Genomic DNA, 135,861 nt, shown 5'->3' on the forward strand with positions numbered 1-135,861 from the left:
AGAGCTGTGGGTTGTTGCTCCTGGGGCCTCACCGGGTAAACAACCCCCACGGACCCCTGCACCAGGCAGGGGGCAGAGCAGCTCCCCCAAGTGCTAACACCTGAAAATCAGCACAACAGGCCCCTCCCCCAGAAGACCAGCTAGACGGACCAGTTCCAGGGGAAGTCAAGGGACTTAAAGTACACAGAATCAGAAGATACTCCCCCGTGGGTCTTTTTTGTTTGTTTGTTTGTTTTGTTTTGTTTTGCTTTGCTTTTTGATTTGTTTGCTTCGCCCACCCTTTTTTTCCCCTTTCTTTTTCTTTCTCTTTTTCTTCTTTTTTTTTCTTTTTTTCTTCCTTTTTTTTTTCCTCTTTCTCTTTTCTTTCCTTCTTTCTCTCCTCTCTTTTCCTCCTTTTCCCAATACAACTTGCTTTTTGGCCACTCTGCAGAGCAAAATGACTAGAAGGAAAACCTCACCTCAAAAGAAAGAATCAGAAGCAGTCCTCTCTCCCACAGAGTTACAAAATCTGGATTACAATTCAATGTCAGGAAGCCAATTCGGAAGCACTATTATACAGCTACTGGTGGCTCTAGAAAAAAGCATAAAGGACTCAAGAGACTTCATGACTGCAGAATTTAGAGCTAATCAGGCAGAAATTAAAAATCAATTGAATGAGATGCAATCCAAACTAGAAGTCCTAACGACGAGGGTTAACGAGGTGGAAGAATGAGTGAGTGACATAGAAGACAAGTTGATAGCAAAGAGGGAAACTGAGGAAAAAAGAGACAAACAATTAAAAGACCATGAAGATAGATTAAGGGAAATAAATGACAGCCTGAGGAAGAAAAACCTACATTTAATTAGTGTTCCCGAGGGCGCCGAAAGGGACGGAGGGCCTGAATATGTATTTGAACAAATCCTACCTGAAAACTTTCCTAATCTGGGAAGGGAAACAGGCATTCAGATCCAGGAAATAGAGAGATCCCCCTCTAAAATCAATAAAAACCGCTCAACACCTCGACATTTAATAGTGAAGCTTGCAAATTCCAAATATAAAGAGAAAATCCTTAAAGCAGCAAGAGACAAGAAATCCCTGACTTTTATGGGGAGGAGTATTAGGGTAACAGCAGACCTCTCCACAGAGACCTGGCAGGCCAAAAAGGGCTGGCAGGATATATTCAGGGTCCTAAATGAGAAGAACATGCAGCCAAGAATACTTTATCCAGCAAGGCTCTCATTCAAAATGGAAGGAGAGATAAAGAGCTTCCAAGGCAGGCAGGAACTGAAAGAATATGTGACCTCCAAACCAGCTCTGCAAGAAATTTTAAGGGGGACTCTTAAAATTCCCCTTTAAGAAGAAGTTCAGTGCAACAATCCACAAAAACAAGGACTGAATAGATATCATGATGACACTAAACTCATATCTCTCAATAGTAACTCTGAACGTGAACGGGCTTAATGACCCCATCAAAAGGCGCAGGGTTTCAGACTGGATAAAAAAGCAAGACCCATCTATTTGCTGTCTACAAGAGACTCATTTTACACAGAAGGACACCTACAGCCTGAAAATAAAAGGTTGGAGAACCATTTACCATTCAAATGGTCCTCAAAAGAAAGCAGGGGTAGCCATACTTATATCGGATAAACTAAAATTTACCCTGAAGACTGTAGTGAGAGATGAAGAGGGACACTATCTCATACTTAAAGGATCTATCCAACAAGAGGACTCAACAATCCTCAATATATATGCCCCGAATGTGGGAGCTGCCAAATATATCAATCAATTAATAACCAAAGTGAAGAAATACTTAGATAATAATACACTTACATTAGTGACTTCAATCTAGCTCTTTCTATACTTGATAGGTCTTCTAAGCACAACATCTCCAAAGAAACGAGAGCTTTAAATGATACACTGGACCAGATGGATTTCACAGATATCTATAGAACTTTACATCCAAACTCAACTGAATACACATTCTTCTCAAGTGCACATGGAACTTTCTCCAGAATAGACCACATACTGGGTCACAAATCAGTCTGAACCGATACCAAAAGATTGGGATCGTCCCCTGCATATTCTCAGACCATAATGCCTTGAAATTAGAACTAAATCACAACAAGAAGTTTGGAAGGACCTCAAACACGTGGAGGTTAAGGACCATCCTGCTAAAAGCTGAAAGGGTCAACCAGGAAATTAAGGAAGAATTAAAAAGATTCATGGAAACTAATGAGAATGAAGATACAACCATTCAAAATCTTTGGGATGCAGCAAAAGCAGTCCTGGGGGGGGGGGGAAATACATCGCAATACAAGCATCCATTCAAAAACTGGAAAGAACTCAAATACAAAAGCTAACCTTACACATAAAGGAGCTAGGGAAAAAACAGCAGATAGATCCTATACCCAGGAGAAGAAGAGAGTTAATAAAGATTCGAGCAGAACTCAATGAAATCGAGACCAGAAGAACTGTGGAACAGATCAACAGAACCAGGAGTTGGTTCTTTGAAAGAATTAATAAGATAGATAAACCATTAGCCAGCCTTATTAAAAAGAAGAGAGAGAAGACTCAAATTAATAAAATCATGAATGAGAAAGGAGAGATCACTACCAACACCAAGGAAATACAAATTTTTTAAAAACATATTATGAACAGCTATACGCCAATAAATTAGGCAATCTAGAAGAAATGGACGCATTCCTGGAAAGCCACAAACTACCAAAACTGGAACAGGAAGAAATAGAAAACCTGTACAGGCCAATAACCAGGGAGGAAATTGAAGCAGTCATCAAAAACCTCCCAAAACACAAGAGTCCAGGGCCAGATGGCTTCCCAGGGGAATTCTATCAAACGTTTAAAGAAGAAACCATGCCTATTCTACTAAAGCTGTTTGGAAAGATAGAAAGAGATGGAGTACTTCCAAATTCGTTCTATGAGGCCAGCATCACCTTAATTCCAAAACCAGACAAAGACCCCACCAAAAAGGAGAATTACAGACCAATATCCCTGATGAACATGGATGCAAAAATTCTCAACAAGATACTAGCCAATAGGATCCAACAGCACATTAAGAAAATTATTCACCACGACCAAGTAGGATTTATCCCCGGGACACAAGGCTGGTTCAACACTCGTAAAACAATCAATGTGATTCATCATATCAGCAAGAGAAAAACCAAGAACCATATGATCCTTTCATTAGATGCAGAGAAAGCATTTGACAGAATACAGCATCCATTTCTGATCAAAACTCTTCAGAGTGCAGGGATAGAGGGAACATTCCTCAACATCTTAAAAGCCATCTACGAAAAGCCCACAGCAAATATCATTCTCAATGGGGAAGCACTGGGAGCCTCTCCCCTAACATCAGGAACAAGACAGGGATGTCCACTCTCACCACTACTATTCAACATAGTACTGAAAGTCCTAGCCTCAGCAATCAGACAACAAAAAGACATTAAAGGCATTCAAATTGGCAAAGAAGAAGTCAAACTCTCCCTCTTCGCCGATGACATGATACTCTACATAGAAAACCCAAAAGTCTCCACCCCAAGATTGCTAGAACTCATACAGCAATTCGGTAGCGTGGCAGGATACAAAATCAATGCCCAGAAATCAGTGGCATTTCTATACACTAACAATGAGACTGAAGAAAGAGAAATTAAGGAGTCAATCCCATTTACAATTGCACCCAAAAGCATAAGATACCTAGGAATAAACCTCACCAAAGAGGTAAAGGATCTATACCCTCAAAACTATAGAACACTTCTTTTTTTTTTTTTTTTAATTTTTTTTTTTTTTATTTATTTATGATAGGCACACAGTGAGAGAGAGAGAGGCAGAGACACAGGCAGAGGGAGAAGCAGGCTCCATGCACCGGAAGCCCGATGTGGGACTCGATCCCGGGTCTCCAGGATCGCGCCCTGGGCCAAAGGCAGGCGCCAAACCGCTGCGCCACCCAGGGATCCCCCTATAGAACACTTCTGAAAGAAATTGAGGAAGACACAAAGAGATGGAAAAATATTCCATGCTCATGGATTGGAAGAATTAATATTGTGAAAATGTCAATGTTACCCAGGGCAATTTACACTTTTAATGCAATCCCTATCAAAATACCATGGACTTTCTTCAAAGAGTTAGAACAAATCATTTTAAGATTTGTGTGGAATCAGAAAAGACCCCGAATAGCCAGGGGAATTTTACAAAAGAAAACCATAGCTGGGGGCATCACAATGCCAGATTTCAGGTTGTACTACAAAGCTGTGGTCATCAAGACAGTGTGGTACTGGCACAGAAACAGACACATAGATCAATGGAACAGGATAGAGAACCCAGAAGTGGACCCTGAACTTTATGGTCAACTAATATTCGATAAAGGAGGAAAGACTATCCACTGGAAGAAAGACAGTCTCTTCAATAAATGGTGCTGGGAAAATTGGACATCCACATGCAGAAGAATGAAACTAGACCACTCTCTTGCACCAGACACAAAGATAAACTCAAAATGGATGAAAGATCTAAATGTGAGACAAGATTCCATCAAAATCCTAGAGGAGAACACAGGCAACACCCTTTTAGAACTTGGCCACAGTAACTTACTGTAAGATACATCCACGAAGGCAAAAGAAACAAAAGCAAAAATGAACTATTGGGACTTCATCAAGATAAGAAGCTTTTGCACAGCAAAGGATACAGTCAACAAAACTCAAAGACAACCTACAGAATGGGAAAAGATATTTGCAAATGATGTATCAGATAAAGGGCTAGTTTCCAAGATCTATAAAGAACTTCTTAAACTCAACACCAAAGAAACAAACAATCCAATCGTGAAATGGGCAAAAGACATGAAGAGAAATCTCACAGAGGAAGACCTAGACATGGCCAACATGCACATGAGAAAATGCTCCGCATCACTTGCCATCAGGGAAATACAAATCAAAACCACAATGAGATACCACCTCACACCAGTGAGAATGGGGAAAATTAACAAGGCAGGAAACCACAAATGTTGGAGAGGATGCGGAGAAAAGGGAACCCTCTTACACTCTTGGTGGGAATGTGAACTGTGCAGCCACTCTGGAGAACTGTGTGGAGGTTCCTCAAAGAGTTAAAAATATACCTGCCCTACGACCCAGCAATTGCACTGCTGGGGATTTACCCCAAAGATACAGATGCAATGAAATGCAGGGACACCTGCACCCCGATGTTTATAGCAGCAATGGCCACAATAGCCAAGCTGTGGAAGGAGCCTCGGTGTCCATCGAAAGATGAGTGGATAAAGAAGATGTGGTTTATACAAGGGAATATTCCTCAGCCATTAGAAATGACAAATACCCGCCATTTGCTTCAAAGTGGATGGAACTGGAGGGTATTATGCTGAGTGAAGTAAGTCAATCAGAGAAGGACAAACATTACATGGTCTCATTCATTTGGGGAATATAAATAATAGTGAAAGGGAATATAAGGGAAGGGAGAAGAAATGTGTGGGAAATATCAGAAAGGGAGACAGAACGTAAAGACTGCTAACTCTGGGAAACGAACTAGGGGTGGTAGAAGGGGAGGAGGGCGGGGGGTGGGAGTGAATGGGTGACGGGCACTGGGGGTTATTCTGTATGTTGGTAAATTGAACACCAATAAAAAATAAATTAAAAAAATAAAAAATAAAAAAAGGAAAATTTTTGGTAAAGCAAAAGAAGAAAAACCCCTTTGAATAGTGACTCTTTTTTTTTTTTTTTTTTTTTTTTTTTTTTGCCCTTAATGCCTTGTATATAGTAAATACTAAGCATATGTTACAATGAATTTAAATTGATATTGGGTCATTCTTGCACTGGCCAGAAAGGGCGGGAGGGAGGGAGAGAGGGAGAGAGAGAGAAAGAGAGGTTGGGGGAGAGAATATGCTTGGTTTAGTGTCTGCCTGCTTTGCTTCATCACCATTTACGAGCTGATACATATTAAAGTTGCCTCTTCTATTGACTTTAGAGCCCACAGTAAATGAAAGGTTTTTTAAAGCAACTCTCATTTTAATAGCTTTTGTAGTAAACATGGTAGCTCTTTTGTGGGGTTGTCTTCTGCTTTTCCAATAGAGATAGGTTTTGCTAGCTGGGTTTGGGATAGATAGAATATTCATGCACACCTCTTTTTCTTTTAGGGAGTATTCATTGAAAGCCTAACATTTCACAGTACTATATTAAGTTTATTCGGGGTTCAGTGAAGAAACAAGTCACACCCTAAATTATGTAGGAAGATCGACATGTGTATACACATACCTAAAGAGTGGCAATCATATTTTATCTATTAAGAGGGATATTTATTAAAAGAAAAGTAGGAAAATTCCAAATAAGAAACGATTCATTCCATTAAGGGATATTGAAAGAGACTTACAGAATTGTCACTTTTGGAGGTAGCTCTTGAAAAATGACTGATCTTTTACTGGAATTTCAAATGGATTTCAAGCACCATGTGCAAAGCAGAGGAATACAACTACTTGTTGAATATTTAATTGGATTTCCTTGGTAATTATACATGCATGAGTGGTGAAGGAAAGTGAAACATTAAAAAAGCTAAGATTTCTAGTTTAGCCAAATAGATGTAAAATGGCAAAATTATGACTTGTCTTTTGTACAGTGAATTGAAATTATCTGTGGGATGGCCTGATGGAATTAAGTAGGTAATTAGAAACATGAGCCTAAAGAAATGAGAGAAATATACAGAGGTAAGATCTTAGAATTAGTTCAGTGCGATCCAATAAGATGATTCATGGAAAACTATAAAATCTCAGATTATGCCAAAATTTAATGGCTGAGGATATGGTGTGGGGAGAGAGGTGAGGGAAAAGAGGCAGACAGAAAGATAGGAGAGCCAGGGAAGTTTCCTATCACAGAAACCAAGGGAGAGATGAATGTCTTTAGTGAGCTGGTCCTGGCAAATTACCAAATGTTGTAAAAATTTAATAAAAGGAGATACATATGATTCAATGTCATTAATGGAATACTGAACTAAACTTTCTAAGTGGTTCTGATATAATGAAGGATTTTTGTTGTTGTTCTAATTAGCCAGAAAGAAATAGGGCAAACATAAATAATATCATTAGACTCACCAATATTATTTTGATGTCTTTTCAGACTTAATGAATATCTCACACTGTCTTCATTTAGGTCAAAAGCTGATTTGTAAATTGGGTGAAAATCTTTCCTAATATTAGGGATTTATTTATTTATTTTTGCTATAACTATAGGCTTGAACATTTTATTACTCTGCCATAAATGGAAATGAACTCTAAGTGTAGCAGTCTTTGGAGATTGAGAGTAGACACTCGTTTTGGAGTAAGCCTATCCTGAGTCATTAAGTCATAAAAGGAGAAGATTGGTACATCTAATCTCTGAGTGGCTTGGTCATCTTTTAGATGACGTTGCTAATATCTTGTCCTTTCTTGGCTGTAACAAGTTTTCATATTTGGAATATTATGTAGATGTTGGGATTTCACTCCTTAATTGATTAAATATGGAAAAAAATTGGAAAGCCTGTGTTCAACTGGAATTTATAAGACCTAAAGCTGCTTCGCAATGAGATGAGACCATATAGCAGAGGGAGGATACTTTTCCAAGCTTGTTAGCCATCTCCCTTTCAGTGTCTTCTTTAATTGTATTATTTATGTTCATTTTAGAGTTTGTGGTCTGGAACTCAAAAACCATTTTAATAGTCTGTTAAAAATTAAAATGTGAAAGAATTCATGGAAAACAAATTTTTGCACAATCCTGTCAGCATCTAGAGAAAATATTTGGTTTTGTTAACTTTCTCCAACCTATGAAGTTGTCCCAAGAGACAAAAGAACAGTTGGGACTTGAATAGGAACTTTCTCCTGTCCAACTGACTGTGTGCTTGAATTCTTAATGGTTAAATTCATGATATTACCTCTGATACAAGCAAGTCTTGGGTGCTATGAGAAGGCTCCATAACCATTGGAATCATTTATCCCCCTATATTTCAATGTGTTTTTTGACATACAAATTATTTAATTTTTTTTTCAAAAGAGAGTTAACTTTTGGGGTTTTGTTTTTAATTTTATTATATTGTAGTGAGAATATGTGGCCTGTTTAACATTGACTTTTGGAATTTTTTTAGATTTGCTTTGTGATCTAGAATATATTTGAGCTTTCTAAATGTTTTATGCCTACTTGAAAAGCGTATCTATTTTTTAAGTGTTGGAGGCTGTGTGTTCTAAATATATATGATAGATTTATCTTTCTAATTATGTTGTTTAATTCTTTTGTATCCTTACTATAATAGTGAGGATGGTTTAAGTTGTAGGAAAGGGCCTCACAATTAAAGTTTACTTCTGGCTCATGTTCATATCATCTTTATTGATGAATCAGGCTGACAGAGGATCCAACTCTGTACTTCCATGATTGCTACAGCAGAACAAAGAACTTCTGCAGTGTTTCACGCTAGCCTGGAAGCAATACATATTAACTTCTGAGCACACTGCATTGGCCAAGGCAAGTCAAATGACCAAAAAAGCCACACACAATTTCAAGGAGTTGGGAAAACATCTTCCTATAATGTACTATAAAGGGGGAAAATCAGATTTTGGTGAACAGCACTAATGACTATCACACTTTCTGATTTATTTTATCTGCTTTATTGATTACTGGGGAAAAAAAGGTTTAGATCTCCTATTATAATGATGGACCCATAAATATATCCCTTATGTTTTGACAGTATTTTGTTTATATAGTTGAAAGCTATGTTCTGAGGTGGCTATGTTAGAATTCTAATGTTTTCGAGGGAATTATGTAGGGGTCATCTTTGCCTTTTTTTAAAGATTTATTTATTGGAGAGAGAGAGAGAGAGCTCATGCATGCTTGCATGCATGAGGGGGATGGGTTGTAGGAGAGGGAGAGCATCTTAATCAGACTCCACACCGAAACCAAGAGTCCAAGGCTTAACCAACTGAGCCACCCAAGCACCCCTCATCCTTGCCTTTAAAAATGTTGTCTTAAATCCCATCTTATTTGTTATTAATAGTCACTCTTTGGAAAGCTTAGTAGTTGCCTGGTGTAGAGTTTCCTTCTCTTTATTTTCAATATTTTAAATTTTTGTCTTAGGTGTGTCTCGTAGTTAAAATTTTAATTTTAATTTTAAAAAATAGGAACACCTAGGCGGTTCAGTCAGTTCAGCAGCTGCCTTCAGCTCAGCTCATGATCTCGGGGTCCTGGGATTGAGCTCCACATTAGGCTCCCTGCTCAATGGGGAGTCTGCTTCTCCCTCTGTGCCTGCTCCCTGCACATGCCTTCCCTCTCTCCCTCTCAAATAAATAAATAAAATCTTTAAAAATATAAATTAAAAAAAATTTTAAGTGAATTTAAAAAATACAATATAGCTGGATTGTTTTACTGTCTTGACTTCTGCCTGAATTTCCAAAGAAATTCCCTCCCTCCCTTCCGCCCTTCTTCCCCTTCTGCCTTCCTATCTTTTTCTTCTTTGTCATGTTTTAGATTGAGATTTTTTTTTTCCCTCTACAAATTCTTTTTTTTTTTTTTTTTTTTTTTACACGTTGGGAAGTTATGTAGTATCTTAATCTTTTAGGGCTTACTCATTTTAACATACATATATGTTAACAAATACGAACTTAATTAGTCTCTTACCCTACTCTTGAATAAGGATCTCAAAATCTTACTAATCAAAGTTTAATTCAACAACCAGCAAAACTGACATATCTGGGAACTTGGAAAAAAATGAAAATTTCTGCCCCCACCCACTGATTTAAGAGCTGGATTTTTAGCAAGATCCTCCAGTGACTGGGTCATATTAGAGATTGAGAAGCTTTGCCTTAAAACATTAAATTCAAGTATAACCTTCCTAATTTATACACTTTTGATACCCAGAATTTAACTCCGTCTAGGTTTTTTTAATTTTTATTTATTTATGATAGTCACACAGAGAGAGAGAGAGAGAGAGAGAGAGGCAGAGACATAGGCAGAGGGAGAAGCAGGCTCCATGCACTGGGAGCCCGACGTGGGATTCAATCCTGGGTCTCCAAGATCGCGCCCTGGGCCAAAGGCAGGCGCCAAACCGCTGCGCCACCCAGGGATCCCCTCCGTCTAGGTTTTTAACTCTACAAATCAGACTTCGCTGTAACTATTTTGTGCAGTTAATGCTTGCTTAGAGATACCCACAAATCTACCATTTTCTTTATTTAGCCATTCCTGCTTGTACATCAGACCTTTCTCAGATCCTTTCCTTCTTTCTTATATAGGTCTTTTAGAAGTTCCTTTTGTAAGCTACTATTGATAGTAAATTCAGCTTTTGTTCATTGGAAAATTTCTTTATTTTGCTTATGTTTAAAAAAATACCTTTAATAGATAACATTTTAAGGTCAGTATTTTTAATATATTGCTACTGTCATTTAACTCCTTTATTGTTGAGAAGTCAGCTAGAAGCTAATTGTCTTCCCTTGGTAGCAATCTCTCTGTCACTATGTCCCTCTCCTCTCTCTTTTCTCTTTCTCCTTTGAAAACCTTGTAATTTTATATATCTATACTAATGAAATATTTGAATCCCAAGGTTCAAGGAGCCTAATAGATTGTGTTCAGCAGAGGACTAAATTATAATAAAAATACTACTTAATAAAACACATTGAATGCAACTAAAATACCTAGAGGCCTTCATTTTTTAAATCATTCTTAAAAACATATATATGAAAATAACACAGGCTAAAAATTAATGAGATAAAAATAAAACTTAGGTTGTAAAAATAACAGTAGAATAAAGTCCTTAGTTATTATTTATTATATCTCTGAACATGATCTTTCTTCCATTTTTTTGTTTCTGCAACTTCATTATATATGTGTATATTGACTATTCTAATCACTGTACCTCTTAAACTTTCAAATTCAAATCTTCCATCTTTTTGTTTGTGTGTATTTGTCTTCTAGGTTATCTTTCATATATGTCTTCTAGTTCACTAATTCTCTCCTCACTTATTTCTCCTGAATGGAATCTGTGGAGCACTCAAATTTTCAAATGCCCTTACAAAAAATATTAGCTCCAGAACTGGCCTGTTCTTCTGGTTCTTCATACTCCCATGTCATTTCTGTGCTATGTCTTCCTTTTATTTATGTCCCAATTAGCTATGATTTTGAGGAAAAAATTTTATTTTATCCAGATTTTTCTATTTCTATCCTGGGATAGATTTCTCTATAAATCTATTTCACTGTATTTCCAGAAATGGAAATCTGAATTTCTTTTACTTTATTTTACCTAGTATTTTGGGTATTTTTATACTTACTATGATATATTTTTGTTAGGTTTCCTCTCCTTGTGGGCAAAATTTATATCTGATTCATTTTGAAATCTCCAAATTAACTCATGTCCTTAAACAATGCTTGTTAAGTACTGCTTAATAAAACATATTGGATGCAACTAAAATGATATCCACAGAGCTTCATTGTTTTAAAATAACCTTTAAAAACATATATAATAAGATAGGTTAAAAATTAACGAGATAAGAATAAAACAAGTTATAAAGAATACAGTAGGATAAACTTGAAGAAAGTAGAAAGAGAATATGATAAACAGAAAATAATATAATAAAAACTAAACAGAAGAAACAGAGCCAAAAGTCACTTTTCAAAAAGAGTAAGATTGACAAACCTTTAACAAAACTAATCTAGTAAAATATAATGCAGAAATAAAATAAAATGGAAACCTAACTACTGATACCACATTGATTAAAAAGAAAAATACTGAGGTTCTTGTGCGGCTCAGTTGGTTAAGCTTCCACCTCTTGGTTTCAGCTCAGGTCATGATCTCATGGGTCATGAGAGCAAGCCCTTCAATGGGCTCCACACTCAGTGGGGAGTCTGCTTAAAGATTCTCTCTCTGCCCATCATAATTCTCTCTCTCTTAAATAAATAAATCTTTAAAAAAATAAAAAATAATTTGAGTAAGTACACACTCACATATTTGAAAACTGAGATGAACAAAAATACATTTTTAGAATATATATTATAAAAAGAAAATAAGAAATATGATAACTCCATAGCCTTTAAAGAAATTTATGAGTCTGAAAACATCTTGACTTATACATACTATAGAATTCCAATCATATAAAATTGAAAAACAGGCAGAACTAGTAATACATGGTGTTAGACATCAAGTATTTCTGACTTGAAATCTTGCTGTGAGAGGAATGGTGGGAACAGGCATGTCAGGGGCTTCCATGGCACTGGCAATGTTGTTTCTTGATCTGGGTGCTAAAGGATGGGTTCAGTTTGTGATCATTCATCAGCTCTATGCCTCCCTGCATGTATATTTGAGTAAACGGCACAAAACAAAATATTTACAAAAACAAAGTATTAGACCCACAGGATTTTAGAGAATTCTAGCAAATAGGAAGGAAAATGTAATTCTTATCCATACAAACATTTTCACGGAGTAGGAAAAGAGAGGCTACTCTCCCAAAATATTTTGTGAAGTGAGTAAAACCTTGATACCAACACAAGATAGGAGAGTAAAAGGAAGAAAAATTATATGCTAGTATTACCCACTAAAATAAATGTAAATATATCCTGAACTATAACATTAGAAAACCAAATGCTGGGTGCCTGGGTGGCTAAGCAGTGTCTGCCTTTGGCTCAGGGTGTGATCCCGGAGTCCCAGGTCCAGTCCCACATTGGGCTCCCTGTGGGGAGCCTGCTTCTCCCCCTGCCTATGTCTCTGCCTCTTTCATGAATAAATAAATAAAATCTTGGGAAAAAAAAAAGAAAAGAAAACCAAATGTTCAGAGTAAAAATAAGAATATGAATCACAACCAGTGGGGACGGCAAAGTTGAGTCAATGTTAGAAAATCTTTTAATATAGTTCACCATATTAATGGACTACAAAAGGGGGGAAAATTAAATAACTATTTTAATACAGACAGAAATTGCAATTGATAAAATTGATAAAATTGAATAGCAACTGTTCAAACTAAATTTCTTAGCTAATGATGAAAAGAAGGGAACTGTTTCAGTCCACTCAAAATTAGCACAAAAAGAAAGGAAACAAAATAGAACAAAAATCCTACCACAAAAAGATTACTCAATGATAAAATGTCTGAAATATCAGTACTTTTAAAATGGAGAACAAGGCAAGGATGCTCACTACCACCAATTCTGTACAACTTGGTATTCTATTAAGTAATAAGGCACACACATACAGTAAAAAGATTAGAAAAAAAATTGTTTACAAATAATATAGTTGTTTACATAGAAAATTCAAAATAATCTATGAAATAGTTAAAACTAATAAAAGAATTTAGGTAGGGTACCAGACATAAGATTAACATATAGAAATCAATTTCATTTCTACATACAGATACCAGTATTTATGAAATGCCACTAAAAAGTATAGATAATATTTATAACAACAAAACGTAAGGGATCCAGAAAATAAATCCAATAAAAATTTTGTAAGGACTTTATGTAGAGAAATATGAAACTTTATTGGAAGATGTCAGGCTCCCTGCATGGAGCCTGCTTCTCCCTCTGCCTGTGTCTCTGCCTCTCTCTCTCTCTCTCTGTGTGTGAGTGTATGTCTCTCGCGAATAAATAAAACCTTAAAAAAAAAAAACAAACCCCAAAACAGAAAGAATACAATCTTCACTAATTGTAAGGGTCACAATGATATAGATCCTTAAGTTGATATAAAGATTAAATGCATTTCTAGTTAAAATTCTAGCAAGCCTTTCATGATAGCTGACAAGTCTATCTAGTCATTGAAGTGCACAGCACCAAGAAGAGCCAAGATGCTCCTGGAGAAAAACCAAGTAGGAGACTTGCCCAGTCATGTATTGTGACTGATCATAATCTATAATTATTAAACAATGAGGCATTGGCTCATAGCTGTTTTTATAACACACATATAGGTAAGATAGCTCAGAAATAGACCCATGTATTTTTCCAACATAGATATGTAAACAAGGCTGGCATGGCAGTTTAGGAGAGAAAGGATGGGTTAAATAGTAAATGATAGTAGACAATTGTTTATACATAAGGAAAATAAGTGAAAACAAATATCTGCTTCAAAGCATTGATTTTTAAAATTTGAGATAGATTAAGTATCTAAACATGAAAGGCAAAAGTTTAAAACATTTTTTTTAAGAGTTTATTTATTCATTCATGAGAGACACAGAGAGAGAGAGAGGCAGAGACACAGGCAGAGGGAGAAGCAGGCTCCATGCAGGAAGCCCGATGTGGGACTCAATCCCGGGACTCCAGGATCATGCCCTGGGTCAAAGGCAGGCGCTAAACTGCTGAGCCACCCAGGGATCCCCAGTTTAAAATATTTAGAAGAAAGTACAAAAAAGAAGAAGAAGAGAGTACAGGAGAGTATCTTTTGGACTTTTGGTATACAGAAGATTTCTCAAAAGGGATATAAAAAACACAAACCCTAACAGAAAAGAGAGGAAAATTCAATGACATAAAAGAACTTCTGTTAGTCAAAACATTCCCTAAAGAAAATAAAAAGAAAAACCAAAAAGTAGAAGGAATGCAGTTCCTTCATATGCAAGTGACAAGGAATTAGCATCCAGAATACATAAAGAATGACTACAAATCAATAAAAAGACAATCCAGTAGGAAAGAAAATTGCAGAAGATACAAATAGGCATTTTTCACAGAAAATATTAATGCTCTTTAAACATATAAAAAATGTTCAGCCCCACTATTAATCAAATAAACACAAATGAAAATTATAATAAGATGCCTACCTCTTACCTATAAAAGTGGTAACAATTAAAAAGCCAAATAATACAAGATTTGGTGAAGATTTGGAGCAACAAGAGAACTCATAAAAACCTGGTGGGAGCAAAAATCAGGCAACCATTTTGGAAAAGCAATTTGAGTTCATTTAGTAAAATTTTGAAAACCTGTACCGTATGATGTGCCAATCCCACTCTGACTTATTCTTACTTATTTAGCCAGTAGCCATAGCAATCAACTCTGGCAACCCTGTAGAATCACCTGGCCACATCCTAAATAATTATGATTTAATCATTCTGAGGTAGGGCTCAGCCATTAGTAGCTTTTTAAAGCTCACTGGGTGGTTATGCTGTGTTTGATAATCACCTGAAGAACTTATTAAAACCCAGATCACTTGTTCCCACCCACAGAAACTCTTAACTCAGCAAGTCAGGAATGGAGACAAAGTTCCTTGTCTGAGGGTCACAATTTGAGAACCAATACCCTCAAGAAATCCTTGACTATGTGCCCCAGGAGACATGCATGAAATGTTTCTAAGTAAAAATAGAAAAAGAAAGAAAGAAAGAAAGAAAGAAAGAAAGAAAGAAAGGAGAAGAGAAGAGAAGAGAAGAGAAGAGAAGAGAAGAGAAGAGAAGAGAAGAGAAAGAAAAAGAAAAGAAAGAAAAAGAAAAGAAGAGAAAAGAAAAGAAAAAGAAAAGAGAGAAAGAAAGAAAGAAAGGAAAGAGGGAGGGAGGGAGGAAGGAAGGCAGGAAGAAAGAAAAGAAATGATCCAAATGCCCATCAGAAGGTGAACAGACTAAAAAAGGTGTAATATCCAAGCAATAAAATATTCTATAGCAGGGGAAGTTGCACAAGTTTTCATGGCATAGCCCCATTCACTATTTTACCCCCCTCCACTAAGGAAACATTAATTACAGGAAAATGGAAGCATATTTTAGTGAATTAATAAGACATCAGGTTTTACAATGGCAAATTAAAAGTAAATCCAGTCTTAAATTTTTATGAATTCATGGGAAAGCTTGAGATTTCAGCCATCATCAGCATGAGCTTTGATTTCTTACAAACATAATCTAAACTACTCCAGCCAGCCAGTTAGTGGGATTGCTATCATTTGAGTCACACAACAGATAACCATTGAAACTTGCTCTGTGCCCATCACTGTTTGAGGTCCTTTGGACACAGCAGAAAACAAGACTGGCTGCATTCTGGCAGAGGTCCCAGATAGTAATAGACAAGGAAAATATAGAATTGTAAGAAATGCTATGAGACGATGACATAAAAGGATTTGTTGGAGTGGATATTTGGTGGCTACTCTAGATACGGTGGTCAAGGAAGGCCTTTCATTGGAGGATGATTTTCCAACTCATTATCTCCTAAAGGCTATCTGTTCTAAAGCAACATTTAATAGGAGTAACTGAAGTATAGCCACCATGCCTCTGGGAACTAAAGTGGGTGAAAAAAGGAGAAAGGAGAGACATGTAAGTGTCTAGACATGTATGTTAAGACATGTAAGTGTTAAGAATGTAAGTGTATGAGATATCTTGCATTTTACATGGCTCCCCTCAAGATTTGAATCTGTGCTAGAGGTATATCTCCATGCTAAACATTGTGACTACTGTGTCATTTTTTATTAAATAATATAAAGTTACTAGCACAGTACCAAACATAGAGAAAACATTCAATAAATGTTAACTGCCTTCCATGTAGCTTATAACTATTTCCTTCTAATATTACTATAATGCTCTAAGTAAGTTGTAAGTTTCAAGAACATCCTATATTCTAAGTCAAGAAACAATGAATCGTGACAAAGGTTGGCATATTCCAGAAATGTAAGGTTAGAAAATATCCTTCAATGCTCTAATGTTCTAACTTAACTATCATTCAAACCATCAAATACTCTCTCAATTGTTACCCTAGAGACCTAATTCCCAATTCCCAACCCTCTGTGAGTCTTTGCGTGACCACAGTGCTAAGGCAGGTTAAAAATAGAGCTATGTATGAGTACATCAATTTCAGATTGAAGGTCAATGTCAATCCAGGTAATGACTAAAAAAGCTACCTAGAGACCCATTGTCTCTACTCAGCAGATTAAGATAATTCTAGTATCTCTTTACCAAATTGAAGGACTAGGCAGGGACTAAATGCTTGCCTGGCTCTTTGGGAAATTGTCCTTGGGTCTCCAAATTTCTCTTCCAAAAGGAAGCTGTTTCTTTGCTAAAAGGAACACAGGGGGAGGATAAGAATAAAGGAGAGGCAGCCCTGAATAATGTTTTCAAGTCTGACTTATATTATGCAGGTTTCTCCCAGGCTCCCAGGCTCTATTCTGTATGCCTCTGTATGGCCTCTGCTGCCAAAACATGGCCTTAAAAGATACTCTCATGAAATGTCAAAGTTTTATTTTCTAAATCTATCTGGAAAATTGAGACTGCTTCTAAGTCCCCATTGTCCTAACAGATTATTGAATTGATGAATGCATGGCCAGCTGGGTGGGCGTTTAGAAGCTCCCACTCACACAGGCTTGGCAGGTTCATAAAAGATGAAGGAAAAACAAGGAGGGAGGAATATCCTGTTGATTGCTCCTGTTTTCAATGGAGAACTGACCTTGAGTTTGCCTTTTCATCAATGAGCGCAATGAGAGTAGTGTTCTGAGCCTTCAGTGTATCTATACTCCTGTTAACTGCCAGTGGAACCTGGTGGAGCTGCCTTCCATTCTTTGTCCAAGGAGGATTACCCTTACGGACTCATTATCATACTCAAAAGTATCCAAACTCTCCAAGACTATAACTCTATCCTATTATTCCCGTGAAATACTGTAATGGGATGAACTATGTCCCCCTAAAACTTATATGTTGAAGTCCTAAACCCTACTACCCTAGAGTGTGACTATATTTGGAGATAGAGCCTTTAAGGAGATAAGTTAAAATGGGTCATTAGGATGAGCCTCACTCCAATGTGACTGGTGTCCTTAAGAAGAAGAGATTAGGACCCTGACAACACAGAGAGATGACCATGTGATGGATACAGTGAGAAGGTGGCCATCTACCAGTCAAAGGGAGAGACTGCTAACACATTGCTCTCAGATGTCTGGCCTCCAGAATTGTGAGAAAATAAATTTCTGTTGCTCAAGCTACCAGTCTGTGGCATTTTGTTGTAACAGCCTGAGCATACTAATACAGATATCCTCCGTTGTTTCTAGTACCCAAAGTATAAAGTCCCTAGAAATCCCCTTCTGGCCTCAAGAGGAAAAGCAACGACATCAGAAAATCCAGAACCAGTGATACGTGCTGACTCTTGATTTTCAATAAGTGCTGATCCTTTTATTAGACAGGTTTTTGACTTGGGCTCCAAGTGAAACAGTCCACAGATACTTATTGAGCATCTAGGACACCACCAGGACACAAGTTCTATTCCTTTGGTAAGCCTCATGCATCGTAAAGTACACAGGCTTAGAGTCCAAATGACCCTCTTTTAAATTCCATTTCTGACACTTTACAGCTGTGTCAACTTGGGTAAGTTACTTCTCTGAATCTCAGTTTTCTCATCTGTAAATTTGGGATAATAATTCTTTGGATAGTACTTGAAGTTTTGTGAGGATTAAAAATGTTAACTCTAAAAATTTATCTAGTTCTTGGCAGAGGAGTTGGTATTCAATAAATGGTAGTTGTTATACTATTTATTATTATTTTAAGAGAACAATCCAGCACTAAGCTTGTCACCTGCAAAGGCCCAACATATATTAACCCTTAAACTCCTCTTTCCTTCAAGTAAGTTACATTTGAGAGTTCAAGAATCTTAATATACCTGACATGCAACCATAAACTTTGTAGACTCTTTTTGCTTTCATGCAAAATGACATTTTTGTTCCTTTTTTCCCAATCATTATACATTTGCTATTTTTTTCTTGCTTTACCATTTGCTTTGAAGCAGTTACCAGGCATTTTTGTCTTGTTCTCGATTTTAAACAGAATGGTGTTTTTAACATTTTGCCATTAAGTATCAAATGTTTTTTGCAGCCACTCTTAAACGGGTTCAGGAAATTTGCTTTCTTAGCTATACATTTTATCACGAATGGTTGTTGGATTTTATCAGATGTTTTTCTTACATGAAGGTGACCATATTTTTGTTTACTCTAAACTATACAATAGTGAATTACAATAATATTTTTTCTAATGTTCAATTCACCTTGTATCTAACTTGGTTATGATTTATTATATTTTGTTAATATATTTCCAGATTAAGCTTGCTAACATTTTCACTTAGCATTTTTATATCTATGTCCATGAGTGAAACTGCCATGTAATTTTTCCTTTCTTATCTGTCCTTATCTAGTTTTAACAACAGGTTTTTAGTCACTTCATGAAATAGAGAGATTATTCCCCCTTTTACGCAACCTGAAATAAATGACCTATTCCTGGGATAATTGATAGAACTCACCTCTAAAATTATTGGGGCTGATGTTTTCTTTGTAGATTTTAAATAACTCATTCAATTCCTTTAATAGTTACAAGATCATTTAGACTGTGTAATCTCTTCTTAAGTCAGTTTTAATATACTATTCTTTTCTAGAAATTTATATATTCCATCTAATTTTTCTAATTTGATGTCATACAAGTCTACAGAATATTATCTTTTTAATAAATACAGAATCTGTGGTTATATTTCTTTTTTCATTCCATTTATTCTTTCTTTCTTCTATTCATCACATCTGTCAAAAGTTTGTCAATTTCATTAAGCTACACAACCCTTGTCTCCTGCCCTGGTAGGAATACATTGGTTCGTTGTGGCATTCCTAGCACCTAGAATCATACCTGCCATTCAGTAAGTATTTGTTGAATGAAAAAAGTAATGCATAGAAAAAGCATAAAAGAGAATGTGGATAAAGACCAAGTTTTAACAAATCTCCGTAGCAGAAAACAGTGACAACAAAATGCATGGGTCTTTCTTTTAAGAAGGAAAAGTAAATAAGAGCTTAAGAGAATGTCCTTTATACTCTGTTTTATATCAGTTCTCAGTGTTTGCCTAATTCTGAACCCCTAGAGAGAAATATAGATCTTTAAAGATCTCAAACTCACAATAATTTCCTTACAAGTCCTAGTAGTTTTAGTGAAGGTAGCCTTATTTTAAACAATACATGGTAGGTTCTGGCATTAGAAACTTATGTAAGATACTAAGTTTGCCAATTTTGTTTCACTGGTATAGACATTGGTCCTTATTTGATCTCATAATAAAACAGATGAACAAACAAAGAAAAAAGAGACAAATAAAGAGACCCCTAAGTATAGAGAACAAACAGATAGCTGCCAGAGGGAAAGTGGGAGAATGGGTGAAATAGATAAAGGGGATTACGAGTACACTTCTCTCGATGAGCACTGAGGGATGTATAGAATTGTTGAATGACTACATTGTACACCTGGAACTAATAAAATACTGCAGGTTAATTATACTGGGATAAAAAATATTAATATTATGACATGTAGTACTGATCCATCACTATTTTTCATTTGCTAAACTGACGTTGCTGACGTGCTGGAAATACAGGGGCCTCATAAATGCAAAGATGCAGAGGAAATGTTGAAAGAACAATGAGTTTTGCACACATTGCTTAATGTAGTCCTCATATCCTGGGTCATCAAATAGAGAAGTGTATGCCGCTCTTCTTATGTTCAGGAAGAACTCTCTAGTGATCATCTAACCTCTAACCTCTGCACCTCTGCTTCGAAACCACATTGGATAAGGAGCAATGAGAAAAGAAATCACAGTTTCCTGAACTTACCCCCCTACTCATTTAATCTTTATATTTAGTAGGAGTTTTCTAGCGCTGAGCAATCTAAGAATCTGATAGATAGCATGTTCCCATAGCTGTAGACAGGGTAACTTTGGAGGTTAGGTTGAGTATGTGCTGGTCCAAGTCAGGCTCTACAAATCCTAATAAATCTTTAGTCAAATTCTTTTACATTATTTACAAATCTCCCCCAAAGTACAATACTGAGAACAAACTTCAGGTAACAGTCCTTTAGCACTGGTATTAAGGCACCAAACTTAAAGGGTCCTTGTAAAGACTATGCCAGGTAATTTGACAGAGTGACTGTGAGGCAGCCTTGTGTGAGCACTTAGATTGAGGGAAATGAGCTAGAAGCAGCCCCATCGGTGCTAACAGTCTGAACCTGGCCCAGGGGGTGGCTTAAGTTGAAAGCCCTGACTCAGGTCAGACGTATAATGCAAGGTAGATGTGCATGGGCTATGAGTGGTAGCTGAAGATTCTATAGAAGAAAGTATAATATCCTGAAAAGATTTAGAGATTGAGTGCATTTTGGGGTGCCTGGATAGCTCAGTTGGTTAAGTGTCTGCCCTCGGCTCAGGTCATGATCCCAGAGTCCTGACTCCCAGGATCAAACCCTATGTCTGGCTCCCGCTCAGCAGGGAGTCTGCTGCTCCCTCTGCCTCTTCCCCAACTCATGCTCTCTCTCTCTCTCTCTCTCTCTCTCAAATAAATAAACAAAATATTTTAAAAAGATTGAGTGTATTTTTAAGTAGACTAAAAGGAATAATTTTTAAAAGTGTAAGTGCTAGAGACAAGTGTTCTGTGTTTGGAATGGTAGCTACACAAGGCTGTTTTGAGATACAACTATAGGCCAAACAAAACAGCTGCTCCAGTAACAGTTTTAGAAGGATAAGTGGTATAATGGTGTAAAGGGCAGTGGTCTGGAGTCCCAAAACCTGGATTCTAATCCTGACTCTATCATTAACTGGCTGTGTCTGGCCTGGGCTGTGGCCTATGTTACCTTCTTTGGGTCTCAGGGGTTTTTGTCTGTAAAGTAGAAGACAAACTGAATGATCATAAGATGATTTCCTATTTGAAATGTCTATGTCTCCATTATCGGTGCTCCACCAAGACCAGGTCCCTGCACTCCAATGAGAACATCCTCTCAGGGAATCACAGAGCAGAATGACAAAGGCAGGGAAGGGAATGGGGGTTTTAGTGAATGGCAACTAGTTTAACAGGCTGGAGAACTGCACTGTAGCAAGACAAGACTGGAAAGGAGAATGTGGCCAGATCTGAAAATACTCAGTGTGAGCGGCAAACACCTGTGGCAAAAGATGGATCAGAGGATTTGAGCTCATCCTTTCAGACAAATGAAGTCTCTATATTGTGAATAGTGATATCATCCTATGTTTTTATACGGCAGTGGATTTCTACCCTTGTTGCCCATACTTAGTTGAATATATATATATATGTATACACATATATTCATTCATTCACTCATTCATTTAAATAGAGTGCCCAGGCCCCACTACTAGACACCGTGATCCAGTAGAACTGGGGGGAGGCTTGATATCAGAGTTTTTTGTAACCTCCGTGGTGATGCAGGTGCCTGATGAAAACCATTTGTACGGTGCTTTACAGTTTCCGCACCATTCAAAGAAAGACTTTCATCTTCACAGCCAATAAGGAAAGGGGGCTGGCCGGGTAAGTAGAATGATCACCATTCCACATGTGAGAAAACTGGGTCTCAAAGAAATTGTGGCTATCCAAATGACAAGTAGCAGAAATGAGATTCTCAGCCAACTCCCTGAGCCCAGGACCTTTTTCACTATAGCTCACCTGCCTAAAATGAGAGCAGGGGTAACTAAGAATGTATCCCCTAATCCAAGAAAATATCAGATCCAAGAAGAATGATGCGAGGTTAGTGAAAAGGTAAGTTCAGATCTGAAAGAAAAGTATTTCTTTGAATGTCATTAGGACATTCATGGACCTATTAACCTGAAAATGTGGTAGATGGTCATCAAGGGTTCTAAAGAGATCCCAATAAATGTGTAGATGAAGGATCCGCCCTCTTCACTATTTGAGAGCACCACAGCATCTTTTCATGCATTTGTTAGAGACCAAATGCCAGACTGGCTATCTTAGGTTCCTGACAGTCTACAAATTAGAGTCATATATTCAGAGTTTATGGGCTTATCTGCTTCATCCTCCAACTGAAAATTCAATGATCTGTGCCCTCAGAAAGAAGGTAGAGCACACATTAGTGAAATACCCACAAGTCAGCTACAAAATATGAGGATGCAGGTTGATCCCATTACCACAGAACAGGGGCCCCTGGGTGACATCAAGCAAACTACTTATTACACAGTTCACATAGGGAAGGAAACACAGTTACCAGAAGCCTGCAGTGTGGGAGGCCCTGCATGGGGCACTTTGCCTCTACCATGACAGCTTGTCCTCGCAGGAATCCCAAGAGGCTAATATTAAATACGCCCCTTTACAGAGGTGAGGGAAGTCGGGCTCTGAGAGGCTAACCAAGGTGCGGGAGGTTACAGAGCTCCCCACGGCACAATCAAGATGTACCTATCTTCAAAGCTTGCCGTCTTCCCATTCTGTTATGTTTCTTCCAGCCTCCCAAAAGCTCAGAAACCCAATGCAGCATAACAAGCAACTAAGGAAGAAGACTTGCCCACGTAGGCTGGCTCCATCTTTAGGAAGCTGCATCTCAGTAGCTGCAGAGCTGCGTGGCTCACATCATTAGCAGCAGCACCCAGAGCTCTGGCAGGAAGACAGGGCACCTGATTTGCAGAGTCTGGGTGCATCTGATCCTGAAATTCACATTTAGGATGTTCATCAGGAAGCTGGGAGATTCCCTTTGCGTGGGGAATCCTGCCTCATTTAGTCACCCTGCTATTGCATAACAGGGCATTTCAAATAGCATGGCATGCTAACCGTCAAAATAATCAGAGTAAGAATGTTGGCAGCCAGATGGCTTTTAAATAATCAAAACTTCACTGCCTATTACAAAAGCCAGAGCTCATAGAACTTGCTGCCTTAAATTCTGCAGGGTGCTAAGGTCTAAGGAAATATGTAGCATTATACATACTATCCTGAAATACATCCCAAATGAGAGAGATGTAGTTGGCTCAGGGGATTGGGAGCCAAACCTTTCACGCCTTCACCTAAACACTGAGAAACCACCCATGAATGCACAGACTCGATAGCACCGCTTAATCCTGAATGAGCACCCCAAAGGAAGTAGACACATAAAGGATCAAATCACACAGAAACCACAACCACCTTTCCTAGTTCCTGCTGTGGAAATTGCCTTATTCTCACATTCCCCAGATTCTTCACCATCTTTCAACCCACTTATTTCCAGAAGGCAGTCCCTCTTCTTGGAATACATACCTGTCTCATTGTTTTGTGCCCTTGCTCAAAACCTTTGCATTGTTCTTAGACTAAAGTTAAACTCAGGACCATAACCAGCAACCCTCCTTCAGCCTGATGGAACCCACTAAGCTCTATTTTGTCCTTTTATGTTCCTGACCACACCTGCCTGCCTTGGGATCTTAACACATGCTATAGCTTCACCTGAATCACAACTTTCCTCCCACTCCGAGCCCACCACTTTCACTGGGCTAATTTCTTTTTGTTCATCAGTTCCACCTAAATGTCACTTTTTTAGATGTCCAAATTAAGCGTCCCTGTTATATTTTCTCACAGTACCCTATTGTTCTACCTGCAAAATAATGATAATTAGAATGTAATGATTAAATGTTTAGGTCTTTATGTTAAAGTCTGTTTTCCCTATAGAATGTCAGCTCCATAGCAACAGGAGAAAATGACCATCTTGTTCATCTGTCTATTCCTAAGTGCCTTCTACATTAATGTGTTCATTTGAGTTTGTTGAACAAATGAATGAACGTGGTTACCCATTCCCTGAAAGACTGTTTTCTAATAATCTAAGGATAATCCAAAGAAGTTTTCCTTCCAAACTGAGAGGGTGTCTCTGTGTGTCAAATTATCACTCCTAGGTCACAGGATGACCTATTGCATCTGAGCAGATCCTCCTTACCACTGCCAGTAAAGGCAAAGAAACTCTTCTGTGGTCATAGCAACTCCTCTGCAAGAGAACTCTCATGACACTAGGCAGCAGGCTGGGTTATAAGCACAACATTCATGTCCTCAGCAAAGGACACTACATCACAAGTGGCGATGCCAAAATCCACTATTTCATAAATATTTGTTGCATTGGAATATGAGAGTTGAATAAGTCTTATGAAAAAGCCTCACACTTTATACTTCAGTTTAGTTCATAATGGAAATATGAACTATTTAAGAAAACAAGAAATCAAGAAAGTGATATTTCAAACTAAAATGTGATTTTTGTAATATGATGTCTTAAATGTTTGTGTTACAAAATTAATGAATATAATATCATAAATATGAATTACTCTTTTTTGTTCCATGTATAAGATTCTACATCAGGTTGGCTAAAAATGTTTAAACCATATTCTTCTTGGGGAGATGGATTTTCTTCCTTAAATTTGAGATTGCAACATATTTGTGCATGGCAGTTCTCAACCTAGAAATCAATAGCCATCCGAGTTAATATTTAAGGGAAGAGAAAAATTAAGATATTTGTACACATGAAAAAAGAAAGGTTTAGTTTATGATTTCAAATTTTGAAAACTGTTTTTCACATGGGTATGTGTATCTTTGCCAAAGCATGTTTCATTTGTTGGTTAAGAGAATATCTTAGAATCTACCTCTAAACTCCTAAATCAAGAAACAGCACTCTGAGAGTTTTAGCCTCTTTTTATGGAGCAAAGAATTCTATTTCTGTCCCAGGAATCTAAAAAACTAGAGTATGATATAAGGGTGGGCAGTGTTACAAATAGGCTCCTAGCCCACAGATCTTTGCTCCGCCCACATTTCTAGGGATAACTGACAGAGTCTACAGATAAGATCACTGCCATGCAAACATGAAGAAACATCACTGAAATGTGAAAATAGCAAAAGCAAAGTTACCACTTTCTTCTTAGTATATATAGCAAAAGTATTTTCCAACCTGCAGTTAGTTGCCAGATGCTGAAACAATGAATAAAATGACAGGGAAAATGCAACTAAGTGAAGAACAAGCACCAAAAGGAATTTAGACAGTGACCAAGCTGGGTATGTGAAAAACACCATCGCCCCAATTTTTAGTATATTCTAGTACCCAATGATCTAAGTGCAGATGAAGTAAAAAAAAATAAGATCAGTGCTTGTAACAATCCCAGAGTTAGAATTCATGCAGGAGACCATTAAATATATTAAAGGTGGGGGAAGAATAGGTTAAGCGACAAAAGAAAAAGATACATATGCCCACGTGCCCTGGCACACAGATATATACACACGCGTGGAGCAAACACACATGGGTGCCCAACACCTGCCTATAAACCTCCCCTGTTCAGCCCCCTCAGCACAGGTAGTTCAGACTCCCCTGTCCTCCCCAGGCAGCAATCATGCCTGAGTGTCTGCTACTCCAGGAAAGACGCCAGAGCCCCCTCCATCAGTATTCATGGAGGCATCATCCTTGTTAAGAACCTGCTGAGCACACACGTGCCTAACAGGGTCAGCTGTCAGACCCATCGAAATGACAGCAGTGATCAACACTTCAGGGGAGAGACCAGAAAGATACTGATCAGCACAGCTCTTTCTTCTCTCTCCCTTTCTCTCCCTCTCTCTCTGTCCCTATTGGATATATACATTTGAAGACCTGAAAAGTTTCGTTGTCTTTACTGGAATAATATATAACCCACTACAGTTTCTGGACTTACCAGAACAAGTTTTTATCAAATTCCTTATCTCTGGGCTTGTCTTCCACATAAAATATGAGTCACTCTTGGGATCAGACTCTTTAAGTTATACTTTTACCACAGTTTTCCTTCTACGAAACCATGCTTCTCATCCCCTCCAAGTTTGTCAGTCCAGGTGTCTTTGCTAGGTCTTGGATAGCCCTCACTTTACTTTGGTTGTCATGTCAGAGCTCTTGTATATATAAAGAAAAATTGACAATCCAGGGTGGAACCTGGCATCAACACCCCATTGGATGTGAAGAATTCAGAGCACAGGGGAAGCTGAGGTCTTATCCTTAGATGAGCCTGTTTTTTTCAATCTCAGTATAAACAACTGGTTGCTGCCCAAATTACTAATGGGATTATCTGCCATTCTACCACTGTGACTCAACATTTTTTAGCTCTGGAGTTTTTTCAATCTTAAAGGTACACTTTAAAAATGCAGTTTGTCTTAGGATGGACCACAGCTTTATTAGATCATAATTCAATGTTTACGGTGCAGAAAGGCCTGATACTGAAATAAGTAGGTCAAGACATAAATTGTGCTTCCCATTTTCTCCCAGTTGTGGTCAAAATTATGCCACCATTCATTGTGACAACTTGACTGAATTGCTTAACTATACCAAGCTCAATTTGGCCTTCTTACAGAAATGGAGATTTCAATCTCTTTACAATGTCACAGGATGATAAAATCTGTTCACTATACACATATAAAGTACCAAAGGTGATTTCAGAAAATATAAAACACGATTTTACTCTCTTTACCTTTTAAGTGTCATAAAAATAAAGGGTAATGATTACATTTACATTTACAGCAGAAGAGATGAATGTGAGGAAGAAAATGTTGGAGAAGATGTCCTTTATGTAGCATTTTAACTAAACATCTCGATTTCATAAGTAGTGAATATATTCTTATAAGCATAGCTCTCATACACTTAGAATCAGGCAGTCTTGGGGTCAAATTCCAGCACAAATCTGCTAGCAATGTGACCTTGGGCAAGTCTTTACTCTGTGACTTAGTTTCCTCACCTATCAAATGGGAATTAAACTAGCTTTTGGCAAGTCTTAGGTGTTCCACCAACAGTAATAACATCTCCAAGAGTAAAATGTGTTGACCTTCTGAGAGTGGCTGGGAGTTACTGCGGCAGGATAGAGGGGAAAGCAAGCAGCCTCAAATGAAGATCCAGTCCTTAACACTCTTTGTTCAATTGCTCATCAAGCATTTATTAAGACCTACTGTGTGATAGGAATCATGCTGGAATATGAGTGCTCATCTTTAAGTAGAGGAGCACAACATGTACAATGAGTTAAGTGCCAGAAAGAGGGAGTCTGGGCTGTCTCTCAGAAAAAGCGGCACAAGAGCTGAACTGTGACTGTTGGACAAGAGCTGGCCAGGAGAGTCACAGAGATGAATTACATTCCAAGGATAAGGAATAGCCAGTACTAAGGAGTGGCTGCAGAAAGGGCACAGACACTGACACGATCTTACTCACATTTGGAAATTCTGGACTGAGTGCATTATCCAGTGTATAATAGGTGCTTGGTAATGTGTGTGACGGAGAAGAGGAAGGAAAGGAAAGCTGTTCCAGGTGTGGAAGTAAGGTGAAGGAGGCAAAAGAACTGAAAGACTGATATGAATAATAATGAGGAGTGGAGGAATGAGCTGAGAGAAAAAGATCAACTATGCTCACCCAGAGCTGGTGGTGGTGTGGACGTAGCACTTGCCATGGAACCCAGATGCCTTCTCCGGGATCCTCATTTAGCCACTAGCTGTTAACATGGCCTTGAGTACGTCACCTCCACATCTCTCAATTCCAATATCTTCAGCAATAAAGCCAAGGATCTGAACCCACTGAGCTCTGAGATCTCTTCCAGTTCTGTGCCATTTAAAAAACACCTGTTGGGGCATCTAGGTGGCTCCATTAGTTAAGCATTCAACTCTTGATTTCAGCTCAGGTCATGATCTCAGAGTTGTGGGATCAAGCCCCATGTCAAGCTCCACACTTCGCATGGAGTCTGCTTGTCCCTCTCCCTCTGCTCTTCCCCTCTCTCTTTCTTTCTCTCTCTCTCTCTCAAATAAATAAATAAATAAACAAACAAACAAATAAATAAATAAATAAATAAATAAAATCTTAAAGTTTTTTAACCTGTTAACTTTCTACTCAGTGCTGAGCCCTATACAATCCATTGAGTACTTAGATATTATATTGGTTTTCCTCCATTTGCTACTCCCTCATACTCAGATCTATCCTGTCACCTTTTTGCCCTACTCTGTACTCCAAAAATATAACTCCTACTGTGTGGCTAGGCACCCTTGTCTCTGGTTGTCCATGGCTCTCACTGTGTGAGAGGGAGGTTTCTAACCTTGTGGGAGGTTAGAAAGGGCAGAAGAGGGACACATGGGTGGTTAAGCATCTGCCTTTGGATCCCGGAATCCTGGGATCAAGTCTCGCATTGGGCTTCCCGCAGGGAGCCTGCTTCTCCCTCTGCTGGTGTCTCTGCCTCTCTCTGTGTGTCTCTCATGAATAAATAAGTAATATCTTAAAAAGAAAAAAAAGGAAAGAAAGGGCAGGAGAAAGTTTGGGGCATTTCACCTCCTGCTCTCTCCTTATTTCCTCTCTGAGGGATGGTTATGATCACTTTTCTTCACTATTATAGCTCCTGTCTGGCAGTTCATCTTCTATGACTCCAGTCTGCTCTGAATTTCAGGAACACTATTTCTCCCCTTACTCCTCTTGGCCCAGAGATGCCAATGGCTTCTCAGATTTTTTAGTGCCTGAGTATCTCAAATTTCTTTAAACCTGCCTTCAATTACTCTGCATAGTCTCTTTACTAAGATTTCTTCGGTTAAACCACATGAGTAAAATTCTATTTGCAGTGAGCCCCTAACTGACACAAAGCTTAGAATGCAATTGAGGAGATGGATTATTAATATATCATTTGTACCAATATAAAGTACCATGGGAAAACTAAGGAGGAGGCAGTATGCAAAGCTGAAGAACAGAGGCTCGAGGGCTCAATGTCTGTAGAGTGACAGCTTCAGAGTTTGGATGCAAGAACTAACCATGGACACAGACATGGAAGGATGGACCAGAGGGATTTTATCATTGTTGTTGGCACTACTCCTATTGTATAGTAAGAATGATTTTCCAGACGTCTAGCCCAAAGGGAAGTAAAATCTATCATACTAGAATAAACAGCAGCACTGGGAATTTAAACATTTTGATTTTTGCTATTTTATGTAAGCTGATAATTTTCAGTGTATCAGCTAAGTGTGCAGATTCAGGAACTTGAAATATATGCAAGCTCTGTACAAAAAGATAAATTCTTTATTAAAAAGTTAGCTGGGAACCAGAGAGTAACCAAACCGACAGCTTCTACACCAAATACAATGAAATAACATCATGATTCCCCAGGGCGGGACGGCTCCTATCTCTCTCCACTGCCACTTAACACTATTACAGAGAAGACAGTAGCTTCCCTTGTGGTCTTCAAAGGACAGATGTTTTGCTGCCCTGCTATTGATATCACCAAGTTATAAGGAGAGTAAGAAGATGGACATTGCATCACAGAGCCAGCTGTAGCAAGCTAGCATACAAGGAGGGCTGGCAATGTGGAAATGAGGCCTCTGTTCTGCGTCATATTGGAGCGATCAGTCCAAGACCTTGTGGCCCTGTGACCTTTTTTCACTAAGACAGAATAGAGAACCTTATCAGAAATTCATTCACTTAAGTGAAATCATAGGTCATGAAAGAATCAAGACATTGTATAATAGAAATGCATTATATCAGAAATTCCTGATTTTAGATTTCAGTCAGGTTACTTACTCACTCTGAGCCTCAGTTTCTTCATCCATAAATCAGAGTTAGTAATACTTCATGTGCTAATCGAGAAGATTAAAGGGAAGTCATGTAAGCAAAAGAGTGCAGGATACGATGGAGTCGGCCTGCCATATGGTAGCTGTTATTCTGCTGGTATTACTACAATGTACTGGCCTCGGGCAATGTCTTAGAGGGCTAATTGGGGCTATGTCCAAGACATTTGAAATGGTCCAACATGATCCTCTCCATTTTCAATCTGGAGAACATTCAGGTAGCCTCACACTTCAGAACGCTTCAAGGAGTATTTTGAGGGAGCTGCAAAGTTGTAAGTATTCTAAAATCACGTCTCACCCAGCAGGGCAAGTCAACAAGCTCCCCTCTTTTCTAGCTTGAAATGTCCATCATTAGTCATTCTTTGGGGCTAGGACAAATAGATGAGCAGTGATCAGACATCTTATACCTTTTCTACTAGCTAACTAGTGATTTCTCTCTCTCTCTCTCTCACTCACACACACACACACACACACACACACACACACACACACACACACACCATCCAGCTACCTGTTTACCCGTTTGTACAGAAATGATTAGGTGACAAATTCCACTTTCCCCAGACATTGTTCGGCCCTTGATATTGTTCCCAACCCTTTCACCCTCAGCTGTTCTCAGCACCTATGCAGCACCCACCTCACTGCTAGAGACTACCATGGCTCTTATGTCTCTGTGACGGAGTCCACACTCTCTCTCCTTCCACTGCGAATTCAGGAAGCCCATCCACTACCCCTAGCATTTGTTCTCTTACATAGCAGAAAGTATGCCAGCCTAGAGGCATCTGGGTGGTCAGTCAGTCAAAGCATGTAACTCTTGATCTTGGCTCAGGTCATGATCTCAGCATTGTAAGATTAAGCTGCATGTCAAGCTCCATGCTGGGCAGACAGTCTGCTTGAGGAGTCTCTTTCTCTCTTCCCTTGCCCCTCCCCCCCTCTTTCTCTCTCTAAAAAATTTTTTAAAATTAAACAAAATTTTAAAAAGAAATAAAGTAGGAGCCTAAGGGAAGTAGAACCACAGGATAGGAATTAAAAAAAGAAGAAAACTGCTCCAGACTCAAAAAGGAAAGTCCTAGAGCTTCACAGTGAAATTAAACTGATGCAGTGGTTTGATCTGTCATTTTAATATGCTTAATGAGTTTACCACTCCAAAACAAAAAAAAAAACAAAAAAAAAAACCTGTACAATTAGACATCTTTATTGTCTGAAATGGAAAGTGAAAAATATTTTGAGAACTTGGGGGTGAAAGGAGACACTTTTGGGGAAAGGGTTTTTCATCAATGATATACATCCTCTCTCTATCAGGGGAGTTCCTTGTTTAACCTCTCCATAAAGTTGACCTTACCATGTGTAGAGTATTAATAGATATCTAAATCCATTGGTCTGTAGCTCATGCTAAAAATTATAAAATGCTATCCTGATTGGACTTTAAAAGCAGTTTAGTACTAAGTCATAATTCCTTGAATCTAACACCTGTGACTTCTTTGTCTTTAACAGCATCGCCAGCCTGGTATATAACAGGTATTCAAGAGAGATTCATTAACTGAATGATGTGGTGGAGGAAGAGGCAAGCCACACCTAGGTGTCTTGAGACCCTCAGTCTCCTCCTCCATTGAGCTAGGTGTGCTACAGAAATCCAGGGACCTTGACATAAACAATTCTACATAAGCTCTTGCAAGCTGTATCTTGTTCCGGATAGGGAATCAGACCCATTCCAAAGTCACTGGGGGGAAACCCAGATACTCTAAGCAAGATGACCATGGAACTGCATGGAGCCTTCTCTAATTAGGTGAGCGTTAACCATTTGGGCAAACAGTTGGAAATAGGAGCTTCTTGAGAACTCAGAACAGATACCACATTGTGTTACTTACTTTGGGGTACCATATGCAAAGTGATATAAGTGCAAAGCCTGAAGATAGATAAAATGACACAGCAAGCCTTGAGCGTAGAGGAAGAAGAGCTTAAGAAGAGAAGGCAGTGGGGAACCTGGGTGGCTCAGTGGTTGAGCGTCTGCCTTTGGCTCAGGGCGTGATCCCGGAGTTCCGGGATGGACTCCCATATCGGGCTCCCTGTGAGAAGCCTGCTTCTCCCTCTGCCTATGTTTCTGCCTCTCTCTATGTGTCTCTCATGAATAAATAAATAAAATCTTTAAAAAAAAAAAAAAGAAGAAGAGAAGGCAGTGGTAGAAGGAGGAAGAGATGGATAGGGCACTTCAGTGGAAAGAGTTTCAAAAAGGAGTGAAGGAGCAATGACACAAAATGCAGCTAAAAAGTCAAAAACAATGTATACTCACAAGGAGTGACAAGATTTTTAATTTTTTTGGAGAATCTCAGGAAGTATTCAGAACTGAATTTGAGATCAAAAGACTTAGGCTCAAGATACACATAAACTAATTTCTCTCTACATCATGCTTTCTGCTTACTTTTTTCTTCTCCCTTCTTCTTCTTGCTGTGTCCTTTTTGGCTCTTCTCTCCAGCATGACCCTTCAGTTCTTGCCCCTCCTGCCAAACACTTCATATTCTTGGTATTCCCAAAGAGAGTACATTTTCTTGTCACAATGCCCCCAGAAGTCCAGTCATCTCTAGCCAAGGAAGGTGGGCTCACAACATATGTAATTGGCTTCCCAACCACTCACTCATTCATGTGTATTTAGAAGGGAATATGAGCATAACAAGCCCAAGCCTAACTTTTACGGTGAAGACTCAACAAAACTTGACAGCATGATTTGGTAACAGGCTTCACTAGCATGGTTTCAGTTTTTTCCCTAGCAATTCTATAGAAAGCACTGAAGAAGAGAACATACAGATTAGAATGACACGTTTATGGACTAGTAAGCTGCCCCCTCCAGAAATTTAAGCATTCTAGAGAAGATATTATCCACTGTACTAAGTTTAAACCACTTAGACTGTAATTCAAAACCCTACACAATCTGATAACAGCCTACTTCTCCAGCATTTTCTCTCCCTAAGCATTCAGTCAATAATTCAACAAACATTTATCAAGCACTTACTCCATTCAGGCATTGTGCCAATCATTGCACCAAGCACCCACCAGCCAGGCCTTTTCCACTTAAACTTAATGCTTCCACTCCTTTGCTGACCCAGGTCCCCTCATCAGGAATGCCTGTGCCCTTCTGTGCAAGTATCTAAATCCTTCCATCAGAGCCAGTATGTTTGGCACACAGAAGCAGGGGCTTTGCAGTCTGCATTTGATTTAAATTCAGCTCCACCACTAACTATGTGATTTTGGGCAAGTTTATTCAACTCCCTATGCCTGTTTCCTCCTCTGTCTTATAGTGTTAATGTGATGAGTAAACATGTAAAAAGCACTAGGAGAAGGATGTAAAGGTATTTAGAACCATACCAGGAATTTGGTAAGTGTTCAACAAATGTTAAAAAGTTGTAGTAGTAGTTGTTGTATTTTAATGCCCAGATGAAGATGTACCTCCTTCATAGTACTTTCCATGATAACCCTAGTTCATGATCCAGACTCACGTGGTTCTTATCACATGTAATCTTGCACATGTCTTATATTTTTAAATAGATTAAAATCTCTTTGGATGCAGACTGTTACACATTTTTTAAAAGATTTTATTTATCTATTCGTGAGAGACACAGAGAGAGAGGCAGAGACACAGGCAGAGGGAGAAGGAGGATCCCCACAGGGAACCTAATGCAGGACTCAATCCCAGGGCACTGGGATCACGACCTGAGCCAAAAGCAGATGCTCAACCACTCAGCCACCTAGATGCTCCAGACTGTAACACATTTTTATATTCCCCCAACACACACAAGATATGATACATATACTATATATGATATATATGGTAAGGGATATATACTTCTTATATCTATCATATCTATATATACACATATCATATCTATATATATATCATATGATGTATATATCCCATACTATTACTAGTATGTAATGATATATATATATGTATGTTAATCATTAATATATAAAGGATTAATTTAATGGACCTTAAAGAAAATTCTATGGAGAATGGCAAACCTTAGTTTTTCATTACCACTACATACTTATCTAAGCGTGTAGCTACCAAAATGGGAGGAAGGTAACCATAGAATCTCCTGTTTCTTTTTCGTTTTTCTTTTTTTAATTTAGAAAAAAATAAATGCAAGACTTGAACTCTGGACCCTGAGATTAAGACCTGAGCTGAAATCAAGTGTTGAACACTCAATTTACTGAGCCACCCAAGTGCCCCCAGAATCTCCTTTTCAAAGGACCACCAATAATATCTCTGTTTCTTGTCAGTCTGGACTGGCTTAGATTCATTCCTTCCACAGGCTGGGGAATGGACTTAAATATTTATAATTCCACCAGTTCACCCCATCATAACACCTCCCGATCATCATGCCTCCAAAATGTGCTTTGTTAAGCCTAGCTGGGAGCCAGGCCAGGACCTTGTATCCCCAAACTTCACCCTCAGGCTTGTTGCTGGGACCAGCCGGGACTGGCCGGTTTCTGGTGAGACAATGTGCCATCGGCTGATGTGTTGACCATGCAATGAAGTGATCACCACTGCTTCCGAGGTAATCAGCAAAGAATGTCAGGAGGAAATGGCCCAAGGGAGTAGAAATGTTTTTGCTCTCTTCTATGGTAGTTTCGCAAGCCAGTGGACAAATGACAAGCTGGAAATAGCACACACTGAATATTAGTGATAGTACTGGGAAATGCTTTATTCTGCAAGCTGGACCATGTATCTGCCACCCTTGCTTGAGAGGAACCAATTCCTGAAACAGATAAGTTTCCCAGCATGACTAACTAATTGAGTGACTATCTTTTTGCCTGCTTTTCCCCTCTTGCTGTTGGGAAATGAGGCATGCATGAACACAAAGGTGTGAGGAAGCCCTACTGATGTGAGGCACATCCTCTGTGGGGCAAAGACCCTGGGGTGGTAGTAGACACTGGACTCAACATAGTGGGCTTACCATTGTTTCTGCATCCACAGAACTAAAGGGGATAGACCTAACACCTCCATTCACTTGCGAGCTCTGTACCAACTCCAGGTGGACTGACATTAAAAAATAATGTGCAGAATTTTATAAATTACATATTTCGTTTTGATAAACCGAACTACTGCAAAGCTAGTCCTACAACAACATCACATCGCCCCGCTTTGTGTCTATCTGTCACTGTCTCAAGTCTGTTTCTACAGAATAGTAGTTACACAAATTATTAATAGGAAATCACTGAAAGAAAGGGTTCAGAACTCAGATGAGTTTGGGAAACTCATATGAGTATGCTTCCTTCAGTGGGAGAGAAAGGAGGGGAAAGACAGTGCCATCCAGTGGTGACATGAACTCTGGGCTCACCCATAGGAGTGGGATGCATATACAGGCAAAGGCCACTAGTGGAATGTGCTGGAGTGGACTCCAAGAAGGATACTTCTTTTTGGTAACCTTGGGCACCCTGCAGGAATAACCCCCAACCCTCCATACTAAAATGCATTTCCAGTGCTATATGAAGCAAATCTAAAAGCTCCCAATAAACTCTTAAAACTATTTCCCAGGAAAATCCCAGGAATAGAAGGCAATCTTAAAAGGAGGCTTAAAATTGTCGGCAAAAGCCTTGCAAAGAACAGTAACAGATGCAATATGATTGTATTGGGTGATGATTCAAAACCATCACCTACTTTTCTCCTCTAAGGTAGTTTTGTAAGTGAGAAGTTGGTCCCTAAATCCATCGGTTGAGAATGTCTTCATTGATTCCAGACACAACTGCATTATAGGTTCCCCTCCATTGAGTAATAACTCGGGGTATAAAGAATTCATTATCCAGGGAAAGTGCTGACTCTTTTGAATGGTATTGGGACATGCTCCCTTCCTCTTACCTTTTTAATTATCACTTTAATAAGAATCCAGTAGTCGGCCAAACTCCTCTGCTCAGGCAGGCCCAGAAATGCTCTAAAGAGCTGGGAGAAGAGTAGGAAAGGAGGGGGAGAAGACAACTTTTTCCCAAAGTGAATAATGATTCATGGCTCTGCTTCTTCATCATACCCCAACATACTCAAATGTCATGAACAAAATTCACCCCAATATTTAAGTCACTGTTGGGGCATTCATGAGACTTAAGGAAGGGCAGGGACCCTTCCAAGCAATTGGGAACTATCTGATGGATCGCTGCCACAACGCCCGTGGGCCTATGCTAACTCACTTGGTTAGTTTAACTAGAGATTTGGGCTGGAAGCTTCAAGAGTCAAGTTACAGTTCTTGCTCTGCCACTACCCAGCTGTGATAAAGGGCAATTTCCTTCATTCTTGGGTACTTCCATTTTCCAATCTATAAAATAAGAAGGTTTATACCAGATGATCTCATGGAGTCTTTTGGCTCTACTCCTAGCCACCAGACCATGCTCTGTGTAAAGAGGAACCACATCTTTCTTGTTTACCACTATAAATCCAGCTCTGAGTACAGTTTCTAGAACATAATGGATGCTGAGTATTTTTGTTTTATTAAGGTGTAATTGACTGACAATATTGTATTAGTTTCAGGTGTATAACATAGTGACAATATTTACATACATTAGGAAATGTTCATCACAAAAAGTCGAGTTGCCATGTGTCACCACCATGCAAAGTTATGATATTATTGACTATATTCCCTATGTTGTACTTTTTATCTCCATGTCTTATTGTTTTATAACTGGAAGTTTATACCTCCTGATCTCCTTCACCTAGTTTGTCCATCTCTTTACCCTCTCCCCTCTGGCAACCACAATTTTGTTCTCTGTACCTGAGAGTGTTTCTGTTTGTTCATTTGCTTTTTCAGACTCCACAAAAAGTGAAATCATATGGCATTTGTCTTCCTATGTCTGAATTTTCATTTAGCATAATACCACCTAGGTCCATCTATGTTGTCACAGATGACAAGATTTCATTATATATATATATATATATATATATATATATATATATATTTATTTATTTATTTATTTATTTATATATAAAACGTAGATATTACATCTACTTTATTCACATATCAATATGTATGTATATATCATATATCAATATCATATCTATATCAATAGACAATAGGTTGCTTCCATATCTTGGCTATTGTGAATAAAGCTGTGATAAACATAGGGGTGTGTATGTCTTTTAAAATTAGTGTTTGCATTTTCTTCTAATAAACACCTATAAGTGGAATTGTTGGATCAAATGGTAGTTCTACTTTTCATTTTTTGAGGACCCTCCATACTGTTTTCCACTGGGGCTATACCAATTTATATTCCTACCAACAGTGCACAAGGATTCCCTTTTCTCCACATCTTTACCAACACTTATTATTTCTTGTCTTTTTGAAGACAGCCATTCTGACAGGTTTGAGGTGGTATCTCATTGTGATTTGCATTTCCCTGATGATGTTGAGCACCTTCTCACATGCCTGTTGGCCATCTGTGTGTCTTTGGGAAAATGTTTATTCAGGTCCTCTGCCCATTTCTTAATCAAATTGGGGGGGGGGTGATACTGAATTGTAGGAATTCTTTATATATTTTGAATATCAACCCCTTATCAGATATATCATTTCCAAATATCTTCACCCATTCAATAGGTTGTTTTTCATTTTGATGACAGTTTCTTACACCTTGCAAAAGTTTTTAGTCTGATATACTCCTGGATTTTTGGTTTGGGTTTTTTTTTGTTGTTTTGTTTTGGTTTTTTGCTTCTGTTGCCCTTACCTGAGGAGATGGATACCAAAAAAAAAAAAAAAAAATCACTAAGACTGATGTCAGAGAACTTACTGCCTATGTTTTCTTCTAGAAGTTTTAATTTTTTTTTAATTTATTTATGATAGTCACACAGAGAGAGAGAGAGAGAGGCAGAGACATAGGCAGAGGGAGAAGCAGGCTCCATGCACCGGGAGCCCAATGTGGGATTCGATCCCGGGTCTTCAGGATCGCGCCCTGGGCCAAAGGCAGGCGCCAAACCGCTGCGCCACCCAGGGATCCCTTCTAGAAGTTTTATAGCTTCAGGTATTCCACTGAAGTCCTCAATTCATTTCGAGTTTATTTTTGTGTATAGTATAAAAAAGAGGTCCAGTCTCATTCTTTTGCATATGGCTGTCCAGTTTCCCAGCACCATTAATTGAAGAGACTGTCTTTTCCTCAGTGTATATTCTTGCTTCCTTGCTTCTGTTCTACTGATCTATGTGTTGTTTTCGTGCCAGTACCACACTGATTTGATTACTACAGCTTTGTAGTATAGTTTGCAATCCAGGAGCATTATACCTTCACCTTTGTTCTTTCTTAAGATTGTTTGGGCTATTCAGGGTTTTGTGGTTCCATAAAAAGCTTAAGATTATTTGTTCTAGTTCTAGGCATTTAGAAAAATGCCATTGGTATTTTGATAGGAATTGCATTTAATCTATAGACTGCTTTGGAGTATAAATTTGCTGAATGTGTGAACACTCAAATAAAATGTGAAGTTCAATCCAAAATATGCAGCTCATTCATAAAATTCAAGACAATGCTCCTCTTTTCCCCCAATGACTAAGATCCCTTTCATTTTTGTCTCAATTTTTTAGATAAGATCTCAAATTGCCCTCATGCTAGATTTACTTAGCTGGTACATTAAAAACCACTGTGACCTACCAGAGGTAACATAAATCCTCCAACAAGGACTTTTAAAAAGAATCTAGTTAGGATCCCTGGGTGGCTCAATGGTTTGGCCCCTGCCTTCGGCCCAGGGCGTGATCCTGGAGTCCCGGGATCAAGTCCCGGATCGGGCTCCCTGCATGGAGCCTGCTTCTCCCTCTGCCTATGTCTGCCTCTCTCTCTGTGTGTCTCACATGAATGGATAAATAAAATCTTTTAAAAAAATACAGAATCTGGTTATAGTCTAATGTGCTAGACTTATTCACTGATGACAACATAAGTCACTGTGTGGAAAACACTGTCTAGTAATGACTTGTGATTAGAGTTTCACAGCATGAAGAATCATTCCATTAAAAAAAAAAAAAAAAAAAAAACGTTACACAAAGGTTCTCAGCAGGATAAAAATAGACAGGGCTGGCCCAAGGAAAATTGTGAAGGTCAGGCATTTTTTCTATATTTCTAAAGTCCCCTTTCTAACCCCTTCTTTGAATTCAACAAAGGATTCATCATTTACCGTATTTGCAACTGCAAGCCTTTAATCTTTTATTGTGCAATTAAAGACATATGTTTAAAAGAATTTCAGCAATAGAAAACAGATGGAGAGATCTTTGGCAGAAGGGTTTGGTGGAAGTCAAGGAAGCACCTCTCATGCTCCACTACACCTAAAATTCATCTTCAACCTAAACTTTTGCTGTAGGAACTTGTCCACTGCATTGTGTTCTGGTATTGAAGTAGAATGGGAGGCAGAACACTTAACGAAAAGGAACAAGAAGATATCTTGTCTATTCCCATTTTCCTGCCACATCTGCCCAGAGTGATGGTCCAGGACGCACTCTGACTCAGCCCTCTCCCCTTCCTGAGGCCAGTACAATAGGGACAACCTTGTACCCTCATAAGAAGTCATGAGCTACTTTTCTCCTAACCTTGCCCCTGAAGCAACCTCAGTTTCTAGAGGTTCTTGGTCACTCAGTTCTTTTGAACTAACCACAATATGGTATAGGGACTCTGTTTTTCTGAACAAGATCCATGGACTGACTCATAATCTGAAAAGAACAAAAGAGACCTGCATCATAATATCAGAGATGCCCCAACAGGGAAGAATGCCAGGACACTTGGTGCATTAGGCTAGGGCACTGAACACAGGGCATTAAGATCGAGAACAAGAGAACCTGTTCTCCTTGTAAGACCTAGGGTCCATCTGAGTGTGATTATATTCATGGTAATGATGGTAACAATGAAAAAAAATATAGCACCAGAAAAAAACTATTCATAATAAGACCAATTCTTAATACTAGGGAACTAAACAATGGGAGAAGACAAGTTTTATTTTTACTATAAAATCCACACTAAAGGTAATCATTTTAATACTAAATATAACCATATATCCATGAAAGTATGGCCAAATACCAAGCAAATACAACAGAAGTCATATGTATCTTAATGTGATCAAATTTTATTATAATCCAATTAAGTGACAATGCTTAGCTGAACTGTTTAGTCTTCTTTGCTTGTGACTCATGGTTGTCAAATCTTACCTAAAGTAATAAAAGACAACCTTGTCTAAGAAACCTTGATATTATTTGATTTGTCTAAATCAACCTCCATATCCATACCCCCCCCCGAGATATTCTATAAAACATACACTGCTTTATTTTAAATCTCTATTATTTTATGACTTGGTACTATATCCATATTTTAAAATAAAATTAAATGTATTGCTTCAGAATTTTTGAGGGGTTACAGTTTTCTTTGGTATGGGCAGTATAATGTAGTATTTCAGGAAATTAACAATATCATCAAGTCAACCTGAGTGTGAATACCACTTATAAAATGTGTGAACTTGTGCTAAGAGGTTACTTTACCTCTCCATGTCAGTGTGCTCTTCTATAAAATGGCTACAATAATTGCTATGACTCAATATTACCAACCCAGGGTATATAAGGTCTGAGGCTCATAGATTTTCACTCATCTGAGTGAAATCTCCTGTACAACTCTCTGACCACAGTTGTACAGATCATTCCTGCTTATTCTGACTTTTTGAAAATCAAAATGTGAGCGATAATGCTAAGGGAAGTCTAAATGTGTAACCAGGATATCAGATACAAGGAGTGTTTAAAAGGGAACAAAATTGTTCAAACTGCTTTACCTACGCTGGTCCAAACATGTGAAGACCAATTCTATTTCTGAAGATCTTAGTCTATCTAGGAGTTCTTTTAATTTATACAAAGTTAAGGAGTGTGCTCATTGATGTAGGTAAACTGTATCTCAGTTATTACAGTTTTTTTCCAGTTCTATTTATAATTATAGCTAATGATTCCAGTTCATGAGACTTGAAAGACTAGAAACTATGCATATATCAGTCAATTTTAAAAAAAAATCTGACATAATTATTATTTTTCCCCACTTTACCAATGTTGAAAATGGGGTTCAGAGATGCTAAATGATGTACCCAGGCTCACAAAGTAAGTAAGAAATTTCAGGCAATAGCAAACAAGTGCAATGCTATTTTGCAGAACAGTGGGACTGTCATATCAGTTCTGTATGACTATAATGGATTATCATTCCTATCAATGAAATTTGAATTACCAGTCTCCTTTGAAACAAAACTAGCAATTCATTAACTTACCCTATGGCAAAGGGTACTCATTAACAGAATGGGAAGAAAAATAACTAAAGATCACTACAAACAATAAAAGAAGTAAAATAGCAATGGTGATGGTGATGATGATGATGATGATGATGATGATGATGATGATGATGTAATGATAACAAGAAGAATAAGGAAAAATAAAGAAAAGCTAGTATTTCCTTAGACTTTTTCCAAGTGATTTTGTGGAATATCCTTCACTTAGAGTCCTCCAAAAAAGATAGATAAATGTGAAATATAAGATACTCATCTCCCAAGAATGGCAGCTGAAATATTCTGCTAGACAGTGAGCTCTCACAGGCTTCACAAATACAGGAGCAAACCATGTTCACTAATATGTTTCTCAATTTTGGCAAGCATGCAAATGTTTTATGGATGTGGTCATCAAAAAGTCATTGTTAATACAAGACCAAAATCCTGTGACCACTACAGCTTTGGTAACAAATCTCCTTCAGGACAATATCCTTTGCTGTCCAGTTTATGGAAAGTGATTGGTTTATGACTACTAAGTCTATCCTGAGATAAATTTAAAAGATGTTTTTCATACTGGCCTTGAAATGAACTCATACTTTAATAAGCAAGGGCCAGGACCTGAAGCTCCTCCAAGATACTTCCAGTTCCATGAAATGCAATTACAACATATTCATTCAATAAACAATGATTATGTGCTGATGATTTGCCTAGGACTGTGCTCTTACTGGGCTCTATGCTGTCAAAGGTGCCAGTAAGTGAAAACATGGTCCCTGTCTACAAGGCAATTAAACATCATGGACTTCGAGCCATATGTTACTTATTGCCAACCCTCTCTGGACTCTCTGAGCCAAAGAGGACCCTCCAAAGCCTCACAGCGTCCTGGTAATGGTATTCATAGATGATAACCACTACTCTCGAATCTCTTCCACTCATCAGTTCTCCAACCCTAGTCCATTTGTATGAGCTCCCACCCCAGTAGGTACAAAGCTATATCATTCAGAGTTTTTTCTGAACTTCTCCTTTTAAGTTGGTTGTTCTGCCTCAAACCAGAACCCAGCTTTTCCCAGTGAACTATAGGGCAGGCACCAGGTTTTTGGCACATTTCTGAGCAGGAAATAGAAAAACAGAAAGGGATACAAAATAGTTGAACACCGTGGCTTATATCCCAGCACCACAGAACATTCTGTAGACTGTTCATAGCCATAGTCTGAGCTTCAAGCAAAGGCTCTTCTGTGCTCTGTGAACACACCAGGCTTCCTTCTCAGGATCTTTGCATCTTTGCTCCCCTCTGCCTGGGACATTTCTTCTACTGCTTTCAATTCACTGTTCAAATTCCACCTTTTCAGAAATGCCTCCCTATCTAAAAGATTAAAACCTTCCCATCACCCTTTCTTCTCTACCATAATTTATTTTTTGTATCACCTATCATCACCAAAAAACAGACACAAACATTTGTTTGCTTATGGTCTGTCTCCTCCCACTGGACTATAACCTCCATGACGATAGGAGCTTCATATGCCTTTTGTTTTCTGTTTATTGCCTAGTTCCTGGCACTTAGGAAGCACTTAATCAGTATATATTGAGCTAAACCAAAGCAATGTATAAGACAAATCAAGACGTTTTTAAGCCCAAAGATCAATTACCTAAGCAAGGTGGCAAAATTATTTCTAAAAGCTGGCTTTGACCAACTAGATTATTCAAGACTTCTCTTTTCTTCTTGGCATCTTGCACCTTGCAACCCACCAGCAGAGTGTCAGGAAGAATTTGAGAGGGCTTATTGAAGGCTACAATTTGGATCCATATATCCAGGCTCAAGGTCAGACTGTGGTAAAACCACAGTCAGGCTGAGTGGCTGTTGACTCCACCACATTCCACAATTTTATCATAACCTAGAAATGGAGATTAACTGAGGGAGAGCCAATTAGCCAGGACACTCAATCGCTCTGACCACAACCTATTTTGAAAGTTAAATGTCTTATGGAATCTTGTTTTCTTGCTCTCAATTATCTAAAGCAGGGGCACAGGGAAGTTAAATGGTTTGCCCAACATCCCACAGTGTATCAGCCCAGTGTACTGGGCTTGGAAACCACTAGGTTTCCGTATTTCCTGCTTACCACCACTCTGAAACAGGGCACCATGCTGAAGCACACAGTAAGTTCAAGTCCTAATGCTGTAAGGCAGGACAAAGGAACCACACATATGTACACACACACACACACACACACACACACACACACATACACCCTGCATACTACAAGATGGATGCAGAGTTGACCTTCTCAAGTTTTCTACAAAGATGGCTGAATTTATAATTGGAAAGCTTTTTTAAGAACATCTTTTCAATGTTTACCGGTCTGGAAATACCACCAGGGAGCCCTGAGGGGACTAAATCTCTTGCTCTCCAATTTCCCATGGTCCCAAAACAACCCACATAATTGTACACTTTTCACCCTTCACCCCCCCGCCAAGGCAGAAATGTCCCTTAAGAAATCTACTTCACCGATAACATAGAAATGATTGAAGGTGGTTTTATAACATTCCATAGCATCTTCCCTCAGAGAGCAAATTTCAGCCATTAGCACAACAGTCAGAAGATTAAAATGAACAGATAGTTGGAAAAGACTTGGAAACAACTGGGAAAAGGTAGGTGAATAATATATTTATACCATCTTCCTTCCCCCTCCACCTTCCTCCCATGACCTAGCAAATCTCTGATTACCAATTCTCCATTAGAGACCTCTCTATCACCCTCTCAACATCTTCAAACATCCATGTGACACACAAGCCAAACATCTCAATCCCATGGTTGATACTGATGGGCCCTTTATGTCCAATTAAAATCAGTACTTTTTACTTGGGTGGTTAAGAGTCCCTACAGTCTGGTCTTCCTCTATCATGGTGGTCCTCAAGAGGGGCCACTGTGTCCTCCAGGGTACATTTGGCCCTGTCTGGAGACATTTTTATTTGTCATAACTGGGGACATGCTACTGCTGAGGTTCAGGGTAGGCCATCCAAGAATGCCCCACTTCAGCATATAAATTATTTTGACTGAAGATAATTAAGGCCAAACAAACTCAAGAAAAGCTTTTTTACCTCACCTTTAACTGCCTAAAAGAATTTATATATCAGAAACAGATAATCTATTTTTTACATGAAAAAAAATTTTCTGGTGGCATGCAAACATTTGTTCTGCTCGTCTTCCTATAAATCATCTTCCCTGTTTTGAAGTCTCAGGCCCTTGACTTTTTCTCCTTAGCTCAGGATGGCATATGAACCTCAATTGCCTCCTGAGAACCTCTTATTTCTTTGTGGAGCTACTGTATGTATGTAATTAAATTTGGTTTTCTCCTGTTAAGCTATTTTATGTCAATTTAATTATTAGACCATCCAAAGAACCTATAAGGGATGAAGGGAAAAGTTTTCCTTTCCTATACTACCTTCTGTTATCTAATGAATCAGAGGCCAGGATGCTGCTGAACACCCTACAAAGCCCAGACCAGCTCGTTCAACAGAGTTATCCAGCCCAGTGTATCAGTAATACTGAGCTTGAAAAGCCTTGTGTAGCTCTATGGAGAAACTTCTACAACTTTCTCTCCACTTATTTTTTCACAGCCAACTCTTCAATAGATGACTTGCAATTCCCTAAACATTGCTCGTGTGCTCAAACCCTCAAGACCCCATGATGTTGTGATTTATAAGAAATATACTTTTGGTCTCTGATTCATTTCTGGCACAGAGTTCCTAAAACCCTTGGAATTTTCCACGTGGAGAGAGTGATAAAGGTTAATAGTGACTTTTGAAAAACACCTAAGGAGGGGGGGGGGGGTGTTGCTGGAACTGACCCTATGATTAGAGGTCCCACCTCTGACCTCCAGGAAGTGAGAGGGACTAAAGTTTGAATCAATCATCAATGGCCAATGATTTAATCAATCATGCCTATGTAATGAAGCTTTCATTAAAGCCCAGAATGAAGGGGTACAGAGAATTTCCAGGTTGGTGAACCAGAACACTTCTACTTGCTACCATGCCAAGCTCCAAACTCCTAGAGGACAGAAGTTCTTTTGCCCCATGTAGCAATTTATCTGGCTGTTGATTCTTATCTTTTAATATCTTTTGTAATCAATCAGTAATCTAGTGAGTGAATGGGTTTCTAAGTTCTGTGAGTTGCTAAGCAAATTAACTGAACCCAAGGAGGGGATCATGGGAACCTCTGCTTTATAACCAGTTTGTCAGAAGTACAGGTAACAATTTGGACTTGAGATTGGCATCTGAAGTGGAGACAGTCTTATAGGACGGTGCCCTCATCTGTGGGATCTGATGCTGTCTCTGGGTAGATAGTGTCAGAATTGTGTGGAATTGTAGGACATTTAAGTGGTGTTACAGAGAATTGCTTAGCTGGGGAATGGGGAACCCTACACACACTGGAATTGGGAATCAGAATTTCACCCTCTCTGTGCTCTCTCTTCCCCTGTAAACCCTGGGGTCTTTTATTCAGCTGCCACATTTCTATTTTTTCTCTAAGGTCCAGCTCCTCCTTGAAAATTTCCTGAATGGATATATTCTTTTCTTTTCAAACAATGGGTGTATTCTTGAGTGCTTTGGTATTCCTCTTTTACAAAACTTATCATATGTAATCTGGAATTATATACTGTAGGCTCCAAAAAATTAAAAACTTTGTCTTGTTTATTCAAGACTCTATCACCAGTGCCTACAGTGGTGCCTGGAGCATAGCAAGTGCTAAATAGCCTTTGATCATGTGAGGAATTACCTCTGCTCTAGACACTTCACTCCTGTCAGAATGAGGCTTTCTAGAATTAGAAACATCTCCAGTTCTTTTCTGAATCCTTACATTACCCTTTCTACCTAGAAGATGCTTAATAAATATTTGTTAAATGTCTGAATAAATACACATATAATAGGGTAGAAACATTAAATATTTAAATGCAAAAATAAATACAATGCAGATATTACTTAAATAGACAACTAATAAATAGGCAAAAATAAAACGGGGTTCAGGCTGTAGAAATTAAGTTTTGTGGGGAGGGACCTGAGTGGCATAGTTGGTTAAGCATCTGACTCTTGATTTTCACTCAAGTCTTGATCTCAGGGTTGTGATTTCAAGCCCCATGTTGGGCTCCATGCTGGATGTGGAGCCTACTTAAAAAAAAAAAAAAAAAATTAAGTCCTAGGCGACAATTCACCATCTCAGCTTTTAATTATGTCAGAGAATTCATGTCACAAGTATGTCCCATTGTCTTACATTTCCTCATCTTTCAAAAGCACTGAAATGCACATTTAAATGTTAATTGCTCATCTGGAGAGCATATGTCAAAGAAAACACGCAAAGACAGGATGTACCTTGGCTGACTATGCCCGAATAGAAATTAATACATTGCCTGAAACACGGATTTCAGCTTCTAGTGACACACCATAAACCTTTTGCAACACAGAGATGCTAATGTGTAGACTATGACCAAATTATCACAACGATAGTTAAGAATAGAAAAAACGATGGGAGACAGCAGTAAATTTGTGTCCCCTTAATAGAAATTTTACATTATAACTAACATATATAATGTGCTCATGTTTGTCAAAATTTTCACATATCCCATATCGAGTGAAGATGGAGAAGAACCCATTATAATTTCCTAGGGACTACTTTTTTTTTTTTAAGATTTATTTATCTATTTTAGAGAGAGAGAGTGCATGTGCACTTGAGTGGGGTAGGGACAGAGAGAGAGACTCTCAAGTAGACTCCCTGCTGAGCGCGGAGGCTGATTTATGGCTCCATCTCCTGACACTGAGAGCATGACCCAAGCTGAAACCAAGAGTCATATGTCCAACCAACTGAACCACCCAGGTGCCCCTGGATCACATCTTTTTATTCTTGGTGTGGCATTTCAGAATTCCTTGTCTTTCTTTTTTTTCCAGACATACTGATTCCCTCATTTTTGCCGTTCTCATAAATTTTGACTTTTACCTCTTCCTCATCCTTCTATGGAATCCCTAGTTCTCTCCCAAACTGTGTAGATGGAAAGAAAGAAACTCAACAATTAGGACTTTCTATGTGTCAGACACCTTGCTAAGCACTTCACCTGCAATATCTTGTTCACTTCTTAAGAGAGCCCTAAAACCTAAGAGCTGTTATCAGCCCCATTGCCACGTTGGGAAATTGATGCTCAGAGAGTTCTAGGAAATTGTCCAAATCACACAGCTTAAGTGATTCTGAGTTTTTAATTATTGTTATGCGGAGCCTCTGTGACAATTTTTAAATTCTTTGAATTCATTTGGCTTCTAGCAAGTATTAACTGGACACCAGGAATGAGCCTGGCTTTGTGATGATTTTGGAGAGAAAATGGAACCGACTAAGGCAAGTGGCCATTCCTTTTAAGCTTATAGTCTTTTGAAGGTAAATGTTAATCAAATTATCATAATAATGCATTCAAATTTACAAACCAGGAAAGGCTGCCCTGGTGAGATTTTTCCAGCTGATCTGAAGGATATATAGGAGTTAATCGGGAATGAGGAGCTGGGATGGAGAATGGAGTGGGAAGCATTTCAGAAAGAAAAAAGAGCCCCTACAGAGGCTATAGGGGGAAGGAGCATGGCAAGGTCCACAACTCAAAGGGGCAGTGAGAGGGAGCACAGTGCAGGATGAGGCTACAGGGCAGATGGGGCCAGGTTTAGTTTGGGTTCCCCCACAAGCAGACTCTGAGATGAGGGTTGGGTTCAGGTAGTTTAGCAAGGAGGCATTCCAGAGAGCTCCTTGAGGAAGGGGGAGAAGGAGAAGGAAGAGAGGAATGCAAATAGGAGGGCAGTGATGAGCAGGTTTCTGCTGTGAGCTCTGTCCAACCAGGGACCTCAGAAAGACCATGTAGAACATACCTCAGATTTGTCCCTCTAAGGGGAAAGAAAGGTGGACCATTGATCCCCCAACTCCCACTGTTTCAAGGGGTGCTCCTGGAACCCTTACAGTGGCCCCCTGGAAAAGATAAAGCTGTTTGCATGCAGAGGAACTACCTTCCAGTGTAGAACATAGGTGGAGCGCAGTCAGCATCTGCTACAGGCCTTAGGGGACTTCACCTTGTAACCAATGGGGAGCTCTCAGCAGCCCTCACTGGAGGGAGGCAGGAACCTAATCAGATTGTGGTTTGGAGCATCAAGTCTGTCTGCAATGTGAACTGTTGGGAAGAAAGCGAAGGCGGTGCCAAGAGACAGCTAGGAAGGTTATTGAAGTGGCCCAGGGCAAGCTGCATAATTTGTAGAGACCCATGTAAACTGATACTGTGAGGCTCCTTGTTCACAAAGCAGGATAAAAGTGCTTAGGCATTAAAATATTGAGCTATTTCTTTTTTCCTGCTCTCTACTTGTCCTGGTGTTGTGCTTTGCACTTGCTATTTATTAGCTGATGTTAGTGTTTATTGATTAAAACAGAGCAGAACTATGTACTATACCTGGTACATTTAGAAAGCAATTAAAAGAAAAAAGGTAGAATCACTAAGCTATTCAGAAATGCGCCCACCCCCCCCACCCCCCCAGAACTCTTCTCTATTTGTCTCCTGAGGCTGGCACACAGAGGGGACATTCACCAGGGCAGGGGCCCCCATCTAAAGCTTAGCTCTACAAGGGCCGGGGTGGGGGGAGTTGATCTTGAGAAGGAGCCTATTACATTTTCCTCTAAGCAGCCTGGCAGCTGCACTTCTCCACACATGTCTTGCCTAGCCAGGGGACAGTATATATCTGAAAGGACCAAATCTTGACCCCACCCCCTAGTGAATAGGGTGAGGTTCAGGGAAAAGGAAAGCTGTCAGTCTCTGGATCTTCATTCTCACCTGTGTTTCCCTCTGACAGATGAAGGAAAACAGGTAGATGTGAGGAGAGCATGAGATAGACCAACCAGCCCCTGAGAAAATCCAAACTGCTGAAGACTCTGATGGATATATCAAAAGAAAATTGCAAATCACAATCACATGCAGAATTGTTAGAGAATCTGCATTTGTAAGATAGCATTACTGTAAACCCCATTGGAATTTATTTTTCTAAGCCTAACAAGAGGAAGAATAGGCATGTGGATTCAAAGTCTCTCTCTTGTTATTTCTAATAATTGGCATCTGGCACTTTAGTCTGATTCAGGCCGGTGCCATAGGCTCCCACCAGAGTCTACATAAGTCAGATTCTAAAGCTGAATGAGGGCAGTCCCAGGAATTCTAGCAACTGTTCCTGAGTAACAATTCTTCTCAAAGAAAGGGCACACCATACTATACAAAGCCCTCTTCCCATTCCGTATATCCTCTTCCAACCCCCAGCCACATTCTCATAAATTTAGACCTACCTTGCCCAAGAGACATAAGAAGGAAAGAATCAGATCACTTGCTAGATGAGTCTGAAAGTCACCAGAGTGGTTACAGGAGGTCACTGTGCCAAGAGGGCTCTGGGGAGGCAGACACTCACACTAGGAGGCAGGGTATCGGATGAGGAGATGGTACACTCTGTGGTGAGCTAACAAGTACCATCATGGCAATCAATCCTCCACTTTCTTTTCACAAAGAAATTGAAACCTAAAGATGTAATAGGGCTTGCACAGTCACAGAGCAGAGCCCTAGCTAGAGCTTGGGTAGCTTGTTTCAGGCCTGTTCTTTCCAATCCTACTTGCTGAGGGACCTACCAAAGATGCCACTGGAATCTAAGAAAAGCCACTGTGGGAAAGTCTGCTTTCAGGACCATGACACAGACAGCAGGACCCCCCCATTCTCTGGAGCAGGGCTCTAAATGCCTCTGTCCTCATTTCCATCACTCCCATAACCAATGCCAAATAACTCCCCTCGTGAACTCACTTTCTAATGCCAAGCTTGGACAAAAACCCAACTCCATTTGGCATGCTAACATGTAGGAGAAGTGGAGAAAAACTCACCTATAAAAACATGCTATGTGCATAGCAGTGATGGTGGAAGAGAAGTAAAAATAGTAACCAAAAAAAAATAAAATAGCTTTTCAGTTCAGCAAACATTGACCAAGCACCTAGAATAATCCAAGTGTGCTAGACACTGTGTGTGGAATGTTGGGAGGGTGGCATTTAAGATGGACTTATCTGGCTCTTGCCCTCAAGGAGCTCACCATTGTGGGGGGGTGGAGATGAGACCATCTCTCTAAAAACTGTGCTATAGCTCATGGTGTGGAACTTGCTCAAATTGAAGCAAAAGAGGTCAAAGTGGCCTGGAACTCACTTTCATTACTTACACAAGCCAGCCACAAGAAAAAGTGCATTTCAGAAGCAAACCCCAAACACAAAAAAAATGTAAAAATGTCATGGGTGTGGTAATTGCTGGTGTTCTTTGATTTTTTTTTTCTGACTCTACTACATAGAATTTTGCTTCTTTCAGTTTGTTCAGTCCTGCTTGTAAATAACATCTGTCAACCATATGCCTTTCTGCATCATCAGCAACAGAGCTCTAATGCAGAGCCATATGCATGCGGCTGTAGTAGCTTTCTCAAGTCCTCCAGGCTCCCCCTCTCCCTTGCCCATTCTGGTCACTGTCCATGACTTGACCCAAATCATTCCTGTCACTTGGCAACAGGTGGCCTGCAGAGATCTGGCTTTCTGACATTGAGCTAGAGACCACCCTGAATCATCTAAGGAGGGAAACGAACAAGTGAAGGGACTGCCCCCCACCCAAGCTTTCCTGTGGTTAACCAAAACCTCAGTTATTTTTAAGTAACTACCAAAGTCTGCCCCATGTGTCATCATGATTTTGACACGTGCCACCACCTTTGACAAAGGCAGTGAATATGCAGCATGTTCTTTGGGAAGTGCTGTCTGCTCCTTTGACACTTGTCCCCCAATAAGAATCATGTAAGAGTAATAAGCATTTTAGGAGCTCACACAGAGATGGGCTTTCCCATAAGCAAGCAGACACAGAAGTGTCTTCCTTGTCATGTGCTATACTAAACCAGGAATTCCAGAATTCCAACCAGTCTCTACTTGGGACCAAAGAGCATTCCTAGCCACAGGCTGAGGAAAGACTTAGCAGAGCTATCCATCTTCATGGTCAAAACATAGGTTGACCCAGCTCATAAAACTATGATCCTAGAGATCCAGGCAGAGGAAAGATGGATCCTCTGTATGTTGAAACAGGAGCTACTTTTTCATGGCATTTGTAGTCAGCCTGACTCCCTGCCCCAGCCGCAAGAGAACCCCTGGAGCCGTGGTGTGCAGGTCTGCCAGGGGAAAAGGCAGACAATGTGATCCCCTCCAGAGTGCCCTAACCCTCATGCCCTAATCCCAGCTTGGCCTGCAGTTGCCGATGTCCTTCCCTGGGCTACTTATAGTTTTGACATATTTTCTGAGGACTTTTATCTCTCTGCTTTAGCATGAGTACACTTGTTTAAATGATATTATCTATTAAGTAAATGTTTATTCACATCTACCATGTTCCAGGCACTATTATAGGCACAAAAGATGATGTAACTGACCTTCTAGAGTTTATATTCTAATAGAGTGGCAGAGGATAAATAATTGCATAATAAAATAAATAATATAATAAAGAGTCCTCTGTGCAACATTTGACCCTTATTCACACATTTAAATCCTCAGGAAAATCGTCTGAGATAGGTATTATTAGTTTCACTTGACCAATAAAAAAAATTAAAGTTAAGATCACACAAGCCTAGAAGCGATAGCACTCAATTTTGAACCCATGTCTGTTTGACTCCAAAATCCATTATTGTTCCACTTCCTGTCTCTCCTCCTGCAGTAAGGGAGCACAGGACAAACCTCTAAACTTTATGGAGGGAGTTTATCTGAGTTCCAGTTGCTCAGCATTTTTAAACATCCAGCAGTGTTCCCAGCATGAAGGCAGTGATGCAAGATGATCATACTAGGTCTTAGGATAAGGAATGTGAATCTTCATTATGCTTTACATTATTTTTTTTTCATTATGCTTTACATTATGTTCCCCTCTTTCATCCCAAATACCTACCTCCACCCACCTAAACATAGAACTGGAGACCAAGTTCTGATCTAAGCCCTTTTAGGATCTTCATGGCATGCATCAAATTCCCAGCCAATAGATGAAAATCCAGGAGCTCCTTTATAGGACCTGAGTTGCCCTCCTGGATACTAAATGGGAAAAAATAATCTTGCTTTTCCAATACTGCTGGCTTCCAAAACATACCAGGATGCCATAATGAATCATAGCAGACGCCCTCCATTGACTGGGTTGTTTACTAGTCCAGGGCATGGGTCCTTGGGTCCAGAGGCAGTAAATAAAATAGAAACATCACTGGACCTAAAATCAAAACATCTAGGTCAAAACCTATCTCTGCCACCTGCCACCGCTCGTGACATGGTCTTGAAAAAGCCTCCACGTTATAATGTGTTTTTTTTAAAGTTAGATGTGGCTTTATATTTGAAATTTGTCTCATTAAAATTGAGACAAAGTATGTCTTATGGCTATTAATTAAACCTCTCTTATTTCTGGAAGGAAAACAAAAAGCCCTGCAAGATTGCTAGTGTGTTGGTGGTCCCCCAGAGTGAAGTCCCTTAAGTCCACATAAGGTAACAACTCCACCATGGATAATAGTCACCCAGAGATACTAGAAAATAATAAAGGAATCTTCCTCTTTAATGTCCAACTTTCCGTGTAATTTACAATCTGTTGTTTAAGCGCTCTGTCCTTGTGGTGACATCATAGGCTCATGTTTACAATCATTTTATAAATGAACACACCGAGATTGAAAGGGTTAAAAAAAAAGTAGCAGGGGGACCGTGGACTGAATAGTCTCCATTTCTACAGACTGTGGAATCTAGACATTTAATACAACTTAAGAGGCATAGTATTTACCTCCTCAAAACCACAGAGTGTATGGAGCAGGAGGTGCAGGGAATGGAGACCCGTGGGAGAGGCAGGAAAGTGTTAAAGTACCAGTCGTGGAGAGGAAATGAAATAACCTGTCTACCTCCCTGACGCTTTCAAGAGCCTGTCTGGGGCCAGCGGCCTCAGGAAATGCCAAGGCTGTTTCGTGCCTTCACCTTTGGGCTGTTTTTTACTGCCATTCATTAAGGAGATCTTTTCCGTCAGCCTTATCATCTCCCTCTTGGCTCTTGGTCAGGTTGAGTCAGACCTGGAACACTTACTTTCACAAAGACTAACCAATCTTTTGTTTAGACACATATGTCTTCTACCAAAGCCATGCTGACCAGGGTCAAGGAAAAGGTCTGTAAAATCCCTGGTGTCTTGTACAGCCAGCAGGACATGACAGGCAGAGAGGGCTTGAGAGCAGGGAGACAGAATTGTGGGGAGCTGGGAAGAAGTTGACAGTATATAATGTGAGCAATTGGAAGCATTTTGAACCCTCTTTGTTTGAAAACTCTTAAGGGGACCAGTCTGGAGAGCATCCCTGAAAGTGTTGACAAATACAGACTTTGTTCATCCTGTTCCCTCTACCTGGATCACTTTCTGTTCTTCATCTCTGCTTCCTTTTCTCCTGGTCAATTTTCATTCATTCTTCAAATCTTATGCTACAACTCACCTCCTCAGGAAAGCCTTCTCCGGTCCTGCAGGCGAGGGCAGGTGGCCTCTATACACTCTTTATCACATCCCATCTCTTGCCAGTGTAGCACTCGCCAGCATCATAATGAAATCATAATGTGCATGGCTTTTGGAAAATGACCATACTCATTAGTCACTGGGCATTTTGTAAATTATCTCATAATTAACCTAATTGTAATTTTTAGACAGCAATATTACACAATGAAAATAATGTATGAAATTATTGTTAAATTAATAATGTGACCCTCACTAGTGTTTAAGCTCTTTGGGGGCAGGGACTGTTGGGGCCTGTATATCATTGGATTCCCAGAGCCTTACACTGTGACTGACACATAGGTGGGGGTCAAAATATGTGCTGAATACATAAAGAAGTAAATGCATGAGATCATACCAAAGGCTCTGGTAATAAGTGAGAAAGCTCAAAGAGTAAAACATTCAGACAGAGAACAGTTTATCCCAGTGCAGGCAGGGCAAGCAATATCCTGATGCCTCTGTTTCAGCTGCTCAAGGGTTCCTGGGGTGGAATCTGCTGCCCATGTCATGTGTCCTCCCTGCACATAGAACTCCTCTTAAGCCTTATTCCATTCTTGCCTTTATGAGCAAGGAAAAAAGAAACTGGGAAGCCAGAGCCTTGGTTGTGCTGTACATTTCCCTTTTGAAAAAAATGGTCTTTGCTCATTTCAGAGAAATTTGAAATTCATTTACATTTGAAAAATAGCTCATTGTGAGAGAAAAAGACTGTCAACCAGTGAATCAGACTATGGTTTTGGCAGTCTGATTCATCCTTCACAGAGTGCATGCTCTAATGCATTAGCTGTCTTTCCATGACGTTCATCACCAAACAAGTAAGATGATGTGTGTGTCTGTGTAGATCTGGTCCCCTCAGAGATGGCATTGGCTCAGGGAAGGGAGAGGTAGCCTCACTTTGTAATCCCAGTACCTATCATGGTGTCACAATAAATGCTGTTGAGATGACTAGATGCATCAAGTCAAGAGGTCCTGGAAGGGTCCTTTATTAAACCTAAAGTATCCTCCATCTGTCCCCCTCACGGGGCATAAATTCTTCCTTGGGGAGACACTTGCCAAAATGGCTTTCAGTAGCTCACTCTCTCGACATTCATTTTATCACAGCCCGGGTTCTCCCCAGCTTCCTCCCATGCTGCCTACCAGCTCAATAAGTCTGCTCTGTACTGCTCAGCACTATTTAGCCCTCTCACACTATCCCTCTCCCCACTTGCTTTTCAGAAGGGTCTTGAAAGGAATATCTCCTCCAGACGGTGCTCCCTGCCACAGTTGTCTCAGATGACTGCATTTTCCTGGTCACAAAACATCCCCCATGTACAACATCTTCCTGGGCAAGCATTTATATAAAGATAGCAAACATGTTATGTGCACATTTCCATTAATAGATTGTCAAGAGTCAGCCTCTGGCGATCTTTCATGAGCTCAGTGGAAGTATTTAGTAGAATCTACATTAGAAGATGCTTTTTAAAATCTGTCAGTTTAATCAACATTCTTAGCCCATGCATCAATGTCATAGTAAGGAGATAGCCAAAAGCCTTGAGCACTGGTGACCTTAACCAATATCCTCCTGGTGCTGTGGTGATGTCCTTCCATTTTCAATACATCTTCACTTGATTCCAGCTCCATTTCTCTTGAATAGCCTCACTTATTTTAAGTCCTGGGTCTTTGGTATTTTGCACTGTTAATTATGTTTCCAAATAAATAGGCAAGCTGGGATTACTTAGACCAGTATCTGCAACCATTTGGAGTTATAGTTCAAAGATCAAGAAATGTAGAGGGGATCTTAGAAGAAATATATCAAGTTAGCCAAATATAGGCCAGATTCTATGAATAAACTCCTCTGGGAATACCACTCAGCACAGGGGCTAGTAGCTTACTAGCTGAAACCCTCCTTCTCTGGAAGAGTAACAACATGAAAAAGAAAAAGTATTCATCATGTGAACGGTCTGTGGCAGGAGTGGCCATCAGCATTAGAAGAGAAGTTTCTACTTTCCTTTATCAACACAACTCCTTTTAATGCCAACAATGTGCTCATCAGCTCTATTAACAAACCACCCTAGTACTCTACTTACCCACGTCATACCAGGCTTACCCTCCTCAAATATGATCACACTGAATGTTCAGAGGGAATCAGTTAAGTTCCTGTAATCTGGCCTCCCACCTCTAGAGAACATTGTGTGTGTTATCATTTCTCCCACCCTTTAAGGATGGAAAGTCAAGAGAATAGGTGGCCCCTCAGACAGATGACCTTCTGTGTACATTCCACAGTGTTCACCACATCATAAGGGGCAGGTGTTGTCCTTCATTCTTGTGATGTGTGCGGCAGCCAAGCACCTCCCAGCCAAAACAACTCATATGGTAGTGTCTCCATCTCGGTCTGGCTGTTGATTCTGAGGATGAATGAAAGGCGAAAAGGTGCATGGTGCATAAGAGAGCTCAGTAAAGGTGAGTTTGACTTTCCTGCCTTCAGCACATAGAGTCTCAGCAGCCCCCTTCCCACATAGGGACTAGTACAGAGTGATGCACTAGCTTGGCCATCGTCCACATACCCACAAGGAGGGGAGCCAATAGACAGGCATCAAGGGATTCAGGGAGGAGAACTGAGCAAACATCTCTTATGCACCATTATCGGACTGATATTGGCCATTTTATAGACACAAACACAATATTTAGAAGGATCTCAAGCAGGTTATATCTGCATTTTGCACATGAGGAAATCGTGATTTAGAGGAAGCAAGTTAACTTTTCATACAGATAGAATGTGAGTCTTTTTTTGTCAAAGTCTTTGTTTTTGCCCCTAAAACCTTACTGAAAAAAAAAGAAGACTTTTTTAACCTGTGTTCCAAACTCAAGGGCCTGGAGAACAACCAGATTGGAAGTTGATCGTTGACCCAAAACGTTTTCCAGACATTCTGACAGGCCATCAATATGTCACCACAAATGTCTAGGCTCCAGAAACTAATTTTAAAGTCCAAAGAAAAAATTGTCTTAGAAATATGCTAGTGATACAAAGGCAAAATAAAAACTAAAATCCTTTTCTTGATGCATTCTTAAAGTCTTTTTCTTTAATACAGAGTATGGGGGTAGTGAGAGAGAGAGAGAGAGAGAGAGAAGGAGGGAGGGAAGGGAAGAGAGTAAAGGGGAGAGAGAGAGAGAATGAGACAGAGAGAATGTTGAAAGGGACTTGAAATGTCAACATTCTCGGTAGTGTTGGGAACCCAAACACAACAGACTTAGGTCAGTGCCTAAGAACCAGAAAGGCCAACTGACGAGACAATAACCATAAACATGACCTCTTTTAAAATTGATGTTGCTCGTGTCCCTGGGAGAATACAAAACATAAAATCAAACAAAAACTATGGCTTGGCAATGATTCTGACTTTTAAGAGGATTAAATAAACGAGAGTTTGGGTCACAGAAAGCAATGGTCGTTCTTGGAGTTTCAGGAGCGGCAGGACACATTTTGAGATATTTTAGCAGGACTCAAGGAGAGCTGAAAGCTCATAAATTAAGTAGAAGAAAGTAGTTGACCTTGAACCAGTGAATACTTTGGGAGTGGAAACAAACACAAAAATAATCAGCATTCCTCTTTACTGGTGGAAAAGAAGCCAACCAACAGTGCTAGGTAGCTAGAGCATCGGGGTAAGAGTTTTATGCATATGCTCCCATTCTCCAAGTCCCTACTTGGAAGATGATGCCACTGGTTAGCAGCCTATGTAGAGGGTAGGTCCCTGCTGTGTGGGCTTAACTTCCCAGTTCACATCAGAGAATATCTTACCAGGACCGGGAACTCAGGGCCACAGAAGTGCCGCTGAGAAGCCATCCAAAGGCAACTTATGTTCCCTCACAGACTTGGCAAACTCTGAAGGTCACATCTCGATGTGACCTAAGGACTACAGCTTCCCCCATGAACTTTAATTCCCCTTTCCCCTGACTTCCTCCCACCAGTCTCAGCCCAGTTCAGTCCCCCACTTCAAAGAATTTCTTTTTTTAAAAGCAGCAAGGCTGATCCTTGTGGCCCCTCTGCCATATAAGGCTTAGGAGAGGAAAGGCGGGAAGAAAAGCACCTCAAGTATTTGCTGTGTTCACTTTCAAAGGGCACCCTGTTTGCAGAAGGGGTTATCTTGTGTCCACATACTTTGTTTTCCCTTGGTCTGAAGCAGGAATTTGATGAGGCGAGTCTGGGTCCCTTTCAGTACCACAGAGAGATGCTTTTCTGTGGGGACTTGTGACGAAATTAATTTTTTTAAAAATCATGTGCCCACAAGACTCATCTGTGAGAAGGGGGATGTCCAGAAGCACCCCAGCTATTTTGGGTGGATTGAGGGATCAGAGAGTTCCAATTTTCTCTTCTAGGTACCAATGTAAAACAACAGAGAAAACCATGACAGTTCTCCTATATGATTAGGATACTGATCTACACAAACAATAGGAATAAGGCATCAAATCAAAAACCATGAGCCTCTTTTCTGTGAGGAAAATTCAGGACCTTCCATTCTTTTCCCCTTTTAACATACATGGAACAAGCACATAGAAAGCATTCAACGAAGACATTGAATTTCAATGAGCTGAAATCAAAGCACAGGCACACATTTTCAAGAGGAAAATAAACACTTCATTTCTCATTTGAAAACCACAGGGACACTTTACTACAAAGTATCTCAGAAAGGGCATACATAAATCCCCCAATATTATGGCACAGCTCTCTGGTTTTGCTAAATTCTCAATGGGTGTGCCTCTTTCCTGTCAGGACTTCTTAAATAAAAATGAAAGCACAAAAATGCCCAATCATCTCTGATTCTTCCCTTGTGAGGAAAAAGACCAACAAATAATCTTGAGCCCCTACTTTGAAGGGCATGTACTAACACTGTGATCTTAAAGGCACAGAAGATGCACACATCTTTGAACTCTTTCCTAGGTTTCGTGTCTTCTACACAACTACTAGAAGTGATCTTAAAATTAAAAATATAATTCTGTAAGAAAGAAATAAACCTAGGGGGTATGTGGGTGACTCTGTTGGTTAAGCAGCCTACTTCTCAATTTTGGCTCAGGTCATGATTTCATGGTTGTGAGATCGAGCCCTGAGTCAGGCTCCATGCTCAGCACAGAGTCTGCTTAAGACTCTCTCTCCCTCTCCTACTCCCTCCCCTGCTTTCAAATAAATAAATATTTGAAAAAGAAAAAAAGAAAGAAATTTGTAATACAGGGGTTTCTTTGCCTTGAGCAAATCTAACATTCTTCCAAAATACTTCCACAGCACCTAGGATCCAAGATTCTCAGCCTATTCCCTTTCCTTGCTGGGACCTGTGAGCATTTACCTCACAGGGTCAGTATGGAGAGTTTACCTATTGGTAGACAAGTCTTCTAATTTAATAGTAGTATCATTCCTGTTCAAGCAAAGAGCCAACTGAAATGTTAATATACGTTTAATAAGATTATTATCAATGCAACTGTCAACTAGTTTCGATTCAAAATAAGCAGAATACAAAAAGCAGTTAACCCTTTCAACAATCTTAGATACAACTTTCCTGAAAAGTGAACAATTTTAAAAGACCCTAAATCAGGGATCAACCAAGCTGCAGTCCACAGGCTAAATTCAGTCCACTACATTTTTTTGGGAATAAAGTTTCACTGGCGCACAGCCATGGCCATTCGTTTACATATTTGTTGTCTATGGCTGCTTTCAACCTATAATAGCACAGCCAAGTAGCCGCAACAGAGACATTCTGGCCCCACAAAGCCAAAAACATTTACTGTCTGAACCTTTACAGTAATAGTTTGCCAACCTTTACCCTAAACTCTTTCACACAACTTTTTTCTTTTTTTTTTTTTTAAGATTTATTTATTGATTTGAGAGAGAGAGAGAGAGAGAGAAAGCAGGTGCTCACAAGCAGGAGGAGAGGGGAGAGAGGATCTCAGGCAGACTCCCTGCTGAGCATAGAGCCCAACACAGGGCTTGATCCCCTGACCCCAAGATCATGACCTGAGCTGAAACCAAAAGTTGGATGCTTAACTGAGTGGGCCACCCAGGCACCCCTTACACAACTTATTCTCTAAGAAGTGGTCTCCACTTATTCATTTTTACCTGATATATCTTGTGCCAGAGGAGGGCTTAAATTACAACTGCTTTTTATAGAAACACAGAGAACATTTGATTTTCATACTCAAGAAAGACTTCTTATCTATTCTAATATCAGTATAGAGAACAATTTTAAAGGACAGCCTAAAATGTTTGCTCAGAAAGCATGACAAACTTTCTCCTGCCTACATATACTGTGTTGGATAAGGACCAGAGGGAGCTCAGAAGTAGCAAACATACGTGGAAAGACCATCATTGTTGACTACCAAATAGGCCCCTGGGCACAAGTGTGATCAGGTGTATGACAAGCCCCTGGAACAGCTAGCTACATAGAGCCAGATACCAGCCTTTACTGATTCCCTCTCACAGAACAGGTGCTACTTTGCTACTCAGACCCCAGCAACTGACATCTCATGGGCATGATTAGGATCAGGCTCACCTGCTGGAACAGAACCTAAACCACAAGGACTAAGTATAAGCTGGGCTCAAGGTATAAGCCCCTCCATGTCTGAGATCCAGACACCATCCATCCTGTTGCTCTGCCAGCCTTTGTCTATTGTCCTTTTTCCTGTGATCCCAGATGACCCTCGGCACACCGACATTCCACTCCCGGGTGTGGGCAGGGAAGAGGTGGAAGAGGCCAGAACTTAGTTACTTGGCCGTGAAGAGCTGCAAGAGAGGCTAGCATATCTAGTCTTTCATTCTGAGCTGCCACAGGCCCTGATGACATTCAAGCATTCCAGTGCCTGAAAGATGTGCAATCAGGGGACAATGAGCACTCTCTTCCACAATAGAGAAGTACTGCCCCAGGACGGATGAGTCTACCAAATCATTTCTTGAGGACAGATGTGAATTGGAAGAAGAAATAACAAATTCTCTAAAGGGAGAAAGAAGGCATGACCATATTTGGAAGAAATGCTTAAAAGGAAGAGAATGGACCTAATGATAAATTTCCCCAAACCTCTCCTGGGACCAATGCTATCACACAGAGTTCGTTTCAAAATTCATACAGCCCCTAGGCTGGCTTCAAATCAAAGGTTGTGACCTTACTACTAAAATCCAGGTGTGTCTGGCCAGGGCTGTCAGCCATCATGTGATGTCCTGCTATGAGTCTGTAGTACAGAAGTGCCGGTTCAAGGCTGAATGACCAGGAAGCTCAATTCCAAAACCATCATATGGGGTAAAGCAAAGCTACTACCTCAGCCAAAACTCTCTGAGAGGCCCATCCAACCTGCAAACGGAAAACAACAGGAAAGAGGTAGGCAGACACCCCTCCACAGACCCAGGACTCAGTAAGTCTGCCCCAGATGAAAGAAAGGGGAAAAATGAATGCCAACATCTGTGACGAAGAGAGAGGTACAGGCTGACCCTGTCTTCCATTTATTTCAGGCCTCCTCCAAGCCACTGCTTGTCAGTTTGAAGGTTCACTTGTCAAGCCAAACACAGGCAGTGCTTAAACTGTACCAAAAAGAGAAAAGAAAACAGGAAAAAAAATCCAAATATGAAGTCCATCTTTGCCAAAGGGAGTTGCTCTGTCATTTGTGGCAAAAGGCACTGGTGCTACTGGTGCTATCCAAGTAGAAAAGAGAAAACAAACAATCCCATTAAAAAATGGGCAGAGGACGTGAATAGACATTTCTCCAAAGAAGGCATCCAGATGGCCGGCAGGTATATGAAAAGATGATCAACACCACTCACCATCAGGGAAATGCAAATCAAAACCACAATGAGATACCACCTCATACCTGTCAGATTGGCTATCTTGAAAAAGACAAGAAATAACAAGTGTTGGCAAAGATGTCAAGAAAAGAGTACCCCCATGCACTGTTGGTGGGAATGTAAACTGGTGCAGCCACTGTGGAAAACAGTATGGAGGTTCCTCAAAAAAGCTAAAAATAGAATTATCATCTGATCCATCACTTCCACTTCTGGGTATTTGTCTGAAGGAAGCAAAACCACTATCTCAGATAAATCTGCACTCCTGTGTTCAATGTCACATTATTTATAATATCCAAGATATGGCAACAACCTGACCATCCATCAACGGATGAATAAATAAAGAATATGTGGTGTATATACACAATAGAACATTATTCAGCCATGAAAAAAGAAGAAAATCCTTCCATTTACAACAACATGGATGGACCTGGAGGGTATTATGCTAAGCAAAATAAGTCAAAGAAATACAAATACTGTATGATTTCTCTTATATGAGGAATTCCTATAAATCAAGAACATACTGAGAGTTGTCAGAGGCAGGGTGTCTGGGGTGGGAAGGGAAATGAGTGAAGGGGGTCAAATGTACAAAATGTTACAAGAGGAATGAGTTCTGGGGATATAATGTACCGCATGGTGACTACAGTTAACAATACTCTGTTGTATATTTTAAAGTTGCTAAGAGAGTAACTGTGTGAGGTGATGGACATTAACTAAACATGTGACCATCATTTCACAATATTTACATGCAGCTAATCACATATGCCTTAGGCTAATATAATGTTATATGTCAAGTATATCTCAATAAATCTGGGGGGAAGTTGAAGGAATAAAGGTAATATGGATTGAAAAAAATAAAAGAGAAAGAAATTTATCATCCAGCTATTCCCACCTTTTGCCACTTACAGAGAAGAGGCAAAGTTCATAGTTCCTGAAAGGAGATCCCTGCAGGTGGGAAAAGAAGAGGATGTAGTTAAGGCCTCTTCTTCTCAGGTGGCCTACACACCTTGCCTTGTCATGCTGGCTGCCTGAGTGGCTGCCATAGCTCACTGAGTGTGAGAGATGGTTGCATGAATCTTCATGACGCCCACAGCACTCATCAGCTGCTAAGCCAGAGAAGATGTTCAAGCCAGAGGAGGACTGCATTCATCAGCCAACAATCACAGAGAGGTCAGAACCAAGACTAGCCCTTTGTTAAGTCTTGAAGTTTGCTTTTAATTCCCTCTCAAGACTCCTTGGACCATCCTCTGCCCTCTGCATCCTTCACTGAGGAACCCCCAGACTGCTTATCAAGCACCCTGCCCACGCTGCCTGTACCAGCACTGTCCCAGTCTAGACTTCCCTCAACATCTCCTGCTTAAGATGTACTCTCTGTGCCTTTCATTTTACCACAAGAAAATTATCAGTTGTTAGAAAGGAGCTGATAAAACATTTCTCTGAGTAACTCTTGGGTCAAAGAGGAAGTAAAATTTGCAGTTTTAGAGTTTTTAGGGAAAAAATGATATTGACAAAACAACATATCAAATGCATTAGTGTGCAGCCAAAGTTTATTTAGAGAAAACTGTGGTTTCATAAATGCCTTAAGCATTAAACAAGAAAGAATAAAAATAAATAAGCTGAGCAGAAAATGGGAGAATTATTAATAATCAACTCTAGGAAAGAGAAAAGGAACATAACTGTAGCTAAGAAAGATTAATATTACAAGGAAATACTGCAAACAATTTTAGGCTAACACATTTAAAAATGTCAATATATTAGAAAATTTTCTAGAACATTTGAATGGAAAGAAAATGACTCATCAAGATATACTCAATTATATGCTAATTGATATTGGAAAAGAAAAAAAAAAAGACAAAAAGAATACCTTGAAAAAAATCACCAGCCCTAAATGGTATATAATTCCTAAACTTGGGGGATTATCTCAGAAAATTGCAAAAGATGGAAGGCTTCTAATTTTAAAGTTAGTAGAAGCCTCTATTATTGTTCAGGAAATTCTCAGTTTCCTTTAGAGGTAATTTTGTTAAATTTGTTACAAGACTTCTCAGAAAAAGTAATTTTATATTATCTCAAGTTAATTTTTCTCCCTACACCTAAAGGTGTACTTTTGTCATTTCTAATGAATACTAGCCAGATTATAAAACTAAGAAATGTTTGTTTTACTCTTAAAAAGAAAAGTTGGTAGAAGCCTCATATCCAAAACCTGACACACACGGGCACACAGACACACTTATAGAGGTATAAACACAATGGCTATCCTATGCTACAGCTAAGTATTAAAAGAATAATTCAAAATGGCCAAGTAAATTAAACATTTAAGAATATATGAATTATTTAGTATTAGGAACTATATTATTATCATTCATTAGTAAATCAAAGAAAGCAGATAACCATCTCAAGAGATGCCTTAAAGGACATTGGATTAAAAAAAAAAAAACAAAAACAAAAACATACCTTTCATTCCTTCATTTAAAAATAATCGTAGTGAAGTCAGAAAGAAATATTTGGCTGGGGCACCTGCGTGGCACAGTCAGTTAGTTAATTGATAAGCTATCGATTCTTGGTTTCAGCTCCGGTCATAATCTCAGGACCTTGATCTCAGGGCCATGAGACTGAGCCTTCCATCAGACTCTATGTTCAGCACTGTGTCTTCTTGGCCTTCTCATGCTCTCTGCCCCTACCCATTGTGCACTCTCACTCTCTCTCTTATCTAAAATAAATAAATCTTTAAAAAAATATGTTGTTAAAATGATAATGATCATATCTATTGACAACCAATAATCACCTTTATACTTAAGGTTCAGAGACTGGAGACACTCACCTCAAGAATACGATAACCATGTCTTCTACCACCGCTATTATTCTACTTTGTTATCAAAGCTGTGTTCTATGTAACTTGACAAAAAGAAATTATTGTAAAATAAGATACTAACGATACTACACGAGAAAGAAGAGAAAAGTAACATTTTTAGCAAAAGCTGTGATGATCCATTTGGAATATTCATGATAACCAACTGAAAGGACATTTGAACCAATGAGATTTCCTGAATTTGTCCTGTTAAAAAATAGAACAAATGAAATAGCCCCCTGATATAAGATAAAACTTAGGCAAGTCCATTAAAATAGTCATAAACTAAGAATAAATGCATCAGGAAACGTAAAGCATCTGTACTTCAAAGAAACAAAACTGTAAATTACCGAAGAGAATGAGCATGCATAAGCATGCATTATTCACAGATGGAGCAACTTAATGTCAAAGTCGTGCCAATTATTTATAAGCTGGTCTATAAATATTACACAATTCCACCCAAACCCTACCAAGTTTCTTCTTGCTGTTATTGTTTTTGAATTTGTTAGTGTTTTTGAATTGTTCTTTGCTGTTTCTACTGTGGTTATTGTGTTGAATTTTAGTGAAAATGAAGTTCACTTGGGAAAAATACATGTGGTAACTAAGATAATTATGAAAGAAGAGCAATGAGGAAGAACCTCCACATGGTACAAACTACAGTTGTAATATTAAGGCAACATGAAGGTGCTACAGAGTGCAAGGTGCACAATATTGTTTAAGATACTGTTTTTATTCCCAAGGAGATTCCCATAGACATCAACAGGGAAATAGATGGAAAAATTCATGGGAAATAGGCATAGAAATGAATATTTGCTGAAATACTACTTATAATAAAAATATGAATACAAAGTGCTCCAGGGATGCAGGATGCAGTTTCCTACTCTCCCTCTGGGAGGTGGGGAAGTCCTGTGTAAGCTGGTCTATATTGGGGGCTTGGATGAAGAAGGGTGGCAGGGCTCAACCAAGCACATGGTGGGTGTGGTCTGAAAACAGGTCGCTTTGAAGAAAAAGCAGGACTGTTAAGCAAGAACATAGCTCCCAGAGGGGACTCTGAAGGATATGGGGTGAGAATGGGAATCTGCAGTCAGATTGTGAAGGGATTTGAATATCCTTAGGATACAGGGATCCAAGGGTCTAAAATATTTTTTAGCAAATTTAGAGTCCCAAGCTCCATGCTCAGAAATTGTGATTTGCTTTGCTGTTGATTCAGAGTCACACCCAGGGTTTGAAAGCCACTATTGTAGGCCACGAGTAGCTACTGAAGAAAGAGCTGATGTGATTCTGGCTGTTTCAGAAAACTTACTCTGGCAGTTGTGTGAGAGTGTAAGACACTGGAAAACAATGGGAGAAACTAAGTCCCAGAGAGGGAAACATGCTTGTTTAAGCTGGCACCACAAGCTAATGTCGGAGTCCATCTTGTAGCATGAGTTCCCCAACTCCCAGTTTAGGAAGGGCCATATGGAATTTCTAAACGATCACAGGCAGCGTCTGAGGTTTGTCACATCCAGTAGGCAATGGTTACCTACTGACCTGGTAGGCAGAGCCTAACCACCTCTCACTGCAAAATAATCTTCATAAACATTTGAGATAGTAAACCATTTCTATAAAGAGGACAAGAAAGGGGGGAAAAGTTCAACATGAAAACACCTGGAGATTCTATTTGGCAGAATCATAATACACAGGATGCACAAAACAGGATTCCACAAAGTGATATAAAGAATTCACCTGTGTATTTTCACATAGGGCATGGGGTAAGAGGGATACAAATCTCCAAATTTGCTTTTTCCTTCCTTCTTCCTAGGACTTGGATCATTCAAATATTTGTGTGTGGGTGTGTGAGGGTGTGTGCACACGCATACACTTCACGCACCTTTGAGATTCCTGATGTGATGAGAAAAGTGCTTCAGGTATCCAACACACCCTATTATCTTGGGCCTCTAACCTATACCCACTAATGATAATGGAGTGGAGATCACTACGATCTACTGCATTCAGTACTCAGTTTCATCCCAGGTATGCAGGACCTAAGGGAGATGTCACAATATTGAGAAGATGGTTTCTTTTCATTTGTTTTTAAATTTCTCTCAGATGAATCAGAAATGAAACTCTAAAAAGAAACTGTTTCATTGCTGACAAACTTGATATCCAGCTGCCTTGTCAAAAGTCAAGATTATGGCATGAAACTGTAGGAAAATAACAGTTAATATCATTTTTTTGGCAGAGGGGGAAATGGGAGAAGGAAAGAAAAGATAGGAAAGAGGGAGGAGAAAACAGGCTGCCTCTTTTGATAGCTCCCCCTTTACTATTCAACATTTAATAACTAACCATTTCCCAAAATGATATCGATGGCAACAAAAAACAGGGCCAGAGAAAATATAAAGAACAGTGATCCCAAAATGACCCTAGACTTCAGCCCAAACTTGATCCCCCAAGCTCAGGTTCTCACTCCAGTGTGGTGGTTAATAACTCTACTCAGGATGTAGGATTAATGCCAATCTAGGTCTAGAAAAAAATGAAACCTCAAACATGCCACAAATCCCAGTCACTGGGAATCTGGGCCTATAATATCATGACAGGGAAGTGTCTCAAAAACACAGGATATGAGGGCCTCTGGGTTTGTGGAGACCCTAGTGAATAATACTCAGCTGAGTATTATTCTGACACGCAGATAGGCTCACACTCAGCTGAGGCTCTGTTACCCCATTTATCCAGTGGGGTCCCTGGTCTCCTCACCCTCTTCCTCAGAGATCCCCAAGGCCAGAAAGTATCAGGCATTCTTCTGCACACGGCCAGCCAGGCACATGATGCCACCATGACGATTTTAGTTCAACTAGAAAAAAGTAACTGAATAAGGTCCTTGACTTTTTAAAACCATTTCATAAAGGCAGAGCACCTGTCCCACTGTGCATGTCTTTCGCTCTTTCCTCAAAGTCTGCTTATTTGGACTCACTTTGGCTTTCCACACTTGGCTGTCATGCTCTTTAATGTTTCTGCTAATGATGCAATGTTTTCTGGATGGCAGGAGATGTGGGTTCAAATTCTGCCTCTACCACTTCCAAGTGTGTGACCCAGCTAGAATGAGTTACACAACCTCTTTAGGCATCCGTGTCCTCATTTACAAAATAATAGCTGCCGCACATGATCTTTTCCGAGGCTCAGATGAGATCACATGGGAAGCACTTCCATGCCTAACACCTGACAAGCGCTCACCTGTGAGTGTTATGAACATATACAAACGGTTTCCAAATCCTAACAGAATAATCACCTAGACTTTGTTGAAATGCAGATTCCTGGGTGTCAAACCCAAACACCTGATTCATTAGGTATGAGAGGCTCAGGCATCTTCCTTTTGAAGAACTATATCAGATGGTGCAGGCAGTCTATAGATAATATTCTGAAAACCCCTTTTGCAAGTGTTGCTTCCAACACAAATACCTCCCCACTGGCCCAAGCCCTGTGAGACCCTAAAGTATCCCTCTGAGGGAAGACAGCTTCCAACCTCAAAAAAATTGCTGAAGAGGTAAGAGCCCAGGAATTTTTGAGACTTTTTCTCCAAAGCCATCAGTGGCAGCTGGGAAAATGGCATCAGTTTTGTCCTCTTATCTCTCTTTACTTATTGAAGTTATTTTGTTCTGTTGCAGCTACTGGTTGCCAGGAGCCCAGCTTCATCCCAATCTGCCCATCATGTTGACATTTCAGGTCTCAGTGGAGAGGATGGTTCCTGCTTTCCCAGAGGACAGTGAGCCAAGAGCAGAGTGCCTTGTTCCAGCACTGGATGCACATTCCAATGGGAGCACCAAACTCCATTAAGACAGATCCTGAAAAAAAAATAAAAATAAAAAAAAATAATAAAAGGGAGCCTGGGTGGCTCAGTGGTTTAGCGCCGCCTTCCGCCCAGGGCATGATCCTGGAGACCGGGGATCGAGTCCCACGTCGGGCTCCTTGCATGGAGCCTGCTTCTCCCTCTGCCTGTGTCTCTGCCTTTCTCTCTCTCTCTGTCTCTCAAGAATAAATAAATAAAATAACTCTAAGGAGTTACTCAGGACCTATGCCTATGGAGATGGGCCTGATAACTCTACAGACCAGGAAGTCTTCTGGAAATAGGAAGAATCCCAAGTACTTTTAATAATTAACAACCTTACAATGAGACAGAACACACACCAAGAAGTAGGACATTTAACAGAAATATCAGAGAGGTTTTTCTGGTCATGTACATTCCACTGGAGAGTCAACTACTCTCTAAGAAGGAATTCTCCCATCACTTCCTAATAGATAATACTTGACGGTCACTGTCATGATGAGCAACTGGAACTGATAAAAGTGGGTTGGAATGGGAAAGTATGAGAAATTACCAGACTCAAAGGAAAACTGAAAACAAAATCTCTTCTTTCTTTCTTAACACACACACACACACACACACACACATGTCCTATGCTTCATGGACCTCTGCATCACTAATATATTTGATATCCTCCCCCCAAGAAGAACAAAGGGGTCCCAGCAATCTTTTTCTGCTCACAATCAAGTCAGGTCTTCTGCCATGAGACATGTCCTAATTTTCTTCTACTTCTTTTCCACTCAGGCCCATCTGTTGGGTTCTTCTGTATGTTCTTTGGCTCTTTGGTTTCCACAGAACACTGCAGCCACTTCTCTGGAAGACCACCTCCTCACTCTGAGCTCTGTTGGGGCCAAAATGTTGACATCCTAAAGTTTCCAAAGTGTGTCCTCTAGAGTCCTCAGTCCACCAAAGCCACTGTGTTCCATGCAAAAGAGGGACCTATACCTCTGTTCTGGACTCTCCTTACCCAGCTGATACCATCACAATATGGTTATGCAAAAATGTCTTAGAGTTTCATGAAAGATTCAGTTTTCACCCTCCATCCCATTCTCCTGGACACAGACAGCACTCCATGAGAGGGTGGCCCAGGGAAAAAAAAAAAAAAAAAAAAAAAAACACATGATATGAATTGCCCAAAAGTCTCCTTCTCCCCTCTGATGGCCAATAGACTAAATCAAATGCTGTTTCTTCCTTTAGGATGAGTTTTCTCCCAGGACGTTCTTTCCGGCATTCATGCAAATACATTTCTGCAGGTTCTCCCCCACCAAGAATCCCAACATGTCCCTAAGGAGTAAACACAGCTTAAGATCAAGCTGGGATCTCCTCACACACAAACACAAATTTTTCCAGCTCCCTTGTTTCTCATCTGTTTTCTAAAGTTCTGCATCTGATCTCCATAAGTAAGAAAAAAATAAAAATATCTCTGATGTCTCCAAAGCCCATCATTTTAAAAGTGTGAATTAGTCAATGAAAGTCCAGGTGTTTAGAAATATGCTTTCTCATTTAAGTATTGAATATAAAGCTACCTTGATACAAAATTATGTTTGCCTTTGACCGTCCCCATCTCACCATTTTTGTGCCTTACTACTCACCCTGCCCTCGGCTCTCTGCCCATTAGATGGACCCTGTCCTGGCCTTCCTCTGCCCTAACCCAACAGTGACCTGGTCTCCAAATTTCCTGCCCCTAAAGACTCTTCAAAATGTACCTGTCTTGGATTCAACTCCCACAGGCCCTGAACTCCTACACTACACAGTCAATCCCTCACTGTGATCATCTATTGATGAACTAACCTTCTCAGTTTCCACAACTGAAGAGTGTTTTAGGAGCAACAGCTTAATCTCAAGGTCCTGGAGAGTGCAGCCTGACCAGAAGAGGGGATGGGGTGGAAGCTAAATCAGGAATGCTTTCCCTCTTGACTACCACTCTCCAAATAGTGATTGCCTGCCCTATTTTAATTTGATAACTTCCTTCTTATCCAGCAGTCTTTTATTAGAAGACAAGAAAAATAACCACTAAAACAAGCATTATATCATTGATCTCTCCAGAGAGCCCACAGAAATGGAGCTTTGTCCTCCTTTCTCCCCTGGCTCCAATATTTTCACTTTCATGGTCATTATGAAACAAAAAAATATTTAGCTCTGGCTTCCTGGAATCTTCTGTGTAACCAAATCTGTAGGTACATGGGAGATGAAGGACCTTAGGGGAGTCTATATAAGCATATTCTCCAAAGAAGAGACATAAACTTCCTTATCCTTAACCCTAGAGCCAGGATTTTTTCCCCTCCACTAGACAAAGCCCATCACATCTGTCAGAGGTTTTCTGAGCTTTCCAGAGGAAGGCCTACACCAGCTAATGCTGACTCATTAGTGAGCCAAGCACCACACGTGGAAAACAGGGCTCATTTGTGACATGACAACACATAGAGGCAAAAGAAAAGAGTCCTGATTTTATAATAATGAGATAATTCTCATTAACATGCTTTCTTTCCATTTTTCAGTGACCAAGCATGCATGTCCTTCAACAACAGAATTATAGAATTTTTCAACCAGTATCACCCAAAAGAGCTTCTTAAGAACTCTTTAATAATATAACCAGAAAACATCTTCTTTATTTTCATGCCTCCTTTTCAAGAAACCGTGTAAAAAAAAAAAAAAAGTGATTTCTGTGGAACTTTAAGGCAATTCAGGACGGGGTGGAGATGCTTAAGGTTTTGAGCTATAGTAAGTTCTGACTGACTCTGTCTAAGCCTTCCGATCACTTGATTTATCTATCAAATGATGTGCCCAAAGTTCACAAGGGTCCTATCAAACCAAAACTGGAAGTTTCTTTAAGATGTCTAAAATTCTGAATAGGATGAGAGAAACCTCTAATTTATATCTCTGACCAATACCCTCCTTTTGCCCTACAGTCTTCATCTCATTTTTCCAACATATTAGCTCAGATGCAGTTTGTGAATAGCAAAAAATCCTAAATAAGAATGTATTAAACAAACAAAAAAAAAAGAATGTATTAAACAATATAAAAGTTGATTTATGTCTCAGTATAAGAGGTCTGGGGCAGGGCTATTTCTCCACAAGCTTAGACTCAAGTCCCTACTACATTGTTGCTCCTCTGTGCCTGGCCTCAACCTCATGGACCAAGATGGTGGCTGGTACATTCCAGGCAGGAGGGTGGAAGAAAGGATAATGAAGAGGTAGAGGCAAAGGGCTTCCACACTATCTCTTAAGTTTATCAGAAGCTTCTACGGGACATTTCTGCATATATCCCACCGAACAGAATTTAGTAACATGGCCAAATCTAGATATGAGGGAGTCTAGGAAATGACATCACTATCCTAAAGGCCATGTATAGTCAAAAGTCAGAGGTTCTCTCACCATGGAAAAGAGAAGGGACTAGATATCAAGGATTACTAGCAGAGTCTTTGCCATTACCAATTAATATTATAATATTCAAATCACAATGAATTTTGGATTCAAAGATGAGGCTGGCTGAAATGCTGGCAGTAGATCAGAGGAGCCAGTAACAGACTCCATGATCAGAAAAAAATAGTACTCAAACACAGACCAAAATTGAAGCAGAGGTAAGACAGCACATGAGGGAAGGAAAAAAGCTCAGGATAATTAAGGATTGTTTAGAACCTACCAGATATTAAAATCTAAGTTCATGGGAATCAAAAGTTTGATAATAGTGTAGAGAAAGACAAATGAATCAATGGAACAGAATAGAGTCCAGAAATAGTGCCAGGTGTGTGTATATGAGGAAAGATGGATTATTCAGTAAATAGTATTGAAGACAAAGGGCTATCCATTTAAGAAAAATAGATCACCTCCTCCCATAACTTGGGTATTCTAGAAACAGTACCTGAAGCAAGACTTAGGTGGCTAATGGTTTTTGGAAGATGCAATTCTAAGAGAGTAAGGATGGAGGGAAAGAGAAGTGAGATATGGAAGAGTGGAAAGCCATTACAAGGTAATGGGTGCTGAGCTGGCTACTGCTTCATGAACAGACACAATCATACAGCCATGCAGGACATCCACAGACATGCTATATAAAAAACAGTGCCTCTGACCTGTCCATCAGAAGAACAAATAGAGTAAACACCTGCTGATTCCCTTCTGTCTCCTATTTCCAACTGGTCACAGTGTTCACGGATTTCCAATATCATGCCTCGTCTATTAGATGTCACAGTTTCTACTGAACAGATCCCAAATAATGATCCTATAAGCAGGACAATGTGTTGTTTTCAAGTTTACTTCTTTAGAGATTCGTAATGGAGTTTGACTGGCAGCCTTGAAAAAGAAAGTTGTTTGTATTGAATTTTCCTTTGAATAACAATGGTAACTGGCCAAATGCAGTAAGAGATGCTAGAATTCACAAGGTTTGCCAAAGGACCCATTCCTTCACCTTCAATATCCTGAAATTGAGCCAGTGAATGTTTTCTGGATATTCATTTCCATAGTAATTTTCTTCTCATTCCAGAAGCTGGGGGAGGGAGAGAGGGCAAAAGAGTTTTCCTCCCCCCAGGGCAGGATCACTCTCATCTTCTATTGAGAAATCCAGCTTCAGATCAGAAATATCCATCGTCCTATGCTTATTGAGCAACAAGAGTGCAGAGGGTCTTATGCCAAACTCCAGGCACCAGGCACTGTTGAGTCTCGTGGTGAGATTCTAAATTCACCCAGCCTAGACATGCTTGTCTTCCAATTCTGGTCATGACTGACAAAAAGGAAAATAACTAGAGGAGCCAGAAATATGAAAATAATTTAGCACTTCTGAAAACTATTAGTTTGGGTTTGATTTCTATTTGAGACAAAAAGTCAGAATTTTATTTGATCTGAACATTATACCTAATAGTCCCTAGGTCCCAATAATAATGGCTAAGAAGAGTCCCCTTTAGGTTTCTCCCCGCTGCATGGGAGCTTCAAGAGGGAAGAGATTTTCTGTTTTGTTGACTGATCCATCCCAAGTGCCTAGAACAGTACCTATTACATAGTAAGTCAAAACAAGTAATTTAATAAGTAAACAAAACTGTGGTAAAATGTTCCCTTCTCTTCTCACTTGAACCTTCGGTGAACAAAATAATGATCTCTGATATGCTGTCATTTTTTATATCTAGTTACCTTTTTGTGCGTTTGGGGCTACTGCAACAAAATTCTCCATTTGGAGAAAGGAGAAATCTATTGAATTAATTGATCCAGGTGTCTTTGATTTGCTAATATTTGGAATGCATCTCATGATTATTTTTCTACAGGAAGGTTTTAAACTTTGTCTTTACTTTTTAACAAGGTTCAATTTAAGAGCAAAACACAGTTTACATTTCTTAAATAAGCAAAGAAAGAATTCTGGCTAACTTGGGCAAGAAAAAAAGGAAATATATTGGAAAACTGCATGTAGCCTCCAAAATTAAAGGAAAAATTAAAAGAATAGAAATTAAGACAGCTCTGGAGATATAAGGAAAAGAATTAATGAATAGCATTTCAGGGTACATCTGCTTGAGGACAGTCGGCTACAACAGTCACACTATTCAATACTTGAACTCCAGGGAAAATGACTATGGAAGTGTGAAGCCCCTTAAGAGTTTCCTACCTAGGAGTGACTGGGTGGCTCAGTCGGTTGAGCATTTGCCTTCAGCTCAGGTCACGATCCCAGGGTCCTGGGATCGAGCCCTGTGTCGAGCTTAGGAATGGACCCCGAGAATATAAATAATAGTGAAAGGGAATATAAGGGAAGGGAGAAGAAGTGTGTGGGAAATATCAGAAAGGGAGACAGAACATAAAGACTCCTAACTCTGGGAAACGAACTAGGGGTGGTGGAAGGGGAGGAGTGCAGGAGGTGGGGGTGAATGGGTGACGGGCACTGAGGGGGGCACTTGACGGGATGAGCACTGGATGTTATTCTGTATGTTGGCAAATTGAACACCAATAAAAAATAAGTTTATTAAAAAAAAAAAAAAAGAAATGGACCCCAAGCAGGCAAAAGCTGATGTTTCTTACTACAGCCTTCACTAACCTGGTGACCCCATCAGTACATGGCCTACGATTAAAAAGCAAATTTCATTGTGAACTTTCCTCTACTCAAAGGGCACAACATAACTGCCTTTCATGAAGGTGAACTCTGATATCAGGTCTAAATAGCAACTAGGATAGTCTTTAGGAGACCAGAAAGATTAAAACAGTCCATGCTACAAAATGCACATACATTAAGACTAGTGTTGCATTCAAGAAGCTCCTTCCTGCCACAAAATGAAAACATTCTGAAATGTGAAAGCAAAGCACCTTATTTAAACAGCTAGAAGGTTCATTTTAAGAATGGATTTGACAATAGGAGCAGATTCATACATTCCCTTGCCAAAGACTTCTACTGGCCCATAGGAGTGTCTTCGGTATTTTCAAAGTACAGGAAGTTCCTGCTTTCTGTGGTGGCAACGAACTATAAAAATGGCTACGCAAGCTGAAACCATGCAAAGTGGTCTGAGTAATCAATGGGGAAAATTACAATTATTCCATGGCCTTTAAAAATTTCTCTCAAAACTTGAAAAGATTTGTTGGTTATAAATGTATAGAAAAATGGGGGAAATAGCAAAACTAATATTTATTAAATATATCATAACTTAGGGACGCCTGGGTGGCTCAGTGGTTGAGCATCTGCCTTTGGCTCAGGTTGTGATCCCGGGGTCCTGGGACAGAGTCCCACATCGGGTTCCCCACAGGGAGCCTGCTTCTCCCTCTGCCTATGTCTTTGTCTTTCCCGGTCTCTCACAAATGAATAAATAAAATCTTTAATATATATATATCAGTGCAGCCCTGGTGGCGCAGTGGTTTAGCGCCACATGCAGCCCAGGGCGTGATCCTGGAGACCCTGGATCGAGTCCCACGTCAGGCTCCCTGCATGGAGCCTGCTTCTCTCTCTGCCTGTGTCTCTGCCTCTCTCTCTCTCTCTCTCTCTGTCTGTCTCTATGAATAAATAAATAAAATCTTTAAATAAATAAATAAATAAAATAGATTTATCATAACTTTAAAATTAGAAACATTGAAAATTAAAATATTTTCTTTACTTGTAAGAAGCAACTTATCAACAGGAGTTTGAACAGGAGTTTGAACAGGAGTTTGAACAGGTCTTGCTTTCTTTTTCCTCATAGTATAACTACAAAGTAAGGGTCTTGTCTGTGCTTTGAAGTTGTCACACTCTTTTCTAATTTTGAGTCATCTTCCAACATTTTACCCTTTGTGCTTTGGTTTCAGTGTTGCAAAATACCTCCAAGAGTTCCTTTAACGTGAAGATTTTTTGCTGGCATCACTTCCTGTAGGTCATCTTCATGCTTTTTGTCTCAAATACTTTGTTCCTTTATGTTTGCAAGTTCATCTTCACTAAGTTCCTCTGGCTGCATTTCTAGAGTGTCTTAGAGGCAGGCTCAACAATCCATAGCCAGCTGTTCTTCTGTAACTCCATTATGGATACACATTTCACTTGCAGCATTATTGAATTTTGTTCTTTTCTGTCTTTTTATCTTTGTTAGCCAACAGTCTCCCTTCAGTGATTGATTTTTGTAAAGTGTCATTTCATGACCAAGTGACAAGGAGGCAACATGATTGGTCACTTATTGTGAAGTGCATCTGTTATTTACATAGTCCTCTATAAACTGAAAAGGTGGCAGCAACATTTGTACTTTATGCAAATACTCAATTAATACTATAACTGAAATTTGAACTGTGTGGTTGGGGGACTGGTGTGATTTAAGTAAACCATCATATCTGAAATCCATACATATCACAGTCATGCAGTGATGACTGCCTGTTCTGCAGAATATTCTGCTAAAAGCCATTTCGCAGGTCCTGAAATCTAGCATGTCGTCTTTGTTATCCTATTTTGGGTGAATTCTTAGGTGGGTAACCAAATATCATGTCCTATCAGTATTTGCTTATAACTGTAATGAAGAGAGTTTATATCTGACAACTGAATTAGAAGTACCCAATAAATATGATTTTTTGGTCCTCTGCCAAATACATTAGATTTTTTTTTTTGATATGTTGATTTATTTTGTCTACAATGAAACAAGGTAATCCTTTGCTTGTATCTATAAGGTTGAAACTAGGGAAATACTTATTTATCCTTTAAGACTCAACTCAAATGTTAACCTCCTCCATGAGCCTTTCCTAGCACCATCTTACTTGTAAATCCCCAGGACATCCCATCCAGACCCATGTATGGCTCTCTCCACACTGTACTCTCAACTCTTGGGAGCATACAGGAGGCTCTTGAAAAATAAAGATTTCTTCTTTTTTATCATTATATCCCTGTACTTACTAGACATATTAGACACATAAATGTTTCTTAAATAAAGAAATATCTCAAACTCTTCCTCTAAAAACCATTTTTTTGGGGGGGCAGCCCCAATGGCCTAGTGGTTTGGCACTGCCTTCGGCCCGGGGTATGATCCTGGAGACTCGGGATAGAGTTCCACATTGGGCTCCCTGCGTGGAGCCTGCTTTTCCCTCTGCCTGTGTCTCTGCCTCTCTCTCTCTCTCTCTCTCTCTCTCTCTCTCTGTGTGTGTGTGTGTCTGTCATGAATAAATAAAATCTTTAAAAAATAAAAATAAAATAAATAAATAAAAATAAATAAAAAGTTTTTTTTTCCTAGTCAATAAAAGGATGCCCACTAATATGAGATCCTAATAGAAAGGCCCTAAAGGAATAGCTAGGAGATGCAGTCTAAAGTCCTATCCAGGAGCACCAGAACCCTGTCCCAGATTGGTTAGGATGAGTTGAAGGAAGCCCCAAAGATAGAATAACTCAAACAACCTACTATCTGCAAATGGCCTCTGCTGACTCAACATCGGCTTTGGTGTTTTCAGCCTTCTGAATCCATAATGGGTAACACATGTGGTGACAGAGTTATGAAAAAATATATCAGTCATATGGTTCAGTGTATAAATCTGAAGAAAATGCCTTTTAAATGAAATTGAGACAAACATGTCTTGCTCCTTTTGCAAAGTACAGAATGTTCCACATGGACTAATCAAACTTTATAGCACTACTATGCAACCTTCTACATTTCCTAACACAATGTCTCTCCCAGAATTGTTGCTTGTTGGAAAGTTGTCACTGACTGAACCCTGCAGTTCTGTATTGTGTAGAATAGAATGTAAATACCACAGAATACATTTGACTGAGCTTCTAGGAAAGCATGACACAACGTACATAAATTCCACATTAGGCCTTTCTCTTCCAGACACACATGCAAATACACATAAATCAGAATCAAATGCAAGAAAGGATTGGCTCATTGGTCATGTTACACAAAACTCTTCCCATTGAAGTGATTCTTTAATCTGAAGATTCCCACAAATATTTAATAAACTTCATCTGACAAAAGGGATCATTGTTGTTTTACAATAAAAAAAACTTAGTGAGGCTCTTGATCCAATTGTGGGATGGAACTAAGAACAAAATTAGGTCTCCTGAACCCCCAAATTTACTCTGATGTAAAAGTTACAAGAGAATCACAAAAAGCTACTCTAGGTCTTTATTGATAGTTGAGGGGAGTATACACATGTGTGTGTGCACATGCAGGCACATGTGTGGAGATGGAGGAAGAGGTATATACTACCACTTTGACATGACAGCCTCAGCTGAGCCACAGAGATGGCAGGGCGTGATGTGTGTGAGTGCGGGTGCAGTCCCCCAAGCCAAACTGAGCTAATGGGGGAGTGGCAGGCTTTATTGCTAGGCAATAAAGTTAACTAGTATTGTGAAGAGCTTCATATGTCTCATCTCAAGTATACAACCTAGATTTTACTTTATAAACAGTAGGACCTGCATCTCCAGATTTTGAAGGGGAAGTCATCTCAAGGTCTTGCTTTTTATTTGAAAGAGCACCATTCTGTAGCAATAGGGCATGTACTTGGAATTCCTTGGTGGTGGTCTGGTTTGTTTGTTTGGTTTTTGTTTGTTTGTTTTTTGCTGGCAGAAGACTATGGTTCTGATCTGCCCTGCTGGCCTTGCACTCATAGACCTAGCCATGCAGCACACAAATGCAAGCCCAGGAGGTTAGAAAGGCAGGAATGCATCAATGGAAATAACTTTATACTAGATTCTTAACCTCATTTGGACTCAGTGGTTCTTATAGAAAGAGCAAAACTACCCAGGACTCCATCTATCCCACTAATTTCCATTTATCATTGCAAAGATCTCAACAGAAAAAAAAAAAAAAGATAAACGAAAAAATCAAAATGATAACAATATAAAAACTGCAAGACATAAACATATGTCCTTAAACCTTTTAATGTAATCATTAATACTAGAAGAGCAATACCTGGAAACCATGACCAATCAACTCAAAGTATCAAAGTATCACTGATAATGCACTGAGAACAAGGCAGCCTTTCCAAAAAACTGGAAATTTCAACTCCTTGTGGGTAGGTCCAGTGGAAGCTTTGCAAAATGTCAAATGTTCCATGTCAACAAGAATTCTTACATAATAGCATTTTGAATAGAAAATATCAGCAGCCCGTAACAGCTTGATTAATGTATAATTAGTAAAGAAGCCCTGAGACATAGGTAAAAATGAAAGGATTCTTAGTATATATGACCAATATAACATTTGTCAACAATTTTGGAAGAAAAGACTTGCATCTCTGTGTTAACCCATCAGGATAACCGGGCCAAACTTGAACACTATTTTAAACAACTGAGGGAAAGACTCCAACGGCAGCCTCCCCAAAACCACACAACAGGACTTCTGTCCTCACAGCTCTGAGAATTCAAGGGTGGTGGTGACTAGCTCTCAACACTTAGACTTCAGGCCAGCCTGGAAATGGAGGGCCTTGAATTGAACCCTGGAGCACTCAATCCTATCCTGTTGTTTGCCTTGATCCATAGTGAACTCATCATTGAATTCTTCTAGTATCTTCCTGAAGGGATGGACTGTGCCCCAAAAGCCCACTGCTCTGCACACCCCAGACAGAGAGGGAACGAGTAGGTGGAAGATAGGAAGTCACCAAGAATCTTACCTTGATAAGAAATGTGAGGTTTGAATTACTTTAAGCATATCAATGCCTTTTTTTTTCTATAGAAGCAAGGACTTAATTAAGGCTCCTTGGGATCTTTTTCAGGCTTCCTGTTTTATTGGTGATCATTTCAGTTGGTGTGGAATTTGTTACATCAGATCATCAATATCGAGCAAGATTTTTTTCTCTCAATTTGTTTTCAAGTTAAGTCTGTTTAGTGGACAGTTTTTCTAGGTAACCAAAATAACCAAAGTACAATTCACTATGCTACAGCCATGGAAAGAACACAAAAGTAACACCAGGAGTGAAGACTCTGCCATCTTTCCCTGGAGCACAGAGCTAGTGACATTGACAACACTGATCATACTAGCACTAATGACATGCAGGTGCCCTTCCAAGCCATCAGTTATTGCTGCACCCATTCTAACAGTCTTAAGATCAAACAGACTTCCTTGTTAACCTAGAACTTCTGAGAATTAATTCTTGCAGCTTCTTGTGTGGGGTAGGGGTGGTGGGGGAGTTATGTGTATGGGAAGGTGATTGACAGCATGGGCTCTAGATCCAAATGGCCTAGATCCAATCAAGGCCAAGGTACTTAATACATCTGAGCCTCACACACTTGATCTCTAAAATAAAAGTATATACCTGGAGTTAACATGGGGGCTAAAAAGGCATTAAAATGATTGAAGTACTTGAAACAGGGCCAGGCATATAGTGTTTAGTAAACATTAACTACAGTGATGATAGTAAGACCGCACAATAGGCCTCATCACCAAGTACCTCTACCAACACACAGAATCGTGATAGAATTATGCAAATGAGAATGAAGGATCACTTATACCACTATATTGTGCAGTTCAGTATAAAGGGAATGGAGGTTATCACTTTTCCTAGCATATTTGTTGCTTTTGACCCCACAAAGAAAAGGCTTACAGACAGATGAGGGGTTCAGAAAGAACCATACCCCACAATGGTGTGTTCTCTCTCTCCCTCTCTCCCTCTCCCATTTCTTCTCCTCAGAATCCACTTGCTCACCCCCTATTCCTGCACTTATACCCAGGGAAACTCCAACCTTCCCCACAGGATGGGGATTTCCAGACTCAAGCCCTCAAGCTTGATCAGGAGGCAAATGGAGGCTTATCTCTGCCCACATATTGCCAAACCCAAAGGCAAAGGAGTATTCTGCTCCCAGGAGTGGGAAGAGAGCAGGTGCTCTCATTCCTGTCCACCCTTCCACTGAAAAGAGCTATGGTGAACTTCTCACTGGTTGTCTAAGAAGTATGCTGCCATGCTAAGGTAGGCAGTCTTTCTGGAGACCTCCTTCACCACTATTTCCCATCCCATATCATGAACGTAACTGTGAACATGATTCTGACCCTGATCTCTTAATGAACACTGGCTGACCATGACTCTCCCAGCCCTTTCAAAGTGAGGGAGGGAGGGAGGGAGAGGAAGAAGGAGAGAAGGTGGGAGAACAGTTCATTCTCAATTTATTCTTCCTCATCTCTGATCTCCAAAAAAACCTTCTATCCCAGAAAAGAAATGGAGCTCACAGAAGGTAAGTAACTGGCACAAGGTCACAAGCCTTGTAAACTGGTAAGCTTGAGGCTAAACCCTTTGTTCTCTCCTGTCTGACATTTAAGAGTGAAAGCAGAACCCATCAACTCTTACAAAAATGACTAAAATCTAATTGCCCCCAAATAGTTGGTTTCTCTTTGCAGACAGCCTTTAGGCATTGAATTGCTAGCACAGAAGACAGACATGGAGAAAGGCCCAAGCTGGGAAATTCTTCCAGCAGCTTTTCAAATCTCTTGGCCGAACACCATGAGCCCTGATCTGCATTATTCTTTCCCGGCGAGGTAACGCCAAAATATTTAGTCCCGGCATCATTCTGAGAATACCAATTTGTCCACTTCAACACAGCTGCCCTTTCCCAAGATTTATCTCTATTTCTACTTCCTTGAGTCAAACCTTAGGGCTCTTGCATCCTGAAAATGGCCATGTTCTGCCCACAGCCTGTCCACACCAAGAGTTTGGCGAAAGCCAGTGGAATATGCAGTAGCGAGTAAAATGTCCCCTTGTGACCTCAAGCTCCCTTCTTGGCTCTGAAATAAGCTCTGCTCCAGCCAGCAGCTACTCTCTTTTTATTTGCTCTTATAATTTCAAATTTTACATACAGTGAATTAACTCTTTACAATTGTGAGTTTTGGCAAATGCCTTCAGTCATGTAACCAGCACCAAAAACAGGATACCCCTAAAAAAAACTCCCTAGGAACACCCATTTGTGGCCACATCTTCCCCTTACCCTTAATCTGGCACTTACCAACTGCTCTCTGGCCCTATTTTACCTGTTCCAGATGTCACATAATTCAGCTACTAAAGGTCCACACCAAAAAAAAGTTAACCCATTGATTAGAGTGATATATGGATTTATTTACCTCTAACCCTCACCACTGGGCCATTACTCTCCACTGGTAGCGTCAAACCTACTTCTGACTAAAAAAACTTCATTCTCATTTGCATAATTCTATCACGATTCTGTGTGTTGGTAGAGGTACTTGGTGATGAGGCCTATTGTGCGGTCTTACTATCATCACTGTAGTTAATGTTTACTAAACACTATATGCCTGGCCCTGTTTCAAGCACTTCAATCATTTTAATGCCTTTTTAGCCCCCATGTTAACTCCAGGTATATACTTTTACTTTTACTCTTTTTATTGCTGTACCAACCCAATCTATGAATGCCACACTATTTATCAGATTCACAAGTTGAAAAACATTTGGATGGTTTGCATTTTTTCAGGCTATTATGAATAAAGCTTCAATACAAATTAGCATACAGGTTTAATGTAAACCTGTTTTCATTTCCATTGTGTAATCACCTAGGAGTGATGACCATGTGATGCACATATGTTCAATTTTATAAGAAACTGACAAACTTTTTTCAGAGTGGCTATATTGTTTGGCATTTCTATAAGCAAATGTACGAGAGTTCCAGTTACTCCATATCTTCATCAGCACTTGGTATTGTCATGTTGGTTTTTTTTCTTTTTTCTCTCTCTCCTTTCTCTCCCAGTTCTCTCCTGAGAGCAGACCCATTTATGAGGCTGCCTATACAAAGATACTCCCATGAAAATGGTGGAGCTCCATGGACCCACATGAGACCACAGGCTTGGCAAGCTCATGGCAGTTCACAGGGTCAGGAACAACAGAGCTATCTGTTTGGCTTTAGCTAAAAAGAGGCAGGACACACCACAGGTTATGAAACTCAGAAAATATCTAGGTTTGAAGCTCTCCCAACATATGAGGTTAGGGATATTCTCTTAAGCATCCTTATACTTGTCTATACCTAACACCATGCCATATTCCTAACATACACCTAAATAAATGCCTTCACTTTGGTCTCTATATTTATATATTTTTTATTTATAATGTTATATTTTATTTTCCACATTTTTCAGAGCATGTGGGCAGCCCCAGTCATGACTGCTGCATAAATGTACAATTTCAGTTGTAGGTATGGGCAGTAGTCCTTAGGTATACTCTATGTCCAGCTGGAGCCAAAGTAGAAAAGACCAGAATATACAACAAATTCTAAAATGGTGGTTACAAACTCTTGAGAAGTCATACATTTTTGAGAATCTTGTGGAAGTTCTAGACCTTATTGCTAGAAAAATGAAGAAATAATACACACACGAGAGAGAAAGAATCCTTGAAGTGTATCCATAGATCCTACTTAAGAACCACTAGCCAAAAAGATCCATTGTTCTAACAAATAGGAGGTCATTTCTCCCATTTTCCTGATCTTCTGGACTGAGGAAAGGGACCTGAGGACTGCTTAGTAGTGAAACCATGAGGATAACACTAAAATGTTATTATCAATCATATCAATTTCCTAAGGCCACCATAACAAAATACCAGATGAGGTGGCTTAAACAACAGAAATTTATTTTCTTACAATTCTAGGAGCCCAGGATCAAGCTGTTGGTGGGGCTTCTTCTAAGGCTTCCTCCTTTGCTTGTAGATGGCCACCTTTCTCCAGTGTCTTTACATTGTCTTCCCTCTGTGAATGCATGAAACATTCAAACAGTTTAAACATATAAGCATCACATCACAATTGCTACAGAGGTCTCAAAATATCATTTTTATGCATCCCTATTTTGAAATTATTAATCCAATGGTAGGTCATGTTATTTAATACATTAACAAAGGGCAAATATATGGCTATATTATATTTTTTAACAACTGTATTTCAATGAAAAAAGTCTCCCTTGCAATTCTACATAGTTTAAATTTTTTTTTATATTTTCCTGAGGACACTATAGGCTTCTTCAGCTACTAAAGGTCCACACCAAAAAAAAAAAGTTAACCCATTGATTAGAGTGATATACGGATTTATTTACCTCTAACCCTCACCACTGGGCCATTACTCTCCACTGGTAGCGTCAAACCTACTTCTGACTCTCAGTTCAAACGCTCTCTAAAGGGAAAATGAGAAGTTCAAGAGTTCATCAGCTTAACACAAGTTGATCTTAGTGCAAGTTCTGTTCTTGCCTTGAATTATGGGTTTCCTATAGCTAGATTACTGCCTGATCCCACAGTTCCTCTGTGACTCAAATCTTGCCTCGTACCACTGTCACTGAGCCTCTGCTGTGAAAAATCCAAAAGGCTTCCTGTAAACTCTGATAGCCAATGTTTCTAGCTTAATGAGTTTGAGAGACGTGTTTTGAGTATATTTTCTTCTATCAAAAGCTCTAATGTTGAATGGCTGCCAGGAGACAGCTCATGAGGCATCGTGGGTTGAATCATGAAATGGCAGCCAACTTTTCCCAATCTCCTTTACATCAGGAAATTTTCTAGTTGACCACATTCACGACAACACTGGCCCTTAATCACGTTCAGTACAAGTCTTCCAAAGAAGCTAAAGTTGTATGAAGGAGAGGTTCTAAAGAACCGCCATGTTTTCCATCTCAGGGTTTTTGAGGGACAGACTAATGTAACTCCTAGAAGGCAAGAGTGAGATGAGCTGTAAAATGACCTCCTAACTTCTGAAAAATTGTTAATGTGGCTCTGCATAATCAACACTAAGAAAATTACAATATTGCAATTTTGGCATAAACATGCCAGAGAAAAAATGAAAATAAATAACTCAGTTACCAGATAAAAAACCTGGAACTTAAAGCAAAAAAATGGAATGTCCACAAGGTCCTGATTTCCATATATAAAGACTTTTTTCAAACCACCAATTCTGAAGCTCTTCTTATCTATGAAAAGACTCTTTCTCAATAACATTTTAGTAAATCTTTGAAAGGTCCTGAGAAAATATGGTGCCAGGATGAAAACAAAGGGAGAGAATTTAGGTATTGTGATCATAACAAAACCTGTTTGAGTCACAAAGAAGGCTTTTTGGACTTTAGTCCTCTCCAATAACCTCTCAAGGAACCAGAGTGTCACTAGATTAATATCTTGGATTATTGACTATTAAGAAGATGTGTCTGGGTTTTATATGTTTCCCCTTAAAAAATTCATATTTGGTTCCAAGAGAAATGACTACTATGTTCTTTTCTATAGAGTTCACGTAAATTTTAAAGATAAGAGTCATGCTAATAAATAAAATCTGCCCTATTGCAGAGTTAACTTGGCCCATTTCCATGAGGCATGCTAGAATTAGGCAGTATAGAATTTGAACATACAGCCCTTCATGTTTAGGGTTTACAAAGAGTCCTGCTTTTGCTTCCAGCTCCTTGGGAATTCTGATTCTACAAAGAAACCATTTCTAAATTTACCATTAAACAAGGTTATCAAGTAATACTGAAATGAAGTTCATTTTACTCACAATAGTACCTTTCCTTAGTTTCTAACTTCCTCACGAAGGCTACTCACATGCAAACCACACTGTTTCCCCTAGATAGACCCTTTTCTTTTGTTCAAGTACCACACTGGTAAATATGCTTGGAGTGAGCCATGGTAATGAATGAACTTTGTCCTGAAGTATTTCCAAGAAATAAACATGAATGCAGCCCTGAACAAACATATATACAGTAGAAAATTGCATCATCCACTGCCCCAGTTGAGGCCACCAACATCTCTTACACCAACCACAGCAACAAATTCCAAATATCCTCCCTCCCAGCTTCCAGACTGAAGTCCTTTTAACCCAACCTCTACATTATCACTAGATTGATCTCTCTAAAAATTCTGACCTTCCTTCCACATAACACATACTTATAACTCTTTGTAGATTCCCCCAGTGCCTCAGAGAAGAATCACTCTCTCTGAGATCTGATTATCTGGCCCTGCCTCCTCTCTATAGCCTCACCCATGTCCGCTTGCTCCTTTGCACTCAGGACTCATCCACACTAAATCACTCTCAGATCCCAACGGATGCTTTGCTTTCTCTCTCTACAACTCTAGAAGCAATGTCTTTCCCCTGTCTTCTTACAGTGCCCTATACTTCTTTCCCCCTAGGGCTTTGCATCTTGATTCTTAACTCATGGACTGCAATAACAATAAAAGACAATAATTTTCTTTGTCATGTCCATCATTATATTCCCAGCACTTTGATTTAACCCACTAAAATGCAATGGGTTATTAATAAATATTTTATTTAATCAATTGGCTGAGGAAATGAAAACAAAGCTCAATATACCAAGAGCTAAATGAAAAGTCAAGTTTGTTGCAGGCAGGAGTTATCTTTTTTTTTTTTTAATTTTCCAATATATTGCTTGAGCTTCCATTTCATAATATAAGACAACAAGCCATTTACTAAATGTTCTAAGAAGCCAGTGACCAATATTTTGACATAGAGACCTCATAAGGGAAAGGACTGTATCTTTTCTCACTGTGCCAAAAGGCCTATCATAAAGTCTATTTGGAAAGAACATGAATGCTGCAATGACAGGGAAGTGTTCCAAGAGCTGGAGGGAAATATTTCCCTCTTTTCCAAATACCCTAATCCGGGATTCAGAATGATTTATGTCCTCAGATCTTAGATAGTAGTGAAGAAGTTAGCAACAATTTGTCATCTTTTGATTGTACCTGCTACCAGTTGATGGCTAAAATGAGAAGTTGAGGACTGTCTCTATGGATATCAGCACAGAATCCAGTTCAAACATTCCCAGACAGTTTGGGGGTTTGAGGAATAACTCACAGACACATAGTCTGGCCCAACCTCAGAAGCAAATTATTTATCAAAAGTAGAGGTTTCCAAGGAATATGCGTGTGTGTGGGCATGACTGTGGCGTTGTTTATGTGTGCATGCAAGTATGTTGTGTACATCTGGGAGTATGTGTGTGATTTATTGAAGGCTTAAAAGTGACCTGAGATTCCTTAAACATATAATCAGGTTATACCACTCACAACTACACTAGGATGACTACTACACACACACACACACACACACACACACACACACACACACATGCACCCCAGATATATATATTTATACAGAAAATGGGGAGTCCATTTCATTAACTTTTAAATGACCTCTAACAACAACCCTGCAAGGTTGACACTATTTTCTCCATTTTACAGAAGATTAATCTGAACCCCTGAAAGCCTAAGATTCTTCAAAAAAGGAAGACAGGACTTGAAACTTGGTTATCCATTAGCCAAGATAGCTCTCCTTCTACCACACCTTACTTTCTCCTAAGATTATCACTCTCCTCTTACTGGTTACCAGAAATGTCGGTGAACGTCACTCTGCTTTACGATAAACCACTCTGATAAAAATGTTTCAATGATTATTTTTGAGACATCTGAGCTGAAAATGTACATATTTCACAGGACAAGGAATGTGCCAAAGTGTTATTGCACAATCAGAGTACTGCAAGCAACCAAGGAGGCCAAATGTGTGTTGGAAAAACTACAGATGTCATCTGGGAATGCTCAGAGCTTTGGGTTTTCTAGCTGAGACAGTCTGCTTCCACCGGAAACACAGACTTATAAGGCTAAACCAAGGCCATGACTTCCTCAGCTGAATCAACCTGACACACTGCCTGTTCCCTGAGCTCATGGGATTCCACTGGCTGAATGTCAGCCCCGTCATGGAAAGAACACCAGAGGCAGGGGGGACTGGATTGGTCCCCATCCTGAAATGGATCACAAACACCCACCTTGTCATAAAGCAGCTATGAGCCCTACAGTGGGAAGACAAGGGAGGTGACACACTGGGGTCAGGAGTGGGGATATTTAGGTTCCCTAGAGAAATTAGTCACCAAGTCTTATCCCTTCATCTCCATTTACAGGCACTTATTTGGGAGCAACAAGCTCTAAAAGGGTGAAAAACAAAGCCCCCATGCCCCTCCCCCCAGCATGTGCTTCAAGTTCACAGGAAGGATTCTTCTCATTTGCTTTGGGGCACACATGCTGCCTGTTACAGCTGCATCTTCCCATGGACAAATCACATGGTGAATGTTCCACAGAAGAACAGGGCTCCAGGGAACAAAATCAGCCATTTACGTGACTCGCTTCACTAGACCTGGTCCCATTATACCAAAACCCTAGGAAAAGAAAAGAAACTCAGTAGAAACCAGCTACATAAATCTGCACAGAGAAGACCTCTTGGTTCTGAAAAGTCACAATAACCAGTGGTTGTGAAATATTGAAAAGGCATGAGACTGCAAAGTTGAGCACGCAGGAATGCTTCAGAAAATGGAATGTTGACACTGTCGCCAAGTAACTTTCCCTCCAAGTATTGATTACTCTCTACAGATTATGGAAAATATTTGTCGGAGATGTTATTTCAACTGCTCTCATTCTCAGCTAGTGAGTATAGTAGAGCTATAGTGAACCATGTGTTCCTAATTTTCCCCCAGAAGTAAGTTATTGATATAGGAATGTTAAAGTGCTAGGGAGAGAACGAGGAAATTTTCATAAGGAGCCCAAATGACATTCTGAGGGTGAGAGGACTGCAAGCCCAACTCCTTGAGAGTCTCTGTAGAGGAGAATCGTCCGGATAGACTTGGGTAATCCCAACCAAGGCCCAGGACAAGAAGGAGATACTCCATTAATAGAAAATATCATGGTGGAAAGAGATTAAATAAGTGGACAGGTCTATACACCAAGATTGACCTCTTGAAGTAGTGGTTCTGGTTCTTTGAGGCTGTAACTATGAGAACTGATATAATGGGACCAGATCTAGCCCCACTAAGCACAAGCTGTATCCTAGGAAAGATGGATATAGGGGATTCTAAGAGAGCACAGACCAACTTTTGAGTGGAATGTTCTTGGGTCGGGAATATCAAAGAACCACTATGTCTGGGATAGCTGCTGGAAGAAGGAAATTTACCCCCTCCATTATCTTGCCTGCGTTAACTCATTTAGTTTGTATTTTCCTAAGGCAGAGGCCCAACACCATCTCTCCCCACTTGATTGCCTGGTACCATATCATAGAACTACCAGCTTTAGGGGTTGGTTATGGTATCATGTAGCTTTCATGGTAGCCATGAAAATCTGCCTTGCACACCTCCTTCTATATAGAATGGAACTGAACCAGGGCCCTAACTTCTGCACTTTTAAGTCCCCTGCTGTTTGCATGATGACCCCACTTTCCAAGGGCTTCTCACTGCCAAGAATAGGGTGTGATGGGAGGACTACATCCTAGACTCCTTTGTTGGCTGACTCAAGCACAAAGACTTCCCAGGGGCTTTGCTGATGCTTCCTTAGGTTGCCTGGCAGTCTAGCCTGCTCCCTCTTAGCCTTCTCTCCTTATCCCCTTCACCGAGTTAGGCCTACATTGTGATCTGACTGCTAACCCAACCTTGTCTGGCTCCCTCTCTTGGTCCTTTCACATAGCATTTCCTTTAAGAAAATCCCTGCAACATTTAACACTATCTTGGTGTCTCTTCTCAAAGACTATGACTAACACAGGAGGAACGTCTGAATTGCACCTGCAGGAACAAAGTGGAAGGAGCTAGGATTGTCCCTCGGATATAAATCAGCACCCTGAAGATTTCTTGAGATAACCATAAGTATGGAAGCCAGGGAACTCTCTAAAGAGGTTCAAGATGATAAATTGTATCTGTGATGTTACCTTGTATGCAGCACTTTAAAATAAATACACACCCATTTTATACATTTATGCCAGAAGGGAAGCATCAAAGAAAAGGCCATTCCCTATTTCCATAACTGAAGACAAACCGGGAGCAGATGTTGTGTACCATGTGATCACCTCCCAAAGGAACATTCAGAGTCTCCAGTTGTGACCTCCAAACACTGCTGGGTTTCCATGTGTGGGGAGTTCTGGACCTTCCTCCAGGTCTTGTTGGCTGGACCCTATATCACCAAAGGCCTGATAATGTTCTCTAGGTGGTGCTACATCCAATACCAACCTGTAGGCCCTCCACATTCTGTCTGGCCTCATCAGGAGTAGAACGAGACCACTCTTTTCAGACGAGAGCTTTCTACCCAGTGCTAATCCACATATAATCGGTAGCAGAAATTTCATTCTTTCAAGTACTCATCATATGCCAGCCACTGTGCAAAGCATTTTACAGTTTATCTCATCCATTCATTTATTCATCCAACACATTTACTGAGTATACCTTCTATGTGCTATCACTCCCCAAAGAGAGAGCAAAACCTAAAAAGTCCCAGCCACATAAAACAGACATTCTAGTGAGGGAGAGAGACACAGTATAAAAAGAAAGCCAACATGGACATATGTTTTGAGCAATGATTAACTACTGTAAAGAAAGCTAAAGCAGAGTGAGGTGCTAGGGAGGCATGGGCAAAAGGGTTGGGTGTGTATTACACAGAGTCAAAAGGAAAGCCCTTCTGAGGAAGCAATATAACACCAGAGACTGAAAAGAATTGGGAGCATTAGCTGGGTAATTGAGCAAAGAAGAATCCATCTCATCTCTTTCCATCCACACCACAAACCCATAAAACACAAGGCATTATCCCCCTATGAGAATAACCACCTTAGAGAGGTGATAGACTCAGCTAGATCTCTCTCCAAACCACTGTGGTTAACCTTATGCCACCATCAAGTGAATTCCAGAATCTTCCTGCTTATATTCTAACATCAGAGAGAAAGTCCAGGCTTTATGTCTAGCCTATACTCTCTGACACCATTTGTTATCTTTCCAATCTAACTGTTTGGGTACAGAGGAGCCACCTAAGAGACTACGCGAAGTAATGGCCATGCTGATTATGATCATCATCATCGTTATCATAATAGCTTTTTCTACCCAAAGGCCCAGTGGCTGGGGAAAGGGACAGTAACAGAGACCCCAAGAAGTTGCATTTCCTTACAATGCTTAAGCAGCTCTTAAGCACTCCCCTCCTGCGGGGAGGTTCTAAAATCAGCCTTCAGCAAGAAAAATTGTGACTCACTAGACACATTTATGTTGGTCTTGCTGCAGAGAAAATCCATCTCTCCTGGGTAATAATGGAGCCCCATAAATAGATTCTAAATTTCTGTGCATTCTCCAAAAATAAACCGGTAGAACTGGTAGTACTTTTACAATATCATAGAGAGACACATCATTATCTCTATTAGTCATTTGATTTTACCTTCTTCCCATTGCCTGCTTTATTTGCATCCCCAAGGAATCCAGAAGCCCATGTGATAATAAAGATTCAAGCCTATGTATCCATGGTTTCCCCAGCCCTGAGCAACCAGGATCCTCTTATTCTATTACCAGCAGACTTTGGAGGGCTTTCCTTAGTTTTTTCATGAGCAGACACTGTCACCAGTTTCATTTCTTGCAGATGATCAAAATATGTTTCACTAAGCTCTGTAATAATAGTTGTTCACAGGGTGTGTCTATAAGATAATGAGCATTTCTGCCTAAGTCTTTTAGGCTAAGAGCTGACATAACCCTGAAGGCAGGGATCCTCTTGATTAACTTAATTCATATTGAACTGAACACAGCACTATCTTTAATAAAACCTTACTGCGAGTATTTTGACAGTTGGTGATTTTAAGCTCAACATGGTTTGGAAGCAGTATTTTTCCACTCAACAAATGGGGTATTTTTAATATACAAATTGAGATCCACATTCTGATAGACTTTCTATACTTTGGAAGCTTCATTTTCTTCCTTCTCTGCTGCTGATAGTCAACCAAGTGATCAAGTTGAAAGCCTAACAAACATGGAGCATTATCACACATGAATGTGGGCAATTTATTTAATTAAAAAAGGGACAACTGTCCTTCAAGTCTCTGTCTCTTTGAGGCCTGATGAGCCTAGTAAACTCTGAGAGAAGGTTGAAGAAGCTGTAACACCTTTCCCTGTGCATAGATCTATTTCTCCTACTTTCAGGCTGATGGATTTTGATTGACCAGGTATTCTTAGATGTGCACTATGTTTGATATGGGCTTACAAAGTGGCCAGGCACTGATAAGAAATCCTCCTAGAGTTTCAAAGTTAGACTGTATCTGATAAGGTAAAATAATGATTTGTCAGGCCAAATACAGTGTTTTTAGAATATACTTTATTAGATTCTATTGCATTTTTCCCATTTTGAAAAAAAAAATTGATAAACCAGACAAGCAAGAATTAACCTGTGAACAGGAACAGAAGAAATCCATATAGAGCAACCATTTTTTCCCTTGGTGGTCTCCTACTATTCTCAGTAGCCCAAACTGTGATGTTTCCCACTTTCTCCTGACTCCTGGTGTTTCTGACCTTGTCTTAGAAATCTCTGCTTAGCCCATGACCTCAGAATTGTCTCTCACAATTAGGAGGGAGAATAAAAGACAAATGGCATTGCATTCCCACCAAGCATCCACTGCTCAGTGTGGAGTTTGGAACGTGACAGCATCTTTGTGGGCAACTCTCCAGGTACTCCGTAAGCTGTCAATATCTTAAATGATGCCCATGACTGTGGGTGATAATCTGGATATGGTCTTAACGTGTAAAATACAGTGGGATTTCAAGACAATACCACTTAGTCTATATCTATATCCCAGGAAAGGAACAAATAGTTTACTAAGTTTCAATGCCAACTGACAATGGGAAATGTAATGAATTCTCCTAAACTTTGTTTCCACAAGCATTCCTATTAAGCAAACTCTTTCCTCTATTAATGGTTGTTTATAACTGGCTTATGATGATTTATGATTCCATGGCAGTAATATGCCTTTTAAAGCAAAAATAACAAGAGTTTAAAAAAAAAAAAAAAAAGGTTCTATGAGGAGGAAGTTCACTGTGTCTCTTATCATTTCAACTATGTAGTCATATAAATGTTTGTTCTTAGGGGCTTTCCAGAACACGGCCTTAGCTTCTGGTCTCCTTTTCCAATCCCAGGTACACTACTTGGCTCTGCTAAGGATCTGTAAGACAGTAGATGTGAATACAAGGAAACAAAATGTGGGTGAAATCAGGGTGAGTCACTGCCCAGAGAATCAGAAGACCTGGATTCTAATCTCAGCTCTGCTGTTCACTAGCTGCAAGGCTTGAGGCTACCTATTCAGTCATTATGAGCATTGGTTTCCCAATTTATAAAAAGAGGAGCCTGATTTAGATGATCAGCTTGATTCTATACCAATGATAGAAGTGTTTGGGACATGTATCCACTTAAACAACTATTGCTCCTGGGTGGGCCTGTTGAGAACCCCATGGTGGAGCTACTGCTCACTGGATGGGGAGATGAGAAGCCCTGGAATTCCAATCTAAAGTAAATATTCTCAGCTCAGAGACCACTTCTGCACCTGTCCAAAAGAAACCAAACCCTTCTCTTAGGTTCTTGATAAAGCCTGTTTATCCCAAAAAGAGGGCATGTGTGGCAGTCTATTTCTGTACCCTTACTACCCGTCAAGTACTTTGCATATATTAAAGCCTTTCCCTTACTCTCAGGGCTATCTAGTACTCAAACTCATGTGCACACTAAAGCAAGAACAGTAACCCAAGACTACTTCTTACTGCTGCTTCTTACATTAAAAAATCATCTGGTTTTGAGGTGTGCCTGAGTAGTTCCATTGGTTAACATTCAACTCTTGGTTTCAGCTCAGGTCATGATCTCATGGGTCATGAGGTCAAGCCCTGTTTCAGGCTCCACACTCAAAGGGGAGTCTGCTTGAGATTCTCTTCCTCTCTCAAATAAATAAATAAATAAATAAATAAATAAATAAATAAATAAATATTTAAAAAATAATAACCTGCCTTTATCACATAACAAATATACATTTGTTAAAATACAGGTAGAAAAGAAATTTGTAATTCATTAACCCACCAGTCAGAGATAATCAGATTTTGTGTCTATTATTTCACAATTATGTGACTATAACAGATCCATATACATTTTTTTTTATTTTTTTTTATTTATTTATGATAGGCACACAGTGAGAGAGAGAGAGGCAGAGACACAGGCAGAGGGAGAAGCAGGCTCCATGCACCAGGAGCCCGATGTGGGATTCGATCCCGGGTCTCCAGGATCGCGCCCTGGGCCAAAGGCAGGCGCCAAACCGCTGCGCCACCCAGGGATCCCCATATACATTTTTTTAAATGGGAGATTTCACCAATGGGATATCATTTAAACTGGATGTCCACATGCAAAACAATGACTTTGCACCTTCACATTATACATACAAGTTTGCAGAGACTGAAATTACAGATGCATGAAACATTTTCTCACTCTTTACTGGCCCACCCATCCTACCCAAACTACCAGGAATGTCACCTTCTCAATAAAGCCTCCCTTATTCCTGCCACATTCTGAAGTCTAATGGTAACTCCCTCCTTGATTGCTTCATTGTAGCTTGCACATACTTAACATCAATTACCTCACAGATTTAAATTTAAGATGGGAATATTTCCCAACAGCTTTTCCAGAATTTCTGCTACTTAGGCATTTTCTTTACATAAAATAAGTCATAAGTTTGTAGGAGGCCGTATTTACTTTATTCTTTTTCCCATCTAGTCACCACAATAGAATTTTTCACTCATCCTGGTAACACTATTCAGGCTCTGAATGACTACAGCAAATACTCATTTCACCACAGTATCAGAACAGTCAAACCATTGATCCTTTCCTTTAGCTTTAAACAGAATAATATTTGTCTACCAATTAGCTCTGATCTGCATCACAGTCATCACTACTTTTACTCTCTGGGCTCAGTAGAGCACCAGTTGTATCCAACAAGTATCCAACAAATGTAACAACAGTGGCTTCCAGCCAAGTGTGTAACTAAGATTTTTGTTAAGAATAGATTCCCTGGGGCACCTGGGTGGCTAATAGGATATTGTATGTCAATTTATACTTCAATCAAAAAAAATTTAAAATTTCTCCCCATGCACTGTATGCTCTGGCCTCCCCAGAAAGCTCATAGTCTCCTTAAGATAAGGCATATTTTCATTATCTGTGATTTTTCTTTTCACTATTTAACTTACCTAAAAGCTATCCCCACCTCACTTAGTCCACCTAACAAATTGCCAATGTTTTTCTGATAAAATATCTCAAGTGTTACTACTCACCCCTCTGATACTTTTTCCATCTATCCAAGGTCAAATGAAGCAGCCTTTCCTTCTGTGCCCCTGTATATTGCCTTAAGCTTATTTTCCTAAATCAATCGGTGGCCAAGACTCAAACCAAGTCTTCTGATTCCAAATCTTAAGATCTCTTTGCCACGCTATATTACTGGTAGAATCATGCTTTAGTTCAGAATTCTTAGTGGCTGGCCAGTGGTAGGTACTCGGTGAGTGTGCATTCCATAAATGAATGACAACGTATAGGTACCTTCTACTGTCCTCTTCACATTCCATTCTCCAAAGAAGAATTTACCAAGGAAGCTTGCCTTCTTAGATGCATCCAACTCAAGGGGTACTATGTACCATGTAATCATGCCCCAATTTAGGAATACCACAACTATGTTCCATGTAATTATGCTGGTCCTCCAATGAAGCTCATGATGCCTGTTTGGCCAGAGACAAGGGAAAGAAGAAAAAGAGAGTAGTATGTAATGTCCAGGGAGAAGCCTGGCCCAAAGAAACATTTCCATTTCAACTCCCTCTGAGTTTTCGAGCCCTACAGGGACCAGCAGCCAAGTCTGAGCTGAAAGCGTCACGTGTTTAGAAGACAGAAGCCAGGGTGCCATAGCAATATAAATACAGGGACAGATAGGACAAGCTGGCCCTAAGGAGAATTGCCAAGCCCAAGCTTTGGACCATGAGTCTACTCTCTGTCAAAGAAAAAAAAAAAAAGGAGAGAACAAAAAGAAAAAACAACTTCTTAATTTCAACTTTATAAAAAAAAATAAAAATAAAAAACACTTCAAGAAGCAGAAAAAAAATCCTCCCAACTCACTGAATGCTGAGTAGAACATTGAGATACCAAACCTTCAGGAAAGAATGAATAAGCAATTCAAAAATGGGGTTTCCTGCCCTCAGCTTAGAGCCTGAAATTGTCCATTCTGCCAGCAGCATTCTGTCTGCCAAACTACCTGCACAGAAAGGTGCCATTTACGACTTCACATCCACCCAGGATGGCTACGGTACAAAACCCACACTCACAAGCTCCCCTCAAAGCCTAGATGGAAGAAGGAAAAAGCAAAGGAAATACTGTGGCAAGTCTTCTGGACTTTCGGAATTCTTCAAGCAAAGACATTGCCAAGATCTACTTGACAGGATGTATAGAGTTAATAAAGTGAGTGTTTGCAGAAATTCCAAATAGTTAAAAAAAAAACTCACAGTTTCAAAAATCAGTATAGTTCGAATGTAGGGATAATCATGGTCTGCTGGAGCTGTGATATTATAGAATCTTGGGCTATTCTCACACTTGTGCATTTGGAATAGCGACTCTTAAGACTGGTTTGTTTAAGGCAATATTGTTGTTCCATGATGGAAGATGCCAGCCAACAAGGACACAGAATGCTGCAGCCCAGGAAACAAGGTCAGAACTAGCTTTCATAGAATCCATTGTTGCTTTGATTATAAACTGTCTAGGACAGGACTAAGTGTCTTTAGGTCCCACACAATACCAGGCACACTGTAAATATTTTACAAGTTTGCTGTTGAGTTTCTTTTTTGTTAAGAAAAAAGGAACACTGGTGCTTAATTTGTTCCTTTCCACTAAAAAACATTCCACAAATCAAAGATGCACTAACATCTTGCTCATCCTTTTTCATATGACAAGAAAAAGTGGCATACATAGAAGAAGTCAATGAATCCTCAATGTTAAAAGGAAAATTGTATCCCCTGTTCTAATATCATCATATGCCCAGTAAAGACCTCAAATGTGCACTCTCCTGAGTTTCCTGGATTGCCATGAATTAATACAGCATGGGCAGGAATTGCATTCTTTTAGCAAGTTTTTGAGCATGCCTACTGTGAGCTAGCCATGGTGCTTCATTGCAGCACCACAAATAGATAATGCTCCCTACTTTCAAAGGAATCATTAGGTGAACTTCATCCAGGTTGACCACTACTACCCTCATTCTGGCCCCCCAGGATTCTTGCCTTCTGCTCATTTCTATCTGATCTTACATATGCTTGATCTTCCCCTCCATGTTAATGTTTCTTGGATCTCTAAATCCAACCCTGATGTCTAACCTCTCACAGCTTGTAGAAACCCAACCATTACAAATGGTTGTCCTACCATTGCTTCAAGCATGAACTGATCCAGGAACCCTTCTTCCCCAAGCAGCCCACCCAACCAAACTGGTTCACCTTCCTAATTGACCCATTCCCTTCAATACTAGTTCCACTCTTTGTCTCTCAGACCTTCTTCCTACTTCTTCTTCAGCCCTTTATTCCTATCCTGTCACTGGGTCCTAGCACGTATTCTTTAGAATGGTTTTCTGTCTTTCTCAGCTTTCACCGTGTAGGTTTATGCTTCATTAGCTAACAAAGTGACTGGCCTCTCTGCTCATTCCAACTCATTTTTGTATAACCTTGCAAGATGTTTTTCAAGCATTAATCATTTTCCTATTCATAAAATTTGGTGGCTCTCTTTTGCCTGTCTTTTTTTTTTTTTTTTTTTTTTATGATAGTCACAGAGAGAGAGAGAGAGAGAGAGGCAGAGACACAGGCAGAGAGAGAAGCAGGCTCCATGCACCGGGAGCCCGACGTGGGATTCGATCCCGGGTCTCCAGGATCGCGCCCTGGGCCAAAGGCAGGCGCCAAACCGCTGCACCACCCAGGGATCCCTCTTTTGCCTGTCTTACCAAACTTACATTCCTTCATAACTTCCTATAGGCTGACCTTCCCCTAGCTATACCATCTTATTTCCAACAATCCTCCTTACCTTTGACTCTATTCTCATAAGGCTAATTCCCATCTTGATGCTTTTATTGAACCTGTCCTTCATTTCACCAAATCACAGCCATCATCCATGCACAATTCACTTAGTCAAATATTCACCAAGTACCTACTGTGTAATATACACTATGCTGGGCCCTATAAAGAGCAGAACTTAACAGTCACATTTCTTATATTCATGGACCTTACATTTACAGTTGGAACAATTAACCAACCTCCTGAGAAAATGCTTGATACTTTTCTCACACTTTATTCTGTTAAAAAAAAAAAAACAAAAACAAAACCACTATGGTAAATAATTTTTAAGTATTTTTAAAAACAATGAAGTATTATAAATTTAATGTGGATTTTGTATCTAATCTGATTGAGAATGGATTTCTAAAAATTGGTAATATAAAAGATATGATAAAATATAAAACTTATTTATAGTCTCATTACCTCCCTCCATGAAAACTGATAAAACAAATCTGTTTAAAGATTTATCCATTACAGAATTTTCCTTTAAATATCTATGGTATTAGTATTAGGAGTTCAGTACTTAACTTAGGATTTTTTGTTTTGTGTGTGACAGCTTTGGTGCTCTGGACACTAATAGTCTTAACAGGGACATACAGCTTTTTCTTGTGTTTCTCCTGTAGTCCTCAGACTAAGCAGGGAGGAAGTCTCACAGGTATACCAGAGTAGATGAAACAGCATCCAGACTCAAAGGTTTATGCTTAAAAATAGATCTATATAATTTTGAATCTCATCCTCAATTATCTGAAAATTCATATCGGTAAGCTTTAACACAACACCCATCAACATTTTCAACTAAAAGAACATCTGACTCTTGAGATTGGCCTCCTTTTCAGGTCTTTCCTGCCCAGAGTCATGAACACAGCCAAAAAGAGCAGAAAGGCAATAGGTAATTAATATGTGAGCTAGATTATAGAGCATCATTTCTTTATATCTACAAACATTTTTATCATTTGGACCTCCAAAGAACTTGTCACCAGACATCATGTGGGCTTTTGGAGCCAAAATCTCCAGAAGTTTTTGACATGACTCTTAGTTTCTGACAACTATTTTTAGTGAAATAACATTGCCTTTACTTCTGTGACATTTCCCAGAACAGCAGTAAATCTGAGCTCAGACAGAAGGGAATTTTATTTTTATTTAAACTTTTTCCCAATGAGAGCCAACAGATGGCCCTATTATGTGCATACAAGTCCCAAGAAAAGGGATTGAGAGGGAGTCAGGTCATAATATGTTCTTCCTTAGGACAAAAGCTCACCTGGACTGGAAAATGGAAGCCAAAAAATATAAACAGGCTTGATTCTTAATTTCTAACTTTTTCTCAAAGAAATGGAAAGCCGGGATCCCTGGGTGGCGCAGCGGTTTAGCGCCTGCCTTTGGCCCAGGGCGCGATCCTGGAGACCCGGGATCGAATCCCACGTCGGGCTCCCGGTGCATGGAGCCTGCTTCTCCCTCTGCCTGTGTCTCTGCCTCTCTCTCTCTCTCTCTGTGACTATCATAAATAAATAAATAATTTTAAAAAAAAATAAAAAAATAAAAAAGAAATGGAAAGCCACCAATCCACTCTAAATGAAACAGAACATTACAAAAAGCCAGTTTCACCTCAACTACAGCCCCTGTATTTCTGATCCTTTCTTATAGCTACCAAGTACATTCTGGAAGGGCTGTTTAGATCCAATCTAAAGTTACAAGGGCGTGAAAACTCTGGGAATTCTGACCATCCAAGATTCTGACACTATTCAAAATTTTCTCACATTTGTTCATTTGTTGCTCTTTAGTCATTTGCATACCTCTAGTTCCACAACCCTGAGGAACTGTTGTTTATAATGGAGTAAGCCACAGTGCAAACTGGTTTCAAACATTTCCTCAATAATCCAGAATTACAATCATGAAGTTGTTTTCTACAAATGTTGTCTATTAAACTCTGAGCTGAGTCTAGGAGTGATCGCTTTGAAATATAAATTGGGAAACTAAAACACAGAATCAGTGAGCTCTAGGGAAAGAGCAGAGGGTGAGCTCACTTGGGCCCAAGGGGCCATTATAGATTATGGACAAGCTGAAGCCATGGGAACCTGGGGTGGTAGAAGGAGGACAAGATGTACAGAGAAAACCAAGAACATCACAAATGAAAGACCTTCATTCCATGAAGCTGGCTGTACTTCAATGCTTACTCTTGGATTCCCAAAAGGACACTCTATGTCCTATAAATCCTCCTTTCCATGGATTAAATGAGTATATCTGTTTAAAGCCAAAGAGCTAAAGCCAAAAATCATTGGTGTGTGACAGCTTTTGTGCTTCTATAAAGGAGACTTAAACACCCTTTGGAATAACGAAGGGGAACCCATTTCCCAATCCTGTATGGGACTAAACAGGTTTAGTACAACAAACATGATTCTAAAAATTACTTGGCATGTTAAAAATAGATTACCAGGCACCTTCCCTGAGGATTCATTCTGACTCAGGCCCAAGAACATGCAGGTGACTCTCATGATCAGGCAAGTGTGGGTCACAGCAGATAAGGTGAATTCTGAGATCCTTTTCATCACAAAGACAACAAATTGGAACTAACCATTCCTTTACAGACAGCAGTAGTTTTAAGTGAACAGATGTGGAATCAAACACATATTTCTTGTCTTCAAGAAAAAGTCCTTTTCTGGAAGACACTAGACTAGGCCAATCAACAGAGGAAGCCTTAGAGACTGAGAAATAAAGCCAAAACATGTGTGTGTGTATGTGTGTGTGCACTTTCATCTAAATTTAGAGATTAGAACAAATTCTCTCAAAAAACATTCGAACTATGTCTGCAGTATATAATTAAATCCATATATCTCAGTAAATATATGGGTTCTACTCCCAATACACAAAACTGTATATTGCATAGTTAACAGGTTGCAGGGAGGTGCATAATTTATTTTAAATTAGACCAAGAAGAAAACAGAGCAACTATGGTCAGGAAGAGGATTTGAAAGTTAAGATACTGAAAGAGCAGTACAGACCATATTTAAGGAGTTCAATTCTACAAAGTTGCTGTGAAAAGTACTAAATCCACTTTCCAGGCACAGTGTGATCCAAATCTATAAGAAAGGCCTTGTGGGTCTTTGGAAGAACAGACCTAAGCTTCAGGTTTGATTTGGGCTTTTGCTCTGTTCAGCTTCTAGTTCTAACAGAAGCTACACACAATATGACTCCTTCTTAGAGGGCTAGCTCTCTTCTGAAAGTAATCTAACCCCTGCTTAGAATATAGGCCTGCAAGCCCCAGAAGCCCTGAGACAAGCAATGTTCCAATACAAGAGCTTCATACTTGAATCAGATGGTTATTAGTTGCGTGACCTTAGTGGGCACGGTCTGTTTTCATCTGAGAGTCATTTTTCTAATCTAAAGAGACTAAATGACATGAGATACTTTTTTTTTTTTTTTGAGATACCTTTTAAAAGTGCCAGAAGAACCAAATCAGATAATATATGGAAAGCATTGCAGTATCTGACACAATAAATGTAGCCATCTGCATATTTAGGAGATTGTGCCAGAAGGGCCCACAGTGATCAATCAACCCAATGCTCTCATTGTGCAGATGAAGAAACCAAAATGGCTGGGCCAATAATTTGCCAACTCCTGAGTGACCAAATTTGGGCAAGACAGACTATCCAGTTAGTGTTCTAAGAAAACCACTCAGTTGTATTTGTTTGAGAACACTGTAACTCCAATAAGAATTAAATCAAAATTACAGCCTTTAAGATACTCATCTGAGATTGGAATTTATCATATTTTTGCAGAGTATTTTTTAAGGATATTCTCAGTTTTACATATTAGGGACAGCAAACTGCAAGTAGGTGCTCTTTAAAAACCTTTTCTCGGATGCCTAGGTGGCTTAGCGGTCGAGCATCTACCTTTGGCTCAGGGCATGATCCCGGGGTCCTGGGATCAAGTTCCACATCAAGTCCCACAGGGAGCCTGCTTCTCCCTCTGCCTATGTCTCTGACTCTCTCTCTCTGTCTCTCATGAATAAATAAATAAAATCTAAAAAAAAAAAAAAACTCTTCTCCTTTTGTAAATAAAATTTGCTTTAAAAAAAGAAAACAACATAATACAAATATTGCTTAACCCCAGATGACAGGATAGAGAATGGTTGGCTATGGGAGTGGCAGCTACTTGACTGGAAGTAGTTAGAGCTCAGCTCACTGGAAAGTGACAGTAGGGCAGAGGTCTGCCCAGTATGAAGAAGGCAACTACCATGCACACACATGGGTAGATGGGACAACAAGTGCGAGGTCAGGGAGGGTCAGAAAAGCACGACATATTTCAAGAGTCGTGAAGTATTCCAATATGGTCAAAACCAGCTGGAAATGGAAGAAAGGGGTGGGGTGATCCAGTATCACTAGGAACGTGAGAAGAGCTGCACCCAGTGTCTACACAAATGCATAATGGATGACCAAGATCAGAAATATTCTTTCAAAAGTCAGAGCCAAGGTTTGCAAGTCATCAGGTACAGCTCCCAGCAGGTGGTAGACCCTCAATAAATGGTGGTGGTGATTATATAATAAAAGTAATCTGTGTAAAATTCTTATCATAGTGCTTGGCACATAGTAAGCATTCGAAACCACCTTTAAAAAAAACACAAAATGTCACTATTAATAATATGTTTAATAGATAACTGTGCCTTTGTTAAATGAATGAGCAAACACACAACATAGTAACAAGCAGACTGAGCCAAGGAAAACCTTAGGTCCTATTTTTGCCTATTCCTCACACTTAACTATGGCAAAGTATTTTTCTGGAGTGGCAAAGGGAGGTTTTTGGAGAAATAATAGTTACTCTGTATTGAGGCACTCTGAGTAGTAGGGCCAAAATAGGGACAGGAAGCTGTGTGATTAAACTTTGCGCTATTCCAACTCTTGATTTTGGCTCAGGTCATGATCTCAGGGTGGTGAGATCAAACCCCATGTTGGGCTTGCACTCAGCACTGAGCCTGTTTAAATAAATAAATCTTAAAAATATATTAAAAAAAAAAAAAAGCTTTGTGCTCTTTGCTTAGTGCTTGATGGCTACATCCAACATTTCTTTCTCTTTTTTCTTTTTTTTTTTTTAATTTTTTTATTTATTTTTGATAGTCACAGAGAGAGAGAGAGGCAGAGACACAGGCAGTGGGAGAAGCAGGCTTCATGCACCGGGAGCCCGACGTGGGACCAGATCCCGGGTCTCCAGGATCGCGCCCTGGGCCAAAGGCAGGCGCCAAACCGCTGCGCCACCCAGGGATCCCTCTCTTTTTTCTTTTAATTTAAATTCAATTAGGCAACAAATAGTACATCATTAGTTCTAGATTTAATTTTGTCGGGATCCCTGGGTGGCGCAGCGGTTTAGTGCCTGCCTTTGGCCCAGGGCGCGATCCTGGAGACCCGGGATCGAATCCCACGTCGGGCTCCCGGTGCATGAAGCCTATGTCTCTGCCTATGTCTCTGCCTCTCTCTCTGTGACTATCATAAATAAATAAAAATTAAAAAAAAAAGATTTAATTTTGTCTTAGGTGTGTCTCTTATTTAAAAAAAGAATGTCTGGGTGGCTCAGCAGGTTAAGTGAGCCTTTGGTTCAGGTCATGATCTCAGGATCCTGGGATCAAGCTCTGCATTAGACTCCCTGCTCAGGCGATCCTGCTTCTGCTCCTCCTCCCTGGTCATATATGCTCATGCGTGTTGGTGTGCACTCTCTCTCTCTCTAATAAATAAAAATCTTTAAAAAAAGAAAAAGAAAGACAAACCTCAAACTCAATGAGAAACCCCATTAGTTCTCAATGAGGGAACTAATGCTGGTTGTTGAACACCCATGTGTCACCACGTGCCACCCATGATCTCTGTCTTCTTCTCACTTATTGCCAACAACTTTCAAAGGCAGACATTATCATCATTAGCTATTATATATGTGAGGAAACCACCACCCAAAGACAGGAAATCATTCTCCTGGAATCACACAATCAGTAGGTGACAAGGCAGGAATTTGAGGCTAGGCCTCTTATCGGTTCCGTGTCAGTGCCCTGAAAGCCAATCGTGGCTGCAGCACTGTCGAAGGGGATCCTAACACACCAGCCTCATGCTTGTGCACTGGCAAAATTCTCACCCAGGAGCAGGCTGCCAGAGATCCCACAACTGCAGGGAAAAGCCTGGCCCTCTGGATACGATCAAAAGACAAACTCCATTTTCAAATTTCAGATTACAGGGTAAAAAATATTTTAATGACTTTAGCCCTGCAATATTTCAAGGATCCCCCTTCATCTCCAGAAAAACACAGACACTTCCAAATGTCTCCCTACGGAGAAAATAAACCTCTCACTCTTATTTCTCCCAAAAGAAACTCAATTTATTTTGGGGGCTGAGGGGGAATAATCTCTTTCATCAAAAGATTGGATTTAACTAATAGCCTTTGCTTTTTCCAGGTATTCTGTTAGTTAGTTAGGTTCCCAAGCAAGCAGGGAACACGGCCTCCCCCGAGGCACCATCCCAGAAGACTACTCTCCTCCAGATGGGGTCTATGCAGCCCCATCCAGCAAGCCCTGCTCTGGAGCAGGTGAGCCAGGGATCTCCCATCTGATGGAGAAGACAAACCAGCAGCTCTTATAATCTCACTTGAGGCCAGATGAAAAGAGGGCAGAAGACACAAGGATTCCAAAATCATAGCATGAGGCTCTTACTCAAAAGTCCAGTTTTAGCTAGATATAGTGGTTGCCAGGAGAGGCCCAGAAGGCTTAGACACATTACAAGTGGGAAGAGCAAAGGAAGACATAAGCCAGGCAAGGCCTGGTACCTCAGCCTAGAAGGTTTTATTTTCACTCAGGCTCATCAACAGAGTTGCAATTCTTCTCGAAGGCTTCTCAAGGGTCCTAGGTGTTACCTAAGAACAAATATCATGGCAACTTTACAAAGAGACTGAGATAAGAAAGAGACAGGCTCAGCACTTCTGGAGAGTTTTCTCAGGAAATAGGAAAAGAACTTAGTTTGAACCAATTCATTCGGTCTGGAGTCAGGAACTCGTGTTGGAAACTACTACTACTTATTGACCAGTAAAATGGGGTGAATGAAAATACCTACCTCATAAAGACATCGTTAGGATTAAATAAGGGAGTTTGGTAAGAGGGTACAGTCATCAGGGTCCCATCAGGGGACAGAAACCAGACAACAGGGCTATGAGAAAAAGGAGCTTTAATATAAAGAATTAGCTATTTATAGGAGATCGGCTACTAAGAGAGAATAAAAGAGAACGCTAAAGAACATGCTAGTTCTACACAAGAGACCCTACAGAATTTAAGACCCAATTCCAACGTGGGCTGGGAGGTGTTTCTCCACCACAAAGCAATTGATTCTTAATGAGTCCCCTGATTCAAATCAATTCTGACACTACCTATTTGGAGACAGCATGCAAATCCACAGGTCCGGGGCTCAGTCCTACAGGACTGTCACTCCCCCACTTCAGAGGCCAGTCAGAAGCCCAGGTTGTGACTTGTACTTCCAACCCCCTGGTTACAAATCAGAAGTTCTCACAACCCCCTTTTTGGGTTCAAATCATTTGTTAGAGTGACTCCTACAGCTCGGAGAAACATTTTACTTACCACATCACGAGTCCATCATAAAGGAAGGAACTCAGGAATAGCCAGAGAGAAGAGATGCAGTGGGCGAGGTATGAGGGCAGTGGATGGAGCTGCCATGCCCTCTGCAGGCACCCCACTCTCCCCTCTCCATGTCACCAGACCTGAGGCACTGTGAACCCCACACTTTTGGGGTTTTGCGGAGGCTTCATTACATAGGCACACTTGATTACCTCATCAGCCATCAGCTATCAATTCAGCTTCTCTCTCCACCCCAGGAACCAGGGATGGGGCTGAAAGTTCCAACTTATAGTCAATGTTGGTTGCCCTGGCAATCAGCCCCCTTCAAAAGTCTCCTTATTTTACCATAAACCCAGCTGTGGTGGAAAGAGGCTTGTGATGAGTAATAAGACTCCCACTTCACCTCTATGGTTGCAAATGAAGCGTTTTCAGGACCTGAGGACAAGAAAAGACCAAATACTCTGACAAAAGATGCTTCACTGCTCTTATCACTTGAGAAACTCCAAGAGTGTGGAGAGCTATGAGCCAGGAACCAGGGGTGATGACAAAATATAAATGAGTAACATATTTCAGTCGCCTGAATAACCCAACATACGTTTCTCATAAATCGTCATATTGCAAGATACAAGGAACAATCTTGGAAGAGAAGATGCTTTCCCCAGGCTGGGATACAGACTGCAGCCCACGGATGGCGAGGGCCGAGAAGCTGCCAGTCAGGACTGGTCAACAGACAGCAAACTCCAAGACGAGCACCTCCCTCCTGCCAAGGCGCCAACCACAGGTTGGAAGGTGAGCACCAAGGGGTGTCCAGGCTTTACTGGCCACTGCATTTCCTAGGAGTAGGCCCAAAATAGCATACCAGAACCAGGGGGGAAGGCCTCTGTGTCCCCTCTAGAGTTCTCTGACCAGCTGGAAAGGTAGACAGGCTCCAACATCATGGGCAGAACCATGAAGAATGGATTTGGAACTCAGGGGTAATAAACTGATAACTGGCACAGGGGTCTAGTTAGCACCCCTCTAATTACGTCACTCCCCCCAGAGACTCATTCGCCAAAGTAGGAAGGGCACACGGAGCAGATGAACACAATAGGCATCACCTAGACTTGTGGCGAGTTGCGCTCAGCGGCCCACCTTGCAGACAGATGCAGAGGGTTTAGAAAAGGCACTGATGCCCCTGGGAAGCTAGAACTTTCTGCCCCACATGCCAAGATCTGTGGGGCTCTCTCTCTCTCTCTTTCCCTGCTAAGCTCACACACACACTCAGGGAAAAGTTCCACAATGGTGTGGATCACCCTGGATCCTCTCCTAGGAGGCACCCAGGGCCAGGGCTACAGGAGTGATGCTACTTTTAATCCCAGACCCAGAAGAGCATGGGCAGAAAAAGATGGGCTAAAGCACAATCTACTATCTGACCACCCCCCTCCCACCCCTGGCTGCCGGAGAGGATGCGGGAAGATGACTGAAGGGCAGCTTTACACCATCCTTCCCCGGGCACAGAGAAGAGAACATGGACTCCCCTTGCAACCAGACAGAAAGGGAAATGCCCACAACTGTGTGAGGATCATATTAGGTGTGATAACATCTCAGAACAGCTGCAGAGGCTTCTTTTTAAAACAAGGTGAATTCTGATGATGTCAGCATCATCCAGCTTGCAACCCTCTCAAGGAGCTTTTGTGCTCCCCCCAGCTCCCACAGGGGGGGTGACGGAGTGTGTGACATGGCTTGGACAAAATCAAAGGAGGGATTGTACAGAGAAGGCCTTGGGGGGTCTCCTGTTCCCATTCCCAGTTGTGCCAAGGACAAGCCTGGGGGAGGCAGCAGCACCGGTGTGGGCCTTGAGTGGGAAGCCAAGTGGGGTGACATGGGAAGCAGCAATGACCCACCACCATTGGATGAACAGCCCAAGGACCAGAAGAGCTGGGAAAGGGTGATGTTTTGAAATAAAGCAGTGGGTCCTGTGTCCAGGAACTTCAAGGAAAAAACAAGGGGCCTCCTAGGTAGCAGGGTGACTGGCAGAGAAAGACCAGCACATTGTGGCTCTGTCTGTATGGCTGTCCTTTGGCCTGGAGGCCACCATTTCTCAGCTATGTTTCTGAGGCACTTCCAATTTTTTCCAAATGAACATTTCCCAAATATCCTGCCTGAAAGCTGCCCCTTGTCATGCAGCACATGGTTTCATTTCTCCGAGATGAGGCCACCGGAGAGCTGCCCAGGCCCATGGTGCCCGACTAACCTGGGAGAACCTGTCCTAACATTTGGTTGGAGTTTTTCAGAACTGCAAGTCTTCACGGCAAGATGGGCTGGGTCTTCCAGAGCCCGTGCCTTGCACTTACAAATGAGCAGCTCTAATCCAAATGAGGGGCCCAGAGCTCGGCGTGGTGACCGGACCCTTCCGAGCGCACACAGTGCTTCAGGGGGAAGAAGTGGCTCTGGCATGCCACCCTCCCTCCCCTCAGGCCTGGGCTTTCTCTGCATCTGACTCCAGATGCCAAACAAAACTTCCAGATATTAGTGCCCAGGTCACATTGGTTTTGTTTGTTTGTTTGTTTGTTTGTTTGTTTGTTTGTTTTGCACATCTGCTGAGTCAGTCCAACCAGGCGCTTAAGAAATGACTTCAGTTGGATGGGGCACAGGACAGGGGGTGTTAGGGTCATGTCCAGGGACAGGGTAAGGGATTAGAAAGAAGGTTAGGAGAGTAGCTCTTCAGTCTCACAGAACCAAAGCCAGTGTGTAGCTGTTTTCTATTTCTGTGTCACAAACTACCCTAAAAATGCTTACAATAATAACCACTTGATTCCATGCCTTTGCACCTAGGCAGGGAGTTTGGGCAAGGCTCAGTAGGTTTAACTCATCTCGGCCCCACGAGACTTTGGCTGATGCAGCTCAGTTGGAGCTGGAGGACCTACAATGGTCTCACTCATGTGTCTGGGCCCCTGGTGCTGGCTGTTAGCTGGGGTGCCTCTTCTCTTTCTCTCTCTGGCAAAATAGCCTGGACTTCTACACTGGGTGGCTGGGTTCTGAGAGAAAAAGTGGAACCTGCAAGTGTTTCTAATGTGGGCATTAATAGCTCATTCTTTCTGATTGCTCTTTCATCCATTCAAAGCACGAGTTTATGCCAAACTATAGAAAAATTAAATAGAAGGACAGCTGGCAATAACAAGCAGAACAGATTTGGTGTCAGACCTGGGATCAAATTCAGATTCACAGTTTATTACCCAGACGCCATGGAAAAGTCCTGAACCTCTCTGACCTTCACTTCCCTCACCTGGGCAGTACAACCACAGAGGGTTGCTCTGAAGACCAACACGATAATGTAAGGAACACACCTGGGACATTGCCAAGCACAGCACTCAACAAACACGGAAGTGAGGGTAGGAGAGAAATGTTCTTACTTTATTGAAATCCACGGACACCAACTTAAGATTTACAAAGTCCATTCAGCAGTAATTCCAAGGATCTCCTGAAATCTGAGGGGAATCCTCACCCACCTTCAGAGCCACTCCTGCCAGAGTTATCAGCTGCAACATGGAGTTCTGGTGCAGATTTTAACACGTCTTTATATAGACTTGCTCCCCAAAGGCCAACTTTGGTGCCAGGTTTTATATGCAGGTCACCATAATTTACATTACATCCCCTGATTCCGTGAAGTTTTCTTTTCTTTTTCTTTTCCTTAAAGAGAGAACATGAGTAGGCAAAGTGTAGAGGGAGAAGGAGAGGGAGAAACCCAAGCAGCTCCCCACCGAGGGCTCAATGTCACAACCCTGAGATCATGACCTGAGCCAAAATCAAGAATCAGACACAACAGAGTGAGCCACCCAGGTGCCCCAGTGAAGTTTCTCTTTAAACTTCCTTATTAAGGGGGGGCATCTGGGTGGCCTGCTTGAGGATTCTCTTTCCCTCTGCCCCTCTCAGCTTGCATAGTCTCTCTCTCTCTCACTAAAATAAATAAATAAAGGAGTGCCTGGGTGGCTCAGTCAGTTTAGCATCCGACTCTTGGTGTTGGCTCAGGTCATGATCTCAAGGTCACTGATCGAGCCCCACGCTGGGCTCTGCACTCAGTGCTGAGTCTACTTCAGATTCTCTTTCCCTCTCCCTTTCTCTCTCTCTCTCTCTCGTGAATAAATATTTTAAAACAGAAAAACATTTAAAAAATCATAAATAAATCTTTTTTAAAAATAAATAAACTTACTAATTAAGGAATGAAGGAGGGTAGAGTAGGGTAGGGTTCAAAGAAAAACTTGTCGTGCAGCAGAATCAGGATTCAAACCAGATCTGTCTGATTTTATGGTTCACGCTCTTAAATACCAGACCATTTGCTTCTAGAGTCATATTCCCAAACAATTTACACATTTGTTTATACTTTGTGAACCAAAGTTTCCTCCCAACAACTCATTCACTGCCACTTTCCCCTCACCCAGTCACCCCCTTCCCCACCCCACCCCCAACACACACACAAATACAACACCAGTCCTCTCTCTCCCTGCCCAGGGAGGCAATTCAGCGCCTCACCATGTTGCTCAGAGCCCAGACTGGCTCTAATGGTAAGGATGCTTCCTTCTGCCTTCGGACTCTTCTCCCTTTCTCCAACCATGAGTGTGTTTGTTTCTGGAGTTCCATCTTTGACCCAGTCTTCTTCCCACTCTGTTGTCCCACCACTTGCATCTCTTGGCTCACACCTCCCCAGATTGATGGCCCAGGCGAGATCGGTCTCCTGGGCTTCAGGTTCTCCATCTTCAGCTGCTTTATCTCCACTGGTGGCCTCGGTCTAGTCACTGGATTGTTAGGTCCTCCAGGAGAAGAACCATGCCCCGTTTACCATCACGGATCCCTCAAGGCTTGCCATGATGAGAGGCATTTCATAGATTTTTTTTTTAATATGGTGTGTGGATAAGTGAGTGAATGAATAAATGTATTCAACTAAGGTCTGTTTAATGATTCACAAATTAAGGTGAAAAAGATCTTTAAAAGGAGAAGCCAAAAAAAAATTTTTAAATAAATAAAAGGAGAAGCCATGCTGGCTTTATCTTCTCACCTAGAATAGAACATGCTGTATTCTGTAGGATAAAACAGATGTGCTAGAAAGTGGCATGGTCAAGTATGTTTGACAGACACCTGATTTTTAAAACTTAAGCAGGACATTTTAATCCTCTAATATGCTAAGTACAGTTCAAATGTCCAAAGGGAAATACTTTGCAGCATCTGTTAAGTGTACTTGGGTATATTTCTGTTTTGGGTCTGTTTAACACACATCAACTGTTCTGCCGACTGAGATTGCGTGGATAGCCAACTGGGGAAAATGATACCCTAGAACATTGGATTTTTTATTTAGTCACTGCTTATAAGAAAGTAATTTTAAAAACGAAACACTTTAATCCTAACCCGGTCCTAGTACTTAGGAGCTTTTGACCTTTTCTAAGAACAACTCAGTAGGTCTATTTAGACTGCTTGGACACAAAAGAGACTCAAGCTTAGCCTGGGATGGGTCACACCCCAGAGGGCTGGGGAAGAAACATGGATCTGCTTTAAGGTCACATGGGTTCTCTATCAACCCACTTGCTATGTGGAATATGGTTTCTTTTCCCTACTTTCCCAACCACAGTGACATTTTGGTCCTGAAGCCCACACACACTGGCTCTCAAGTATAGCTCCTCTCTGGGGCCTTGGGGTGGGAGCAACTCCTCACGCTTTAGCAGCTGCAGGAAACACTGAGTGACATCACCTCCCCCTACGCCAACAAGCCTCTACAAGGTCAAGCTTGGAGCAGCCATCTTTAGACAGAAAACACACAGATAATCTCCCTTCTTTCCGCCCTGCAGAATGAGCTCACAACTCCGGGGAGTGCAGCTCTACATGTGTGCCAGGTGATGTCAGGATTAGTGTCCTGGCACTCCTGACACTCTGCAGGTGCTTTATTCATAGGACACCACCCAGCCCGTACCAGATGGCAGCGTGGGAGATGTACATCCAGCTATAGACCTTCCCTCACTTCAAGTTATAAGGCCTTTGGGGAACAGACTCGCCTATTTTCTTGGACTGGGTTGTATGGATGTTGGGCCAATCAGAATAGAATAGATACTGGAATAGGGTGGGGATGCATAAGAGCTTCTCTAGAGATTTCCCTAAAAAATAAAAATTCCTGGCAATTGCCTCTCACTTCTATCATCGACTATTATTCTCCGGGTCATGAAAATCCTGTGCTATGGGTCATATATAAGGATGGAGTGGGGCTTAAAGAAAGCTCCTTGGCTCACTGAAAGGTAAGCAGAGCTCTGTCAAACAGGAGAAAAGCCCCTGCAATGAGTCAGACCACCTGACTCCTAGCCTGAGCTCCCTGTTCCCCTCCTCTTCTAAAACCAAGAGGCAAAGAGGTTTCAAAATCAGCCTGTACTTTAGTTCCATAAAAAATGAGTTTTTCTGCTATGACTATTCTTCAGGCGCTGATACAGCTTGGCCTGACTATACCCCACTTGCTTATCAGAGATGGGAAATGGGCATGAATAAAACCAACATGTCTCTTTGGGTTCCTCAAAAGACAAAGTTCTAGTTTGATGCCCACATTTCCATTCCGTTCCATCATTTCCTCATTTGAATCTTTTTAGGGTTGAGCTTCTTCTATGTCAAGAGCCATATGTTTATCTGCCTGAAGCGTTGGGACACCCACGTGGGTACCACAGAAAGAGGTAAATGAAGGAGTCACATACACTTTGAATAGCAGTGCTTAATCTGATGACTGGAGCTGAAGTAGCTCATTCAAGAAAGAAAGGATACAGGGAAGAAAGGAAGGGTGAGAGAGAGAAGGCAAAGTGGAGGAAGAAAGGGAAGGAGAGACCCTGGGCTCGTCAGGAGCCCATTGGATTTTACTACTCAGTCAAGAAATATGAAACCTGGTTCCTCTGCCAATGAAAGAAAATGAAATGGGACACCTGGGTGGCTCAGCAGTTGAGCATCTGCCTTTGGCTCAGGGCGTGATCCCGGGATTGAGTCCCACCTTGGGCTCCCTGCATGGAGCCTGCTTCTCCCTCTGCCTGTGTCTCTGCCTCTCTCTGTGTGTCTCTCATGAATAAATAAATAAAATCTAAAAGAGAGAGAGAGGAAAAGAATGAAACAAGCCTTCCTGTCACCCCCCACCCCACCCTGTGTCCTGCCCCACCAAGCCTCAAAACCGAGAACCAGGCAGCCATCTGGGCCTCAGCCAGATGGTCTGGGACGCAGGGGCCCTGCTCCCCATGTGGCTGCTCGGAGAGGTGCTCAGAGGATCCACTGTGGGCGTTCAGGCCATTCCTGCCTCTGGTCAGGACTGGCCCGCAGGAAACTGGTTCACTCCAAGGTCATTCTCTTCAGAATTCGATGAGCAATCCTCAGAAAAATGGAGGGGGATCCAAATATTGAGTCTTGACTCCAAAAACATGCCAGCAATTCATTTTCCTCTTGGGACTTAACATGTCCTTCAGGAAACTGCAAAGGAACAGAACTCCTAGTGACAGTTCCTACACGTGTGACCCTGTCCCCTCATGGCGAGCAAATGCCTGGGGGGGTGCAGAGGGAAGTGCCTGGACCTGAACAAAAGAGCTACATCTACCTGCTGTCAGCAGATGGCTCTTGGAAAACTGGGAAGAGCCAAAGTGAGAGTCTGAAGGCCTCACCCCCAGGTGTCATCATCTATCAGGACCCATCACACACAACCCTCCACCGGCCCATCCATGATGCAGATGTCCTGAAGCAAGTACAGCCCATGGCCTCATCTCATGAAGGCTCCAGGCTTCTCCCATACTTTTCTTGTCCCCAAGCAGAACTAACCGGCTCCATTCCTGGGAATTCATCCAACTGCTCACTTGAGAGGGCACTTGAGCAACCATTGCTGCCATGGAGTAAGTAGAGCATGGGCTTTGGAATCAGATGGCAAAGGTTCAAATCCCAGCTCTGCACTTGCTTGCTGGTAACCTTAGAAAAGTAACTTAAGTCCTCTGAGACTCAGCTTACCCGTGTTTGAAGTAGTGACAGCAATAACAAAGCTGTTATGAGAATCCAGTCGTGCTATCTCCTTGAGAGCAGAATCTGTGTTACCCAAGTGTTCAGCCTATAGTAAGCACTGAGTAAATATTTATTGAATACCTGCAAAACACTTGGCACAGCGTTTAGTGCATAGAAAGCTTCCATAATTGGATAGCAGTATCGTGCTTATTATTATTTTCTGCCTCTCCTCACTTAGAGGAGCTTATTTTGGCCACTGTATCAGTCAGGGTCCTGACAGGAAACAGATGGTGCATTCCAGTTGAGGAGAGCTTAATGAAGAAACCACTTGGAGGGGTAGGTGCAGGATTAAGGGAACCAGCAGGGAATGGTTAAGCATTTCAGACTAGCAACTGCAGAAAGAATGCCATCTCCACTAAACCTGAAGGGTCAAGGAGGGGAGCTGCTACCAGAACCTTGAGAGAGCCATAGTTGAGAGGGCAGCTCCAGAGAACCAAAAATCCTTCAGTGGAGGGGTGGGGCTCAAAGGGAGATAGGAGAATGAAAACCCCACCCTCTGCTCTCCTGCTGATGCCTCCCAATGGCCAAACCCAATGCTCCCTGATGAAGTCCACGCAGGCCAGCTTCCACAGAGCAGGGTGGCATGAGGAGGGGGGGCAGGAATTGGTCCAGTGGTGTCAATGGAAGGCATCCAGTACACCCATGAAATCTCAAAAAAATATTTATTCACTTCCATCTTTCCTAATCTACATAGGTTCTACAGCCGATTTATACTCTAAAAGACAAAATCTTTTCCCCAAAAAAAACTGAGGCCAACAGGAGAGTTTGAAATGTCACCTTGTATCTTTTCCTGTTTGGGGGAGTCTTGACATCTGGGGCCCACCTGTTCCATGGAGTTGACTCCACAGCTGTATCATGCTTTTGCTGTCCTTCCTCATACTATAAATTTCTGCATGTAAAATCTAGCAATGGGCTCACTGGGCTTTGAAAAAAAAAAAAAATAAAGTGAAAAGCAAATTCAGGCATAAATAACCTAAGGTAAATTTATTTTTTAATGTTTGTAATACTTGGGTAATTTTTAAATTAAAACTAACTCCATTAATATATGACTATTTTTCATCTCACATTTAGAACAAATCCCAAATTTGCACTGCATACTGTATTTGTAACAAGACTTAAACATATCCTAGGCTGGAAGAACTAAAGTAGCTCACTTTTGAAAGGCTGATATATCCATGGCAGGGAATAAGTTGTGTGAACTTATCAGAAGCCAGCTCTACAGAGACCACCCAGTCTTTCAGAGCCAACAGCATCCACTCTCCCAATACTGCACAGTTAGTGGGTGGAGGACATCCTGCTAACTGGCATCCAGCTGCTGCCAGGGGGGCCAAGGCCTTTACTGAACATGGAATACAGTGCTGGTATGTGAACACATGCTAGCCCTCTTCAGGGTGGGCTTCATCTGTTAAGTATAATGCAAAGATGCATACAGTGAGACACTAACAATCATACTAAAATGAAAGCACAAAAAAAAAAAAAAAAGAAATGAAATGAAAGCACACCCACAGTGAGATTTGGCTAGTTCTTCATGGACCCTACTCCAATCTACTCACCTGGCCCTAACAAAACAGCAGTGTTTGCATATAATGGTGGCAATGAAGGTAACGATGGGGAGAACCAAGAATTATGTGGCATGTATTGTGTTGTAGAGACTACACAAAGTGCCTCACATAGGTTATCTCAACCCACCAAACCAGCATATGTTGTAGATTTTATTCTATAGACATGGGAAACAAAGCCAACTAATATTAAGTTACTTGCCCAAGATAACAAAGCTCGTGAGTGGAAGAGCTGGAATTGGAATTTAAGTAATCTAACTCCAGATTGTACTTTGAACCTTCGAGCCATTCTGCCTCTGATTCTGTCCCTTAATATTCACAGAAGGGAAAAAAAATTTGGAAGAACATGCACTTTTCAAGTTAAGGGTGGCTTTCTTCAGAGAGTGAAATAATGAGTGGATTTTTTCCCCCCACTTCCTACGTGTTTGCTCCTTTCCTGATTTTATTCAGGAATCAATACATTAATTTCTTAATGGTAAATATAAACTTTCTTTCAAAAGGCCAAATTAGATGTCTGGTTCCAGTATGAAAGGATGAGTCCCATATAGCCCGTTGTCCCTTCAGGGTACTATTACAAACCCTGTGCAGAATAGAGACCCAAAAAAAGCCCACATATATATGGTCAACTGATTTTCAACAGAGGTGCCAAGGCAATTCAGTGAGGGAAGGATAGCCCTTCCAACAAATGGTACTGCATCAACCAGACACCTGCGGGAGAAAAAAAAGAAGACTGACCCTTAGCTCTCACTACACACATATAGTATCTTGGGATGGCTCATGGAGTTCCACGTAAAACCAAAAATTATAAAACTTCTAAGAGATGATAAAGGAGAATAACTTTGTGACCTTAGGGTAGACAAAGTTTTCCTAGATGGACAACTAAAAGAATGGGCCATTTAAAAAAAGTGTTTTGGGATCAATTCTACTTCATCACAATTAAAAACTTTTATTCTTTGAAAAGCACCATTAAGAAAACATACAAGTGGGGTACCTGCGTGGCTCAATTGGTTCAGTGGCTGCCTTTGGCTCAAGTCATGATCCCAGGGTCATGGGATCGAGTCCTGCATCAGGCTCCCTGCTCCATTGGCAGCCTGCTCCTCTCTCTCCACCACTTGTGCTCTCTCACACATGCTCTCTCTTTCTCTCTCCCTCAAATAAGGGAAAGAAAAGGAAAAGGAAAAGGAAAAGGAAAAGGAAAAGGAAAGGTACAAGCAAGCCACAAGCCAGGAGAAAATTTTCAAAGCATTTGTACCCAGAATGTATACAGGATTCTTAGAGCTCAGGATCCTCAGAGCTCAATAAAAAGAAGACAATCTATTTTCCTTCATGGGCAAAAATAAAATAGATACTTCAAAAGAGAGAAATATGAAAAACCAAAATCAAATACAGAAGATGCTCAGAATCATTAATCATCATGGAACTGTGAGTTAAAACCACAATGAGTGCTCGCTTTGGCAGCACATATACTAAAATTGGAATGATACAGAGAAGATTAGCATGGCCCCTGCGCAAGGATGACACGCAAATTCGTGAAGCATTCGATATTTTAAAAAAAAAAAAAAAAAAACAATGAGAGGTCACCACATACCCACTAGAATGGCTTACATTAAAAAGATTGACCATACCAAGTATTGGTGAGGATTAAAAGTAACTGGGACTCAAACTACCCATGGAAATATAAAATAATACTATGTTTTCTTCAAGGGCTAAATGTAAACCTACCATACCACACAGGTCTTCCACACCTAGGTACTGACCCAAGATAAGTGAGAATGTGCATGCACCTGAGGACTCATACATGAATGTTCAGAGCTGCTTTATGTGCAATGACCAAAACTGGAAACAGTCCATCAACAGGTAAACTGAGAAATCATGGCCTATATATCCAATGAAATACTACTCAGCAATAAAATGGAGAATACTGACACACACAAAATATGGACAAATCCCAAACCACTTATGCTATGTAAAAGATAACAAACCCCCTCAAAGAAGAATAGGTGCCATATTGTTCCATTTACATAAATCCTAGAAGACCCAAATGAATCTGCAGTGACACAAAGCAGAGCAGGGGTTGCCTGGGAATGAGGGTGGAAGGAGGGAGGGATGATGGAAGGGCCAAGAGAACTTTTGGAACTGATAGAAATGTTTGTTGTCTTGACTGTGGTGACGGTTTCATGAACATATGTTTGTCAACAATCATCAAATTGCATGCCAGATACATACAGTTTATCATACGTCTACAAAGCAGCTTTTTTTAAAAAATGCACCTTTTCTGCTGAGCTCCTGCTCATAAGATGGAGACAGCAGCGCCCTTCCTCCACAGCAGCCCCTGAACGGAATAGCACCATCTTGGCGCACCTCGCAGGCAGCCCCTTTTCATCTTGCTCTTTACCTTACAACTTGCCTTTCACGTTCGTAGAGCCCTTTGAATTTTTTTTTCTGAAGGTTTTACTGCAGTGTAGTTCCATATGTTCATTTAACTTACAAGAATTCAATCACAAACGTGAGGCAATAAAGAAAAGCAATTATGGTTTTTACAAGTAAGGAAACTGTGTACACAGCACAAGTGATTCCCTCCACCTTTCCATTCCATTAGTCTGAGAGGGGTGAAGAGGCAGTGCCCTTTCTCCAGATCGCCCGTACGTCTCTCATTTTAGGAGAATCTCCTCACTTGCAGTGAAATTCTGGCGTTTACAACACAGGTTTCTGTACAACACAGCCTCAAAATGCAAACCAACTACTCCAGCTTACACTCAATGACCTGTCCCATAACTGGAGGAAATTCTAATTGCGTTGGCATGTCCCCAGTCATGAGGATAATCGCGCTATCCTTGACTTCCACCATAGGTGCTGACTTTTGAACCTCATGTAAGATGAAGCTTTGCTGTATCTTTTCCAGTTTTCAGAACAACCTCATGAAGTAGCTGGGGCAAGTATTATTATCACCATATGACAGAAGAGGAAACAGAGCCTGGGTGAGATTGTGACTTGCTAGTTACCCAGCCGATAAGGGACAGCCTCATTCCAAAAACCCACATCTTCAGACAGCAAGTGTGGGACTCCTTGAACCATATCACTCCTCCACATGTTACCATTGTGCTTATCAGGCAAAACTTATGGCCTAGATTTGCCCTTAGTCTCAAGAATTCTCACAGCAACTTAAGCTACTTTCACAGCATGAACAGAAGTTCCTGCTAATAGCTTCTAACTCTTTCTTAGTAGTGTCTTCCCTCTTAATTAAAAAGGAAATTATGTTCATCCGAGCACGGTGGCCTTGTGACTCTTACCTGCCTCTCATCATCAAAATTTAATTCACAACCAAGCTGTCAGCCAAGCTTTAGGAAGGAGACACAGATAAGACCAAACTCTGGTGATATGATTCCACAGACTCAGAGAGGCCATCATCCTGGCGGGCTCCCCAGTGTGCCCAGAGTTCAAGAGACAAGTTTACACTTGCCACTTGCCAGGCACTCCTTGGACATCAACATACATTTTGCCATCTGTACCCACACCAGCTGCAGCACTTACCTTGCAAAGTGTGGCAAAGGTGACAGAGAATCTAGATGCCACCCAAATCTCCACTGATAGGGACATGGCACCAAACAAATCCAATTTAATTCCCAGGTGTCACCCAGATGAGAAGCTAAGAGACAGATTACCCCCAGACAGGATACACACACTGGAGGAAAAGAGAACATGCCGCGAGAGCTATACCTGCCATAGGGATGTGTTTCCTGCCATAATGGGTTTCCATCCTATAAAAAAAAAACACAGGAGTGTAGCATGGCCAATTCACACACATGGCTTTGTGGGTTTGGTAACAGCCTCAATTACCCTGGCCTGAGGCCAGAGAGTTTCCATGAACCCCGATGTTTGGGTTGTGGTACTGATGCTCATACTCTCCCTCACTAAATGCAGCCGCAGCATGGAGGCTTCAAGAATCAGGGGAGATCAGGGTGCCTAAGCTCTCCCAGGTCATTGGACAGAAACACAAGGAGATGTGATGGTTAGGAGAGATGCAAGACACAGAATGCTAATTTCCCTTGTCAGCTCGCATACACAGCTCAGACGGAGAGAAGCTCAGTAACCTCAGGGTACAGGCAGTTTGGGTCCTTGCTTATAGAGTCTTGCCCACTAAGCACCAGGCCTGAGGCTCAGTCTGTGGATTTTGTTTGGTTGCATTGTTGTATCTTTAAATCAAGGAATCTTTTGGCCTATACCCCCAATGTCCTCCCTTCTGGCCCAGTAGCTAACCAGGACCATAACCAACAGGCCACTAATGTTCTGCAGATGAAGGAATGTCAGGAAACTAAACAAATTTGCTTTTCCCATTGCGTTCCTTCCCTTAAGGGAAGAAAGTAAGAGAGGAAGACTTAGAACTAAACTCAAAAATTTCCCAACAATGCGTATCTCACCAGCTCCTGCCAAGGATCTCCAGCTCTAAAAACGCTCCTCAGATCCCGAGTTCAGTACAGCTGTCTGTAGCTCCACTCTGTGCAGAGCTGCCGCTGCATTTTTCAGCTGTTTTCCAGGTGCCCAAAAGAGGCATGGAATAAAATGCAAAGCAGTCCCCCCTTGGTCGGGGGGAAGAGCAGAGAAATGGAACACTGTTGTTTTTTTCTCAAAAGTGTTTTAAAAAAAAAAAAAAAGCCTTTCCCTAGAGCATAGACTGCTGAATTTCTTATGGAGCCTTGGATGCAGAAACTTTGGAGTGGTTCTCTGAATGGGGGTGATTGGCACCAGATCTGAACTGCTGAAGGCTATGCATCACTAAGAACTCCAGCCACTGGTAAAAGTAGTTCATGGTTAACTTCATTTTACCAAGAGCACTGCATTCTCCAAAGCTGAAAGCACTAAGTGTAGTGCATCTACACTAAGTGTAGATGGAGAAAGTGAGGCACATAGCACAGCTTGGAGCCTGTTCCTTGCGATGTCAATCCCAGAGTCGAGACAAGACTCCCCGCCTTTCAGGCAGCCAAGCGAGGCTAACTCTCGAGCATCTTATCCCCAGCATCAGATTGAGAGGGAAAATATTCTATAACGGAACTTCTTGGTATTGGAGAGGTAAACTATTCATGATCCATTGCCTTGATCCGTTTTTATTTTAGTCCTCCTTTGCCACTTGCTAAGGCACACAGTTCAGTCCTGCTCCCTGATCCGAGACCCATCAACATGGGCTCTGTGAGGAGAGAGAGGCTGTCCCCCCAAGAGCAGCCTCACCTCCATGAGGCTTTATCAATCCCCATTCATCCTCATGTGGTAAATCAACTTGGAAGTGTGGCAGTCGGAGGGCTCATGAGTGTCGTAGAGCTGCCCGGTCAATTGCTTTCATTAGGTTTCATTATACTCTAGTTAGAAGTTCACATCTTCCTCATTATGGGTCCAGGCTAGACCAGTGTGGCACTTAGAAGGTGGGAGAGGCCCCAGGTGTCTCTCCGCAGCCTCTCCTAACAGCCAATAGCAGCAGTCAGAATTCCTCTCCCCGTGTCCACCTGCCGTTAGTGGCAGCAGTGATGAGCAGTTCCTCTTCCCCGGTGGCACTGTTCTTTGTCTTTCATCTGTCTGCTGTCTCAGGATACTCATTTAAAATTAGGGATTTTTGTCTTTCATCTGTCTGCTGTCTCAAGATACTCATTTAAAATTAGGGATAATTGGCAGGCATCGTTAAGTATGTGCACGTGTGTGTGTATACACGTGTTCAGTTTAATTTAGATCTTTAATTCTTGAGGAAAAAGGAATTTTTTGTAATTGTAATCTGCAATTTATAAGTGGCACTTGGATTGTAGAAGGAATAGGTATAAGTCCAGGCACTTTGTACATTTATACCTGAGTCCCTGGGCCCCAAATGCCTGAAAACTTTGGCCTCCCTTGGAGTTGGTCTCATAAGTAAATTGCCTTCATTTGATGAAATTATTCATATGTGACTATGGTGCAAGCCCAGATAGCTCAGTTGGTAGAGCGTCAGGCTTTTTTAAAATGTGACGATGACCACATTGGTGAAAACAAACAAGAAAAAGAGCTACTTACCAATCCTCTCTGTGAGGAGGAGTCTAGTGCCTTTGAAGCAATAGCATTTCTTGCCGGGTTACAAAACCGCTTTTTGGCAAATTAGCTGCCATTCCAAATTGTTTTAGATGGGTTCAATATTCACCTCCATGTCTGTTTCCAATGCCTAAATGAAAAGACATTTTGGTTCATGAGCCAGTGATTGTAACAGCTAGAACGCTAAGTCAGGAAGAAAAAAATGGTATTATTACAGAGGTGGAGTATCTGACTTTTTCACGTCTTTAATTAATGCTTACATGTGTTTGGAGGCAAGAAACGGGCTTCTAGTCCGATTCCAGGGCCCACGCACATAGCCACTCCCCCTAACACATTCTTGCCTCATCAGGTTCTTCAAAAGCTGGTATCTGGTGAGGGGCAGGAAGGCGGAGGAGTAGGGAGCGCACCGCCCGGCCCCACCGGCTCACCGGGGGACTCGCAGGGCGCCCTGAGCCGCTACCAAGTCGACCTGGGGTTTGAAGAGAGAACGCCCGGGCCGCGGCGGAGAGGACGTCTGGCTGCTAACGAGACGGAAAGGCCGACAGCACGGAGGGCCCGGGCGGGGGAGGCCCCGAGGCCCCGAGGCCCCGAGGCCCCGAGGCGCTGGGCGGCGGCGAGCGCGAGCGCGAGCGCGGGGCCTGCACGGGAAAGCCCCGCCCCGGAAGCGGAACTCGAAGCTCGGCGCCGGGACTTCCGGGCGGGAAAGCGCTGAGCGGGGGCCGCGGGCGGGAGCGCGGGCGGGAGCGCGGGCCGGCGGGCGGGGAGCCTCCGGGCCCGGGGCCGCCATGCGGGGAGGGCGCCCGCCCGGGGTCGGGGTCAAGGGCCGGAGCGCACAGCCCACGGGGCCTGGGGAGACGCCGCTCGGGGATCCCGTGGTCCCCAGGCCGGGCGGGGAGGCCACGGGGCCGGGGCCAGGCAGGGAGGGCGCGGGACGGGGAGGCCTCTCCCGCCGCGGGGACGGGGGGAGGCAGGGAGGGCCCTGGGCGCCGGGCCGCGGCCCCCCAGGCTGTGCAGAGCAGCACCCCCGTGCCGCCCCGGGAGCCCCTAGGCCGGTGGGGCCGGGAGCTGTGCTAGTTCCCCGGGCGGAGCTGACTCCAGAGCCGGAGACCTGGCCGCGGTGGGGCTGTTCCTCCTGGTTCCCCTGGTCACCGGGAGGGGCGGGGCCTCCGGGGAGGAGGCCTCAGGGGCAACAGCTCACCTGAGCCCGGCACCTGGGGCGGGGGGTGGGGGGGGCATCTCCCCAGGTGGACACACCTGAGAGTCAGCACAGCAGACCCTCCCCCAGAAGACCCGCTGGAAGGACGGGGAAGAGCAAGTTCTTGACCCCGCAGCACTGGAAAGCTCCAGGACCGAGGGAATGCCAAGGGAATATAGTATATAGAACTAGAGGGTCCTTTTTTCTTTTCTTTTTCTTTTTCCATTATGACTAGTTTTTATATCAAACTAAAAAATTCCAGTAAATTTTCTCTTTTCCCACCTTAACAATATTTCACACCTCTTCGTTTTTGTTTTGTTTTGTTTCCTTTTTGACTTTCGTATTTCTACAATTACATGTCTTAGATATAGTTTTCACTTCCGGATTCCCTTCAATGTATTCAATTTAATTTGGGGAGATATACAAGATATGGGTATTTGTTTTGGGGGGGGTTTTAGGCCTCATTTCGTTCCACAGTGGTGGAAATTGCTACCTTCTAAAACATGACCAACATGCACCCAGAACCAAGTGGAATACCGCACTCATTCATTCTGTGAGATTGTATTCTCTCTTCATTCCCATTCTGCCCCCTGCTTTTATCTTATTTATGTTTTGGTGGTCAATGTTGGGGACTTCTACAAGTATTTCCGGTTTATATAAATTTAGAATTGGGCATCCTCTAACATACAGAACAAAATACACTCAGAAACAAGAGGCTCACCCTCTAGGACCCCTCAGGTAGACTACATTCTCCCTCCACTACAACTTTGTCACCACTACCATCTCTGATGCCTCCCCCTTTTTTCTTCTCCTTTTTTTCTTTTTTCTTCTTTTTTCCTCTTTACTTTTTCTTTTTTCTTTTTTATTCTTCTTTGGGATTCTTGGCCTCTTAGTTTTTACTACTTTGTTTTAAAATTGGTGTTTACCTTTAGCGGTCTTTTATTTTGTTCTGATCTTTCTTTTCAATTTCTGGTCTCTGACCTCATCAGAATCATCTAAGGTGAAATTTACTTAGGTAGTGGTTGATATTCTGGACTCAGCCCACTCATACAGCCACTCTGCACTGAGCAAAATGACTAGAAGGAAGAACTCACCGCACAAAAAAAAAAGAATCAGAAACAGTTCTCTCTGCCACACAGTTACAGAATTTGGATTACAATTCGATGTCAGAAAGCCAATTCAGAAGCACAATTATAAAGCTACAGGTGGCTCTGGAAAAAAGCCTAAAGGATTCAAGAGACTTCATGACTGCAGAATTTAGATCTAATCAGGCCAAAATTAAAAATCAATTAAGGGGCACACCCGGTGGCGCAGTGGTTTAGCGCTGCCTGCAGCCCAGGGCATGATCCTGGAGACCCTGGATCGAGTCCCACGTCAGGCTCTCTGCATGGAGCCTGCTTCTCCCTCTGCCTGTGTCTCTGCCTCTCATTCTCTCTCTGTGTCTCTATAAATAAATAAATAAATAAAATCTTTTAAAAAAATAAAAATCAATTAAATGAGATGCAATCCAAACTGGAGGTCCTAACGATGAGGGTTAATGAGGTGAAAGAAACAGTGAGCAACATAGAAAACAAGTTGATGGCAAGGAAGGAAGCTAAGGAAAAAAGAGAAAAACAAAAGACCATGAGGAAAGGTTAAAGGAAATAAATGATAGCCTCAGAAGGAAAAATCTACATATAATTGGGGTTCCAGAGAGTGCCAAGAGGGCACAGAGGACCAGAAAGCATATTTGAACAAATCATAGCTGAGAACTTCCCTAATTTGGGGAAGGAAACAGGCATTCAGATCCAGGAGATAGAGAGGTCTCCCCCCAGAAATTAATAAAAACCATGCAACACCTCGACAATTAATAGTGAAACTTGCAAGTTCCAAAGATAAAGAGAAAATCCCCTTAAAGCAGTGAGAAACAAGAGATCCCTAGCTTATATGGAGAGAAATATTAGATTAACAGCAGACCTCTCTACAGTGGCCTGACAGGCCAGAAAGGGCTGGCAGGATATATGCAGGGTTCTAAATGAGAAGAGCATGCAGCCAAGAATACTCTATCCAGCAAGGCTCTCATTCAGAATAGGAGAGATAAAGAGCTTCCAGGATAGGCAGAAACTGAAAGAACATGTGACCACCAAACCAGCTCTGCAATAAATATTAAGGGGGACCCTGTAAAAGAAAGAGTAAGTCCAAAGAAATAATCCACAAAAACAGGGACTGAATAGGTATTATGATGACACTAAATCCATATCTTTCAATAGTTATTCTGAACATGAATGGGCTAAATGATCCCATCAAAAGACGCATGGTTTCAGACTGGATAAAAAAGCAAGACCCATCTATTTGCTGTCTACAAGAGACTCATTTTAGACCTAAAGACACTTCCAGCCTGAAATAAAAGGTTGAAGAACAATTTACCATTCAAATGGTCCTCAAAAGAAAGCTGGGGTAACAATCCTCATATCAGATAAATTAAAACTTATCCCAAAGACTGTACTAAGAGATGAAGAGGGACACTATATCATACTTAAAGGGTCTATCCAACCCAACAAGAATACCTAACAATCATGAATATTTATGCCCCTAATGTGGGAGCTGCAAAATATATCAATCAATTAATAACCAAAGTAAAGACATACTTAGATAATAATACACTAATAGTAGGAGACCTCAACATGGCACTTTCTGCAAATGACAGATCTTCTAAGCACAACATCACCAAAGAAACAAGAGCTTTAAATGATACACTGGACCAGATGGATTTCACAGATATATACAGAAATTTGCATCTGAATGCAACTGAATACATATTCTTCTCAAGTGCATATGGAACTTTCTCCAGAATAGACCACATACTGGGTCACAAATCAGGTCTCAACCGACACCAAAAGATTGGGATTGTCCCCTGCATATTTTCAGACCACAATTGAAACTGGAAACTTGAAACTGGAGCTTTGAAACTGGAACTCCATCACAAAAAGAAATTTGGAAGAAACTCAAACACGTGGAGGTTAAAGAGCATCCTGCTAAAAGATGAATGGGGGGATCCCTGGGTGGCACAGCGGCTTAGCGCCTGCCTTTGGCCCAGGGCGTGATCCTGGAGACCCGGGATCGAATCCCACATCGGGCTCCCGGTGCATGGAACCTGCTTCTCCCTCTGCCTGTGTCTCTGCCTCTCTCTCTCTCTCTCTCTCTGTGTGTGACTATCATAAATAAATTTAAAAATTAAAAAATTTAAAAAAAATAAAAAAATAAAAATAAAAATAAAAGATGAATGGGTCAACCAGGATATTAGAAAAGAATTAAAAAGATTCACGGAAACTAATGAAAATGAAGATACAACCATTCAAAATCTTTGGGATACAGCAAAAGCAGTTCTAAGAGGGAAATACATCGTAATACAAGCCTCCCTCAAAAACTTGGAAAAAACCCAAATACACAAGCTAACCCTACACCTAAAGGAACAGGAGAAAGAACAGCAAATAAAATCTACACCAAGCAGAAGAGACTTAATAAAGATTCGAGCAAAACTCAATAAAATAGAGACCAGAAGAACTGTAGAACAGATCAACAACACCAGAAGTTGGTTCTTTGAAAGAATAAGATAGATAAACCATTACCCACCCTTTTTAAAAAGAAAAGAGAAAAGACTCAAATTAATAAAATCACGAATGAAAGAGGAGAGATCATAACCAATACCAAGGAAATACAAACAATTTTGAAAACATATTATGAACATCTACATGCCAATAAATTAGGCAATCTAGAAGAAATGGATGCATTTCTGGAAAACCACAAACTACCAAAACTAGAACAGGAATAAATAGAAAACCTGAATAGGCCAATAACCAGGGAGGAAATTGAAGCAGTCATCAAAAACCTCCCAAGACGTAAAAGTCCAGGGCCAGACGGCTTCCCAGGGGAATTCTATCAAATGTTTAAAAAAGAAACAATACCTATTCTACTAAAGCTGTTCCGAAAGATAGAAAGGGATAGAATACTTCCAAACTCATTTTATGAGGCCAGCATCACCTTGATTCCAAAACCAGACAAAAATCTCACCAAAAAGGAGAATTATAGACCAATATCCCTGATGAACACAGATGCAAAAATTCTCAACAAGATACTAGCCAATAGGATCCAACAATACATTAAGAAGATTATTCACCATGACCAAGTGGGATTTATCCCCGGGATGCAAGGTTGGTTCAACATTCATAAAACAATCAACGTGATAGATCATATCAACGAGAGAAAAAACAAGAACTATATTTTCCTCTCAATAGATGCAGAGAAAGCATTTGACAAAATACAGCATCCATTCCTGATCAAAAACTCTTCAGAGTAGGGATAGAGGGAACGTCCCTCAGCATCTTGAAAGCCACTTATGGGGCATCCCCGGTAGCTCAGCGGTTTAGCGCCGCCTTTGGCCCAGGGTGGGATCCTGGAGACCCGGGATCGAGTCCCACATTGGGCTCCCTGCATGGAGCCTGCTTCTCCCTCTGCCTGTGTCTCTGCCTCTCTTTCTCTTTCTCTTTCTCTCTCTCTCTCTCTCTCTCTCTCAGGAATAAATAAAATATTTAAATAAAAATTTAAAAGCCATCTACAAAAAGCTCACAGCTAATATCATTCTCCATGGGGAAACACTGGGAGCCTTTCCCCTAAGATCAGGAACACAACAGTGATGTCCACTCTCACCACTGCTATTCGACATAGTACTAGAAGTGCTTGCCTCAGCAATCAGATGACAAAAAGAAATAAAAGGCATTCGAATTGGCAAAGAAGAAGTCAAACTCTCCCTCTTCACAGAGGACATGATACTGTACGTAGAAAATCCAAACGACTCCACCCTAAGATTGCCAGAATTTATACAACAATTCAGCAGTGTGGCAGGATACAAAATCAATGCCCAGAAATCAGTGGCATTTCTCTACACTAACAATGAGACTGAAGAAAGAGAAATTAAGGAGTCAATCCCATTTACAATTGCACCCAAAAGCATAGGATACCTAGGAATAAATCTAACCAAAGAGGTAAAGGATCTATACCCTAAAAACTACAGAACACTTCTGAAAGAAATTGAGGAAGACACAGAGAGATGGAAAAATATTCCATGCTCGTGGATTGGAAGAATTAATATTGTGAAAATGTCTATGCAACTCAGGGCAATTTACACATTCAATGCAATCCCTATCAAAATTCCATGGACTTTATTCAGAGAGTTGGAACAAATCATCTTAAGATTTGTGTGGATTCAGAAAAGACCCCAAATAGCCAGGGGAATATTAAAAAAGAAAACCAGAGCCGGGGCATCACAATGCCGGATTTCAGGCTGTATTACAAAGCTGTGATTATCAACACGGTGTGGTACTGGCACAAAAACAGACACATAGATCAATGGAACCGAACAGAGAACCCAGAAATGGGCCTCAATTTTATGGTGAACTAATATTCAACAAAGCAGGAAAGACTATCCACTGGAAAAAGGACAGTGTCTTCATTAAATGATGCTGGGAAAATTGGACATCCACATGCAGAAGAATGAAACTAGACCATTCTCTTACACCAGACACAAAGATAAACTCAAAATGGATGAAAGATCTAAATGTGAGACAAGAATCCATCAAAATCCTAGAGAAGGACACAGGCAACACCTTTTTTTAACTTGGCCACAGCAACTTCTTGCAAGATACATCCATAAAGGCAAGAGAAACAAAAGCAAAAATGAACTATTGGGACTTAATCAGGATAAAAAGCTTCTGCACAGAAAAAAAAAAAAAAAAGTCAACAAAACTAAAAGACAACCTACAGAATGGGAGAAGATATTTGCAAATGACCTATCAGATAAAGTGCTAGTATTCAAGATCTATAAAGAACTTCTTAAACTCAACACCAAAGAAACAAACAATCCAATCATGAAAAGGGCAAAAGACATGGAGAGAAATCTCACAGAGGAAGACATAGACATGGCCAACAAGCACATGAGAAAATGCTCTGCATCACTTGCCATCAGGGAAATACAAATCAAACCCACAATGAGATACCATCTCACAACAGTGAGAATGGGGATAATTAACAAGGCAGGAAACAACAAATGTTGGAGAGGATGTGGAGAAAGGGGAACCCTCTTGCACTGTTGGTGGGAATGTGAACTGGTGCAGCCACTCTGGAAAACTGTGTGGAGGTTCCTCAAAGAGTTAAAAATAGATCTGCCCTATGACCCAGCAATTATACTGCTGGGAATTTACCCCAAAGATACAAATGTAGTGAAACGCCGGGACACCTGCACCCCAATGTTTATAGCAGCAATGTCCACAATAGCCAAACTGTGGAAGGAGCCTCGGTGTCCATCGAAAGATGAATGGATAAAGAAGATGTGGTTTATGTATACAATGGAATATTACTCAGCCATTAGAAATGACAAATACCCACCAATTGCTTCAACGTGGATGGAACTGGAGGGTATTATGCTGAGTGAAATGAGTCAATCGGAGAAGGACAAACATTATATGTTCTCATTCATTTGGGGAATATAAATAATAGTGAAAGGGAATAGAAGGGAAGGGAGAAGAAATGGGTAGGAAATATCAGAAAGGGAGACAGAACATAAAGACTCCTAACTCTGGGAAACGAACTAGGGGTGGCGGAAGGGGAGGAGGGCGGGAGGTGGGGGTGACTGGGTGACGGGCACTGAGGGGGGCACTTGACCGGATGAGCACTGGGTGTTATTCTGTATGTTGGCAAATTGAATACCAATAAAAAATAAATTTATTATTAAAAAAAAAGAAGTTGTGGTCTATGTATACAATGGAATATTACTCAGCCATTAGAAACAACAAATACCCACCATTTGCTTTGACATGGATGGAACTGGAAGGTATTATGCTGAGTGAAGTAAGTCAATTGGAGAAGGACAAACATTATATGGTTTCATTCATTCGGGGAATATAAAAAATAGTGAAAGGGAATAAAGGGGAAAGGAGAGAAAAGGAGTGGGAAATATCAGAGAGGGTGACAGAACATGAGAGACTCCTGACTCTGGGGAACGAACTATGGGTAGTGGAAAGGGAGGTGGGTGGGTGGGGATGGGATGACTGGGTGACGGGCACTGAGGGAGGCACTTGATGGGATGAGCACATACAGTATATGTTGACAAATTGAATTCCAATAAAAAAAAATACCAAAAAAATTTAAAATTAAAAAATGGAATGGAAAGATTAAAAAAGTGGTATCCATCACTGTTTACTCTTTCTCATCATGGGAGACTATCATTTCAGAACCTCTATCAACAATAATAAATAATGCTTGTGCTCTCCTGTTTGCAGGACCTGCACTTAGACCCTGGAATGCAGGAGGAAGAAGACAGTCATGAGGGCCTTGGAGTCTTGGAGTCTATAAAACAGCTGTCCAAATAGGCAATGTGCAACACGAGGCAGGCTAAGCCCAGGGCACATGCATGGTTCAGGCAGAGGTCCTCCAAAGAGTACTGATGCCTCTAGAAGGCTTTCCAGAGGAAGCTTGTACTCTTAAAGCAGAAAGGGGCAGCGTTGGTGACAGTACAGCAGAGGACACCCATGATTGGGGCTGGTGGTTTGCTGATGTGAATAAAGGCAGTGGTTGGACAGTGCACAATGGATAGGGAAAGTCATGCAGACCCTTTCACTAGATTAGAGAATTTACAAAGGATGGACCCAGGAGGTAAAGGCAAGTGAAGTCACAGGCCACAGAAGTCTTGAAAGCCAGGTTTGTGGGCCCCAAGGATAAATCAGATGCCACTTTTATTAAACTTCCTTTGACCTTCTATCAACATTAATTCAGGAAGTCTTGGTAGACTGTTCCATGTCTTTGATTTTTTGTTTATTTTTGGTGTTTTTCACTGCCCAGAAGCTTTAACTTTAGGTCCCTACAGTTTGAGCTTGATATGGCTGACAAAGAGAAAAAGAAGAGATTACAGGTTGTGTAGTTGCTACTAAAGATTAGAACAGGAATTCCAAAGCCTTACTCACATGATATAGCAATACTACAACTCTGAGAAACAGACAAATAAAGGACAGTAATTGAATACTTTTCTGGACCACATGAGACACTGATCCATCTCTGGCTCTATTTTTGGTCAGTGTTTTTCCTGAAAATCTGCTTTTTAATTGGTCCCTTTATTCTGATCCTGAGAGAAATATCCATGGATTAGGCACCTGCATTTTTGGTGCAAAAACAACTTATGTATATTTCCCAAAAATTGATAATTCACAAAATGCTTAGGTGTATCCCAATGGTGCCATTGATTGGCACCACAATCTCACAGGTAGGTAAGGACAGTCATTATTATCATCTCCATTTTATGGGTGAGATAGTTGAGCTTCAGATAGACCAAATGACTTGCTCAAGTCACCTACCTAGAATCAGGCTTACGTCTCAACCTCCTGGATCTAATGTCTCAATCAAAATCCCACTCTTTTCTCTATATAGCCTCTTGCTTCATATTTTGGCATTCATTTCTTTAAACTTCAAGAGTTTTGTGATCTTCCCCACATCACTTTTTAAGACCAGACCTACGCCAAAGAAGAAAATTTTATGCCCTATTCTTTGAGACGACCAATGATCAGAACTACTGTTTACTACTCTGAACATTGTGTTTTTAATTTTCCATGACACCCTTAGAATATAGGAACTGGTATCCATTCAACAAATGTTGAGTGACCAAGCTCAAATGAGCTAGTAATTGGCAAGGTGGGAATTCCAAAGACCTCAATTACACAAGCAGAAAACTGCCCCCAGTGGAGGTGGGAGATTGTGAGATAGGGAGTGTTAAGGTGTGATTTCTGGCTCGCCTGCATCAGAATCACAGAGGATGCCTGTGAAAACTTCAGATCCAGAATATCTGAAGGCTGACACGTAGGCCAGGGAATCTACATCTTCAAGGCTTTCTGGAAAATCTTTGCCAGTGCTAAAAGCTGGGAAACACTAGCAGGAGGCATGGTCAGGGAATGGTGTAGTATGACACAACGAATCAGGGAGGATGGAATATATGCAGGAGGTTGGGGAGACTCTGAAAGAGGTGGGAAGGAGAGAAGGAGCCTCAAGGTTTTCATGTATCAGGAAGAAAGACAAGCTTTGGTAGAGGAAAAAGATCATTAAATTGAGAGGCAATTGAGCTTTCAATCAACAAGCTCAATGCCTCATCTCATTTCTTCTGTCAAGGAAGGAGCCCCAGCTGGGAAGGCAGATCCTCTAACTCACTCTGTGACCCTGGGCTACTCACTACTCACTTGACATCTCATTTTGGCATCAGTAAAATTGAGTGGTGGGGCCACATGATTGCTAACACATCATCCGATGTCAAATTAGCTTTTCTGGAGGCCCATCCATCACTGGTCTTAGCATCATCCCCTTCTCCTCCAACAAGATTTGGCAGGAATGTTTTTGAAAGACTCAAAAGCCACAAAAGTCCTGTGAAGAGAACTAGCCTAAGGCCAGGTCTTAGTCGAAGAACCAGGGCTCTAACAGAATGGGCACCCCCTTAGATGGCCAGATGTGGCCACATGGTTGTCACATCTAAGGGCACCCAATGTCTGTCAGCCATTCCTGGAGAGAGTATTTCCAAAGTCCAGATTTCAATGGTACCCTGACTTTGATAAAGGCCTGAACACCCATTATGATAGGGAAGCTGATGTGTTATCACACTGTCACTTAGTATCCGTTAGGCCAGCTGCAGAAAGCTGGAGAAGTATTCCTTCAGCTGTAGAGACAAGCTGAGGCCAGGCCTGTGGGCCCGTCATCCTGCTTTAGAAATGAGAGAGGCCTGATCTGATAAAGCAAAACCTGGATTAAGTAGAAATGCTTTCTAAGCCAAAGCAATGATAATAATTTTCACTTTCATGGAGGAGCCTGGAACCATACAACCTCCTTGAAATGGAAAGAGAAATTACCTTCCTAATCCCTTTGATATTACTTCATCCAACACACATGAAAGGCATCAATCTCAACCAGCAGGGTTTCCAAGGAGGTTTTATGATTCAGTATCCAGAGCACCCAGTACCGACAGGAGAGCAGACTACTAGAATTTGAAGAACTACTTTACTCACTTGGGATTAAAAAAAATAAAATAAAAAGTTGATTCCTCCCAGATTAGTTCCTGAAGGCCACCATAACGAAATGCCACAAACTGGGTGGCTTAAACAACAGAAATTGATTTTTTTTTTTTTCACAGTCTGGAAGTGAGAAGTCTGAGATCAAGGTGTCAGCAGTTTGGTTCTTTCTGAGGGAGGGGCTGTGAGGGGAAGATCTGTTCCAGGCCCCTCTGCCTGACTGCCAGATGGCTGCCTTCCCCCATGATGTCATGCCATCTCCCCTCTATATGTGTCTCTGTTCCAGATTTCCCACTCTTTATCCTTTTTCATCAGGACACCAGTCATATTGGATTAGGGTCCATCCCAGTGACCTCATTTTAACTTGATTACCTGTAAAGACCCAATCTCCAAATAAGGTGACAGGCTGAGGTACTGGGGAGCAGGACTCCAAAATATCTTTTTTGGCGGCAGATACAACTAAACCCGTAACACCTCTCACTTCATAAAAGATAGCTCCATGGTTCCACAGGAAGGAGAAGAACAGCAGGATTAATGTCCTTTCATGGACATGGCATCTGGGTTTAGGGTGCTGGGGGAGGAGCAAAAATCAAAGAGAGTAGGGTAGGCTCTGGGGGAAAAAAATCCAGTCAAGAAAGAAGGTCCGTATAACCTAGTGAGGGAATGGAAGGTGCTGGGTTCTCAACAGAGTGTGATTTAATTAGCAAACTGCCAGAGCAATGAGCTTCATCAGCCGGCGATCCTAAAATGCTGGAAGGGTCAGCTGCAGTGCAGGCTATGCCCAAGGACCCCAGGACCAGACCCATCTATGATCTGGCTGCAGAAGGCAGAAGGGACCCAGGGGTCAGTGCAAGCCTACCTGCAGCTGAGGCATCCTCCTGATCCCTGTGAGGCCCACAGCCACCTTTCTGGAAAGGAGAAAAAGTAGGAGTAGAAATCTGAAAGACTGAGATTTACCCAGAAGAAGTGTTTCCCCAAAGGTGACTGCTTTGATTTTTTTAAAGATGTTATTTATTTATTTATTTAAGACAGAGAGAGAGAGAGAGAGAGAGAGAGAGAGAGAGAGAGAGAGAGAGAGAGAATGAGAGGGAGAAGCCAACTCCTTGCTGAGCAGGGAGCCCAATGTCGGGCTAGATCCCAGGACTCTAGGATCACGACCTGAGCTGAAGGCAAATGGTTAACCAACTGAGCCACCCAGGCACCCCAAAGGTGATTGTTTTAAACTAAAAGACATTTTTAAACCACAAGAGTCTTGGATGCTTTAATTGCCAAGTTGAAATACTAGGAAAGTTTTTTTTTTCACCAGCTGGATGAAGGTGCCGGAGCAAGATTAGATCCATTACAAAAAAATTAGAAACTGCGTTTTCTTTGCACATCCAATTAATAATATAAAATTGCTGGCTCCCATTCTTACTACAGAGGGGAAAGCAGTTACAGACTAAGTGAGGAAATTTGTGAGGAGCAGTTGAAAATCTAGCCCCCAAGCAGAGGTGAGGATGAAATCAAGAATGAGATAAGCACCCACAACAGGGAGATGAGCATGTAGGGCCTGGGAACATCTGCACAGATGTTAGACATTGCTTCAGTGCACAGGAGACCACACCTTCCCTACATATTGTCTCAACTACTCTTCTGTGACTATATCAGCCCATCTCCCCCACCCCACCTCTCCTGTGAAATCCCAAGTCCACTGTGGGATTTCCTCCCCTCTCCTCCTACCTCCCAACCTGCCTTTGGATTTTCAGCATTCCCCATTAATCTGCATTCACCCTTTTTAAGAATACAATCCTAATTCATGCAAAACATCCATGTATTAAAGGCTTTCTCCAAAAGACTTTTTGGGACCAGTCCGTTGCTCTGGAAGGGAACTTTCTTTTAGCACGAGAGCTAAGCAGGCAATAGCTTTTGGGGAAATTATATTATCACGCTCTGATGATGGAGCTCATGCCAGGGTTCGGCAGAGAGCCCCAGGGGCCTGAAAAGCAAATGGAAGCCCACGGGCAAGTGGGCCAAGCGAACTGGGAGGCAGTCGTGAGTATCTAAGCTCCGCTCTGAAGACAGCGCCCAAGGGCACTCACCTCCCTGGACACTCACCTCCAAGGCGATGGAGCACAAAAAGCACCAACTCTCTCTACTTTGTTCTGTCTGATAATTTTCCCTCCCCTTCCTACTGAAGGCTGAAAATCGCCCTTAGCTAGTTCTGTGTCTGGCTTGCTCCTTTACAGCCTGCACTGTGTGGGCCTCCCCTATTTACAGGTGGAACCCGGGAGCCGAGGAGGATAGCCCCTGCCCGCGCTCCTGCCTCCTCCAGAGCACACAACCCTCCTCCCTCCAGACAGGGTCCTGCTGCGGGCTCCTCGGAGCAATGACTGACCGTCTGCAGCTTGGAGTCTTCTCCCCCTGCCAAAGCCCACTGGTCTCTCGGGTAAACTGCACGGGGCTGGAGGGGCAGGGGGACGCGTCCGTGGGGTCAGCGTGTATCCGGCTAAGGCCCACCACCTCCCACCAGGCCTGAACTCAGGGCAGGAAAGTAGGAGGCGGGCATGTGCGTGAGAGCACTAGAGAGCCAGAGGACTGGAGGAGTGGAAGCCAAGGAGGGGCCCGGGGACAGTTTGCAGACAGCCTAGCCCCCCGTGTTGGATCTCAGTGTAGATGCTGCCACATTCATCCATCCCCTCCCTGGCCCGGAGGAGCAGCTCAAAGGGGGACAGCGGGCTTGTTCATCTCTGGCTCTCCGAGGCCTCGCCTTGCGCCGGGTGCTCCTCACCGCCAGGCGCCCTGCGCAGGGCCAATGCGCTCTGCTGACCAAGCAGCCAGCTCGGATGCCTCCGCCGCTGCGTGACCCCTCTCCACCTCGCCACCCCACCCCTACCTCATCTTACGCTTCACCTTGATTAGTGGGCTCTGCGGCTGAGGCCACCCGGGCTGAGGGAGCCCAGGGTTCTCATCCACAACATAAAGGATGGGGTCGAACCAGATTAGCACTCCAGGGCCTTCCAACACTGAAGTCCTAAGGTTGTAATGCTGAGAAAAGAGATTTGTCATCATCTATCCGCTTTCTTCAGGGTTTCTACTGAGTAAGCCGATGTGTTTTATGTTCCAGGGCCTCAAACACCCAGACCTGAGCGGCGGCAGAGGAAGCTTCCTCTCTTTCTCTCTCTCTCCCTCTCCCTCTCCCTCCTCCCCCTCACCCATACCCTCCCCCCCCCACCTCCCTGGGTTCTGCCTTTCCTTCAGGGCCCAGCAGAGGGACTGAGTCCTTCCAGAAGCTCTCAAGGCTCTTTCCACCTCTGCCTCTCCTACACCACTCAGCAGCAAGCACCTTAGCTTATTGCTACTGAGCCTTTAGCATCTTGCTATTCAAAGTATAGACCAGCAGCCTCAGTAAAACCAGGGAGTTGGTCAGAATAGAAATATAGGCTGTACCTCAGAACCACTAAATCAGAAGCCATAGTTCAATGGGACCAATTGCTCTGTATAGGAAAGTTTGAGAAGCACTGATTTATCAGACTGATTGTCAAAGTGCGTATAAATGGAATCACCTGGGGAGTCTTAACCAAAAAGTGACCCCAGGTCCCACTTCTCAAAATTCTGATTTAATTGGTGTGGGTGTGATGTGGGCACTGAGGGTCTCAAAGATCCCCCAGATGA

At 41.1% G+C, this 135,861-nt stretch overlaps 1 long non-coding RNA gene and 1 other non-coding gene across 6 annotated transcripts; one reads left to right on the forward strand and one right to left on the reverse strand.

Annotated features, from left to right (window-relative positions):
* Positions 1-40,266: 40,266 nt before the first annotated feature.
* On the reverse strand, positions 40,267-121,559 carry LOC125754022 (uncharacterized). 5 transcript variants are annotated; one of them, XR_007407249.1, is made up of 6 exons: positions 121,203-121,559; positions 120,928-121,072; positions 83,457-83,561; positions 53,970-56,403; positions 46,489-46,595; positions 40,267-40,356 (listed from the first exon to the last, which is right to left on the reverse strand). It is a non-coding gene; the product is annotated as an uncharacterized LOC125754022 (long non-coding RNA). The 5 variants fall into 5 exon arrangements; XR_007407248.1 differs by lacking the exon at positions 40,267-40,356 and having other exon boundaries at positions 46,408-46,595; XR_007407251.1 differs by lacking the exons at positions 46,489-46,595; positions 53,970-56,403 and having other exon boundaries at positions 40,338-40,356.
* LOC112676216 (U6 spliceosomal RNA) lies at positions 116,340-116,446 on the forward strand. Its single transcript, XR_003146386.1, has one exon. It is a non-coding gene; the product is annotated as a U6 spliceosomal RNA (small nuclear RNA).
* Positions 121,560-135,861: the final 14,302 nt, after the last annotated feature.

The sequence above is a fragment of the Canis lupus genome, chromosome 30 (genome assembly GCF_003254725.2).
Source record: "Canis lupus dingo isolate Sandy chromosome 30, ASM325472v2, whole genome shotgun sequence".
NCBI lineage: Eukaryota > Metazoa > Chordata > Mammalia > Carnivora > Canidae > Canis > Canis lupus.